The 144,179-nt window shown below is 43.8% G+C and overlaps 2 protein-coding genes across 3 annotated transcripts; both read left to right on the top strand.

Moving 5' to 3' along the window:
* The first annotated feature begins 74,506 nt into the window (after window positions 1-74,506).
* Window positions 74,507-105,681, top strand: LOC122926510 (aldo-keto reductase family 1 member C3-like). Its single transcript, XM_044277894.1, has 9 exons — window positions 74,507-74,638; window positions 97,557-97,724; window positions 98,178-98,294; window positions 99,753-99,830; window positions 99,973-100,095; window positions 100,348-100,460; window positions 100,537-100,702; window positions 101,912-101,994; window positions 105,369-105,681. The coding sequence occupies exons 1-9, from the start codon at window positions 74,558-74,560 to the stop codon at window positions 105,409-105,411; spliced, it is 972 nt and encodes a 323-aa protein (XP_044133829.1). The 5' UTR covers window positions 74,507-74,557; the 3' UTR covers window positions 105,412-105,681.
* A 10,233-nt stretch (window positions 105,682-115,914) lies between these two features.
* On the top strand, window positions 115,915-140,296 carry LOC122926509 (aldo-keto reductase family 1 member C1-like). Of its 2 annotated transcripts, XM_044277891.1 has the most exons (9): window positions 115,915-116,001; window positions 125,156-125,323; window positions 125,435-125,551; window positions 128,198-128,275; window positions 128,396-128,518; window positions 128,857-128,966; window positions 133,902-134,067; window positions 138,153-138,235; window positions 140,188-140,296. In XM_044277891.1, exons 1-9 carry the CDS (start codon window positions 115,915-115,917, stop codon window positions 140,228-140,230), a joined length of 975 nt encoding a protein of 324 aa, XP_044133826.1. In that variant the 3' UTR covers window positions 140,231-140,296. The 2 variants fall into 2 exon arrangements, with proteins under 2 accessions (XP_044133826.1, XP_044133827.1); XM_044277892.1 differs by lacking the exon at window positions 128,396-128,518.
* The last annotated feature ends 3,883 nt before the right edge of the window (window positions 140,297-144,179 follow it).

Raw genomic sequence — 144,179 nt, 5'->3', positions numbered from 1 at the left:
GGGTCCCCGTCATTGCAGCGCGGGGACACGATGGAGATGCTGAGGGCACCTGTACCCTCCGCAAACCCTCTGCATGCCGCGGACAGAACGGCTCAATATTTCTTTTAATAAAGACGAATTGAAAAAAATTTTTTTTGCCCAAAATGAGTGAAATGCAATCATAAAACAAATTGCCTCCGAAGGTGTACATAGCCTTTAAATTGGATTTAGACATACCAATAATCGTCCAGATTATTGGGAACGACTGTTCCTGCAATTGCTCGTTCCAGATAATCTAGTCATCTAAATGTCCTGCTGATCATCCGATGAATGACCAAAACGCTTGTTCATCGGGCGAGCCTGTCGTTCGTGCAGTGATCTGCTGCCCAGAAACAGTGAATCTGTATAGGGACGAGGGATTGCAATAGCTATCCCCCGTCCTCATACTGTGAAGGAGATTATTGCATGTAAATGCATCTTCTTCAGTGAACAAGCACCCTACTGTCGGGAATGAACGCTTCCTTCCTGAAAATCCGCTGTTACATCAGCTTGTGTAAACCCGCCTTTACACATGCTGGCTATGGTGTGGTGTGGAACACTGGACAACACCTTGACCCGTGTTTTGCAGCATTAACAGCTTTGTCAAAAGACAATTTCAGCACACTGTAAATCTCGTTTTTCTTAGCTTCCTATTTTTTCATTTCAGTGTGACAATCAGCATGGATTCCATTCCAAGATAGACCATGCTGCCTCTTCAGGTTCTTCCTCCCATTGAAATGAATAGGAGGCTTTTTAGAGGCATTTTTTTGGAGTAGATTCTGAGAAAATTGAAAAATCGTCAAAAAAAGCGCCAAAAACATCATGTGAACTCTTTCTTCACTGCAGTACAGCAGTGTACAGTACTGTATTAGTTGCACTGTGTAAAGAGCACAGTACATTGTACATAGTGGCAGGTCTACTGCATCAGGGGATACACTGTACATGAAATGATACAGTACATTATGAGCTGTCAAAGGTACCGTATTTTTCACCCCATAAGATGCACTTTTTCCCCCCCCCAAAGTGGTGGAAAAATGCCCCTGCGTCTTATGGGGCGAATACTAATGAGTGCTTCCATTATGGAAGCGCTCATTAGTACCGGAGGACCAGGAAGTAGTGAAGGCTCTGTACTCACCGCTTACTGGTCCTCGGCTGTCGGCTTTGTGCGCCGGTTTACAGCACAGGCGACGGGAGGATGAAGAGGATCGCGATGTAGGTGAGGAGCCGTGGCGTCTGGAGCACGAGAGGTAATTGGTTTTTCTTTTTGTGATCTGAGGCTGGGGGCTGATCACATATGGCTGGGGACTGCTGAATTATGGCTGGGGACTGAGTACATATGGCTGGGGGCTGATTATATGACTGGGGGCTGATTATATATTGCTGGGGGCTGATTATATATTGCTGGGGGCTGATTATATATTGCTGGGGGCTGATTATATGAATGGGGGCTGATTATATGACTGGGGGCTGATTATATGACTGGGGGGCTGATTATATGACTGGGGGGCTGATTACATATGGTTGGGGGTTGATCACATATGGCTGGAGGCTGATATGAGGCATGGGGGTCTCATCTGAGGTCTGATTGGGGGTCTTCTTTATATTGGGCTCTGATCTGAGGTCTAATTGGGGTCATTCACATTGGGGTCTGAGCTGAGGTCTGATCTGAGATCTTATTAACATTGGGGATCTGATTGGGGCTGTGAGCTGAGGTCTGATTAACATTGGGGGTCTGATTGCTGATCTGATCTGAGGTCTAATTGTCCTCCTCTAAAACCTAGTTGCGTCTTATGGGCCAGTGCATCTTATAGGGCGAAAAATACTGTAATGCTCTTCTGCCTTCTATTTGTGTGATTCACAATGCTCTTCCCCGCCAACAATGCCAGCCATAATGCTTTGTACCAGTGTCAGCCATAATGCCTCCTAATAGTGTCAACCTTTCCGGCAGTACAAAAAATCTAGGAACATATCCTGAAGATGCTCCTATCCTTAAAGAAAGAGATTATTCAGTTTCCAGTTGCTCCTTGTGACTGCTAAGAGTAAGAACCTGCTTTATCTATATCTGCAGTCTTGTGAACTGGCATTTTTACACCTATACGCTTCCCAAAGTCCTACCATTTTAATGAGTTCACAAATCATGAAGGACTCCCTAAAACTAGTAAGTTATCCTTTGGGCTATGAACAGTTAAGGGGCTGTTCACATTACGTTTTGTCTTACGTTTAATATATATGTTTGGGAAAAAAAGGATGCAAAAGTGTAGTACATCACCAAATATGTATGTATATATTGTGGGGATTCGCTCTGGTAGGCAGGTTAGCGGATGCAGTATAGAGGCAATTACAAAGTCTTAAACTTAAATAGTTCAGTGTTTATTCACACAGAAGGCAAAACAAAACAACAGTTCGCAGTCTTGGTGTTTGTTCTGTCACGGATGATGTTGCAGATAGCTGGAAATTATGAATAAAACGTCCCACTGGCTTGATCCTAAACTAAGGAGCATATAGGTGACCCCTATAAAACCCTAAGAGCTCACCCTGACTGCTAAGCACATACAAGGGTCTCAAAGGTAGAAGATTGTATGCCCACGTACCTAAGACTAAGGACCCCAGTGATGTTTTAGGGTCCTTAGTTCTGGCCTTTAGCAATTCTCTTCTATCAGTATTTTTTGCTCTGGCAAAAGCCTTATGTAGAACCTTTTTTGGGTATCCCCTAGCACGAAACCGATCATATAGAGTATAACACTCTTTTAGGAAAGTCACCTCATCAGAGCAGTTCCTGCGGGCCCTGATGTATTGCCCTACAGGGATTCCCATCTTAAGGGGTCTGGGATGATAGCTGCCCCACTGTAATAAATTATTCGTAGCCATAGGCTTACGGTAGATCTCGGACTGGATGTGGCCATCAGGGTCCAGGGTGAGTTTAAGATCCAAGAAAGTGATGGTGCTGTCATGGATCTCAGAGGTGAAAACCATCCCTATAGTGTTTGAATTAAGTGCTGAAACAAACTGGTGAAACTTATCGGTGGGGCCTTCCCATAATATTAGTACATCATCAATGTACCTGCCCCAAAAAAGAATGTGCTGTGTGAACTCAAGAAAATCAGATGTGAAAACGATAGTGTCCTCCCACCAACCTAAAAATAAATTTGCATAATTTGGTGCACACTTACTACTACCCATTGCGGTCCCAACCTTTTGTAAATACTTGTGTAGTTGGTGTGTTTGGAAGGTCTATGTGTCAATCAGCACAACTATACTATTTAAACCTGTAGTTGTTTGGGGCCATTCGTTGCTGCCCATTTCCCTGAAGAAGCCAGAATTCTGGCGAAACATGTCGGGGGGCAGTCTTAGATTTTACCTGATTAGCACCTCCTATAAAACCCTAAGAGCTCACCCTGACTGCTAAGCACATATAAGGGTCTCAAAGGTAGAAGATTGTATGCCCACGTACCTAAGACTGTGTGACACCTGAAAACCCTATAATAGTGAGGGGACACGACCACCGGCTCCCTGCACTTCATACGGAGGAATTCAGGGTCACTAGAATCAAGTCAGCAAGTAAACACAATACATGAAAGGACTTATCTGAACAAGCAGCAGCAGAAGCCTCCAGCAGTGAATACGTCAATCCAGAAAGTAGTATAAACCTCAAAGTGAGGCAGTATGGGAGGGAATATAAAGGAAAGAGGATTAGTCTAAATAGGTGACACCTGGGAAAAGGAAATGAGATGAGAAAGTGAAACCAAAACAAAGAACATCATGCAAGAGGTAAAGAAGGACATCTGTCAGACCTTCTCACATAACTGGTGGTGACAGTACCCCTCCCTCTACGGGTGGACTCCAGACACTCAGAACCCACCTTCTCAGGATGAGACCTATGGAAAGCCTTGATGAGACAAGTGGCCTTAATATCCGTCACTGGGACCCACATCCTCTCCTCAGGACCATAACCTTCCCAATGAACAAGGTATTGGAGAGAACTGCGGATAATGCGAGAATCCACAATCCTAGAGACATGGAATTCAAGATTACCATCAACAAAAATCGGAGGAGGAGGCAAAGAGGAGGGTACAGTGGGTTGGACATAAGGTTTTAATAGGGACGTGTGAAAAACATTATGGAGCTTCCAAGTCTGAGGAAGATCAAGACGGAAGGCAACGGGATTGATGATGGACAAGATCTTGTAAGGCCCAATAAACTTAGGACCCAACTTCCAGGAGGGAACCTTCAGTTTGATATTCTTTAAAGACAACCACACCAGATCACCCACATTCAGGTCCGGACCAGGCACACGTCTCTTATCCGCCACACGCTTATCTCTCTCAGTCATCCTCTTTAGATTACCCTGAATCTTTTGCCAAATAAATGACAAAAACGAGGAAAATCTCTCCTCATCAGGTAAACCAGAAGACCCCTCTCCAGAGAATGTCCAAATCTGTGGATGAAACCCATATGCACCAAAAATGGTGACTTATCAGAGGACTCCTGGCGACGGTTATTTAAAGCAAACTCAGCAAGGGACAAAAAAGAATACTAATCATCCTGATTCTCCGCCACAAAACAGAGCAGATATGTCTCCAGATTCTGATTGACATGTTCGGTCTGACCATTCGACTGCGGGTGAAAAGCAGAAGAAAATGACAACTGAATCCCCAAGCGAGAACAGAAGGCCTTCCATAATCTGAAAACAAATTGCGTGCCCCTATCAGAAACAATGTCTGAAGGAATGCCATGCAATTTAACAATGTGATCAACAAACGCTTGCGCCAACGTCTTAGCATTGGGTAACCCAGGAAAGGGAATGAAATGCGCCATTTTGCTAAAACGGTCCACTACCACCAGAATCACAGTCTTCCCCGAGGAACGAGGCAGGTCCGTAATGAAGTCCATGGACAGATAAGTCCAAGGACGGGAAGGAATGGGTAACGGGAGGAGAGAACCCGATGGCCGTGAATGAGGGACCTTGGCACGAGCGCAGGTCTCGCAGGCTCCACAAAACCCTCAACCGTCTTACGAAGAGCCGGCCACCAGAATCTCCGAGCAATGAGATCTACTGTGGCTCTACTTCCCGGGTGCCCAGCAAGGACAGTATCGTGGCGCTCCTTGAAAACCTTGTGTCGTAAAGCGAGAGGCACAAACAACCACCCAGGAGGACAAAGATCAGGAGCCTCTGCCTGGGCTGCCTGAACCTCTGCCTCCAAATCAGGATAACTATATTTACAGATGCCTAACTAGGCAGAAAAACCTATCTTGACCCAGGTTTTAAAACTTCACTTTTATTAGGATAGTTCTAAAAGTATATATTATGTATGTGCATACACCCTTTAATTGAACTGGGACAACCAAGGAATGAGAAATTAAAAGTACAAAGCACCTCAACGCTGTTAGCAGTGATACTGCACTATATTATAGGGGAAGAGATGTGCACTATCTCTCACTGAGTGTCCCTATAGACAAAGTGCTACTGTCGCACGCTGCCGTCACACCGTCCACGGTTCACTACACACTGAGAGTGGTTGTTTTAACAACCTTCTAGAGTGAATATATACTGGAACACCTTCCCAATTAAAATACACCTTTTAATAATATTCTATTAAAATCTGGCCTACAGCCGGACTACACACACAAGGAAGGTCGACAAACAATGTCCTATAATGGCAAAAAATGGCTACAGTTACACCTATATATAAAGGTAAGAATACACGACTGGTGAGCAATCCTGGGGATTTTGGTTACCCCCACACAAGATATATTGGTTTCTTCAACGATTTTTCTTGGCCCTCAGCTGTGCCCTACACTTAGAGTATCTTGTGTGGGGGTAACCAAAATCCCCAGGATTGCTCACCAGTCGTGTATTCTTACCTTTATATATAGGTGTAACTGTAGCCATTTTTTGCCATTATAGGACATTGTTTGTCGACCTTCCTTGTGTGTGTAGTCCGGCTGTAGGCCAGATTTTAATAGAATATTATTAAGGCCTCATGCACACGACCGTTGTGTGCATCCGTAGCCGTTGTGCCGTTTTCCGTTTTTTTTTTCGCGGACCCATTGACTTTCAATGGGTCCGTGGAAAAATCGGAAAATGCACCGTTTTGCAGCCGAGGCCGTGATCCGTGTATCCTGTCCGTCAAAAAAATATGACCTGTCCTATTTTTTTGACGGACAACAGTTCACGGACCCATTCAAGTCAATGGGTCCGTGAAAGAACACGGATGCACACAAGATTGGCATCCGTGTCCGTGATCCGTGGCCGTAGGTTGCTTTCATACAGACAGATCCGAAGATCCGTCTGCATAAAAGCTTTTTCTGATCTAAGTTTTCACTTCGTGAAAACTCATTTCCGACAGTATATTCTAACACAGAAGCGTTCCCATGGTGATGGGGACGCTTCTAGTTAGAATACACTGCAAACTTTGTACAAGACTGCCCCCTGCTGCCTGGCAGCACCCGATCTCTTACAGGGGGATATGATAGCACAATTAACCCCTTCAGGTGCGGCACCTAAAGGGGTTAATTGTACTATCATATTCCCCTGTAAGAGATCAGGGCTGCCAGGCAGCAGGGGGCAGACCCCCCCCCTCCCCAGTTTGAATATCGTTGGTGGCACAGTGTGCCCCCACCATCGCCCCCCTCCCTCCCTCTATTGTATTAAATCGTTGGTGGCACAGTGTGCCAACCACCATCGGCCCCCCTCCCTCCCTCTATTGTATTAAATCGTTGGTGGCACAGTGTGCCAACCACCATCGCCCCCCCTCCCCCCCTCCCTCTATAGCAGTAACATTGGTGGCAGTGTGCGGTCTCAACAGTAGAAGATTCATACTTACCTGCTTGCTGCTGCGATGTCTGTGAACGGCCGGGAGCTCCTCCTACTGGTAAGTGACAGTTCTTTAGCAATGCGCCGCACAGACCTTTCACTTACCAGTAGGAGGAGCTCCCGGCCGGACACAGACATCGCAGCAGCAAGCAGGTAAGTATGAATCTTCTACTGTTGAGACCGCACACTGCCACCAATGTTACTGCTATAGAGGGGGGGGGGGGCGATGGTGGTTGGCACACTGTGCCACCAACGATTTAATACAATAGAGGGAGGGAGGGGGGCCGATGGTGGTTGGCACACTGTGCCACCAACGATTTAATACAATAGAGGGAGGGAGGGGGGGCCGATGGTGGTTGGCACACTGTGCCACCAACGATTTAATACAATAGAGGGAGGGAGGGGGGCCGATGGTGGTTGGCACACTGTGCCACCAACGATTTAATACAATAGAGGGAGGGAGGGGGGGGGGCGATGGTGGGGGCACACTGTGCCACCAACGATATTCAAACTGGGGAGGGGGGGGGCTGCCTCCTGCTGCCTGGCAGCCCTGATCTCTTACAGGGGAATATGATAGTACAATTAACCCCTTTAGGTGCCGCACCTAAAGGGGTTAATTGTGCTATCATATCCCCCAGTAAGAGATCGGGTGCTGCCAGGCAGCAGGGGGCAGTCTTGTACAAAGTTTGTAGTGTATTCTAACCTGAAGCGTCCCCATCACCATGGGAACGCCTCTGTGTTAGAATATACTGTCGGATCTGAGGTTCACGAAGTAGCTCATATCCGACAGTATATTCTAACATAGAGGCGTTCCCATGGTGATGGGGACGCTTCAAGTTAAAATATACCATCGGATTGGAGAAAACTCCAATCCGATGGTATAAAAGAACTCCAGACTTTACATTGAAAGTCAATGGGGACGGATCCGTTTGAAATGGCACCATATTGTGTCAACATCAAACGGATCCGTCCCCATTGACTTGCATTGTAATTCAGGACGGATCCGTTTGGCTCCGCACGGCCAGGCGGACACCAAAACGACTTTTTTTTTCATGTCCGTGGATCCTCCAAAAATCAAGGAAGACCCACGGACGAAAAAACGGTCACGGATCACGGACCCACGGACCCCGTTTTTGCGGACCGTGAAAAAAAACTGTCGTGTGCATGAGGCCTAAAAGGTATATTTTAATTGGGAAGGTGTTCCAGTATATATTCAACTATTCTTCCCTTAGATTTATTTACTGCCAAGCAGGTTTGTGATGTGGTAGAGTTTATAACCTTCTAGAGTGGTGTGAATGTGGGAACACACACCACTGTGAATAAATCGCAAAGCGTTTGACTAATTCACAGGCTTCATTGATTGAATGACTGAAACCGCAACAAGGACTCAGTGTCCAGCAACGTGTGCTACAGTGCACTGAATACTTGAACTACACCAAACACCATCGGCACATGACCGTTAGGTGTTGGTAACAGTGAGGAGGTGCTAAGCAGGTAAAATCTAAGACTGCCCCCCGACATGTTTCGCCAGAATTCTGGCTTCTTCAGGGGCAAATGGGCAGCAACGAATGGCCCCAAACAACTACAGGTTTAAATAGTATAGTTGTTCTGATTGACACATAGACCTGCCAAACACACCCACTACACATGTCTCACCCGACCAATCCGGGCCATAGGCACTCCCCCACATACACCCACCAAACACGTCACAGGGGACATGCTGCGTCAAAGCCGGCTGCGCGAACAGTTAGGCTGTGTCCACGATACCAGCGATGACGCACAAGAGGGCCGTCGCCCATTATAGTGGTCACCAGAAAATAATATGGCTGCGCATGCTCATTAGATCCATCCACTGGTTGTGGGAAACTGCGCATGCGCTGCGCTACTAGTACGTGCGCGCGGACTTGGACATAGGGGGAGAGATGAACGAGAAGAATAACCTGCACAGATTGATGGTGAACCCGGACTTGGAGCTGGAAAGTTTGTAGGTAGTACCAGCCATAGTTCTTAAATTACATTATAACACAGATAGATGCCATGTTAGAAGCTGTTACACATGTGTCAACTGATGTACAGTAGAACACTATAGTATATGATTACTCATCAGGTCAACTTATTCCCTTAGTGTGATAACTTCAGGGCAATTTAGAGCAGACGGTGTGGAGAATATTAGTCATAATACAGTAACAAGCACATTTTTAACATTAGTGGTGGATCAGCCAACCACAATGACACTATATCATCACGGCACCTATTCCGAGTGTGCGAAAATCATGGTGAATCAGGTGGCATGTACTCTGATAGCTGTAAATTAATTATAGTACAATCAGTAGTTGGGGACCAAACAAAACATTCCTTGGCTAGATGTCAAAACATATAGTAAAAATGACAAATAAACATCAAAACAAAACAGAACAAAACAAATCAGCAACCAGCAACCTCTCCTAATCATCCGAGAAATGCAGTGAGCCCTTTCGGACTCAAACTGTCCAGTCGGTATATCCACCTCGTCTCTTCCTGCAATAGAATGGCATCAAGATCTCCTCTCCTAGCACCCAAGTTTTTTTGCATATTCCCCAAAATTGAAGTACCTTAGGATCACCTCCATGATGGGCTCTAACGTGCCTGGAGACAGAGGTGTCTGCTTTGGTGTTGATACTGCTGATATGCTGGCAGATCCTCCTTCTGAACTCTTGAGATGTCTTTCCAACGTAAATCTTAAGACAGGGGCATTGGATGGCGTAAACAATTCCCTAAGTCTTACAATTGATATATTGCTTTATCTGATATTCTTTTTGATCTACAGGATTACTGAAGGATCGACATTTTTGAACCAAAGGACAGAAGACACAGTCCCCACAAGAGTAAGTGCCCACTACATTAGACTTAAGCCAGGTGGTTTTGGGTGGCGCTGGGCAAAATAAACTATGGGCCAGAAGATCCTTCAAATTCCTACCTCTACGGTAGTTGAAACTCGGAGCATGATGACTGACCTTAGGTCATTGTCTGCCCACAAAACATGCCAGTGTTTCTTTAATATACGGAAAATCTGGTTGTTTTGGGCATCATAGGTGCCGATGCACCTAACCAGTGATGTTTTAGGGTCCTTAGTTCTGGCCTTTAGCAATTCTCTCCTATCAGTATTTTTTGCTCTGGCAAAAGCCTTATGTAGAACCTTTTTTGGGTATCCCCTAGCACGAAACCGATCATATAGAGTATAACACTCTTTTAGGAAAGTCACCTCATCAGAGCAGTTCCTGCGGGCCCTGATGTAATGCCCTACAGGGATTCCCATCTTAAGGGGTCTGGGATGATAGCTGCCCCACTGTAATAAATTATTCGTAGCCATAGGCTTACGGTAGATCTCGGACTGGATGTGGCCATCAGGGTCCAGGGTGAGTTTAAGATCCAAGAAAGTGATGGTGCTGTCATGGATCTCAGAGGTGAAAACCATCCCTATAGTGTTTGAATTAAGTGCTGAAACAAACTGGTGAAACTTATCGGTGGGGCCTTCCCATAATATTAGTACATCATCAATGTACCTGCCCCAAAAAAGAATGTGCTGTGTGAACTCAAGAAAATCAGATGTGAAAACGATAGTGTCCTCCCACCAACCTAAAAATAAATTTGCATAATTTGGTGCACACTTACTACTACCCATTGCGGTCCCAACCTTTTGTAAATACTTGTGTAGTTGGTGTGTTTGGCAGGTCTATGTGTCAATCAGCACAACTATACTATTTAAACCTGTAGTTGTTTGGGGCCATTCCTTGCTGCCCATTTCCCTGAAGAAGCCAGAATTCTGGCGAAACATGTCGGGGGCAGTCTTAGATTTTACCTGCACCTGCTTAGCACCTCCTCACTGTTACCAACACCTAACGGTCATGTGCCGATGGTGTTTGGTGTAGTTCAAGTATTTAGTGCACTGTAGCACACGTTGCTGGACACTGAGTCCTTGTGGCGGTTTCAGTCATTCAATCAATAAAGCCTGTGAATTAGTCAAACGCTTTGCGATTTATTCACAGTGGTGTGTGTTCCCACATTCACACCACTCTAGAAGGTTGTTAAAACAACCACTCTCAGTGTGTAGTGAACCGTGGATGGTGTGATGGCAGCGTGCCGACAGTAGCACTTTGTCTATAGGGACACTCAGTGAGAGATAGTGCACATCTCTCCCCCTATAATATAGTGCAGTATCACTGCTAACAGCGTTGAGGTGCTTTGTACTTTAAATTTCTCATTCCTTGGTTGTCCCAGTTCAATTAAAGGTTGTATGCAAATACATAATATATACTTTTAGAACTATCCTAATAAAAGTGAAGTTTTAAAACCTGGGTCAAGATAGGTTTTTCTGCCTAGTTAGGCATCTGTAAATATAGTAGTAAAATAACCTTACCCAGGTTGGTCTCATATATATATTAAAAACAAATCAGGATAAAGAGCAGAGACGACCACCCCTTCAGCCAAAATGGGACCCGGGTCTTCAAAGTTCACCCCTTCCGGAAAACAACGTGACAGGGCATCCGCCTTCACATTTTTAACCCCAGGGCGGAACGTGACAACAAAATTAAACCTAGAAAAGAACAAAGACCATCTGGCCTGTCTCGGGTTCAGACGCTTGGCTGATTCCAAGGAGGCCAGATTCTTATGGTCGGTAAACACGGTAATAGGGTGTCTGCCTCCCTCTAGCCAATGGCACCATTCCTCAAAAGCTAATTTGATGGCCAACAACTCCCTATCTCCCACATCGTAATTTCTCTCTGCAGAGGAGAGTTTCCTTGAGAAAAAAGGCACACGGTCGCCATTTGGCAGGAAAGGGACCCTGAGATAAGACCCACCCACACCCACCTCAGAAGCGTCCACCTCAACAATAAAAGGTAGAGCGACATCAGGTTGTACCAAAATGGGAGCGCAAGAAAAACTCTCTTTGATACTAGAAAAGGCCTTAAGTGACCAGGAGGAAAAATCTACCCCCAGTAAGTGGCTTAACAACAGAGGAATAATTAAAAATGAACTTTCCATAATAATTGGCAAAACTCAAAAATCGCATCAGCGCCTTCTGATTCTCAGGAAGCTCCCAATCAAGCACAGTGCGGACCTTCTCAGGGTCCATGCGAAAACCAGAAGCGGAGAGAAGAAAACCAAGAAATGTAATCTCCGGACCGCAAACACACATTTTTCCAGTTTAGCGTACAATTTATTCTCCCGCAGGATGAGCAAGACCTGACGTAGGTGGTCCCTATGAGTTTTGAAATCAGGAGAAAAAATCAAAATGTCATCTAGATACACCAATACAAATTTCCCCATTAAATGATAAAAAATGCTGTTTACAAAATGTTGGAAGACGGCCGGAGCATTCATCAAACCAAAGGACATAAAACCAAATTCTCGAAATGACCCTCAGGGGTATTGAAGGCCGTCTTCCATTCGTCCCCTTCCCTGACCCTGACTAGGTTGTATGCCCCTCTTAAATCCAACTTAGAAAAAAATTTAGCCCCAACAATCTGGTTAAACAGGTTCAGGATCAGAGGAAGCGGATAAGGGTCACGAATTGTGATACTGTTCACCTTCCTGAAATCCAGACATGGTCTTATCTGTGTGTAACTAGTATATGGAGCACAGCAGGCACAATATTAGAGGGGTGTTTATTAGGTGGGAGGATGATGGAAAACTAGGAAACTAAGATGTCTGTCTGTCAAACCCTGCAGAGAGAAGAGATGACTGAAAGAAATCATCATGGAGGTCTGGTCTGAAACGAGAAGATGAGGACAGAGAACATCTACATCAGCGAAGACGTCCCTGGATGTAAGAGGAATGTGGACCTGTATTAGGCTAGCTTCACATCTGAGTTAGTGATTCTGGCAGGCGCTTCCAGCAGAGAACAGCCTGCCGGAATGCTCCAGCACTGCTGAATGCAGACAGAATGTCCGCCGGCCACATTAACTATAAGGCCGTTGCACACGGCCGTTGCGGAAACATGTGCGGGTGCGTTGCGGAAACACCTGCGATTTTTCCGCGCGAGTGCAAAACATTGTCATGCGTTTTGCACTCGCGTGAGAAAAATCACGCATGTTTGGAACCCAAACCCGAACTTCTTCACAGAAGTTCGGGCTTGGGATCGGTGTTCTGTAGATTGTATTATTTTCCCTTATAACATGGTTACAAGAGAAAATAATAGCATTCTGAATACAGAATGCATAGTAAAATAGCGCTGGAGGGGTTAAAAAAATAAAAAATTAAACTCACCTTAGTCCACTTGCTCGCGTAGCCGGCATCTCCTTCTGTCTTCATCTTAGCTTTGTGTAGCAACAAGGACCTTTGGTGATGTCACAGTCATCACATGATCCATCACCATGGTAAAAGATCATGTGATGGATCATGTGATGACTGTGACGTCACCAAAGGTCCTTGTTGCTACAGAGAGCTAAGATGAAGACAGAAGGAGATGCCAGGCTGCGTGAGCAAGTGGACTAAGGTGAGTTAAATTTTATTTAATTTTTTTAACCCCTCCAGCGCTATTTTACTATGCATTCTGTATTCAAAATGCTATTATTTTCCCTTATAACCATGTTATAAGGGAAAATAATAATGATCGGGTCTCCATCCCGATCGTCTCCTAGCAACCGTGCTTGAAAATCGCTTGCTTGCGGATGCTTGCGATTTTCACGCAACCCCATTCATTTCTATGGGGCCTGCGTTACGTGAAAAACGCAGAATATAGAGCATGCTGCGATTTTCACGCAACGCACAAGTGATGAGTGAAAATCACTGCTCATGTGAACAGCCCCATAGAAATGAATGGGTCGGTATTCAGTGCGGGTGCAATGCGTTCAACTCACGCATCGCATCCGCGCGGAATACTCGCCCGTGTGAAAGGGGCCTAATGGGGTCTGGCAGAGATCGGACACAATCCGGCAAAAATGCAGAGAATCAGCGGGACACAAACCGCTGCATGCCTGAGTTTGTGTCCGGCCAATTCCATGCATTTTCTGCCGGATCAGGTGGCCGGAGCGTAGTGCAGCAGGTGTGAAAGTAGCCTTACCCTGTATGTTTTGTATTGCTATAAGTAATTTTAGGACGGAATAGGTTATGTTGAGAATTTGGCTTGAGAGGAGGGGGCCCGGGCCCTCTGCTGTCTGTGTCCGCCCCTGGTTATTTATGTAGGACAACAAAGGTGCAGCTAAGTCCATATATGAGACCACACAGCTTCTACGGTATGTTAATGATTTATTACTAACCTGTGATAACCAGGATGCCTGTGATAACCCAGAAACAGTTAGCGTGTGACAATTATTAGCTGCAAATGGTTGTAAACCCTTCAAGAACAAGTTCCAATACCGCGGTCTACTGTGACATTTTTTCACTCTGCAGGTCCCACACGATGTACACTGTAACATAAAAAGCACATGTTAGTGGCCAGGCTTATTAAGTGTGCAGCAGCATTACTCACACCTCCTCTCATAATTCAAAGATGTACATTTCTGAACCCGTAGGATTCGGAAAAGAAGAGAGAGGGATGGTAGCATGTTGACCGGCATGATTGTTTATTAGAAAATCAAGAACTAAAGAGGATTAGACATAGTTCTGGAAACAACACTTTCTAATCACATTTTTTTTAATTTTTTTTATAGAGGGTCCAGATTGAATGTTGAAGGATCAGACCAAACAGACTGTGCAGTGGTAACAGCGCCTGAGGTAACCATACAGAAACCAGTCCCACCCTCTTGCTCAACACAAGAGGCGTCGCTGAAGGCACTCGCAGCAGCATGTGGTCTGGTAGAAGGCAAGCAGGCTAATGTACACCTTGATTCAAGGTACGCCTTCGGTATGGCACATGACTAGGGGCGTATTTGGCGTAGCAGGCACTTCATTGACTCCTTAGGCAAACCAATAAAGAACAGGGAAGCAGTAGAAGAGGTGATGGATGTTTTAGCAAAAGCTAAGCTGGTACATGAATTAAAGGTGCAGGCACATACTGTACAAGAGACGCTATTCCTGAGGCAGAGGGGAACTGGAGGGCTGATGAGGCGGCATAAGGAGTGGTATCGGTGAATAGTATCTGGTTGAGAGATGGCAGAGCCTTCCTCCTACAACGTCTGTACCTGATAATGGCACATCTGCTGCACAGTGAATAGCCCGGCCATGTGAATAGCCCCATAGACTTTCATTGGTGCTAAGGCTACATGCACATGACACAATTTTCATTGGTGTCCTGCAGTGTCCTCAGTACACCCCACAGTGCCCCAAGTATCTATAATGGCCCCCTGTAATGCTCCCAGGTTCTATAATGCCCCCCCCCCCCCAGTAGCCCCCAGTATATATATGTGGTCTCCCACAGTGCCATTCTGTATGTAAAACCCTCCTAATAGTGCCTCTGTATATGAAGTCCCACCCAATAGTGTTCCCCCACTATACAATATCCCCCAATATTGCCACCTTATGTAGTAACCCCCCCCAGCAGTGCCCCCTGTATATAAAATGCCCCCAATAGTGCCTACAGTATAAATTACTCTTTTTCTTGGTGCCAAAAATAAAAATAAAATACTTACTTCATCCACTTGAATGTGCTGACACTCGCTCTGCACTGGAAGGAGGTTGACGCAAGAGCCAGGTACTTCGAGTAAATATATATATATATATTATTTTTTTAACCCCTGAAAGGCATTTTTACTCGTTTTTAACAGCCCACCAACGACCATTAAAAACAGGCCCATTGATTTCAATGGGGTTTGACTGGCCGCGAAAACGGACAAACTTAGGACAGGTCCTATTTTTTAATTTCCGCTATTCACTGTCCGTTAAAAAAAAAACCAGCCATGTGACTAGCTCTATACACTGCAATGGTTCTGAAAACGGCCGCGTGATGGCTGTCATGTCGTGTGCATGTAGCCTAACAGTATCATACCCATAAAGACTGGAGTCTGTAATCACTGCCAAGGGTGTTTCAACTAAGTAAAGGGTCTGTAAACTTACGTCAATGCCAGATTGTAGTTTTTCCTTTTCAGTAGGTTAGCAAAGATATCGAACATTCTGTTTTCAGTTTGTCATTGAGTGCAGAATGATGGGAAAAACTTTTTTATATTTTAGTATAAGGCCTCAAAATAGCAAAATGTGAAAAAGTTAAAGGTTCTGAAGACTTTACAAATAGACTGTATATTTAATTAGGTAGACTAAATTACTAGGTAGAAAGTCAGGTTTTATCATTAGTAACACCATAGGGCAGTTAGTGTTCTGTGTGTCTTACAGTCAGGGCAGCTGCAGCTGTTCATAACTTCAGTACTTTTTTCTGCCAAATTTTGTTTTGTACAAAAAAACTGTTGCAAAGCTTCTACAGTTCATATGTGTGCAATAGGCATACGGTATATGCCAGAATCATCAGCAGCATAAATTTTGCTGCATACACTATGCAATTACACCTTTTTCTTTAAATAAAAAAAACCTGTTACAATTTTTCTACCATTTACCAATTAAGCGTATTTTAGTAGGTCACTTGCAGTATATACTGTGGTTGCAGCCAAGGGACCTCCAATTGGGCCTGTATGTTTTACCAATAAACCTGTTGCAATTATTTGAGTGTTCATAAGTGCGCAATTAAACACATTTTAGTGCATTAATTGCAGTGTACAATGTGATCACAGACAGGGGATGTGTGCAAATAATTGTCTTTGCTTCAAGTAGGAGAAGCCACAGCAGCACCAACAGCAGCCAATTCAGCTTTTAAAAGGGTGAACACAAGGAAGGTCCAGATGCTATCTCTGGTTGAGTCCTCAGATCTTGTGCCAATCTCTGCAATTGTCTGCTTTTTGTTAATCTGGATCCAGTACAATTTGCTTACTGCACTAACCGTTCCACGGACGATGCTATTAATTATCTACTGCACATAGTACTATCTAATCTGGACGCTAAGGAAAGGAAATTATGTTAGAATGCTGTTTGTGGATTATATCTCCCTTCTATACTGCCTACTAAGTTGAGGAATCTAGGTCTAAACCAATCACTATGTCAGTGGATCACTAACTTTCTGTCAGATAGATCTCAAATACTACATGTGGGGAAACTTGTTTCATCCCCCTTCATCTTGAATGTTGGCGCTCCACAAGGCTGTGTCCTGAGTCTATTGCTCTACTCATTATATACATATGATTGTGTGGCCACCTCCAGTTCCTCTACAATTATTAAGTTTGCTGATGACACTATTGTGGTAGGTCTGATCTCTGATAGCAACGAGACAGCCTACCTGGAGGAGATCAATGCCTTGGTAACCTGGAGCTGAGATAACCATCTCAGTCTGAATATCAGCAAAACAAAGGTGGTGGTGGTGGATTTCAGCAAGAAGAGGATCTATGACCCTATCAGGATTAATTGGGATATAGTGGAGCATGTGGCCACTTTTAAAGGGATTCTGTCACCAGGTTTCACCCCTTTAAGATAAAAATATGGTTATGTTCAGGGAGCTTTAACCATCCTAATGTGGTCTTATAAATGTAATCTGTAGGCTCATTTTGCTAAAAAATACGCTATTACTAACCTGTCAGTCATAAAAATAAGGTGCCCAAGGGGATGTAAATGGCTGTGAAAGCCTCCCTCCTCCCTCTGTAACATCGCTGTGAAAGCCTCCTGCTCGCTCTCTCTCCCTCCCCCCTCCTCCCTCCTCCCTCTGTAACATCGCTGTGAAAGCCTCCTGCTCTCCCTCCCTCCCCCCTCCTCCTGCTGCTGTAACATTGCGATGTTACAGCAGCAGGAGGAGGGGGAAGGGAGGGAGAGCAGGAGGCTTTCACAGCGATGTTACAGAGGGAGGAGGGGGGAGGGAGAGAGAGAGAGCGAGCAGGAGGCTTTCACAGCGATGTTACAGAGGGAGGAGGGAGGCTTTCACAGCGATGTTACAGAGGGAGAGCTGGAGGCGTCACAGAATATTATGAGGCGGCGCTGGGCACGAACGGCAGCAGGTGAGGACGGCAGCTTGGAGCCATTTGCATCCCCTTGGGCACCTTATTTTTATGACTGACAGGTTAGTAATAGCGTATTTTTAGCAAAATGAGCCTACAGATTACATTTATAAGACCACATTAGGAATGGTTAAAGCTCCCTGAACATAACCATATTTTTATCTGGAGGGGGTGAAACCTGGTGACAGAATCCCTTTAAATACCTGGGTGTATATATTACACAACAAATATCTTATTCTAGTCCTATAAACTACTTGGCGAAGAAGGCTCATCGGTATCTTTATCATCTCAGACGCCTGAGGGATTCCAGACTATCCCTCAGGATACTAAAGAACCTGTACACCTGTGTCATCGAGAGTATCTTGACAGGAAACATTACAGTCTGGTTCGGTAGCAGGAAACAAGACAGGATGGTACTTTATAAGGTGGTGGTGCGCCCGGCCAAGTAAATAATCCGCACAAACCTTCCTGATTTGCAGCTCATTTATAATAAAAGGTGCTTGACCATGGCCATGAAGATGTGAGAGACCACAGACACCACAATCTGTTTTGTCTCCTGTGGTCTGGCATACATTACCGCATTTTGAAAGCTAACGCCACGAGAATGAGGAAAACTTTCTTCATGCAGGCCATTCAGATGCTGAATCAGAACATCATAGAGGGACAGATACATAAATAAATGAGCGTCCTGTAGATAATTTTTTTTAATTGTAATTGAATATTGTTTTAGCATTTCACCACAAGTTACATTATGTATTGCACTGTGAGTGAGATTTTTTTTTTTAAACTGAAATAATTCAGTTTGATGAACATGATGGAACAATTTTTTCCATTTGCCGTGCCAGGCTGACACACATTCCTATTCCCTGACACCTGCCCTGACTTCTGAGCAGGCAGATTGGACCAGTGTCAAGAAATGGCCCACTTTGCTATCACTGTACTGTTGTGTCCAGCCTCCGATGTTATCTCAGAGAGAGTATTCATCATGGCAGGTGGTGCTGTCACACCCAAAAATTGTCCTTCACTGGTAAACAAAATATCACATTTGTCATAATTAATGAGGCATGGATTCAGAAAGATTTTCACACAACTGTAACAGAGATCGATGACTAGATGTGCCATTGCTAAAGGTGGTTATCATGGGCCTAAACATGCCCCTGCTGCTGCCTGCCTTCCATCATGTTCCATACTGTATTTCTGCTTCTCCCCATATTGCCATTACTACAAGCCCCACACAGCCACGCATCTACTGTGGCAGGCGCAGCACTATGACGTGCCTTTTGCGCTGTGGCATTAGAAGAATTTTGATATCTCTAACTTTTTAGTCCAACCAGACTGTTTGTTACTCTGTAATTCCTCTAGCGCCGTTCTATGGAAACAGTAGGTTTAAAGAGCACACCAAATGCTTGAAATAACTTCTTTATTAACTTCCCCTTTTCTTCATATATAACACTGCCGCCTCCGCAGCAGAAAGTCCATGTATATAACACGTGTTGAATAAAGTATCACAAAATGGTGGTATGCATAAGATGGTGGTTCAATTGTTCAATCTTGTCATTCAACATAAAATGGTGGATAGATTTCTCTCTTCAGTATCTGTGCTCTCACTTTAAGTTATTTAAGCACTTTATGATCTCTCTGAGAAGTATATCTGAGGTTAACCAAATTCTACTTGCTCAACTTGGTTTGCAGTTTGCTCTATACAATTGCTTATGATCTGGTATGAGCAGTTTGTATGGTTGCAATTTGTATGGTGGAACTGTAAGTAAACATACATAACTGGTTCAGTATACAGTTCTAATCGCTATATTAGCAGTAGGAACATTATATAACTGTTCTAAATACCTATTTTGGCCTCTTGCTTCCATAAAACACAGCTCTTAGTGGAGTGAATGTCTGTTCAGCTCCTTTACTTTGGTGTATAATAATTCCAGCTAGGGGAATTTCCCACACAGGCCTAGTGTAAGATTGGCTGTGATTGGCCAAGACTCCTGCTCAGTGTGAGGCTGGCTGTGATTGGTCTTACCTTCTGCTCAGTAACAACAGTTTAACTCTATGCGTTCTGTTGTTTCTGCTGTGTCATTGAGCTGACCTTACATCCATATAATGAATCTTAAAGGCATATTATCTTTTCTACTTCTGTGAACACAATATAAAACTGTTATATAACATCCAAAACATGAAGTCACAGTAAATAACTCTGCTTTTGTCTTTAACATATAAACATAAGAACTGAATTAAGGTTATTGGCAGGTCTAGCTGTATAAACATATAAGTTATATTAGCAACCTAGGACAGGTCTTAGCTGGCCAGCTACATGTACTGCCTTGCTGATATACTACTACTACTATCCCTACAAAGCTGCACATCTACTATTACTGCCACAATTACCTTTACATAGCTGCATATCACCTGCCTTGTCCATGAGTTTCTACATTCAAACTGTACTGGTGCTGTCCAATGACTAGGCCATCTTGATTATAATAAAGTCTCTTCTTTACTGAATAGATGAAAGGGTTCACAGTACAAATACTAGCAGTAGGAAAACCCAAACCTTGTCCAGTAAAGTCTAAAGCCGTATGTGTGTGTTACCTTTACTGACTTTGTCCAAGCACGATCCTTAAATGGTCCTCAACCTTCTGTAAAATCTAATTCTTCTTTCCCTTAGTTCCCAGCAAATATTCTGTCACAGGAATGGTGTCTTTCTGGAGAATTTTTTTTTTCTCGTGCTTTAGTTTATCTGTCTTACACACCAACAGCGGCATGCACAAAACAGGTCTTCTCTCTTGCCTGTTTACCAGAATATAAGGGGAAATGGATCCAGCCTACTACCCAACAACTTTCTTACCTATAATCAGCCGTTTGGAATACATAGTGTATAGTAAATTTATATAAACCACTTGTATCAGTGCATAATTAACCTTTCGGTAAACATCCTAACAACCTTAACAGTGAACCCAGTGAACCATTTGATAACTTTAGTAGTGAACCATAGCATCAACCCTTTACCAGTGTACTAGTGGGTCACTGCACTTGTATGTCTTAACTTCCACAAGAGGATAACTTTATTTGATATAATCATAAACTTTACCGTAGTGCTAAGCCAAAGGTGACCAAGTTTACATGGCTAAAAAAAAGGGGGTATAGATGCAAGGTGTTACCGTATTTGACACCAATGATTTGATCATTGATCATGGCTTTTTTTTTTTTTTTTTAACAAATCAATTTTTCCTGTCTATTTTTAAAATAAAATACAGCCACAAATAATGCAGAGGTATTAAGTGTGCACAGGTGTAAATGAATACGCTGATATGGAGAGATAAATAACCTCAAAGCCAGAATAAGCCCACTACACTTATTTCAGTGCCTCCCTGAACCTTGCACTCATATGGTTTGTTTTGTAAAAAAAATTGAAATTGATCATTTATGGTGACAGTCAGTGAGGGAAAATGTATTTTCCAATAATGTAAACCTTGTCAGAAAAACTAAACCAAGGGGGAACTTTGTTACAACCGATTTAAGCATTGAACCACGCCCAGGTTGTCTGACCAAAAGAGCACTGGTCTGTTTAACATACAATCTTTCCAATGCTTAACTAGAATGATTATAGGAAAGAGCTGTATGAGGGTCAAATTATGGCACCAATCCTATGTGTTATGTCAGTAGCTTCCCCGATCAGACACGGATGCCATTCTATTTACCCTGCTGCCATCTCTGTTTCTGTTCCAGTGCTCCAGACCCGATGGCCCTCCTGTTCCCTCCAGAAGCCTGTCCTGCCACCAGAAGCCAATGTGTGGTCCTAAAGAGCCAGCGTGTACTCTATTCTTCATCAGCCAATGGCTTGGAGCCCTGGGGTACTTAAGGTACCTTTCCCTGTGGAAAGGTTCTTGAGCAATGGGGTTGTCTAGCTTGGTAGTCCCTGCAAAGGTGTGCTGTTTCATCTGTCTGCCTATGCACAACCTTTTCTTGATTCCTGACTTTGATTCTCTGCTGCTTGACCTGACCAGTGCCTGATTGCAGCATTGACCCTTTGCTGTCTGCCTTTAACTCATACTGTTTACTGCATTGCACAAACTTCACCTGTCCTGAACTTGGCCTGTCTCTGACTATGATTTAGCCTGACCCTTCAATGCTCTGCTCCAGTGTCTCTGACCCCCCCTCCTCCCCAATAGCCAATTACACAGAAATTACTCAAAGAGGTAGCAGCTTGGTGCATTCCTTGCAGTGAAGTCCAGATCTCTGTTAACCCCTGGGGTTAAAAGGTGAGAACCAGGGAACTGCCAGGATTGTTCCCTTAGTTTTAGCCCTAAACAAATCCATCGGTTGGCACAATGGTTACACACCCACTGCAGTAAAACTAGGTCTATTGATGATTGAAAAATAGCCCCAAAACCTTTAGTAACAGCTGCATGAATGAAGAAATTCAGCTCAGGTCTATCAATTTTCGCCATTCTCCAAAAAGCGTGCCCCATTATACATACTTTAGAAGGATTCCTATGTTTAAAGATCATCCTTGATGGGATGAGTGGCAATGATTTTGTCAGAAATACCTACAGTGGCCAGAGACAACTGCCTATGAAGGACAAGACCCATAGGCATCACTCAACAGGAAAAACAGTAAACCATAAAGATATTGCACTTGTTGAGGATCACCTTGGGAGACTGCAAAAACAAGGTAAGGCTGCTTCACACTAGCGTTTTTGCTGCATCCAGCAGGGTTCAGCAAAAACGCTTCTGTTACTGATAATGCAACCATCTGCAACCATTATGAACGGATCCGGTTGTATTATCTTTAACATTGCCAAGACGGATCCGTCATTAACTCCATTGAAAGTCAATGGGGGACGGATCTGTTTTCTATTGTGTCAAATTATGTCAGTGAAAACGGATCCGTTCCCATTGACTTGCATTGTGGGTCATGACGTTTTGCTTCACATCCCAGGACGGATAGCAAACCGCAGCATGCTGCAGTTTGCTCTCCGGTATGAGAACGGAATGCATTCTGGTGCATTCCGTTCTGTTCAATAACGTTTTGTCCCCATTGAATAGGGACAAAACTGAAGCGTTTTTTCCCAGTATTGAGACCCTATGACCGATCTCAATACCGGAAAATAGAAACGCTAGTGTGAAAGTAGCCTAACCTTCTTACATACTTTATCGATTTAATCTCCACCTAATCGAATAGATAAATAATGCAATGTCCACAACTAAATTGACATTGAAGAGAACCAGCAGGGCCTAGAAAAAACTAATCTGTGATGTTCAGGGTTTAGGAGAACAGTGCACACTTAGTCTCGCCCAACCACTGTCCCTACCTGCTTGGATGATCTGTCCTGAACAACAGCCCCCAAATGGTCGACAGTCCGTATGCTGGCTAAGTGCAGGGACCTAGCTCAAGCACCCACAGTTAAAAGTGCTGGGATCCGTTCACACAGCCAGAATAAAGGTCACAATCAAACCAGATCAAAGACACAGACTCAGGATCGGAATCAGGACCAAGGCATAAACTGGAACCCATGCGGATTAGGATACACTCAGAAAACATGGTGTTCACAGACAGAATAGAAAATAACCAAGAAATTAAGACCTATCAGACATCGATGAACAATCAAGCTGACCACAAGAGTCAGGGTTGAGATCACAAACACTCGGGTCAGGATAGCAAGCACAGCTTTCTTAGGGAAAGTAGACAGACTGATCTCCCTGGCACACAGCTCACAGATCTAAATAGCAGAGGGATTAGGACTTCTGACCACCTGATGTTCAGACACACAGACCAGGGAAACATTAACCCTTACATGCACAAAACCCAGGGAGCATGGGAGAATACAAGTCACATGAACAGGTCACATATACCCACAGAAGTCTGCAGCCAGCACGCACAACACAAGCAGCCAGCCTACATGGTAATGCGGCGTCACAGTGAACAGACTAAAAAATGCAATTAAAACAAGCTGCAACAAGAAGATGCATCCATGGGTGAACGCATGAAGGAAACAGTACTCATGTGCGAGAGACAAACAGAAGGTCGATTCTGTCTCGGACTTTACCATGAGCCCACACTATTCAGCGTAGTGGACCGAAGTGACAGCCCAATCCTTATTCATGACAACATAATCTGGAGTGGTATAAGAGAGGTAATGGATTATACAAAAAACTTTCCCTCTTCCTTACGAACAATGTTCAAGGTGGAGACATATAAAAAAGGCAACACATCATGCAATAATATTCCACTTCCTCAAACACTTTTTTCATGCCATTTCAGGATATACCCTAAAGCAGGCATGCTCAACCTGCGGCCCTCCAGCTGTTGTAAAACTACAACTCCCACAATGCCCTGCTGTAGGCTAATAGCTGTAGGCTGTTCGGGCATGCTGGGAGTTGCAGTTTTGCAACAGCTGGAGGGCCGCAGGTTGAGCATGCCTGCCCTAAAGGATAGCAATGTTAGGAAACAGAAAGTTAAGGCCTCTTTCACACAGGTGTGACGGATTAGGTCCGGATGCGTTCAGTTAGAAACGTGCGATTTTGACTGTAAATTGTAAATTTTGACTGCGATTGCGTTCAGTGTTTGCCTTATTTCCGCGTGGATGGCATGCGTTTTTAACGTGCTTGAAAAAAAAATATGCAACCATCCTCTAGAGCAGTGGTTCTCAACCTTTCTAAAGCCGTGACCCCTTAATACAGTTCCTCATGTTGTGGTGACCCCCAACCATTACATTTTTTTCCTTGCTACGTCATAACTAATTTTGCTACTGTTATGAATTGTAATGTAAATATCTGATATGCAGGATGTATGCCAGTCTATTACAAGGTGTTAGGTAGTTCTGTAATTGGCGCTGTGTTGTGGGGGATCTGTGGATGGTGCTGTGTTGTAGGGGATCTGCGGAGGGCGCTGTGTTGTGGGGGATCTGTGGAGGGCGCTGTGTTGTGGGGGATCTGTGGAGGACGCTGTTATATGGGGGATCTATGGAGGACGCTGTTATATGGGGGATCTGTGGAGGACGCTGTTATGGGGGATCTGTGGAGGACGCTGTTATGGGGGATCTGTGGAGGACACTGTTATGGGGGATCTGTGGAGGACGCTGTTATGGGGGATCTGTGGAGGACGCTGTTATGGGGGATCTGTGGAGGACGCTGTTGTGGGGGATCTGTGGAGGACGCTGTTATGGGGGATCTGTAGAGGACAGTGTTATGGGGGATCTGTGGAGGACACTTATGGGGGACCTGTGGATGGCACTGTTATGGGGTGGATCTGTGGAGTACGCTGTTATAGGGGATGTGTGCTATGACACATAGGGCCATGAGGGGGGGCCAGCATAAGACATATAGCATCTTATGCTGGTCCCCCTCATGGCCCTATGTGTCCCCTCATGTGTCCTAAACTGCGCACATAACTGTCTTTGCGTGTAAAGTATGTTACTCCTGTGTGAAACAATCTCTCTCCTATTTGTAGCGTTATACTACCCTACCTTGTGAGATTTCCCTACCTCCTGACTTCCTGTCGCACTGCTAATGACGTGAGGAGGCGTTCCTGAGTTTTGACAATCTGTGCATGCGCAAACCGACAGTTTATGGAAAATCTCAGCGGAGTTCAGCTTTACACCGGGACACTGCGCATGCGCAGGAGAGCCTTAGTAGGGAAATATTACGGCCCAGTGCGCAAGCGCGGATAACTCCGGCCGGCGCATGCGCAGTGTCCCGGTGTGAAGCTGAACTCCGCTGAGATTTTCCATAAACTGTCGGTTTGCGCATGCGCAGATCGTCAAAACTCAGGAACGCCTCCTCACGTCATTAGCAGTGCGACGGGAAGTCAGGAGGTAGGGAAATCTGACGAAGTAAGGTAATGTAATGCTACAATCGTGCAGCCCTAATAGGAAGCCTCAGGCGACCCCCCGGAAAGGGCCGATCGACCCCCAAAGGGGTCGCGACCCCTAGGTTGAGAACCGCTGCTCTAGAGTCACATGTTCATTTGAAACACATATAAAAAAAAAACTGCATGCTTTTCTGTTTGGGAAAGCTCCATTTTGTGAGGATATAATCTAGTGTGTGGAGTGTTTGCATTTGTTCCCTTGCAGGATGTCCGCTTTCCCGTTATCAAATCCTGACCATGTGTTTTTGCACTGATAGGTGTACTGATGTTTTGGAGAGTGGAGAGAAATGCTTGAGGAGGAACCGCAGAGGAAGAGGATATGGGTTCATCCTATTATTTAGCAGAGGGCTTGCAAAGGTCAGTTTATGAGTCTCTATGCAGACCTACGTGAGCACCCTGCAAAATGTTATAATTACTGTAGAATGTCCATCGCTACCTTTGATCGGCTTTTGGCGGAGTTAACGCCTGGCTTGACCTTTATGGACACCAACATGCGGCGTTGTGTTTCAGCTGAGGAACAGCTAATAATAACTCTGAGGTATGCAAATATTTGTGTAGTTATAAACACATAAAAGTAAATTAGTTACAATATATAGATGATTTAAAGTAGCATATTACTAAAATAAAATGGATGGTGATAGTGTTTTCAGCGTTTTTTTTCACAGATTTTTGTTCACAGGAAATTCATTTTCATCCTTACATTTTGAATTTCGACTGGGGACCTCCACCATTGCTGGGATAGTGAGGGCAACTTGTGCCACCATTTGGTCATGACTGTGAGCTGCTATGCTGCCACAACCAACAAGTCAGTAGTGGCTTCAGGTTGCCCAGGGCTTCCTGGAGAGGGCACAATTCCCCAACTGTATTGGTGCCCTTGAAAGGAAGCACATACGGGTGAAGAAGCCACTAAACTCAGGGTCCCGATTCTATAATTATAAACAGTTTTTCTCAGTAGTTTTGTTGGCCTTGGCTGACACAAATTACAGGTTTATAATTGTAGATAATTCCAGATATCGGGGCCTATGGAAGTTCAGCTGATGCTCGTTGGCCTTGGCTGACACAAACTACAGGTGTCACGGCTGTAAGTGAGCAACAAGAGCCTACACAGTGAATAGCAACTGACCGGACCCAAACTAGGGAGGATAAAGGGTGACCCCTGTCAGACCCTAAAAGCTCTCCCTAAGCTGCTATGCACATGTCCAGATCCATATGGTGGATTGAGACATGCCCGCGTACCTAAGGCTGATGACCACTGAAACCCCTACAATAGTGGAAGGGGCACGGCCACCGGTGCCCTGCTCAGTATATGGACGGAACCGGGGTCGCCTCGGATCCAGTCAGCAAAGAAACAGAAACACACAAAGTCTGAACACTTAACTGAAGGAGCTGCGGCTGCAGTGAAAACAGATCCAAAGTCAGCAGACAATATCCGAAGTACTTGCTTCAGCAGAACACAGATCCAGTGAAAAGATATCACACAGGTGAAGTTACTCAAGCGAGAGATACAGCTCAAATGAAAAGTATAATCCGCACCTCTACAAAGGAGGAAGGGTGATTTAAAGGCAGCGAAATCAAACACAGGAGGGACAGCTGGGAGGAAGGAAACAGAACGTAAAAACCTAATCACAGGGGCGGAGAAACAGGGCAGAGGGAACTCCTCCAAGCTCTAGTAGTGACATCATCACAGGGGTGGAAAAACAGAGCTGTGAGAACGTCTCAAAGCTCTGGTAGTGACAACAGGTTTATAATTGTAGATAATTCCAGATATCGGGGCACTGCCTGCTCTACTAGGCCTTCAAGCCCTGACTACGATATCTACATGGTTGCTTGACCCCTCCTGGGCTTGCATTGCCTTCACCCAAGCTGAACACACAACCTCGCCCTAAGGAGGGTAGACTAGACACTAACCTCTCACTAACTAAACTCCTCCCTCTAGCTACAGAGGGATGAAAGGAAGCAGAAGGTTCCTCTCCAGAGATTATTTCATGTCTCCAGCTGGTTAATTTGCTTTTCAGCTATAGCAATCTTCACATGGAGCTACATAATTAAGTTCCCTTACCCTCAAGCTGACTATACAGTGTATGAGTTAGTATTTTTATATATTTTTAATTAGGGACTCGCAAAATGACGAGGACCCTTGCCGTGGGTTGCGAGCTTACATATTTCGCATGCATAATATACACTGCCTTGCAAAAGTATTCACTCCCCCCGGACCTTTTTGGTATTTTGGTGCCTCACAACCTTGAATTAACATGGATTGTTTGAGGATTTGCATCATGTAATTTACAGAACATGCCCACAACTTTGAAGATTATTTCTTTATTTTATTGTGAAGCAAACAACAAATAGGAAAAAATAACAGAAAACGTCAATGTGCATAACTATTCACCCCCCCATAAAGTCAATACTTTGTGGAGCCACCTTTTGCGGCAATCACAGCTCCAAGTCGCTTTGGATAAGTCTATGAGCTTGCCACATCTTACCACTGGGATTTTTGCCCATTCCTCCTTGCAAAACTGCTCCAGCTCCTGCAAGTTGGATGGTTTGCACTTGTGAACAGCAATCTTTAAGTCTGACCACAGATTGGATTGGATTATGATCTGTGCTTTGACTAGGCCATTCCAACACATTTACATGTTTCCCCTTAAACCACTAAAGTGTTGCTTTAGCAGTGTGTTTGGGGTCATTGTCCTGCTGGAAGGTGAACCTCCACCCTAGCCTCAAATCACGCACAGAGTGGTACAGGTTTTGCTGAAGACTATCCCTGTATTTAGCACCATCCATCTTTCCCTCAACTCTGACCAGTTTCCCAGTCCCAAAAAAAGATCCCCACAGCATGATGCTGCCACCACCATGTTTCACTGTGGGGATGGTGTTCTTTGGGTGATGTGATGTGTTGTGTTGTGTTTGCTCCAGACATAGCATTTTCTTTGATGGCTGAAAAGTTCATTTTTAGTCGCACCTTCCTCCATACATTTTGGGAGTCTCCCACATGCCTTTTCGCAAACTCACAACGTGCCTTTTTGTTTTTAGCTGAAAGTAAGGGCTTTCTTCTGGCCACTCTGCCATAAAGCCTAACTCTATGGAGCGTACGGCTTATTGTCGTCCTATGTACAGATATTACAGTCTCCGCTGTGGAACTCTGTAGCCCCTCCAGGGTTACCTTAGGTCTTTGTGCTGCCTCTCGGATTAATGCCCTCTTTGCCTGGTCCATGAGTTTTGGTGGGTGGCCGTCTCTTGGCAGGTTTGCTGTTGTGCCATGTTCTTTCCATTTCGTTATGATAGATTTGATGGTGCTCCTGGGCATCAAAGATTTGGATATTTTTTTTATAACCTAACCCCGGCTTCTCAACAACATTGTCCCTTATTTGTTTGGAGAGTTCCTTGGTCTTCATGGCAGTGTTTGTTAGTGATGCCTCTTGCTTAGGTGTTGCAGCCTCTGGGGCCTTTCAAAAAAGGTGTGTATATGTAATGACAGATTATGTGACACTTAGATTGCACACAGGTGGACATAATTTCACTAATTATGTGACTTCTGAAGGTAATTTGTTGCACCAGAGCTTTTTATGGTCTTACTAACAAATTTTAACTTTGATGATATGCAAATTAGCCTCTAAGAACAGGGGGGTGTTGCTCATAGGGGCTCCGTTCTTCAACCTCAAGTCACACCCTGCCATCCTTGATTGACAGAGCCAGCGTTCGTCTTCTCCTGCCAGCCCTGTGCCCTGGATAAATCTTGCACCTGTGCAGTCCAAGCACACAGGGCTGGCAGGAGGAGATGAACGCTGCCTGGCCCTGTCAATCAAGGACAGCAGGGCATGACTTGAGGTGGAAGATCGGAGCCTCTAGGACTAAGACCAATGCCCCCCCTGCTCCTAAAGGCTAATTTGCATATCATCAAAGTGAAAATTGCGCAGTACCCGGGGCATCTATAAGCATAAAAATTGTAGTTAGGATCTGCTGACATTAGCACATCGCTTAATAAGGTTAATTTTGGTGACAGAAACCCTTTAAAATGAGTGTGAAATATAAACTAATCCCTCAATATTACAATATAAGTCCTCTTTATAACTTAATTTAAATGACAGTGTATATTACTTAAAATAAAACCAAGTACTTTTTTGTCTGTATTATTATTTTATTTACAATATAATCAAATAACAAACTATAGTCAGATCTGACAAGGTAAAGAAAATATTGTACGCAATACCACACAGAATAAAACATTATAATAAAGTGACGTGTGGGCAGCGGAACCACACTTTGAGAGGGCTGGTAAGTGCCCTGAGAAGAGGGTCCGAAGTACTGGGGTGGAGCAGCCTGAGCTGCGGAGGGAGCTTGTGGCACATATGATGCGTCAGCAATGTATTGGTGCCAATATTGTTGGGGGGGGGCAAATGTTTGGCGAGGAGGAGGGTAGTGGGGAGCCCTGATGGGTTTATGTGGAGGAGCCCTAGGTGGTGGCCCATTGATGTTGCGATGTTATCGTCAGTTTTCTAGGGCAAGAAAGACATCAGTGGGGTTGTTTGGAGGAGTGGCTGCCTCCAGAACAATCCCAAATGCACCTTGGGTACGAAGATAGAGCTCCTCAGGCACTTTCTTCAAAAGAGTGCCCAGACTCCAACCATACATTTTGTAACGGTTCTCGTGGCGGGCTCGTGACAGGTGGTTGAGCACCTGACTATTCACCTCCACTTCAGCTGATGGCAACAAACTGATGGCAGATGAAGTGGTGGTGCCAATTCAACTGCAGGAAGGATGTGGGGCCTGGAGGTGGTAGAAGGTCCTGCTTCGGCCATATCTTCCATAGCCTGTGAAGGGGAATTCTCCTCCTCAGCTGCGGAAGAATGCTGCTGGGCAGCCTGGTCACTCTTTTCCTCCAGGTTGTCCTCCATTCTTCAATAGAGAAAGCATACCAAAAAAATATTAAAAATTATACATTTGATTTGGGTCAAACCAATAATTTCATATACATTACAAAGCATATATGATTTTATATATATATATATATATATATATATATATATATACATATACTTACAGGCGCACATCTATTATCTCACGAAGGAACATTAGTTGTTCCTTATACATATAGGGCTTTTTCTTAAGTGGGCCCAACCCACTGCGGCATTGATGGGTCATTTCTTAATACATTTTTAATACGTTAAATACGGTATCACTACCATGTGCTAACCTAGGGGTGTTGTCTGTAGCATAGCACATGTCAAACAATGGCCTCTGGAGCCAGGGGCGGACATACCACATGTGCAGTCGGTGCGGCTGCATGGGGCCCAGAGCAGGAGGAGGACCCTTCTTACCGGCAGCAGGGGGAGATGAGCGCTTCCATTGTGAAAGTGTTCATCTCTATTCCTCTGTATCGCTGTCCTTAGGACGGCGATACGGATGGATGCTGCGGCGGGGCAGGGGAGAGGCGTCTCCTTTCCCCAGTCCTCTCATAGGCTACAGGCACTAGGCACTGGGTCATCACGCCGTCTGAGCCATACAGTGCGGGACACAGGCCGGAAGAGGCCTGCATCGCACCGCTGAAAGCGGCACGGAGGTAAGTATGTGAGTTTATTTTTTATTTACACTTTACTAGGGGCCCTATCTGGCACTCATGGGGGCATCCACTGGGGGCCCTATCTTATGTACTGGCACACATGGGGGGCACTATGGATGAGGAGGAGCACCATAGGGGCCCTATTTTAAATACTGACACACTTGGGGGGGGCACTATGGAGGGGGGAGTACTATTGGGGCCCTATTTTATATACTGGCACACATGGGGGCACTATGGGGGGCCCTATCTTAGTTACTGGCACACATGGGGGGGTACTATGGAGAAGGGGGAGAGGAACACTATGGGGGCATCTTCTGGGGCTCTATACTATATATTGGCAGACATGGGGGCACTATGGAGGGGGAGTAGCACTATGGGGGCCCTATCTTGTATGCTAGCACATATGGGCACTACTGGTGACCCTATCTTATATACTAGCACACATTATGGGGGCATTTTATACTGGCACATTGTCAGGCACCATGGGGACAAGGGGAGGGGCACGATATAGGAGTATTTTATACTGGCACAAATTATAGGGCACTATGGGGACCTTGATAATTTATGTATATAGTGGCTCACCCCTCCTGTTAGCACAGACAGGTGCTCTCACTAAGTTGTGGTTCACCCTAACCACAATAATAAATGGCAATAAATAGATGTGTATAGTGGGCACTCAATATCTGGCACTGCACATTGGGTACAACATATTTAAAAAAACAAGTATTATCAATCAATTACATACATTTAAAAGCATTATTCCCAATTGTATATGACAATATACCTCAATATAGCTAAAAATAAATTATTACTAAAAAATGTTCAGATGGAGTTCCTGGAGGTTTTGAAAAAATAATATCACATATTATTCACATAGATTTCATAAAATCCCTTTAAAATCTTCCACGTTTAAGAAAGTGCAATTGATAGGATATAGTTGATAAAGTGCGATTTAAGCAGTGCACTTATTCAATGTTCATCAACCTTTAAATGTCTAGTTAGGTAAGTAGGTCTCGCTTGTATAGTGGATTATCGGGTATTATTTAGGGGTTGGTTGCATGCTGTATATTATTCACTTACTGCTTGGTGTTCCGCTTGTTTCTGTATCTGACTGTGGTGGCGTCCCACTACTAGTCAGTTCACTCACCCCTCTTCTTATACACCGTAAGGTATGTTAGCTTGCGCTTCCACTCTGGGATGTTGCTGCGTTGTTCTTGAGGTTTCCTGTCGGTCTCTGTTCAGCGTCCCACGTGTAGATAGCGTGTCACGTGATCGGAGCGTCAGAGCGTCAAGGCGTTCCACGTAACCTGAGTTTGGTGTAGTTGAATTAATTTGAGTTCCGGAGGCGGTACCAACCTCAGTTTATACGATTTTCTAGCAATATTCCTGTTGGTTTTTCGCAATAGTTTTTTACTGATTGCAATGCTGTAAGACGTCTTATCAGTATAAGGATCTCATCCACTCCTGCTATACGTGTTTCGAGGTTGCGTACCTCTTCCTCAGTAGCTGGTTTTTGAGATCCTCAATTCTTACTTATATATCCTCATAGGTCCCACCCTTTCTTCTAATTGAAGTTCCTCACAAAATCTGGTCAGGATCTCCTAAAATGTGGATAATTTATCCTCCTTTAGAGAAATACAAAAAATGGATAGAACAAAATTCTTCATAGAAAAAGAAACTAAATCGAATATAGATCAAAAAAGGGGTGATCAAAAAACTGACTATCTAATTAGGATTATCCTACCTTATAGTGCACAGTATAAGAAAATTGTTATAAAAGACAAAATAATAGGACCATATTTAACTAATGGCCCACAATTGGTATATACAAAAGCACCGAGTTTAGCTCTAAAAGTGGCACCTACTATAAAAAATAAGAAAAGAATAAATCATAATGCATTTAATTTAAAAGGATTTTATAGATGCAACACGTGCAATAACTGTAAGAATACTAAGTTCCCGAAAAAGACTAGTAATGTCTCTTCCACTACGAACGCTTTCTCCTATGAAATAGATACATTCTTATCCTGTAATACTTCAAATGTTCTATATCTGATTGAATGCCCTTGTAAGAAACAGTATATAGGACGGACTAAGAGACTATTGAAAACGAGGATTGCAGAGCATATGACAAAAATCAGGACAGGATATGAGAAACATTCACTGTCAAAACATTTTAAGTATTGCCACAACCAGGACCCCTCGCAGTTAAGATTTATCGCATTTGAAAAAGTAGATATAAATTGGAGGGGAGGTGACTATTAGTGATGAGCGGCAGGGGTTATATTCGAATTCGCGATATTTCGCGAATATTTTTTAGAATATTCGAAAATTAGAAAATTCACGTTTTTTTTTTTAATCGGCAAGGTAATGATTGTGTAATATGCGAATTTTCGTAATTCGAATTTTCGTATTCACATTTTTTATTGCGAATTTTTCTCAACTTACAACTATTAGACAAAGAAGATTATAGCACTATATTAGCTAAATTGCTCTATATTCGATTTTTTGAATATTCGCTATATTGCTATAACAGTTTTTTCGAATATTCGTAATATATAGCAATATAGCGAATATTCGAAAAAAACTAATATAGAGCAATTTAGCTAATATAGTGCTATAATCTTTTTTTTTATAGTTTTAATTTTTTTCCAATCTGAACTTCAGATGAGAAAAAAATTACAACTATTAGACAAAGAAGATTATAGCACTATATGAGCTTAAATTGCTCTATATTCGTTTTTTTTTTTTTATATTTGCTATATTGCTATAACTTTGTTTTTTCAAATATTTGTAATATTCTAAAACAAGAATATATAGCAATATAGCAAATATTCGAAAAAAAAATGAATATAGAGCAATTTAGCTAATATAGTGCTATAATCTTCTTTGTCTAAGTTGAAAAATTCTCAATAAAAATTCGAATCCAAAAATTCGAATTACAAAAATTTGCATATTACATATTGCCCCACATTACCTTGACGATTTTTTCAAGAAAAAAAAATCGTGCATTTTCGAATATGACCCCTGCCGCTCATCACTACTCCTAAAGTCAAGTATATTGCAGCCTTCTTATTGGCCCACAAGCTAGAAGCAGGAAGGGATCATGTGTACGGATTAAAAAATAAAAATAAAAAAAAATCGGAAAAAAAATCGATCGAATAGTCGAAATTACGAATATATATAACTATATTCAAAATATTCGCGAATTTTCGAAGTACCTATATTCGCGATAAAAAATTCGAAATTCGAATATTCGTGATCAACACTAGTGACTATATCTCCAACATGTCACGACAGGAAGCGAGACGGATATATGATTTTAACACATTACTACCTGGAGGTCTTAATTCAGATTTTGAGATATTTGGTTTTCTGTAACAAATAAGGAATGGGTGCCCTTCGTTGATGGGACATCGGAGTTTGGCTGTTACTTCAGCACTCCGATCTCCTCTCGACGGAGGGCCCCCACCCCCATGCACTAAGAATATAATGCCTAGAGAAATAGAGGAGAAAACAGAAAATATAAAAACAGAAAAGAATTGAAAATAATCTAAGCTGTAGAGAAATTCAAGATTAAGCCATAAGTTATAATTTTAATATAATTTTAATATAAATTTTATTGTAAATTTTATATATATATATTTAATAAATATGACATATAACCAATGATTTGTTTAATAAAATTCGTGCGAAAATTTAATTCGTACGATAATTTTAGGAAATTCGTATGATATTTTTAGGGGATTTCGAATTGTATGAATTCTAACTGCAAGGAAAATTTTCGCATGATATAGCTATATACATAAGATTATTCGCATGAGAATTTTCGCATGAAAATTGCACTGAAATATAAGAAAAAAACACAGCTAAAGGAGGATAAATTATCCACATTTTAGGAGATCCTGACCAGATTTTGTGAGGAACTTCGATTAGAAGAAAGGGTGGGACCTATAAGGATATATAAGTAAGAATTGAGGATCTCAAAAACCAGCTACTGAGGAAGAGGTACGCAACCTCGAAACGCGTATAGCAGGAGTGGATGAGATCCTTATACTGATAAGACGTCTTACAGCATTGCAATCAGTAAAAAACTATTGCGAAAAACCAACAGGAATATTGCCAGAAAATCGTATAAATGGAGGTTGGTACCGCCTCCGGAACTCGAATTAATTCAACTACACCAAACTCAGGTTACGTGGAACGCCTTGACGCTCCTGACGCTCCGATCACAGTGACACGCCTATCTACACGTGGGACGCTGAACAGAGACCGACAGGAAACCTGCAAGGACAACGCAGCAACATTCCAGAGTGGAAGCGCAAGCTAACATACCTTACGGTGTATAAGAAGAGGGGTGAGTGAACTGACTAGTAGTGGGACGCCACCACAGTCAGATACAGAAACAAGCGGAACACCAAGCAGTAAGTGAATAATATACTGCATGCAACCAACCCCTAAATAATACCCGATAATAATCCACTATACAAGCGAGACCTACTTACCTAACTAGACATTTAAAGGTTGATGAACATTGAATAAGTGCACTGCTTAACTCGCACTTTATCAACTATATCCTATCAATTGCACTTTCTTAAACGTGGAAGATTTTAAAGGGATTTTATGAAATCTATGTGAATAATATGTGATATTATTTTTTTCAAAACCTCCAGGAACTCCATCTGAACATTTTTTTAGTAATAATTTATTTTTAGCTATATTGAGGTATATTGTCATATACAATTGGGAATAATGCTTTTAAATGTATGTAATTGATTGATAATACTTGTTTTATTAAATATGTTGTACCCAATGTGCAGTGCCAGATATTGAGTGCCCACTATACACATCTAACTATGGGGACCTTGGCTAAACTGGGGGCACTAAGAGGGTTTTTTGGGCAAACAGTAGGGGGCATTGGCACACATTATGCCAGATATTGAGTGCCCACTATACACATGGTACTATGGGGACATTAACTCTACAGGGGGCACTGAGAGGAGGTATTTTTTATACTGCCACACAACAGGGCACTTTTATGTACTGGCGCACATTATAAGGGGGCATTTTTCTACTGTTACACATTTTAAAGAGAATTATTACTACTGGGGGCATTATGGTGGGCTTTATTACAGTTGAGGAACTTGAATACTAGTATGAGCACTATGGGAGCATTATTACTTCTGGGACACAGTGGGGTCATTATTACTGTAGGGGCACTATTACTACTACATGTTGTCTGGTAGATAATTATTTCTATTGGTGGGACTTTAGGGAGCAGTATTACTGTGGGGGGCACCCTGGCACAGTATCAGCTCAGCACACTTATTTTTGGGGAACATTATGTTTACACTATTAGTGTCTGTGGGATGATCTGAAGAGGGCTGTGCACAGGAGGTGCCCTCGCAATCGGACAGATTTGGAGTGTTTTTGCAAACAAGAGTGGGCAAATCTTGCCAAGTCAAAATGTGCCATGCTGATAGACTCCTACCCAAAAAGACTGAGTGCTGTAATAAAATCAAAAGGTGCTTCAACAGGGTGTGCACACTTATGCAACCATATTATTTTATTTTTATATTTTTTCTTCCCTCTACCTAAAAGATTTCAGTTTGTTTTTCAATTGAGTTGTACAGTTTATAGGTCACATTAAAGGTGGAAAAAGTTCTGATATGATTTATCTTTGTCTCATTTTTTTACATCACAGAAACCTGACATTTTAACAGGGGTGTGTAGACTTTTTATATCCACTGTATACAATACAGACCAAAAGTTTGGACACACCTTCTCATTCAAAGAGTTTTCTTTATTTTCATGACTATGAAAATTGTAGATTCACATTGAAGGCATAAAAACTATGAATTAACACATGTGGCATTATATACATAACAAAAAAGTGTGAAACAACTGAAAATATGTCATATTCTAGGTTCTTCAAAGTAGCCACCTTTTGCTTTGATTACTGCTTTGCACACTCTTGGCATTCTCTTGATGAGCTTCAAGAGGTATTCACCTGAAATGGTCTTCCAACAGTCTTGAAGGATTTCCCAGAGATGCTTAGCACTTGTTGGCCCTTTTGCCTTCACTCTGCGGTCCAGCTCACCCCAAACCATCTCGATTGGGTTCAGGTCCGGTGACTGTGGAGGCCAGGTCATCTGGCGCAGCACCCCATCACTCTCCTTCATGGTCAAATAGCCCTTACAGAGCCTGGATGTGTGTTTGGGGTCATTGTCCTGTTGAAAAATAAATGATGGTCCAACTAACCGCAAACCGGATGGAATAGCATGCCGCTGCAAGATGCTGTGGTAGCCATGCTGGTTCAGTATGCCTTCAATTTTGAATAAATCCCCAACAGTGTCACCAGCAAAGCACCCCCACACCATCACACCTCCTCCTCCATGCTTCACGGTGGGAACCAGGCATGTAGAGTCCATCCGTTCACCTTTTCTGCGTCGCACAAAGACACGGTGGTTGGAACCAAAGATCTCAAATTTGGACTCATCAGACCAAAGCACAGATTTCCACTGGTCTAATGTCTATTCCTTGTGTTCTTTAGCCCAAACAAGTCTCTTCTGCTTGTTGCCTGTCCTTAGCAGTGGTTTCCTAGCAGATATTCTACCATGAAGGCCTGATTCACACAGTCTACTCTTAACAGTTGTTCTAGAGATGTGTCTGCTGCTAGAACTCTGTGTGGCATTGACCTGGTCTCTAATCTGAGCTGCTGTTAACCTGCGATTTCTGAGGCTGGTGACTCGGATGAACTTATCCTCTGCAGCAGAGGTGACTCTTGGTCTTCCTTTCCTGGGGCGGTCCGCATGTGAGCCAGTTTCTTTGTAGCGCTTGATGGTTTTTGTGACTGCACTTGGGGACACTTTCAAAGTTTTCCCAATTTTTCGGACTGACTGACCTTCATTTCTTAAAGTGATGATGGCCACTCGTTTTTCTTTACTTAGCTGCTTTTTTCTTGCCATAATACAGATTCTAACAGTCTATTCAGTAGGACTATCAGCTGTGTATCCACCTGACTTCTCCACAACGCAACTGATGGTCCCAACCCCATTTATAAGGCAAGAAATCCCACTTATTAAACCTGACAGGGCACACCTGTGAAGTGAAAACCATTTCAGGTGACTACCTCTTGAAGCTCATCAAGAGAATGCCAAGAGTGTGCAAAGCAGTAATCAAAGCAAAAGGTGGCTACTTTGAAGAGCCTAGAATATGACATATTTTCAGTTGTTTCACACTTTTTTGTTATGTATATAATTCCACATGTGTTAATTCATAGTTTTGATGCCTTCAGTGTGAATCTACAATTTTAGTAGTCATGAAAATAAAGAAAACTCTTTGAATGAGAAGGTGTGCCCAAACTTTTGGTCTGTACTGTATATAATAAAAATACGAATACCGCGGCACTTTCATAAAGTGACATGTGCTTTATTCACCGATAAGGCGCAACGTTTCGGTTCACTCCATGGAACCTTTTTCAAGCAGTGATAACAAACAATAGTGCCAGTACAGGTATATAAGGAGGTGCGATAATCAATTATTCAATTAATCCAATTAGTGCAAAACAATCCATAAGTTACAAAAATGAACATAAAAAACATGATCGTATCACATATACATGATCCAGTATCATAAAAGTGCAGAAGTTCCTTTGTCCCTTATTTATTTCTTAGGGCTAACATGGGTAATCCAGGATAGGTGCGAGAACGGGGGGTGACCATTTAGGTCATTTTAAGGATATTTATTTATTTATTTTATGCACTTATATAGCACTACTATATTCCGCAGCACTTTGCAGACATTAGCATCCAACTGTCTCCAATGGGGCTCACAATCTAAGGTCCCTATCAGTATGTCTTTGGAGTGTGACAGGAAACTGGAGAACCCGGAGGAAATATCAATAAAATCGTGGACCCAATATTAATAAAAATCGCGGACCCATTCACTTTAATGGGTCCGCGATCCACCCGTTCCGCAAAAAGATAGGACATGTTCTATCTTTTTGCAGAATGGAAGTACTGGACGAAACCCCACGGAAGCACTCCGTAGTGCTTCTGTAGTGTTCCGTTCCGTGCTTCCGTTCTGCACCATTCCGTATCTCCGGAATTGCGGACCCATTGAAGTGAATGGGTCCGCATCTGTAATGCGAAATGCTCACGGAATGGCGCCCATGTAGTGCGGATATGTAAATGTGGTCCGCAATACGGCAACGGGCAGCACACGTTCGTGTGCAGGAGGCCTAATAATGATGCAATGATGTGATTTAGATGTGTCACCGTTCACTCCTATGGATTGCGGTACACTGTGACAAACCTGTATTATAATACTAATTATTCCTTTGTTTTCTGGGGTATAATAAACCGTATTTGGGGACATAAACACACACAGCACTGCCATTTTTCTACTGCTGCTTCACACTTCCATCTACAACACGCCATATTCTGCCTGACTTTTACAGTATATTTATTTCAATGCTTTCTTGCTGCTCTTGTCTCTGAATAAACAAACAAATCACTGACAATGTAAAGATACTGATAGGGGATTATCAAACCAAATCACTGAACCAAAAAATTCCCCTTAAAACATAACATTTATTTATGCTTATTTCAAAAATTCCACTAAAGGGTCCATTCACACGTCCGCAATTTTGTGTAACGGAATTGCGGACTTATTCATTTCTATAGGGCAGCACATTGTGCGGTCCGCAAAATGCGGACGTGTGAATAAAGCCTAACTATGATATAATCAAATCAAGATATAGGTATATCACCACCATGTGGTTACTCACAGTACTGTTGACCAAGTGAAAAAATGTCTGCATCAATAGAAGTACAGGTCCCAGAGTATATGATATTTTCCCCTTACAGGACAATGGATACAGGACAGGTGCTGTTATGTCTGATTTGTTTCTCCTGAGGAGTCACACTGGATCTCCGTGTAGCCAGGCCAGACCAGCTTGTCTTCATTCCAGGATACAGGGCAAGTTATATACAAAATCCCTACTGGCTATGCTCGCCCTGCCTACAAGCAGAGTAATCGCCCCGAAAGGGGCGGCCTCACTTCTCGGTGGCTGGGCCCTATTGTGATGTCCCTACCTGTCAGGTTCCCAAATAGTGGAGACTGACAAGTATTCAAATTGTGGTTCCAAAACTTGGTGCAGCAAAACTATAACTGTCCAAGTGAGAGACCTACTAGTGATGGTGGTGATCCTCTGAATAAACGCAAAAAAGTAGTGCATGTCCTATTATTGTCCACAAATCACGGTCAGAGGCCCCATTCAAGTCAGTGGGTCCACAAAAAATACAGAACGCACACGGAACACATCTGTATGTCATCCATATTCCATCCATATTTTGCGGATCCATACTGTAGAAATGCTATGCCCAGCCCATATTTCTCATGTGTTTGGTGATTAATAAGTTACAGTTTGCGTTTCCGATCCACAAAAAATAGATTGCAAAAATAGAACGGAAGAGGACTTAAATCAGAAAACAAACCCTCAGATACGGAACAACGGATCCGTGAAAAACAGGCCGCAAAACAACAACGTGAGCCCTAATGCGGCAGTGGCTAGACCTGTACTCCAGGAGAGGAAAAGCAAGGTTACTTAGTGAGGGATTTCAAGCTGGTTTTAATATCCCTCTGAGCATTTGCCTGTATTATTTTTGTGTGCAAATTTGAAGTTGGTTAGGGACAATGTTAAGATAGGAGAAAGCCATAACCTCCAGGCACAAATATGTGCTTGTCTGTGTTGGCCACTTCTCCAGATTCACAGTGGTCATGCCAATTTATGACCAGACAGCAACCACCACTGCAAAAGCACTGTGGAAGCATGCAATCTAGCTGTATAGATGCCCCAAGCCTATTTTGTCCGATCAAGGTCTGAATTTTAAGCTGAGGTCATCCAGGAACTGCCAGTACCAGTCGAACACTTTTAGGAATAAACTTCATGTTGGGAAAAGAGCATCAAGAGCGCTAGCCAGAGTTCATTAATAGTGATTAGCAGCATAACCAATATTTGTTTTCAACATTTCGCATGCATGGCAGAACAATAGCTTTAAATGCAGATAGATCCAATATATTCGTTATTGTGCAAATTGGCACTAATGATGCACATATTTTTGGGCACAATACATGCAACTTCACATTTTATCAGGTCTGAGTAGATATTACTAATTGGTGCACTAAGTATTGTTGTGATATCAATGGAGATGAAATTTCTAAATGTCACTTTTTTGGCAGATTTTCCATTTAATTCATTTTTTCTTTAACACTTCGAGGGTTAACAGCCAAACAAAACTCAACATTTATTACCCCGATTCTGAGATTTACAGAAACACCCCACATGTGGTTGTAAACTGATGTAAGGGCACACGGCAGGGCGCAGAAGGAAAGGACTGCCGCATGGTTTTTGGAAGGCAGATTTTGCTGAACTGGTTTTTAGACACCATGTCCCATTTGAAGCCCCCCTGATGCACCCCCACAGTAGAAACTCCCAAAAGTGACCCCATTTTGGAAACTAGGGGATAAGGTAACAGTTTTATTGGTACTATTTTGGGGTACATATGATTTTTTTGATCATTCATTATTACACTTTATGAGGCAACATGACCAAAAAAATTGGTTGTTTTTTATTTATTTATTTTTACAGCGTTAACCTGAGGGGTTAGATTACATGATATTTATATAGTGCAGGTCGTTACGGATGTGGCAATACCTAATATGTATACTTTTTCTTATTTAAGTTTTGCTAAATAATAGCATTTTTGAAACAAAAAAAAATGATGTTTTAGTGTCTCCATGTTCTGAGAGCTATAAGTTTTTTCATTTTTTGGCCAATTGTCTTATGTAGGGGCTCTTTTTTTGCGGGAAGAGGTGACTTTTTGGGGGGGGGGGCATATGCCTTTTTGATTGATTGGTGTTGCACTTTTTGTGATGTAAGGTGACAAAAATATTTTTTTTTTTAAACAGTTTAAAACGCACCTGCCGTCATGACATACTATTAGCTCATTATGGAGTACAATACAATAATAAAAAAAATTGCCCCTAGAGGTGTACATAACCTTTAAGCAAGCTCATACTGTAAAGAGGGAAGCACATCAGTGACCAAGGACCAAGGAAACGATTCTAATAGTTTTTTTCCTGTCTGGAGATCGGGTGCTAGTCCACAACATGGCAGCTCGGAGAGTAGGGAAGTTGGATCCCGATGGCAGCAGCAGCCACACATGGTGATCCAGCAGATTGACTCCCATTTGCCAGTGTATAAGGTGAAGCCAGAATGTTATAATGTGATATTTTTATAGAGCAGGTTGTTACGGACGCGGCGATACCCAATGTGTCTATTATTTTTATTTTTGTTAAGTTTTACACATTGAAAGCCTTTTTGAACAGAATAAAATCTTGTTTTTGGGTGCTATTTTCTGAGAGCCATATTTTTTTATATTTTTTGACCGATTGTCTTAGATAGGGTCTCATTTTTTGCGGGATGAGATGACGGTTTGATTGGTACCATTTGGGCTTAATACCCTTTTTGATCGCTTCGTGGTACACTTTTTGTGAGGCAAGGTGACCAGAAAATTGCTGTTTTGGCACAGTTTTTTTTATGGCGTTCACCTGGAGGGGTCGATCATGTGATATTTTTATAAAGTCAGTCGATACAGACGCGGTGATACCTAATATGTCTACATTTCTATGGGAAAAGGATGCCTTTTTTTTGGAAACCTGTACTTTTTTTTTTATAAAACTTTATTTTTACATCTTTTTTTAACTTTATTTTTTTGTCCCACTCTGGGACTTTTGGGGGTCTGATCCCCTTTACGATGCATTACAATGTTTCTGCATTGTAATGCATTGGCTGTTAGTGCATTACCAGTGTAATACACTTACAGCCTTCCTACCTCTGAGATCCCAGGGGGCTGGATCTCACAGGCTGACACGGATGGCAGCCACGATGCCTAGGGAAGGCATCGGGCTGTCGTCCAAGCCATCGGTGTTCACGTCACAGCAGCCTGGGAAGCCAATGGACACGCGGATCCATCAGTGCAAGGGTTAATGCACTGGCATCTTTGTTTTCACTGATGCCGGTGCATACAGCAGGGGTCTGGCTATCTGTGACTGCCAGACCCCTGCAGCTGATCGGGTTGGAGCAGCTCCCGATCAGCGTGCTGTATCTGTACAGCTCTGGTATTTCTGACCCAGTTCCCATATTCAGCGCTGGTATCCTACGGGTTAAACCATATTTTCTTGTACATACTAATGTAACTATTATTACTCTGCTGCTGTCTAGTGGCAAAACTATATTATCACTTTTACACATTGAGTGAAAAAGACCTTGGATCAGGGGCGGACACAGACAGCAGAGGATTCCTGTGCAAAGAATGCACAAGAGTGCACCTAACCTTTCTGCTGCTGAGTTAAACATTTTAATGCACCCCTCCCCCATGCCAAATTCTCAACCTAACCCCTTCCCTCCAGCCTTTCTGTTAAAGACATACTTGAAAACCATTGCATACAGTGCTGCAAACATGCAGGAGAATACAGCCCCACATACCTCTTATATCCAGTGACGTCTCCTCTGATGTAATTGTTCTCTTTCCTCATGTTCTTCATTCAGACCAGACTGCCATGATGACTTCTTTCAGCCATCTCTTGGTTCTGCAGAGTTTAACATAAAAGACAATAAGTAAATAAAATAATAACAAACTAACACAATAAAAATAACTGCCCCAGGAAATTGTATTTCTGACGGTTTATCCATAATGTCCCCCAAAAATAATTGTGCTAATCTGATACTGTGCTAGGGTGTCCACCACAGTAATAGTTCTCCCCAAAGTCCCACCAATAGAAATAATTATTTGCCAGGGTGCATTTAGTGTTAACAGTGCCCCCAATAGTAATAATGTCCCTATTACTAGTGCCCATACTAGTAACCATGTTCCCCATAGTCCCCCAGTAGAAATAATTCTTCTTACAATGTGCAAAAATACCCCCTATTATGTGTGACAATACAAAAAATACCCCATTTCCTTTCAGATCAGACCCCCATATTAGATCTTTAAATCAAACTCCCACATCAGATCCTCAGGCCCCCACATCAGATCCTCAGGCCCCCACATCAGATCCTCAGGCCCCCACATCAGATCCTCAGGCCCCCACATCAGATCCTCAGGCCCCCACATCAGATCCTCAGGCCCCCACATCAAATGCTCAGACCCCCACATCAAATGCTCAGACCCCCACATCAGATGCTCAGACCCCCACATCAGATGCTCAGACTCCCACACCAGATGCTCAGACCCCCACATCAGATGCTCATGCCCCCACATCAGACCCCCATATCAGATGCTCAAACCCCCATAATGATGCTTCGATCCCCATAATGATGCTCAGCCCCCCATCAAACCTCAGTTCAGACTCAAAATAAACTAACCTCTCCTGCTCCGTCACTGCTCTCCATGTCTGACATCCTCTTCTGCAGTCCCCGCTCACTGGTCTCCTCCGGCCCGTGCTGTCACTTGACTGTGTGCAGTGTCAGGTCATAAGGCACGCTGTATGTCCTGATGCTGTGTAAGTCATGTTCCCCAGGATACAGCGAAGTCACGAACAAGGGAAGAAACTTCAACCCCAGCTTTTGCCAAAACAGTATTTTACTCAAATATGGTAATGAACACAACACAAATCCTGGGAACACACAATAAATTTACATACACCCAGCCAGAAGGCTGCGACCCTTGTGCTGCACAGCACGGTGCCCTCTGATGGATGCAGAAGGAAAGTGCGGTAATTTACCTACTGGCAGGCACAAATACAAGAGCCATGCCTTACCCTGTTGGGGTGTGTGGTACGGGCTAGCCTGCAGTGCAGCACAACATCTTACAATCTCACAGTGCTCTACAGTATTCCCTCTCCCATAACTGGTTTTGTAGCATGTGCCTGAGTATTCCTTCTGAGCAAAACGCCAGCCTGGCTTGGGTTTGTGGTGAAGTTTATCAGCTCTCTAGTGTGAAATGTCACTTTAAATTGTGGAGTCCTTGCTTTGAACAGCCAGGAGCTCTTGTAGCCTGACACAAACAGAAATCCAAAATAACTAACTACAGGCCTGGTCTCAGTCTCTAGGATTCCAGGCGCCAACACTGTGGTGAGGTGCATGCACGATCAGTCTTACCGACCCGGGTCTGCTTTGCATCTGCTGGTGACTGTGAACCGAACAAAAGCTTCTCCAGCAAGTATGCGGTTCCACAGTGTAAGTTGCTTTGCTCCTCAGCTCTCATCAGTGTTCCTGGAAGCAAACCTTGTTCCTCTGGACAGGATCAGAGCCTTGGATACGAACAGCTTCACTTGGCTGTAGTTCTGGTCACAGAAGGGTGCTCCCACACCTGGATGGCGAAGGATCCTCCTCATACACACCTACTGGATCGTCTTTCAAGCTCTCCCCCAAGATGGATGCTCTATTTCTTCCTATTCAGGTTTTGTAACTCCATCTCTCATGAATATGGAAAATATGCAATCTGTTAGCTGTGTTTAGGAAACAGCGGCATTTTGTGGCCAAACGGCAGAATGTCAGTCCAGATCTTTTAAAGGGATTATCCAATATCATAAACAGCTCCTTCATGTGCCAGGCCCTTCACAGGGAATATACTTACCCCCCTCCCTGGGCAGCTCCTGATCCCCGCACCACTGCTTCTTCCTGTACACGGATGAAAACATCTGGTGTCGAGGGGGAGCAGACAATGGCAGGCGGGGATGAGGACCAGCCTCCCTAGCATCACCCGCGATGCTAGGGAGGCTCGCCCCCGTCTGCCATTGGCTGCTCCCCCCAACACCGGATGTTTTCATCCGTGCATGGGGAGAAGCAGCAGTGGCGGTGCGGGGACCAGGAGCGGCAAAGGGGATGGGGTGAGTATATTTCCTGTGAGGGGCCCAGAACATGGGGTGCACCTAGTCTTTCTGCTGCCTGAGGTGAAATCTTAAATGGCGCCCCTCCCAGTACCAATTTCTTAACCTAACCTCTTTGCCACAATGAAAGCGCTCATTGCCCATGGCTTTTTTGCTGCCCCCTTCTTTCCCCTCCCTGGTGCTGTCTGAGGCAATCACCTCACCTGGCCTAATTAGTAGTGCAACCCTGCATGGGGGGGGGGGGGGGGGGCTGTTTGTGTAAATTAAATTACAGGGGTTATCCAATATCATAAACAGTGTTCAGACAATGATTGCTGTTTCCCCATCTCACAGCTGTACACAAACAGGACAGTGCAGCACGGCGTGGCCCAGAGGAGACCAGGGAGGAGGGGTGAGTGCAACACTCACAGTGCTTCACTCCCTCGTCTCCTGCAGACTAGTGAGCGGCTGCACAGGCGGTATGTCCACCTCTGCCTTGGATAATGTCACTTCCTGAAGGCTAGGAAGGACTTCAATGGCAGTGTGAAAGCAGATGAATGTGTAGCACAGATCTGCAAGTGAAAGGAACTGTTAGCTGCACTTGCAGAGTTTCCTCTGGGTTCTCAGATTTCCTACGCTCCAAAACTATACAAATATGAAATTGACCCTAGTTTGCGTTATGTGTCGGGTTCAAGTGCTTATATGGCAGCCAATAAGTTGCTCCAGCCACACAACTATACTGTAACTGCGCATTAAGTCCATGTTTGCCATTCTAAGGGTCCATTCACACGTCCATTGTTTCTTTCCTGATCTGTTTCGTTTTTTGCGGAACGGATCTGGACCAGATCTGGACCCATTCATTTTCAATGGTGATGGGGATGCTTCTAGTTAGAATACACTACAAACTTTGTACAAGACTGCCCCCTGCTGCCTGGCAGCACCCGATCTCTTACAGGGGGATATGATAGCACAATTAACCCCTCAGGTGCGGCACCTGAAGGGGTTAATTGTACTATCATATTCCCCTGTAAGAGATCAGGGCTGCCAGGCAGCAGGGGGCAGACCCCCCCCTCCCCAGTTTGAATATCGTTGGTGGCACAGTGTGCGCCCCCCATGCCTCCCTCTATTGTAATAAATCGTTGGTGGCACAGTGTGCGCCCACCATCGCCCCCCCTCCCTCCCTCTAGTGTAATAAATCGTTGGTGGCACAGTGTGCGCCCCCCATCGGGCCCCCCTTCCTCCCTCTATTGTTATAAATCGTTGGTAGCACAGTGTGCGCCCACCATCGGCCCCCCCTCTCTCTATAGCAGTAACAACATTGGTGGCAGTGTGCGGCCTCCCATCTCCCCCCCCCCCCGATCATTGGTGGCAGCGTGGTTCCGATCGGAGTCCCAGTTTAATCGCTGGGGCTCCGATCGGTAACCATGGCAACCAGGACGCTACTGCAGTCCTGGTTGCCATGGTTACTTAGCAATAGTACAATAGTAGAAGATTCATAGTTACCTGCTTGCTGCTGCGATGTCTGTGTCCGGCCGGGAGCTCCACCTACTGGTAAGTGACAGGTCTGTGCGGCGCATTGCTAAAGAACTGTCACTTACCAGTAGGAGGAGCTCCCGGCCGGTCACAGACATCGCAGCAGCAAGCAGGTAAGTATGAATCTTCTACAATTGTACTATTGCTAAGTAACCATGGCAACCAGGGCTGCAGTAGCTTCCTGGCCACCAATGTTACTGCCACCAATGTTGTTAGTGCTATAGAGGGAGGGGGGGCGATGGTGGGCGCACACTGTGCCACCAACGATTTATTACAATAGAGGGAGGGAGGGGGGGGGGGCGATGGTGGGCGCACACTGTGCCACCAACGATATTCAAACTGGGGAGGGGGGGGGTCTGCCCCCTGCTGCCTGGCAGCCCTGATCTCTTACAGGGGGATATGATAGTACAATTAACCCCTTCAGGTGCGGCACCTGAGGAGTTAATTGTGCTGATCACGGCCCCCTGTAAGAGATCGGGTGCTGCCAGGCAGCAGGGGCAGTCATGTACACAGTTTGTAGTATATTCTAACTAGAAGCGTCCCCATCACCATGGGAACGCCTCTGTGTTAGAATATACTGTCGGAAATGAGTTTCACGATGTAGCTCATATCTGACAGTATATTCTAACATAGAGGCGTTCCCATGGTGATGGGGACGCTTCAAGTTATGTTCGGGTGTCCGCCTGGCCGTGCGGAGGCAAGCGGATCCGTCCAGACTTATAATGTAAGTCAATAGGGACGGATCCGTTTGAAGATGACACATTGTGGTTTAATTTTCAAACGGATCCGTCCCCCATTGACTTTCAATGTAAAGTCTGGACGGATCCGTCTGAGGCTACTTTCACACTTAGAAATGTTTTAACAATATAATGCAGACGGATCCGCTCTGAACGGAGCCACCGTCTGCATTATATGAACGCAAGTGTGAAAGTAAAGGGACTCCTGACTTTACATTGAAAGTCAATGGGGACGGATCCGTTTGCAATTGCACCATATTGTGTCAACGTCAAACAGATCCGTCCCCATTGACTTGCATTGTAATTCAGGACGGATCCGTTTGGCTCCGCACAGCCAGGCGGACACCAAAACGACTTTTTTTTCATGTCCGTGGATCCTCCAAAAATCAGGGAAGACCCACGGACGAAAAAACGGTCACTGATCACGGACCGTGAAAAAAAACTGTCGTGTGCATGAGGCCTTACTCTGAGATGTTGACTGGTTCCTGAGTAGGCCAAAAGAGGCAAAGAGAGCACAAATGTGAAACCTTGAAAATAAGTACTGTGCGGGGGCAGAGCCTAACCGCTGAGCAGTACGGAGGCTTGAGAAAGAGCTCTCTCCTCTAAAGCCCCAGCATTAGCACACAAAATCACCCCAAGATGGGTAAAATCGGAAGAGACAGATCCATGGATGCTCCGGAGACTCCTAGACAGAAGAAAAACCAGGCGGACATAGCCAGATTCCTGAACAAGAAATCAACGCTGTCCCTGGTCTGCTCGTCCAAGATGGCGTCTCGAATTAAAGAGCGGGAATCTGATGGAGAGGAGGAAGGAGACGCTGTCTACACAGAGTTTATAGAGGAGACACCACTTCATGAAAATAGTGAAGCGCTTACAAAATCATTCTTCAAAGAGACGCTGTCTCAAGCCCTAGCTCCCTTGATTCAGGAGGTACATGACCTAGGACAGGACATGCGCTCCCTGGGGAACCATTTAGAGCAGCTGGAATCCCATCAGGGTCAAGTGGTAGCACATAGTGCTGCCGTAATAAACATAATGGACGCACAGATCTCCTCTTTAACCTGTTTGAGACATAGGGCGTACAGGTACGCCCTGATGTCCTGGTACTCAAGGACACACGGCATACCTGTACGTCCTGTGTAGTTCCGATCACCGCCGCGCAGTGAGCGGTGATCGGAACAAGGTGCCTTTTAAATAATTGAGCAGGCACCTTGGCTCAATGCATGGGGGGATCCCATGACCCCCTTGTGTTGGTGATCGCCGCAAACCGCAGGTCAATTCAGACCTGCGGTTTGCGGCTTTTACTGTAGGTTGCGACGGCGGATGGCAGTGCCATCGGGTCCCCGTGCAGCTGTAGGGGGGACCCCATGGCATGGAAGGCAGCGCGATGCCTTCCTTAGGCATCGGCGCTGCTTTCCGGTGACAAGCCTGTGAGATCCAGTCCCCTGGATATCACAGGCCGGAAGTTGTATGAGTAATACACACTGTATTACTCATACAGCCAATGCATTCCAATACAGAAGTATTAGGTATTGTCGCGTCCGTATCCACCGGCTCTAAATATCACATGACCTAACCCCTCAGATGAACACTGTAAAAAAATAAACCATTTTTTTGTCACCTTACATAACAAAAAGTACAACAGTAAGTGATCAAAAGTACAACAGTAAGTGACCAAAATAGTACCAATCTAAACGTCACCTCATCCTGCAAAAAATGAGCCCCTACCTAAGACAATCGCCCCAAAAAATAAAAAAACTATGGCTCAGAATATGGAGACACTAAAACATAATTTTTTTTGTTTTAAAAAAGCTGTTATTGTGTAAAACTTATGTAAATTTTAAAAAGTATACATATTAGGTATTGCCGTATCCGTAATAACCTGCTATATTATAAAAATATCACATGACCTAACGCCTCAGGTGAACACCGTAATAAAAAAAAGGTGTAAAAAAAGCAATTTTTTGTCACCTTACATCACAAAAACTGTAATAGCAAGCGATCAAAAAGTCATATGCACCCCAAAATAGTGCCAATTAAACCATCATCTCATCCCGCAAAAAATGAGACCCTACCTAAGATAATTGCCCAACAACTGAAAAAACGATGGCTCTCAGACTATGGAGACACTAAAACATGACCTAACCCCTCAGGTGAATATCATAATGTCACCTTACATCACAAAAACTGTAATAGCAAGCGATCAAAAAGTCATATGCACCCCAAAATAGTGCTAATCAAAACGTCATCTTATCCCGCAAAAATCATACCCTACCCAAGATAATCGCCCAAAAACTGAAAAAACTATGGCTCTCAGACTATGGAGATACTAAAACATGACCTAACCCCTCAGGGGAATATCATAATGTCACCTTACATCACAAAAACTGTAATAGCAAGCGATCAAAAAGTCATATGCACCCCAAAATAGTGCTATTCAAAACGTCATCTCATCCCACAAAAATCATACCCTACCCAAGATAATCGCCCAAAAACTGAAAAAACTATGGCTCTCAGACTATGGAAAATCTAAAACATGATTTTTTTTGTTTCAAAAATGAAATCATTGTGTAAAACTTACATAAATAAAAAAGCTCTGTACATATAAGGTATTGCCGTGTCCGTGACAATCTGCTCTATAAAAATACATGATCTAACCTGTCCGATGAATGTTATAAATAACAAAAAAAGTGCCATAACAGCTATTTCTTGTTACCTTGCCTCACAAAAAGTGTAATATAGAGCAACCAAAAATCATATGTACCCTAAACTAGTACCAACAAAACTGCCACCCTATCCCGTAGTTTCTAAAATGAGGTCACTTTTTTGGAGTTTCTACTCTAGGAGTGCATCAGGGGGGCTTCAAATGGGACAGTCCAGCAAAATCTGGATTCCAAAAACCGTATGGTATTCCTTTCCTTCTGCGCCCTGCCGTGTGCCTGTACAGCAGTTTACGACCACATATGGGGTGTTTCTGTAAACTACAGAATCAGGGCCATAAATATTAAGTTTTGTTTGGCTGGTAACCCTCGCTTTGTAACTAGAAAAAAATATTAAAATGGAAAATCTGCCAAAAAAGTGAAATTTTGAAATTGTATCTCTATTTTCCATTAATTCTTGTGGAACACCTAAAGGGTTAACAACATTTGTAAAATCAGTTTTAAATACCTTGAGGGGTGTACTTTCTAGAATGGGGTCATTTTGGGGTGGTTTCTATTATGTAAGCCTCACAAAGTGAATTCAGATCTGAACTGTAGAAAAAAAATGGCACCGGCAGCATCTCACATCTTCCAAACTTTTATTGCGACCCCCAGACAAGTAAAAACAGCAACGTTTCGGCTGAATCTCAGCCTTTGTCAAGCCTAATGACATCACATCGTTACCCACATATATACCCCACATATAAGAACACACCCTCTCTAGTCGCCAGTAACATTCATTATTCATCTCATCTACCAATCACTATTGAACATGTGTCTATTTAAACAGTTATTACCGTACACCTGGTTCTAGACATAAAAGGCCATTATTAGACTGCATCCATATCATGGCGATCTTGATCTTGTCGGCGTCGGCCCAAGTGTAATGCGCAGCCGCGTGTAGTTACGCTTGTCCAATAAGATGCGTCACAACGTATCCATGGCGACTGACTGCGCTCCTTCCTGCAGCCAATCGGCTGTCTCAAAAGCCATGTGACGTATGTAACCACGTGTCGTGTCAACGGACGTCATCAGAATGCACCCTAGTACGTCCAATGCATCCATCGCGTGAACACTCACGTGTAGCGTCACTGTAGCGCGACATCGTCGGTGCCATGGTGACGGAAGACGCATCTATACAGATAAATACAGCATGTTTAAATCAAAATGTTTGGGCAATCGCATGAGACAATGCCATAACCCGTGAGTCAAAGAGTATGTATATGGCATGGTCCTGTTGGCTACAACCCATCAATCAATGTATGGAACCAAATGTCATAGATCGAGAGGCATATAGTAAAACATATACCATGGATTATAAATACAAAAATATAAGGCGCACACATAAGTGAAATGATGGCACAGAAGTATACTTAAAGGCAACCCGTTTACCCTAAAAAGTAAGGGGTGGAAAACACAGGACAAGTTTACATATAACTAAAAACAGGATGTCTAGATACCTAGAGGGCATACTAGCTACTCATCTTAGTCAATAGAAGTGACGTTAAATTCTATATTAAGGCCATAAGGTTGAAGGGACCTGAGAGTGTGGATCCATTTAAGTTCCTTTCTTCTCAGGATTTTCTTTCTGTCCCCCCCCCCCCCGTCTCAAATATCCTACACTGTCAATAGCACGAAATCGTAATTGATTTATGGAATGGTGATGTTCAATGAAGTGTTTAGCAACTGCCTGTTTATCTAGTGCTCATTTTCTTATTGTACTTTTATGCTTATTGAGTTTCTCTCAATTCCATCGTGGTCTCCCCCACGTAAATCAAACTGCAGGGACACTGTATCATGTATACCACATCAGTGGATCTACATGTATAGTGTCCTTTAATTTTCAACGGCTTACCACTGTAGGGATGTGCAAAACCGTCACCCCTCATGATGCCACTGCAGTTGCAGCATGAGAGGCAAGGGAAATTGCCATTCCTCAGGGGTGCCAGTCTCATCTGTCTCTCAATATCCTTACCTCCTATGTCTGCTTTAACGATTTTATCTCGCAAGTTCGGGCTTCTCTTATAGACCATAATTGGGGGGGGCAGAAAATTCAATAACATTGGGTAATCCTTTGTGCAAAATTTGCCATTCTTGTCTCAGGATGGCAGCAATATTGCCACTATCACCCCCATAAATTGACACAAAGGGTATACGCTCAATGTCTTGTTTCTGGGACTTCCTTATAAAGGTGGAACTACGTTCAGTGATCGCAATTTTGTGTCTAGTGCGTTTGATCAATTTTTTGGGATAGCCTCTATCCCTAAATTTACAACACATTTCATCCACCCTATGTTAAAACTGAGTATCATCGGATACAATGCGTCGTACTCTGAGCAGTTGGCTCCATGGTAGAGAGTTCACCATGCTGGAAGGATGGCTACTATCATACATCAATAAGGTATTTTTATCCGTAGATTTTTGGAACAAATCAGTGGTGATAATTCGCTCACGCACCAGAATTCGGACGTCAAGAAACTGAAGCTCGCTGACAGAATGTGTCACCGTGAACTGCAGGTCCCGGACCCCAGAATTCAGGTGCGCATGGAACTCATCGAGTTCCAATATAGTGCCTGTCCAAATTAAGAAAATGTCGTCGATGTAGCGCCACCAGCACAGAACCCTCTCAAAAAAAGGTGGTCCTTCTCAGGACCACCTCCAGGAGGGCGAGGATCAGCCGGCGCGCCCCGGGAGAGAGATCCGTGCTGGCAAGGGCCACATCGACGACATTAAGGCCATATGAATGGTCAATGGATGTGTACAATGATACAACAGGGGGATCCACTAAGGGGGATCCACTAAGCTCTTGTGGATCTTCGGTAATACGTATATCACAGGGGTGATAGGATGGCCCACACGTAAATAGCTATTAAGGAAACACCACCGATCCAGTAAAAACCCTCCCCCGACATCAGTAGAGATACCACCCTACAATCAAGGGAGAACCACGAGACGCGGTTAGCGGAGACAGTAAATCTTGTGGTGAATATTTCATCCTCACAGCGGGATGACGCACAGATCAAGGTAGTTAGCTGGGGCTTAACTTTTTGCCCAACAACAACACAGGACTGGTTTGAACTGGAGCTAGATCTCCAGAGATTTTTTTGACGTTTAAGACTCAAGGCTTTTTCTCTACTAGAGATAATAATGTATCTACTATACAAACCGATGTATCCACTAATACATTAACATGTAAGCAATTTGAATTGAGGAACAAAAGTCATTTTGTTCCACCGCAAAATAACCATGTTGTTGAGACGTACATAGAATTTGTCAGGAGGCGGGTTGAACAATTGAGGGTTAAAGAAGCACAAGCGCATAGACATAATGTACCTGAAGCTAAGAGACAGGCTATCTATGAGCTCAAACATAATACCAAATTGACGGTCAAACCAGCTGACAAGGGGGGTGCCGTGGTTGTAATGGATACCTGCAAGTATGTTGATGAGATCTCCAGACAGGTAGGAGACTGTGAGGTGTATGAGATATTATCTAAGGATCCCAAATGGGACATAGCGGATGCCATAGGGGTGATATTGGATGCAGCCCTGAGTCAAGGGATCATCGATGATGACCTTAATAGCTATTTACGTGTGGGCCATCCTATCACCCCTGTGATATACGTATTACCGAAAATCCACAAGAGCTTAGTGGATCCCCCTGGCCGACCAATTGTGTCGGGCAGAGGTTCCATCTTCAACACGATCGCTATCTTTCTGGATAAAATATTACAGATCCATGCAACCACGGCCCCCTCCTACATCAGCGATACCGGTCATTTCCTGACCAAGTTACGGTCCCTCAACATGCCTGATGATTTTGTACTAGTGAGTTTTGATGTTGTATCATTGTACACATCCATTGACCATTCATATGGCCTTAATGTCGTCGATGTGGCCCTTGCCAGCACGGATCTCTCTCCCGGGGCGCGCCGGCTGATCCTCGCCCTCCTGGAGGTGGTCCTGAGAAGGAATTATTTCCTCTTCAGGGACACCTTCTACCAACAAAAGCGTGGAGTGGCGATGGGGTCCAATATGGCCCCAACCTACGCAAACATCTTTATGGCGGAGGTCGAGGATCGGCTGGTGTATCGCTCCACTTTTTTTTGAGAGGGTTCTGTGCTGGTGGCGCTACATCAACGACATTTTCTTAATTTGGACAGGCACTATATTGGAACTCGATGAGTTCCATGCACACCTGAATTCTGGGGTCCGGGACCTGCAGTTCACGGTGACACATTCTGTCAGCGAGCTTCAGTTTCTTGACGTCCGAATTCTGGTGCGTGAGGGAATTATCACCACTGATTTGTTACAAAAATCTACGGATAAAAATACCTTATTGATGTATGATAGTAGCCATCCTTCCAGCATGGTGAACTCTCTACCATGGAGCCAACTGCTCAGAGTACGACGCATTGTATCCGATGATACTCAGTTTGAACATAGGGTGGATGAAATATGTTGTAAATATAGGGATAGAGGCTATCCCAAAAAATTGATCAAACGCACTAGACACAAAATTGCGATCACTGAACGTAGTTCCACCTTTATAAGGAAGTCCCAGAAACAAGACATTGAGCGTATTCCCTTTGTGTCAATTTATGGCGGTGATAGTGGCAATATTGCTGCCATCCTGAGACAAGAATGGCAAATTTTGCACAAAGGATTACCCAATGTTATTGAATTTTCTGCCCCCCCCCCCAATTATGGCCTATAAGAGAAGCCCGAACTTGCGAGATAAAATCGTTAAAGCAGACATAGGGGGTAAGGATATTGAGAGACAGATGAGACTGGCACCCCTGAGGAATGGCAATTTCCCTTGCCTCTCATGCTGCAACTGCAGTGGCATCATGAGGGGTGACGGTTTTGCACATCCCTACAGTGGTAAGCCGTTCAAAATTAAAGGACACTATACATGTAGATCCACTGATGTGGTATACATGATACAGTGTCCCTGCAGTTTGATTTACGTGGGGGAGACCACGATGGAATTGAGAGAAACTCAATAAGCATAAAAGTACAATAAGAAAATGAGCACTAGATAAACAGGCAGTTGCTAAACACTTCATTGAACATAACCATTCCATAAATCAATTACGATTTTGTGCTATTGACAGTGTAGGATATTTGAGACGGGGGGGGGGGGGGGGAGATGGGGGGGACAGAAAGAAAATCCTGAGAAGAAAGGAACTTAAATGGATCCACACTCTCAGGTCCCTTCAACCTTATGGCCTTAATATAGAATTTAACGTCACTTCCATTGACTAAGATGAGTAGCTAGTATGCCCTCTAGGTATCTAGACATCCTGTTCTTAGTTATATGTAAACTTGTCCCGTGTTTTCCACCCCTTACTTTTTAGGGTAAACGGGTTGCCTTTAAGTATACTTCTGTGCCATCATTTCACTTATGTGTGCGCCTTATATTTTTGTATTTATAATCCATGGTACATGTTTTACTATATGCCTCTCGATCTATGACATTTGGTTCCATACATTGATTGATGGGTTGTAGCCAACAGGACCATGCCATATACACGGCTCTTTGACTCACGGGTTATGGCATTGTCCCATGTGATCGCCCAAACATTTTGATTTAAACATGCTGTATTTATCTGTATAGATGTGTCTCCCGTCACCATGGCACCGACGATGTCGCGCTACAGTGACGCTACACGTGAGTGTTCACGCGATGGATGCATTGGACGTACTAGGGTGCATTCTGATGACGTCCGTTGACACGACACGTGGTTACATACGTCACATGGCTTTTGAGACAGCCGATTGGCTGCAGGAAGGAGCGCCGTCAGTCGCCATGGATACGTTGCGACGCATCTTATTGGACAAGCGTAACTACACGCGGCTGCGCATTACACTTGGGCCGACGCCGACAAGATCAAGATCGCCATGATATGGATGCAGTCTAATAATGGCCTATTATGTCTAGAACCAGGTGTACGGTAATAACTGTTTAAATAGACACATGTTCAATAGTGATTGGTAGATGAGATGAATAATGAATGTTACTGGCGACTAGAGAGGGTGTGTTCTTATATGTGGGGTATATATGTGGGTAACGATGTGATGTCATTAGGCTTGACAAAGGCTGAGATTCAGCCGAAACGTTGCTGTTTTTACTTGTCTGGGGGTCGCAATAAAAGTTTGGAAGATGTGAGATGCTGCCGGTGCCATTTTTTTTCTACATTTACTTCATGGCCTGTTGGATCAAGGGTCAACGGTGAGGCTGTTGCATCCCTTCACACATCGACGAAGGATCGCATAGTGCTGCTTCTATTTACATTTTCAGACCTGAACTGGTCCCTAAAATTTGGGTTTTTCAAGATTTGCTTCTAAACTTCTAAGCCTTGTAACATCTCCAAAAAATTTAATATAATTCCCAAAATGATCCAAACATGAAGTAGACATATGGGGAATGTAAAGTAATAACTATTTTTGGAGGTGTTACTATGTATTATAGCAGTAGAGAAATTGAAACTTAAAGATTTTAAAATTTTTCTAAATTTTTGGTAAATTTGGTATTTTTTATAAATAAAAATGAATTTTTTTTTACTCCATTTTACCAGTGTCATGAAGTACAATATGTGACAAAAAAAACATTCTCAAAAAGGCCTGGATAAGTCAAAGCGTTTTAAAGTTATCACCACATAAAGTGACACTGGTCAGATTTGCAAAAAATGGCCTGGTCCTTAAGGTGAAAATGAGCCTGGTCCCTAAGGGGTTAAATAATGCTTTCCTCATGATTGAGGACCAGGAAAATAGGAGTCGGCGAAAAAATATTAGATTAAAAGGACTGGTAGAATCAGTGGCACCAGAAGAGCTAGAAACGGCTGCTAAGAAATAGTTTGTTAATCTGCTGGGGGAGGAAAAGGCTGCAGAAATCACCATTGAAAGGATACACCGCTCCCTGCGCCCCACACCCAGGAGCGGGGAGCCACCTAGAGATGTACTATGTGGTCTTTTGAGCTTTAAAGATACAGCAGCCATTTTACAGGCGTCCCGCACAATGAAAGAGTTCAGATACAGAGACTCACTCATCTGTCTTATTGTTTCAAGACCTGGCCCCCTCCACCCTGGCTAAACGCAGGGTTCTTAGACCACTGACATAATTTGAGAAACTGATTAGAAGTGTTACTGAGGCTCACCGATTGGTCAATATGGATGGAGGTGCTCAATCACCGGTACACCTAAAAACCGCGAGAATGTAATGTATTGGAAAACAGAATTGTGATGGCACACTCACATTTGGTTGGATAAATAGTATTTATTAGTTACAGTTAGGTATTTGATTGGCTTATTTAATTATATTTTTAATTTTTAATTGTTTATATGTATAAAAAATTATCTGGACATATGTTAAAAGATATAATAAAAATGAAAGAAATATGGTAAAAGAAAAAATAAAAAATAAAAAATAAAAAAAATAAAGTTGTATCTGGTGTTCAGAATATTGAAAGAGTCTATTCAATGAGTCCTGGAATATAGAGTCATATAGTTGGGATGTTTTTCTGGAGTATTTGTATTCTTCAGTCCATGTACAGTGACCTTGTAAGTAAAAGGTAATCCAGTATGTTTTTGATGCAAAAGTAATCGTGAAAAAATAGTAGAAAAGCGTGAAAAAAAGGAAATAAGATAAGAAAATAGTGCGAAATTGGTGCTGGTTCACTCAAATATATATTGTGCACGATAAAAAATATAATAAAAAAATAAATAAAAAAAATTGGATAATCAGTACTGATTATAGAATATAATGGTGTGAGTGATATTAAGAACAATGTCAGATATTTACTGGTAGGGAATCTGCATTGCTTGTTCTTCTACTCGTTGGATTTACCAATATTGGAACATCCGCCCTTTAATGGTAGAGACGGTACCTTGCTGGTAATATATATAGAGAATATATATAGAAGTAGTCTTTTATATATTATATAGTCTCCCGGTGCAGTCTATTCATATATTCGTCCTGTTTAATGGAATACTTAGTAATTAGAAGGTTGTACTTTACCCCTCTTCTTCCGTTACGGTGTACTCCTTTGTGCAAGGACCTGCGTGGCGTCCCTCGTGATCTCTCGCCTTACCATGTGATGCTGCACGTGATGATGATGCGGGTCAACGTCACACGGTGATGTGGTTCCTGATTGGCCAATCTCCTTTGCTGCGGGGTATTTGAAAAGATTCTCGCTGAGAAGAATATGTTCTTTGCGGAAGTTAAATAATTCCAAGTGGTGGATATCCTTTCGTCCTCACTGCTTCCTTAGACCAGACGCGTTTCGGGACACTTTTGGTCCCTTCCTCAGTGGTTTGTGTTGTATCAGGAGCGAGTGAGGATTTAAATGCTGTTTGCTTTAAGGGGCGTTGCCTTCAATTTGATTGAGTTGCTTGTAAATCCTGGTTTGGATTTGGTTTGTTTAAATCCTGGTCTGGATTTAGTATGTAGAAAAAATGAAATGAGACTGGGATGCATGTAAAAGTAAAAATAGATAAAAATGAATAAAAATGAAAAAAAAAAAAAAAAAAAAAAAAAAAAAAAAGAGAAATGAACTGATGTTTGTTCACATTATTTGTGTTGTTCTATATTTCTTGTTAGGAGTAGGCTGTATTACTATTCTAAAAGATCCATGTATGTCTTGGATCTCATCCCTAGATTTGTGCTCACTGTTCTTCCGCTATTTAGTGCTTGCGGTTCTTTTGCAAATATGCGGTTACAGTGCGTTTTTCCCCCCCTTTTTTTTATCAAGTGTTATTTGTTACTTGAAGTCAAATTGTTTGATTTAGGTGGGGAATCTGGTGACTATGTCATATTTAGTCACAGCTTTATTATTTGGGTCTTTAGTGAATGGTATTTATTGTAGCTTCATTATCTTAGGTCGTCTTATACTTACAATTATAGTTTGGTAGGTGTTTTGTATATTCTGATCTGTGTAATCTTGAGCTGATTGGCTTTCTTATTTGTATCTGTGTCAAAAAAAGAATGATATACCTTTGTTGGTATTCCTATGTCCATTACGGTTTTGATGCGGTTAGTGTGCGTTTTTTCGAAATATTCGTATTTATGAGATTTTTCAAGATTATTTTGAAATCGGGATTACTTGTCCTTTTCATGTAGATAATTAAATGGATTCCTGCTGTTACTTGGTTTGATTTTAATAATTGTTAATAAAATAGACTTCATTTTTACAATTTCTTTGGTGGTTTCTGCTATTTTGTGCATCTGATGAGTGTTTGGAAGAGATATTTCATGATGCGTGTGGGCAGAGAGGGGCCTAGATGGGAGAGGAGATAGGGGTGCTGGTAACAGCCTGACCTCTATTTCACTTTCCCAGGGAGGCACCTCCCCAGGGTCACAGGAATCCAAAAATTTCCAATTCCGCGTTTAGCCCTGCAGGTACTAGGGTGTCAAATTCATAGATTCTTTTGGATTCATTGCGTGACATATTGCTTATATGATTACCTCCTCTCCATGGTTTGGCAATCTTTTCGAAAGCTGTGAATTTGAGAGATGATGGGTCGCTGTTGTGGTATGTTTTGTAATGTTTGGATAGTGTGTGTTGTTCGTATCCTTTTTTGATGTTTGCTATATGTTCTGATATTCTTTTTTTCAGTTGTCTTTTTGTTCTACCAATGTATTGTTTGCGGCATGGGCATTCCAGTAAATAAATGACGTCTGTGGTATTGCATGTTAGACATTCTTCTATTTCTAATTTGAATGAGTTGTGAGTGGAGCACACTTGTAGAGTTTTTTTGGGAAAATTTGTCACTTTGCAGTTATTGCATTGCCCACATCTGAAAAAGCCTTTCATAGATAGCCAGTTGTTATGTACTTTTTTCGCTTTTTGTTTTATCGTGGGAGCTATTTTTAGTCCTAGATTAGGAGCTTTGGTGTAAACTATTGGTGGTATAGTATTGAGTATTGGACCTATGGTCTTGTCTTTGAGTAAGTGATGCCAGTGTTTATTAATGATTTTGGCGATATTTTTATGTTGGGCATTGTAGGGCAAGATTAGTCTGGCTTCTTCTTTTTGTTGTATGAGAATTTCTTCTTTTTCTTTAAAGAATTCCTGTCTATCCATTTTTTTAACTTTATTTAGTGCGTTGTCAAGTAATTTGGCTGGGTATTTTTTATTTATAAATTTATTTTTCATTTCGGTGGCTTCTTCTTCGAATTTGGTGTTGAGAGTGCAGTTCCTTTTTAGTCTTCTGAATTGGTTTGTTGGGATATTGTTTAACCATTGTGGAAGATGGCAACTGGAGAATAGAATATGGTTGTTTTTCATTACCGGTTTTTCGTAGGTGCTACATATTAGTTTGGTGTTTTCTATTTGGATTTTTAAGTCGAGGAATTCTATTTGGGTTTTAGTTGTGTTAGATGTGAATTTTAAATTGAGATTGTTGGTGTTGATTTCGTTTAGAAATGATTGTAAGGAGCTTTCAGTATCTTGCCATATGAATATCACATCGTCAATATATCTTCTCCACAGAGCCAGACTTGCCCCGAGCCTAGGACCAATCACCTCCCGTTCCCATTCGGACATGAAGATGTTGGCGTAGCTCGGGGCACTGTACATGGACTGAAGAATACAAATACTCCAGAAAAACATCCCAACTATATGACTCTATATTCCAGGACTCATTGAATAGACTCTTTCAATATTCTGAACACCAGATACAACTTTATTTTTTTTATTTTTTATTTTTTATTTTTTCTTTTACCATATTTCTTTCATTTTTATTATATCTTTTAACATATGTCCAGATAATTTTTTATACATATAAACAATTAAAAATTAAAAATATAATTAAATAAGCCAATCAAATACCTAACTGTAACTAATAAATACTATTTATCCAACCAAATGTGAGTGTGCCATCACAATTCTGTTTTCCAATAATTTGAGAAACCATAAGCTGATGCATAAGTGGCTTTTCCCTTTTGGGATTTCATTTGCAAAAAATGGCCGCCGCTGTATAGTTCGCACGCCGCAAGATCTATCCTCGGCCTGGAACATTCTGGAAATACCGCCAATCGCTATAGACCCCTGGCTGCCTATTGACATCACAGTTTCAGGGCTTCCACAGCTCCCTACCCAGGATGTCTGGAAAGCTACCTCCAAGCAAAAAACCCTCGCTAACAAAAAACGGCTGGTGTGAGAGATAGTGTCCGAATAGACTCCGATACACACTAATATGCGCTTCAAGATTACACATCTTGGACTTATATGAAGAGATGTCGCACCACTTCTTTGCACAGTTATCTTCACCTTATTACATCAGATGCCTGCGGCCCTCCGTCACTCTTTGGCAAAATTACATTTGTAGTGTCCCACTAGGTAGGGCTGGGCACTACACAAGGGTCAATTGGGTTACGTGTTACTCCTACTCCTAAGGGACAGTGACATTATGTTTATCCATGCATTGTAATGTATTTTCTATGTGCTTTTATATATGTTGTTTGACCCTGTGACATCCATAGCAGACCTATTGGGGTGTAGTTAGGCATCCTAGACACTAGAGGGAGATATGGAGCCCCTAGTATAAATGTCTAGGCCCAGACAGGGAGAAGGCCCCAGCCAGAGATATGCTGAGGGCCTCCTCCTGACATGTAGCTAGATAGTCCAGGCTTCTAGTTGCCACCAGGAGGCTAGTGGAGAATTACAGCCTGCCTGGAGATCCTGAATCCAGTTAGCACAGAAGAAGTAACCCCAGTAGTAGGGATGGTCCTCCTGGGAGAAACCTGCAGCCACCTCCAGCCAAGCAGTGCCAGGACAACCAGCTCAGATAAGTAAGCTGATGGGCAGAGGTACTACAAAATAAGACCAAGGGTCAATACGGGAGGAAGATTAAATACCAAGGATTAAAGACAGCATTTAGGCATCCGGGCCTTGGGATCCAGCCAGCCAGAATAGCTGTGGGGATAGTGCAGCCTGGTCTGCGAAGCATTAATTGTTTTTGCCCTCCAAGTATCTTGCAAGATTATTACCTGCCAGTATTGAGAAATAAGCCTGCTTGTGGCAAATATGATATAAGGGACTGCATTACAATCTGTATGTACAAAATTGGACTGTTGAAAGTAAAGCTGCGTTTGGTTCACCATACCATCTGTGCATCTCCATTATTGCTACTGGAAACCGGTGTGCCACCGTTAAAGGCACTGGTGTCATGATCCTTAAAGGGACCTTGCCCCAGGCACTCAAAATACCTGCAACATCCAGGGCACCTCATCCACCATCAGGCCTGGTCCCTACATCCAGAGTGTGCCCCAGAGGAACTGGTGTCTACCTCTCTTTCACTGCCGCATGCCTGCCCAGGGTTCTCCTCCAAACAGTGAGTAACCCTCAATTGCCCATAACCGTGACCTCACTTCGCAATACCCTGCAGGTCTGGCGTGCTGCACATTGACTAAGTTCCAGTTATTTGAATACTTAGTATTTTAGATTACCAGCTTTGCTCTAAGATGGTTATGTGTTGGTGAAGAGGGAGAAGGGAGCTGCTCCCACTGCTGGGAGTAACTAAGCAGGTACGGTATGATGATCTGTGTAATGCAACATCTCAAGGAATACTTCAAAATTACATTTTCTTGAGTCTAGCGCCACCATAGCTGGAAGGAGAAAACGAGTATTGCAGGGAGATTGCATACTTGCTTTCTCCGGCAGCCCATTCACACTACCAGGAGTCAAGGATGTTTTTTTTTTTCTCTTTATGTAAACCTCTTTGTGGTTCTTTATCATCAACACGCGATTTAACAGAAGGACAAGCATAAACAAAATGACCACTTTCTCCACAGTAATAACATAACATTATGCAACCTCCTAAAGTTCCTATTACCAGAACGGAACAACACCTGACCCAGCTGCTTGGGTTCTTCCCCTACCCCAGAATTACATGTCATAATACTTTGGGGAACTAGTGGGACGAAACCACTCACAGAAGGGATCCCTCGTGTGGAGGGGACCTTACACCTCTCTCTAATGCGTCTATCTAACCGTACTGCCAAAGACATAGCATTCTCCAATGTATCTGGATACTCATGAAAAGCGAGGGCATCTTTTAATCTCTCAGACAATCCCTGACAAAACTGACTACGAAGCGCAGGGTCATTCCACCCAGACTCCGTAGCCCATCTCCTAAACTCAACACAATACACTTCTGCAGAATGTTCTCCTTGTAATAAAGTACGCAACTTAGATTCTGCCATCGAGACCCGATCTGGGTCATCATAGATTAATCCCAAGGCTTTAAATAATTCATCCACCGACCGGAGGGCCAGAGAACCGGTCGGCAGAGAAAAGGCCCAGGACTGCACGTCCCCTTTAAGCAGGGAAATGATTATCCCTACTCTCTGACTCTCATTACCAGATGAAGATGGCCGCAGCTGAAAGTACAACTTGCTTGACTCTCTAAAGCGGATACAATCATCCACACCCCCAGAAAACCGATCAGGGAGAGCAACCTTAGGTTCAAGGCTGAACTGACTCCCACCAGCCGAGCCATGAACAAGAAATTTCTGACAAAGTGAAACTGCATTCCGGAAGTCAGCTACCTGTTAAGTTAACTCCTGCATGCGATCAACCAACAAATAAATTGACTCTATCTCAAAGCTGCTGAGAAATGGCAGTCTAGGTTTTGGGAGGGTTATAATGTCACACTGGACAGGATACAAGATACAACAGAAATCCACAAACAAGTGTCTAGGCTGAAGATTCCCTAAAATCCCTAAGATGGTGACAGGGGGAAAGATACAGCTTGCTTCCTCAGACCTGGAGGAGGCAGGTGTCTCTCTAACAGCCTAGACAGAACACACACAAGAAAACAAAACCAACTTATCTTGTCACAGAGCAGATACAGCAATTCCTTCCTTCCTTAAGCTATAACCCGCACAGGACACTGGGAAGAGGTGAAATTTAAACTCATACAAACGACCCCACCCAGTGCACCTGAAGGGAGGCAGATACAGCTCAACTCCAAAACAAAAACAAAAAAACTACACACGTGCTGCTAACCTGGCAGACCTTCGCACATAACCTGGGCAGGGCATGACAGAATGTGATTGCTATAGGAGCTGATGTTAATATATATGAGTATACTGCACTATTTGCGTACTGTGATGCAGGTTCAGTAATAACAGAGCTGTACATGATAATGGATTATCTCTTATAAGAATGTTATAGCTGAATATGTGAATGTCAGGATTGAATAGATGTGTATTAATCTATAGGGACAGAATATGTTGTAACTATCCTGCCTCTCAGACTGAAGGTTATGTATTTGTCTTCTGGTTTCACCCAGCTCGCTCCCTTCGCACATTGGAATTATTGACCATACTTTCAGCATATGTGCAACAATTGTAATACACACAATAGTTTCACAGCGCATGTGGGTCTGCCTCTAGAGGAGTGAGTATTGCGATTAGTAAAAGTGTACCGTTCGTACCTATTGTAGTACAACAGGAGTCTGAAGGCAGATATATATTTGTAAAGTGAAAGATTGGACACGTATTAGTATCTCTAGCACTCACACTCTTTCAAAACCAAGATGGTATAATAATCAATCCAAACTCTACAAAATGTGTCTCTCAACTAACGACTTGTGTTGGAGATGCAAAGCACAGAGATGTACTTTAGGTCACATCATGTGGTTTTGCCCTATAATTTTCTCATTTTGGGATATGGTTGAACACAAAATAAATGAGATTTGCAATTCCTCAACTGAGCTCTCTCCTCAGTCAGTCCTTCTATGGCTTCCCACGACATAGTGGCAGCCGCCATTATTCGACCTACCGACCCTATTAATTCAGCCAGCCAGATTGTTGATACCCCTTAACTGGTTAAATACCTCACCCTCTTCATTAGAAACATGATATGATAGGATTGATTCGATGTACTCAATGGAAGAATGAGCAAACTGGGCTACCAGATCACATTCCAGATTTTTGAGTTTGTGGAAGCCATGGAAAGTAAGATTCATGGAGAGGAAGTAAGGCCCCTTTTCTCCCATAACAAACAACATCTCAGAGATACACCCTTAAACATTGGATGTACCTTTAACATTCAGATAAACAAGCTCCATTTCATTTTCAGTACATTTAGAAAATTACCTTTTTACATGCAAGGTTTCATAGGTTTACATGTCTATGTTTATATTGTTTTATGTTAACTATTTCTGATGCCACACTCTGTGGTTGCACATTGATCTCTACAATGTTATGTACTTATAAATGACCACGGAATATTGTGTTATATTACTTTGGTGTTTCCCTTGTCCCTTTCTTTTCACTTCTCTCTGTTTTCCAACTCCCTCCCCCCACTTCTATTCCCTCCTTCCCAACTTTCCCCCTCCCTTGTCACAATTGACTAGGTTCACTCTGCTATATGATTTATAAATGGGATTATCTCTTGTATACCCTTTTTCTCTGTAATGTTCTAAACACAATAATGTATAATGCATATCCTTTTGCTACAAAATATTAATAAAAAGAGATTTGTTAAAAAAAGAAGAATGAGTACTGTGCGATTGTGCAGAAAAGAAGACTTATTTATGCACTAGCTGAAAATACTCAGTGCCTTCATTGTGGATGATACATTCAGAAAAGACTGTTACTGTCAACAGCATCTATGGTGAGCTACCAGTATGGAAGTGTTCCTTATACATTTCACCTATGAAAGGAGACTATACTAAGACATCTGTACCGTACTGTAACCAATGGCATAGCTAAAGGCTCATGGGCCCTGGTGCAAGAGGTCAGCTTGGGCCTCCCTTCATTCAGTCTTTTGTGGCCAGGGGTAGGGAAGCACATAGCCTTTGTGCTGCCTGAGGCAAAAATTGAAAGGCCCCCCCCCCATGCCAAATTCTTTATTTAACCCCATCCCTCCAGGCAGAGGTGTAACTTGACCAGTATGCACTTTCTATAATACCGGTGTCTTGTTATGTGGCACAAGGGTCTTTGGGTCCCCTCAGGCTCCTTGGCCCGGTAGCGACAGCTACCCCTGCATCCCCTTTAGCTACACCCCTGACTGTAACCTACTTGCTGTACAACTTTCTCCAGTAAAGTCTTTAGTTCTGCTGTACTCTGGTGTGGCCTCCATCTCTCTCTCAACCTACTTTATGGCATGGTTTGTATGGACGGTAGGGAGCACTACCACTGGATGCTAACATACCTGTATGCAGTGAGCCCCTGAGGAGCTGGTGCAGAGGATGTGTCATGGTTCAGACTGTTGGTTCATGGGTATCAGTGCAGTGGAAATGTAGTTTTGAAGAATGAGTCCAGAAGTAAACCTATAACAGTCTCTTTTACTAAGTGCAAAGTATAACTTCAGGGACATTCAAATGCTTAAAAGTATTAGTTGATCATGCTTATGCCATTGTTCTCATTGATAAAGATATGCACACATTATTGCCACTTAAATACCCTGTGACTCCTGTATTATACGGGCTCTCCAAGATTTACGAGAACCTTGAGCGTCCACCATGCTGGCCAATCATTGCAGGTACTGACTCCCTCTGCGATTGTGCAAGACCGGGCCTTGAGACAATTTGAGATTTATACTAAATCCTATATTAGAAACACCTCTGACTTCCTTATGAAGGTCAGGAGTTATTATATCCCTAATGGAGTTATTGTGGTATCTTTTGATGTGGTATCTTTTGATGTGGTATCAGAGGTTGTACACCTCTGTTAATCATGAACGTGAAATACTGAGTGTTAAACAAGCCCTTAATCTATTTCTAATGCTTGTAGAGAGTTTATAATTGATTTACTTGAAATTTTTTTGACTTGTAATTATTTTTTGTTTGCTGATGAATTTTGGGTCCAATTGTGGGGGACCATGATGGGCTCAAATGTCGCCTCAACTTATGTTAAAAAATGTTATGGCCCAGAGGGAGGAGGCTGTAATCTTCCTCATCTGGACGGGCTCAGTATGTCAATTTCATTAATGTTTTTCTTTTCTTAACCAGATTGATGAGGATATAAAATTTACCATGACAAGTTCTGATATGTTGATTCAGTTCTTGGACACTGCAGTATATAAGGATTACAATAGATTACGGACAGACCCATACCTCTCAACTTTTGAAAATAAGGAAGCTCGCCACAGAATTTTTTTTAGCACTAGGCCACGCCTCTAGCTCCGCCCAAAACATAACTAAACACCTAATCCCACCCAGTCCCCTAAATGCCCCAACATAGTAATTATTCTCCCTTTATGCTACCACACAGTAGTTATGCCCAGATATGTGCCCCTCACAGTAGTTATGGACAGATACTGTATGTGCCCCCTCACAGTAGTTATGGCCAGATATCTGCCCCTCACAGTAGTTATGGCTAGATATATGCATCCTCTCAGTAGTTATGGCCAGATAGGTGCCCCCTCACAGTAGTCATGCCCAGTTATGTGACCCTCACTGTAATATGCCCATGTATGTGCCCTCTCTCAGTAGTTGTGGCCAGATAGGTGGCCCCTCACAGTAGTTATGGCCAGGTATGCATCCCCTTACAGTATTTATGGCCAGATATGCTCCCCCTCACAGTAGTTATGGCCAGATATGTGCTCCCTGACAGTACCTATGCCAAGATATGTGCCCCCTCACAGTAATATGCCCAGATATGTGCCCCCTGACAGTAATATGCGCAGCTGTGCCCCCTGACAGTAATATGCCTACCTTTGCCTCCTCACAGTAATATGCCCAGCTGTGCCCCCTCACTGAAATATGCCCAGCTGTGCCCCCTCACTGTAATATGCCAAGTTAAATCCACATACTCACCTAGTTCCACAGCAGCAGCAGGATGATACACAGAGCTCCAGACCGGACCTGCCCCCTGCCCAGACCTGCAGTGTGGACCGCCGATCGACGACTCTTACTTCATCATTACAGGCAGGTGTCTCTGCTTCCTATGGAAATAGAGACAGCTGCCAGAGAGCAGGGAATACCTCCCCTGTACCAGGACCGCGGGACAGCCACTAAAATTCGGGACTGTCCCTCCAGATCTGGGACGGTTGGGATCAGTGGCGTCTCTAGCTTTAAAATTTTGGGGGGACACACTGGGGGCCAGGACAAAAGTAGGGGGGGGGGGCAACTATAACATCAATCCATTTACACAAGTATGCTTAGAAATTCTGCGATACTTTACCCAATACCTAAAACCGCAACAGGGAAGAACAGGGAAGTCCAGCTGTCTGTGGTTTTAAAAAAAAATAAAATATCACTCAGATTTCAACATGTCCTAGTTGCCTGTGGATGACACTGTTATAGAGAGGGGGATCTGTGGATGACACTGCTATGGGGGGGATCTGTGGATGACACTGTTATGGAGGGGGATCTGTGGATGACACTGTTATGGAGGGGGATCTGTGGATGACACATACCGTATATAGCATCTTATGCTATATGTGTCATCCACAGATCCACCCCATGACAGTATCATCCACAGATCCCCTCCATAACAGTGTCATCCACAGATCCCCCTCCCTATAACAGTGTCATCCACAGATCCCCCTCCCTATAACAGTGTCATCCACAGAACCCCCTCCCTATAACAGTGTCATCCACAGATCCCCCTCCCTATAACAGTTTCATCCATAGATCTCCCTCACAGGAGTGTACATTTGACATTTCTAAACTGTAATCCATATCCTGCAGTAACTTTAACTTTAAATCAGGATTCAGCAGCCGCTCATCTCTACTAGTACATTAACCTTACACCACTCAGCTAGCTTTGGTAACAGGGCCAGAGCGAGTGCTGATTTTTGCAGGTCAGAGGAAACGGATTACAGTTTAGAAGAAATGTACACTCCTGTGAGCGGTCCAGATCAGTGGCGGATCCAGAGCCTGGTCTCGGGAGGGGCACTTCCAGATTATTTTCTGTTCGCCGCCACAAAACAATGGTGCTTATAGAGCAGACTTACACAGTGTGCATCCCCATTTGCTGTCGACTATTCATGAATGATGAGCACCTCATTAGCTGTTTTTAATGTTCATCAATTAGGTGAATATATTTAGATGTGTATTACTGGCGCTTTATGTATTTTTTTAATTATATCATGATGATACAATATTTATATTTTTTGTATGTTGTGGAAATGTTATTATGCTGACATTTTATCTTAGGATGTGTGTGTGATTCTATAGATTGTCATCTGTCTCCCTGTGTCGGATTTAACCAAAGAATGCTCTAGCAGAGGGTACTTGGGTTTAATCGGGACCAGTGGTAAAACCGTCAGTATGAAAACCTTCTCATGGGCTTGGAGACGTGTTCTCAGTGTGTAGGGGGGGCGTTTGCCGGTTTGTGAGCATTAAGTGCAATGCACTGGGTTTCTTCCCTTTAAATGTCTATACACATTAGAGAAGTGAAGTCTGCATAACGAGAGATACATATTATACCTCTGCTGCGGCTTCGCTATCCCTTTCTGGATACATATCTGCTTTTAAGACATGCATATCTGCCTTGTCGTTATACTCGTACCGTATACTGACAATAGCCGTAGCAATGTCTCGCAGATAATCTTAAGCCTATAAGAACCAGTAGAATGATCTCCACTAGATACTGGTCACTTTGAGCAATATTGAATAAGGTCCATGCTGACAGTGATGGGGGATGGGCGGCCACCTGGCTGATCAGACAATGGACATGACATCCTTCCTTATACAGGGATGGGGTGTGTGCATTGCACTGTCCAGCCACTCCGATGACCTTCCCTGTCCTTTGACAAGTACCTGAACTTCCTCATCTTCCTGTGTTATCACTTCCTGTATCCTTGTTACATGAAGTAAGTGGTCAGGTGATGGGCCAGCCCCTTTCTATTGTTACTGTGACTAAATAAAAGGTGAGCAGACTGTGGAGGAGGGGCAGTTGCTCAGCAAAACTTAACATGAAAACACCTTTGGCTGACTGCGGTTGAGATTTTTACCTTTCCTTACACAAAGACATTGGAGAGCGGATTTCTAATATTAATATTTCTACAACATGTGTTATCATGTTATGTATTCACTTGAATTGGATTCACACAATCAAGGTTTTTGCTGTATATAATGTTATTAGATCAATTGTGGTAAATTTAGCTCCACCTATATATACTCTGCTGTGTGCCACTGTTGTATGCTTGAAAATGGCTGCATTGAGCAGCTGAAACGTTTCTGACACTGGGTGAATAAAAACCTGAAGTTATTCTGGAGTGCTGTTTTCTTCATGCCTGTTATTTGCAGTTTAAATATCCATTACATCCTACTCAAAGCATATACACTTACCTAAAGAATTATTAGAAACACCTGTTCTAGTTCTCATTAATGCGATTATCTAGTCAACCAATCACATGGCAGTTGCTTCAATGCATGTAGGGTTGTGGTCCTGGTCAAGACAATCTCCTGAACTCCAAACTGAATGTCAGAATGGGAAAGAAAGGTGGGCTACAACAGCAGAAGACCCCACCGGGTACCACTCATCTCCACTACAAATAGGAAAAAGAGGCTACAATTTGCACGAGCTCACCAAAATTGGTGAAAAATTTTGCCTGATCTAATGAGTCTCGATTTATGTTGAGACATTCAAATGGTAGAGTCCGAATTTGGCGTAAACAGAATGAGAACATGTATCCATCATGCCTTGTTACCACTGTGCAGGCTGGTGGTGGTGGTGTAATGGTGTGGGGGATGTTTTCTGGGCACACTTTAGGCCCCTTAGTGCCAATTGGCCATCGTTTAAATGCCACGGGCTACCTGAGCATTGTTTCTGACCATGTCCATCCCTTCATTACCACCATGTACCCATCCTCTGATGGCTACTTCCAGCAGGATAATGCACCATGTCACAAAGCTCAAATAATTTCAAATTGGTTTCTTGAACATGACAATGAGTTCACTGTACTAAAATGGCCCCCACAGTCACCAGATCTCAACCCAATAGAGCATCTTTGGGATGTGGTGGAACGGGAGCTTCGTGCCCTGGATGTGCATCCCTCAAATCTCCATCAACTGCAAGATGCTATCCTATCAATATGGGCCGACATTTCTAAAGAATGCTATCAGCACCTTGTTGAATCAATGCCACGTAGAATTAAGGCAGTTCTGAAGGCAAAAGGGGGTCCAACACCGTATTAGTATGGTGTTCCTAATAATTCTTTAGGTGAGTGTATATGACTCCCAGAGTGTCAGAACATCATCGCTATACATTAGGCCATCTCACCCACAGTAGTGCACATACTGTACATTTACGATTTCATTGCTGCTGTCTCACAGCAACACGGTAAATAACATCACAAAATTGCATATCTTGCCCTGCAGCAGCTACTATATGGAAAATATAGTATTACATGTCGACAATTTAAAGAAATTAGTCCACCAGAGCTAGCACGGTGAAAAGGGGGGCCCAAGCTAAACTCTTGATTCAGGGCCCATGAGCCTTTAGCTACGCCCCTGATCAGGAGCAGTAAACTGTGATATAAATAAATATAGACAGCCCCTTCAACAAAACTGCCTAGTCAAGTGATAATTCCACCTATGAGTGTGGCTGGAACTCCCACCCGTAGTTTAAAGGGGTTGCCTCACTTCAGCTAATGGCTATTATCATGTCGAGAAAGTTAATACAAGGCACTTACTAATAAATTGTGTTTGTCCATATTGCCTCTTTTGCTGGTTTGATTCATTTTTTCATCACATTATACACTGCTCGTATCCAGGGATTACGACCACCCTGCAGTTCAGCAGTGGTGGCTATGCTTGCACACTGTATAAAAAGGCTGTCGTCTTTTGGTAGGCCTTCATAGGAACACAATGAATCTACCATAGGTTGCAATGTTAAATCATTGCAGTCCATGGGAGAAGCAATAGGATGATCGCATAGTGCCCTAAGTGGAATTAATATATATAAAAAAGGGGAAAAAAGGGAAAAGAAAAGAAAAAATATAGAAAAATAAAAATGCAAAACCGAAAATTGGCTCGGGGTTAAAGGGGAAACGTCTGTAAATGGACGTAAATGTAAAACTGGTAGTGGCCATTTAAGATGTCTTTTGTCTTTCCAGTTTTTTAGGACATGAGTGTTCAGGTGAATCCCATGACTGAGGGCTCATGCACATGGCTGTCTGCTGTATGCGGGCCGCAATACGGCCAGGACTGGGCAACGGTCGTGTGCATGAGCCCTTACAGTGATTCCAGGGAGAATAGTTCAGCGACAAAATTTGCCTGAAATTTCAATTATGCATGAAACACCCATGAAGGCTGGAGCATAAAGCCTCCTGTTTTTCCATGTAATCTTGTGTTATTCCCTTGAAGTATAAGGGACTCATCTTAGACATGGAGAAGACTATTACATGTCTAATGACTGGCTATGATATCACCAAGCTTTTGCCCTACAAGACTACCTGCACATGGGTGCAGCTTTACAAACAGAAAATCAGCACAGATTTCTGTGTGGATTTCTGTGCAATTCCACACCAAAAAGTGTAAATAACACATGCAGTGTTTGGTGTGGAAACACACAGAAATCTGCATGGAAATTTGAAGCAGTTTTTCCGCAGATCTCACCCATGCATTGAAAGGATGAAATTTGCACAAGAGAACCACACAAAGAACTAAAATGCTGCAGATTTCAGAATCCGCACCTCAGGTAAATTTCCGCATGGAAGAAAAAAGCTAAGTGTATGTGAGATTTATCTAATCTCATACATTTTGCTGGTACCATATTACTTTGTGGTTTTTCTGCACAAGGATCTGCGTGGAAACTGCAGACTAAGAGAAGAACATATACTCTGGGCCTCTAGAACAGCTGTGTGTACAGACTAAGAGAAGAACACATACTCTGGGCCTCTAGAACAGCTGTGTGTATAGACTAAGAGAAGAACACATACTCTGGGCCTCTAGAACTGCTGTGTGTACAGACTAAGAGAAGAACACATACTCTGGGCCTCTAGAACAGCTGTGTGTACAGACTAAGAGAAGAGCACATCCTCCGGGTCTCTAGAACAGCTGTGTGTACAGACTAAGAGAAGAACACATCCTCCAGGCCTCTAGAACAGCTATGTGTGCAGACTAAGAGAAGAGCACATCCTCCAGGCCTCTAGAACAGCTATGTGTGCAGACTAAGAGAATAACACATATCCAGGGCCTCTAGAACAGCTGTATGTACAGACTAAGAGAAGAGCACATCCTCCAGGCCTCTAGAACAGCTATGTGTGCAGACTAAGAGAAGAACACATATTCAGGGCCTCTAGAACAGCTGTGTGTACAGACTAAGAGAAGAGCACATTCTCCAGGCCTCCAGCCTTGTACATAGTGTCAAGTAACTTCTGCACTCCCAACCACCTCTGTTTAGCATTAGGACTGAAATGTTATCTACATTCCTGAGAGGCCCCTTCCTGACGATGGTGGAGGGAGGAGTGGAAAGATAGGGTTGTGACTGTTAACTTCCTGAGCACAGCTCAGCCAGAACTAGCAGAGCATTGAACAATAACACAGAGAGGTTAAACTCAACTGTGTACACAGTGACTCCTACTATCATCAACATTATGGCTGTAGAGCCCTATGTTCTTCTTAACGATGGTCACAGAATTCCTGTTATTGGATTTGGGACGTATGCCCCTGACAAGGTTAGTAATGGCAATACTTTCTAAATAGTTACATGACCACAAAACTCCCAACTTTCAAAAACCCATGGAGGGACAATATTAGTGGGGCCCGTAAACTATCTATACACACCCAATACTGCCCAGTCCCCAGAAGGTAGTTATTTCCCCTTACTGCCCCCTTCACAGCATAACACTCCCTTAGTGCCCCCTTCGCAGTAGTTATGCCCCCATAGTGTGCCCACACAGTAGTTATGCTCCCTTAGTGCCCGCACACAGTTATGCTCCCTTAGTGCCCCCCTTAAAGTAAGAATGCCCTGTTAGAGCCCCACACAGTGTTTATGCCCCCTTACTGTCCCCACACAGTAGTTATGCCTCCTTTCAGTAGTGCTGTAATCTTGCCCCCTTAGTGACATCCTTACAGTAGTGCTGTCTCTAGTGATGAGCAAAGCAAGCTTCGTATCATAGATCCGAAGTCTCTTAGTTCAAACTTTGGAATAATATTGTATGGAGATCCATCTCCGTACAGCATAAAACTGTACGGTCTCCGATGAGGCGCTAGACTTTGTTGAATAACTTCAGTATTTTATTTCTAAAGTGGAAAGTGCTGGTCAAGTTACTCCTCTGACTGGAGGGAAGGGGTTAGGTCAATGTTGGACTGGGTGCCTTGGGCCCACTAGTAAAAGCTACATGCAAAATATAACCTGCTAACACAGTGGCAGGCAGCAGCAAGATGCTACATGATGACTGATTGTTGGGGGTCCCTGTAGCGACTTTGAGAAGACGGATCCCTGGGGAAACAGCACGCTTGGTAGTTTGTTAAATACATCTATCCAGTTTTTATATGGACGCATAGGCTATTTGGGATGCTGCCCACTACTACTACTTCTACTGTCACTTGTGCCAGTTGTGTAGGGGGTGGGGAACTAGGGGCCCACCAGGGGATTCACCTGTTCCACTGTAGCCCAGTTTGAGCCTGAATGTGGCCCATTACAAAGAAGGAGATTATGATTATTTAGGGTTATGAAGTCTATTCTTTATCTGACTCTATCACTTATTATCCTCATTGGTTGTACAACTAGAAGAACTAGAGACGCCAGATTGCATCAATTTGCACTAGATTGTGATACAGTTTATTACAGGGTCTAGGTGCACCAAATACTGATTGAGGGGTGCCATATACCTTCTTCCACAAAATACTGATTGAGGGGTGCTATTACTATATACCTTCTTCCTCCAAATACTGATTGAAGGCTGCGATACACCTGATTCCACAAAATACTGATTGAGGGGTGCCATATACCTGTTTCTGCTAAATACTGATTGAGGGGTGCTATATACCTGTTTCCGCCAATTACTTATTGAGGGGTGCTATATACCTTTTTCCACAAAATACTGATTGAGGGGTGCCATATGCCTGTTTCTGCCCAATACTGATTGAGCAGTGCTATATATCTTCTTCCACAAAATACTGATTGAGGGCTGCGATACACCTGGTTCCTTAAAATACTGATTGATGGGTGCCATATACCTGTTTCCGCCAAATACTGTTTGAGGGGTGCTATATACCTTCTTCCACCAAATACTGATTGAGGCCTGCGATACACCTGCTTTCACAAAATACTGATTGAGGGGTGCCATATACCTGTTTCCGCCAAATACTGATTGAGGGGTGCTATATACCTTCTTCCACCAAATACTGATTGAGGCCTGCGATACACCTGCTTTCACAAAATACTGATTGAGGGGTGCCATATACCTGTTTCCACCAAATACTGATTGAGGGGTGCTATATACCTTCTTCCACAAATCACTGATTGAGGGGTGCGATTGCTATATACCTTCTTCCACCAAATACTGATTGAGGGGTGCCATATACATTCTTCCACAAAATCCTGTTTGAGGGGTGCTATTTACCTGTTTCCACGAAATACTGATTGAGGGGTGCTATATACCAGTTCCTGACAAATTCTGATTGAGGGGTGCTATATACCTTCTTCCACAAAATACTGATTGAGGGGTGCTATTGCTATATACCTTCTTCTACCAAATACTGATTGAGTGCTGTGATACACCTGCTTCCACAAAATACTGATTGAGGAGTGCTATATACCTTTTTCCGCCAAAATAGTCGTGCAGCGATTCGTTGCCAAATATCCCGGAGTCCAGGACATCTTGCGGCAGGCCAAGAAAATCTCTGGCCATTTTAGAAGATCTTACACGGCTATGGCTCGACTTGCTGATGTTCAGCGGCGGCACCACTTGCCCGTCAGACGTCTGATTTGTGACTGCCTGATGCGCTGGAACTCCACCTTGTATATGCTTCATAGGCTGCTCCAGCAGAAATGTGGTGTCAATGACTACCTGTACGAACTCTGCGGCAGGACAGGTTCTGGGGAGCTTGGTTTCTTTTCACCGCGCCAGTGGCTTCTCATGCGCGACACATGCATACTTCTGTGTCCATTTGATGAGATCACCAAAATGGTCAGTGGCAGCCAGGGCGCCATCAGTGACATCGCACCTTACGCCTTCTTTCTGGAGCGTGCATTGCGTTGTGTCATTGATCAAGCTGTCGAGGAGCAAGAGCTGAGGAAGATGAGGAAGTCGCAATGCTGAATGAATTCCCGGGGGGGAGGGGGGACTCCATCTGAGACAATTCAGCAGCAGTCTGAAGAGGAGTCAGAGGAGGACGGTGGCTGAGGGGGAGGAAGACGAGGAGGAGGAGCAAGAAGAGCAGGTATAAACTTTTCAGGGAGTTTTCCGTGGCTGGGGGGAGGAGACCGAGGACAACATTCTCCTGAGCGATGAGCAGGAGCCAGGGCGCTCCACCACTTCCAATTTAGTGCAAATGGGAGCCTTCATGCTCCAGTGTTTGAAGAGGGACCCCTGTATAAAAAGCATAAAGGTCAAGAATCTGTACTGGGTGGCAACGTACTTAGACCCCAGTACAAATACAAAATGGCGGACATGTTACCAGCATCACAGAGGGCTGTCAGAATGCAGCATTCCCAGGTCTTGCTGCGAGAGATACTGCATTCTGCTGTTGCGGGCACTGGCAGAGGAATTTCCACGCACAGCGAAATTGGTGCGGGTACCAATACTACCGCGCCTGCAAAAATAGGGCGTTTTGAAGATGTATTGGTCACTTCGGATATGAGATCATTCGGATATGAGCTCTTGCAGCCAACCCATTGAGGGCCGCCCTCCGGATCCAGCCTCAGGGAACGCCTAGACCGACAGGTGTCCGACTACATAGGGTTAGCGGCCGATGCGGACGCTCTGAGAAGTAAGGAACCCCTTGACTACTGGGTGTGCAGGCTTGACCTGTGGCCAGAGCTGCCACAATTTGCCATGGAACTCTCGGCTTGCCCCAGGTCGAATGTCCTGTCCGAAAGGACTTCAGCGCAGCAGGGGGATTGTGACCGATAAGTGCACTCTCCTAGCTCACGACAGTGTGGACCTCCTCACATTTTTAACAATGAATGAGGCATGGATCTTGGAGGAATTCAACACCTGTGATGACTACATGTAATTGAATTTCCTCATGCCAGCTCACGCAGATCCGCCATCACCCAGAACAAACAATGGTCTTTGCCTTATGTATATACAGCGGCATAAAAGGCCTTTTACGTCAGGTGAATGCCTAATTTTTGGGGGCTGGCCGACAGTTACATATTCTGTACTGGCTGACAGTTACATATTTATCCTGTGACTGCCTAATGTACCTCCAGCCACAGAATCCAAAGTTCCTTGCTGTCAGGTGAACGCTTGTTGCCTAATTTTGGGGGCCTGTACTGGCCGACAGTTACATATTTATCCTGTGACCGCCAAATAAACCTCCAGCCACAGAATCCAAAGTTCTTTGCTGTCAGGTGAATGCCCATTGCCTAATTTTTGGGGCCTGTACTGGACAACAGTTACATATTTATCCTGTGACCGCCTAATGTACCTCCAGCCACAAAATCCAAAGTTCTGTGCTGTCAGGTAATGCCTATTGCCTAATTTTTGGGGCCTGTACTGGACAACAGTTAAATTTGCTATCTCTAGCCACATAATCACACCCCTGTCTCACTCCTCTGCCTCTCATTATGGTGGCGTATGATCATGTGACTGTGCCCCCCACTCCGTACTGTGCCCCTCACCCTGTCCTGTGCCCCCTTATACCCTGCATTGTACCCTCTTACCACACCCTGTGCAGTGCCCCTAGTCATCCCCTGTCCTGTGCCCTCTTATACCTTTTTATCCGGTCACGGTATGGAGGTGTTATCCGGTCAATGTACAGAGGTGTTATCCGGTCAATGTATGGCAGTGGTATCCAATAACTGGATGGTCATAACTGTATCCCTTTCCCTGCCCACGTCATCCTTTTTTAGGCCTGGCATTAGGCGGGAAAAATATGCAGATGGTGGTGCTAAGGACCTTAGTACCACAATCTGTGTCATAAATACGCCTAACTACGGCTACTTTCACATTTGCGTTCGGGGCTCCGCTTGTGAGTTCCGTTTAAAGGCTCTCACAAGCGGCCCCGAACGCATCCGTCTAGCCCTAATGCATTCTGAATGGATGCGGATCCGCTCAGAATGCATCAGTCTGGCAGCGTTTGGGCTCCGCTCAGCAGGCGGACACCTGAACGCTGCTTGCAACGTTCGGGTGTCCGCCTGGCCGTGCGGAGGCAAACGGATCCGTCCAGACTTACAATGTAAGTCAATGGGGGCGGATCCGTTTGAATTTGACACACTATGGCTCAATTTTCAAACGGATCCATCCCTCATTGACTTTCAATGTAAAGTCTGGACAGATCCGTCTGCGGCTACTTTCACACTTAGAATTTTTTTTACAATATAATGCAGACGGATCCGTTCTGAACGGATCCATCGTCTGCATTATATGAGCGGATCCGTCTCAGAGGGATCCGCTCTGAACGCAAATGTGAAAGTAGCCATAGACATATTTCTATATAATAAATGACCCCCTAATTGTATTATTATTCGGGGGTAGGGCTAATATCTTTATATTATATAGATTATAGTGTTTTATACTGTGTCCTGTATTTCCCAGTAGAAAATGATTCTTGGGAAAAACAGTCCTCCTCCCTGACCACCAGGACCAGGCAGCGCTCTGTCAGTACATGGTGGCCTTCCCTCTCCGCCACGCTGCTCTGCTTTGTACTGGTGCTTATTCTGACACTAGGGCTGGGTTCACATCCTATTTTTGCCATCCATTTAATTCATACCAAAAATGTGTGCGTTAACAGATGCCTCAGACTGATGCCGTACAGTGGGGTCCGTTCACCATACAGTTCCATGGTAGAAAAAAAAAGGACGTTAACGTATGCATTTTTTTTACGGACTCTGCAGGATACAAAAAGGTGGAGTGCTGCACATTAGTATACATCAAACCGATAGGAAATATCACTTTTCTACGCTCCAGCAGGACACATTTTTGAGTTTCCCTTTAAGACACATAAAAATGGCCCCTGATTAAAATACATATTTTTTTGTGGGAATTGTTGCCAAATACTAGCTCCTCTAGTATATCACTGTCAATATTGTGGGCAGAGGTCGCAATAACGCCTGTACAAGCGTCATAGACGCCTGTTCAGGCAATTTTACTCCCTGGAAAAAGTCTAAGGCGTACCAATCCGAACTTCCCACCTCTACAGCGCAGCGATGTGGCTGCTGCCTCAAACAACCAATGACAAAGCTCCTTACAGTAAGGAGCTTAGTGATTGGTCAGTTTGAGCGGGATGCCGGAGCTTATGGCACACCGCTCTGAAGTAAGGAAGGAGGTGCACGCGATCGTCACTGGCGGGGTAAGTGGCCTTGCTGCAGTGCCTTGTTTTAACTTGTTTAGCCTCACATGCTGTATGAGCCTAATCCGGCTATAAACACATATGGATATGTGAGCTATAGCGGTGCTCGTCCGCGGTGTGCGCCCTGTCAGGTACCAGTCCTGCTAGTAGTAACTGTTCGGTAATGCCACATTTCGCACAGGTTACCCATAAGTGACGGCCGGCAGCATGGTGAGTGTTGTGTCACCGACAACGTTTCAGTTTCCCACGCTTATCTGTAGTGTACAGCTCCTAATGTGCAGGCAGCGTGCGTCATGAGGACTGAGGAATACAGTACAGCTGTTACCTATAGCAACCGGAGACGGCGTGTTCTGTAATTAGAGGAAGCAGGAAGCAGCCACAGTCTGTTCATAAGTCATAACCCCATCAGCCACATTACCCCCAGAACCGGACAAACCCTTCAAACCTCATAAAATCACTGCAACAGTGTCCTCAGTGGGGCAGACCCCTCAGCGCAACAGTGACCTCAGTGGGGCCGACCCCTCAGAGCAACAGTGACCTCAGTGGTACCAACCCCTCAGAGAAACAGTGACCTCAGTGGTACCGACCCCTCAGCGCAACAGTGACCTCAGTGGTACCGACTCCTCAGCGCAACAGTGACCTCAGTGGTACTGACCCCTCAGAGCAACAGTGACCTCAGTGGTGCCGACCCCTCAGCGCAACAGTGACCTCAGTGGTACCGACCCCTCAGAGCAACAGTGACCTCAGTGAAACCGACCCCTCAGTGCAACAGTGACCTCAGTGGTACCGACCCCTAAGCGCAATAGTGACCTCAGTAGTACCGACCCCTCAGCGCAACAGTGACCTCGGCTAAATTTAAAATTGGCTAAATTTGCTATTAATCTCTTGGTTCGGTAGAATTAATGCCCTGAAGATGGACATCTCACCCAAACTCCTTTACCTGTTCCAGACTGTAATATACCTAACAGATTCTTTATTCAGCTTCGGTCAATAGCCTCTCGGTTTATTTGGAATGGCGCAAGGGCCAGAGTGAGTTATAAAGTACTATCTAGAGCAAAGAGTTTGGGGGGGGCAGGCCTGCCTGACTTTCAGGCATACTATAGAGCCTCCATCGCAAATTGTGTGCTGGGTCTTATTCACAATCGTACTCTGAACTCAACTCCCCAAGTCGTTGGTTTCATTACCTCCAACTCCGCAGCTTTATAGGATCGCCCTGGCTCCCGGATCGCAATTATCCGCTCCTTTGACAAATTTTGTGTAGCTAGCACGGGTCCAGGTCATGGTATCTCTCTGATTTATGGTCTGCTTGGTGACGGGGGGATGGGTCGTTAATTGATCAGATGAGGGGTGTCGGATTTGCCTCTGGTTGGGAAAGCGAACTGACGGCCTCTTTATCTGCTGAACAATGGAACATTATGTCGCCTACAGGAGTTGAACTATAAAATTCTCACACGTTGGTATAGAACTCCGGTCAAGTTGCATAAATTCTACCCATTGCTCTCCAACACCTGCTGGCGATGCCAAGCAGCAGTTGGATCCATGCTCCACATCTGGTGGGACTGCCCTGGGGTCGCCCCCCTGTGGCGGGATATCTTTGCTCTTTACAATGCCCTGTACCGGACTGCTATATCTCCGTCCCCCCGATTGCTTTACTCTCTGTTTACTCGGGCAGATATCAACATGTCAAAAAAGGGGCTCCTAGAACATTTGTTCAGTCTATGAGGCAGATTATACCACCCCGATGGAGATCACCAGATAGCTTGCGGAGATTCACGCGGGTACGTGCCTTGGACGCCTTGGTTCGAATGGAGGAGTTAGGGGCCGAGGCCCACAACCAAACCCAAATGTAGGTGCTGACCTGGGAGCCTTGGCTACAGTTTAGGAGCTCCTCTCGCTTCCAAACCTGGTTGGATACAGGTGATTACTCCTGAGACATCTTTGACAAGTTTTCCAGTTGTCCCCCCTCCCTTTCTCCATCTTACCTTCCCTGTCTTTTGTCTGTCTATGTCTTGTCTTTGTTTGTTTCCTTGTCTATGTGGGTTGACTTTTTTGTGTTTCTTACCATGAGCCACGATTTTAGAAGCACTATATTCGCCTTACTACCATTATGTAATTTAGGTTCTTGACACGAGTGCTTGCTACATTCACTTTCAGCATACTTGGCCTACAACCTACATTCTATGTTCCCTTTTATTACTATGCCGTTATAAGTGATTGCACTATATGGTACTCGAGACGGCTCACCTTCTTCAGTTAAAGTGTTACTATGTTTGCAAGTCAGGGTCTACCTTATTTGACCGTCCACTATTATGTAAGGGGCCTCAGTCCCACAATCCCTGTTATCTTGGGCGGTATTTATGGTTTACTTAGTCTCAAGTTGTACCTTGAACGGAGGATTATGCTGTAATGTATATTAGTCTACTCACTTATGCATGGTAGACAGTTCTAGAGCACTAGTAATGGTTTCCCTGCATAAATAGCAACCCCTTAATGTTATGTAGGCCTTCGTATTAACGATTTGAATTACTGTAACTTTTGTATTCCTCATAGGCTGAAAATACTCCTCAAAAATGGTAAGAGAAGTATTTTTACTCTTCCAGAAAAAATGTAGAGCGACCTCTGGTTGTGGGACTATTTGTGCACTCATAGTTTGTATTTGGTGGCTGCAAATTTTACATGAAGGTTTTTCAGGTTCGCCTCCTATTAAATTCGTTCGCGAATCGTCCTGGCCGAAGTTCATCCATGGCTATTTATACATAGTAATTAAATCTCCCCTCAGTCGTCTTTTTTCTAAAGTGAATAACCCTAATTTTGATCATCTTTCAGGGTGCTGTAGTTGCCACATTCCAGTTATTACTTTAGTTGTCCTCCTCTGAACCCTCTCCAGCTCTGCTATGTCTGCCTTGTTCACAGGAGCCCAGAACTGTACACAGTACTCCATGTGTGGTCTGACAAGTGATTTGTAGTGGTAGGACTATGTTGTCATCACGGCCATCTATGCCCCTTTTGATGCAACCCATTATCTCATTGGCCTTGGCAGCAACTGCCTGACATTGTTTTTTACAGCTTAAGCTAGTTTCACACTAGCGGCAGGGGACTCTGGCAGGGTGAACAGCCTGTCGAATCCGTCCTGCCGCTAGTTCACGTGTGCCCCCAGACTGCCGCTCTTTTGAATATTAATTGGAAGGTTATTACTTTAATGGTCACTATTTCCCAGGTGTCCCCCAACCTGCACGTCTGTTGTTCTGTCAGACCTATTGGTTAATACTAAGTCCAGTATGGCCGTCCCTCTAGTCGGGTCCTGAACCAGTTAGGAAAGGTATTTGCCTTTGGTTATTGCCAAGAACCAGTTTCCTTTATGAGATGTACAGGTTTCAGTTTCCCAGTCTATATCTGGGTAGTTGAAGTCCCCCATAATAACCACCTCATTATGATTTGCCGCCTCGTCTATCCCGTTTAGTAGTAGATTTTCTGTGGACTCTGGTATATTAGATCCACATGTTCATGTCCCTCACTTATATCTTTTTGGACTGTGGGCTTTAAACAGGACTTTACATAAAGGCAGAACCCTCCCCCTCTCCGGTTTTGGCGATCCTTTCTAAACAGACAGTAACCCTGTACGTTTACCTGCTCAGTCATAACTATCATCCAGCCATGTCTCAGTTATTCCCACTATGTCATAGTCCTCCTCACACATTATTTTTTTTATTTTTTTATTAGTCAGGCTTTTGACATTAGTATATATACATTTAAGAGGTTTATGTATATTTTTTACCCTATACCTTTCCTTCTGAACTGTTCTAGTCCCTCCATCCATTCCTCCCCCAGTCCCATTCCTTTACCCCCCCGGTCTCTATCTGCCCTATCTTCCCCTCCTATAACATATATACCCTCCCCCCAGTCCCTAGTTTAAACACTCCTCCAACCTTCTAGACATCTTCTCCCTCAACACAGCTGCCCCTTCCCCATTGAGGTGCAGCCCATCCCTACGATAGAGCCTGTAGCCAAGAGAGAAGTCGGCCCAGTTCTCCAGGAAACCAAACACCTCCTTCCTACACCAGTTCTTGAGCCACTTGTTAATCTCCCTAATCTCCTGCTGCCTTTCTTGTGCGACTTGTGGTACAAGCAGTATTTCGGAAAATACTACCTTTGAGGTCCTTGCCCTAAGCTTTTGACCTAAATCCCTAAAATCTTTTCTAAGGACGCTCCACCTACCTCCAAATTTGTCATTGGTTCCGATATGGACCATGACCACTGGATCTTCTCCAGCCCCTCCCAGTAATCTGTCAACCCGATCCGCGATGTATCGAACTCGAGCGCCAGAAAGACAACACATCGTTTGATGATCCCGGTCTTTGTGACAGATCGCCCTACTATCTAAAGAAAAAAATGCAGTTCTCACCTGTTACATCTGTTGTGAGCTTGGTTATCAGCCTGCACACGGCTGTTACTTGGAAATTGAAAAAAGGGTGAAAAGTCCAGATCTAAATAACAGTGAGTACTTTATTTGCAGTGCGGTAAAAACGTCCAACTCTCAAATGCAGGAAACAGTCTACGCGTTTCGGACCCTTTTGTTTCTGAAACGGGTAGACGCGGAGGGTCCGAAACGCGTAGACTGTTTCCTGCATTTGAGAGTTGGAAGTTTTTACCGCACTGCAAATAAAGTACACACTGTTGTTTAGAGCTGGAATATTCAACCTTTTTTTTTAATTGCCCTATCTGTACCCCTAATAATTGAGTCTCCCACTACCAGCACCTGTCTGGCCTGCTGTGCTCTCCTGGTCCCCTGCTTACTGGAGCCGACATTCCCCTGACTGGCAAAGGAAGTGTCCGGCCCCAGCAGTGCTCTCTCTCAGCTGACATCCCCCTTATCTGCCAACCTTGCTGCTGGCGTCATTCTCTGTGAAAGGGTATGACCAGATGTTGTGGTCGTGTCCTGATTGCGTCATGGTCTTGCTGTGGTCTCACACTTCGTGGCAGTACAGGCCGCAGCTGGCTCCTGTTAAACTAATCAGCACTGTTCAGTCGTTCTGCATTGTTAATGGCCATTTGGTATTGTAGGTGTCGCATGGCCATTAACAGTTCAGACCTGCTACACAGTGTGTTCCTCATTAGGTTAACAGGCGCTCACTGTGGCCTGTACGGCTACGTGGTATGTGACCGCAGCGTACCAACTGCGAAAATACTGCACTGTGTAGCTGTACCCTCAGGATACGTTCACACAGAGCTTTCCCATTTGGATGGGAAGTTGAGATGTAGATTTGATGCAGAATCCGCACCAAAAATGAATGTCACTTCTTTCTTCCACACCACCATTTTGATCAAACTGCCTTAGAAGAAGAAAACATACCGTGTAAATTACCAGGCAGTTTTTCCCACTGAAATCAATGGGAGGTGGATTGCATGCGCTTTTTGTGCAGATTTTATGAGTCTACCGCTAAAAATCTACATTGGAAAATGACAGTCTGAACATGTCCTTACCGTGCCTTCATCCTAAGAAAATTTCTGTGACTGAAAATCAGTTCCAGTCATCTAAGTGGCGTTGTTTAGATGATTGAAACTTCTCAAACAGCTTATCGGTGTGGATCCCAGGTCTTAAACCCCCCACCGATCAGATTCTGATGAGATGTACAGAGAATAGGTCATCAGTTAAAAAGTCTCAGAAAACCCCTTTAAGTAGGTTTAAAGGGATTCTGTCACCTCATTTTAGCCTATAGAGCTGCGGACATGCACGGCTAGATCGCCGCTAGCATGTCCGCAATATACCTGTCCCATAGCGCTGTGTCCTTTTATTGTGTTTAAAAACAGATTTTATAGATATTTAAATGAGCCTAGTAAGGAGCCCAAGGGGCTGTACTAACCTTCTTGGAGCCCAGCCACACCCCTTCTGTGAAGGAGCCTAGCAGCGCCTGCGTCCTCCAAATCTCCTCCTTGCTTATCGTGTAATCGCCGTAATCTCGCTATACGCGAGCTCACGCATGTGCAGTGCCTGCATAGCGTGCTGGCATCAGCCTCAGGGAAGGAACTGCGGATGCGCGAGCTCGTGCATCGCAAGATTACGGTGATCTGTGAGCAAGGAGGAGATTCGGAGGACGTAGGCGGTGCTGGGCTCCTTCACAGGGGGCCTGGCTTGGCTCCAAGAAGGTTAGTACAGCCCCTTGGCTCCTTACCAGGCTCATTTACATATCTATAAAAGTTTTTAAACTCTTCAGGACACATGACGTACCAGTACGTCATGTGTATTTCCGATCACCGCCGCCTGGCGGGCAGTGATTGGAACAAGGTGCCTGCTCAAATCATTAAGCAGGCACCTTGGCTCAATGCCCAGGGGGTCCTGTGACTTCCCCGTGTCGGTGATCGCCGCAAACCGCAGGTCAATTCAGACCTGCGGTTTGCAGCTTTTACATGCGGCGGCGGTTGCGGTCGGCGGTGCCATCGGGTCCCCGTGGGGCTGTAGGGGGGACCCGATGGCATGGAAGGCAGCGCAATGCCTAAGGAAGGCATCGCGCTGTCTTCCGTTGACGAGCCTGTGAGATCCAGCCCCCTGGATCTCACAGGCAGGAAGTTTTATGAGTAATACACAGAAGTATTGGAATGCATTGTGAAGGATTAGATCCCCAAAAGTTGAAGTCCCAAAGTGGGAAAAAAAAAATATTGAAAAATAAAGTTGAAAAAAAGGTTTTCCCCTCCCCCAAAAATAAGTAAATAGGGGGAAAAAAACATATTAGGTATCGACCGGCTCTATAAACATATCACATGACCTAACCCCTCAGATGAACACCGTAAAAAATAAAAAATAATAACTGTGCTAAATAAACAATTTTTTGTCACCTTACATCACAAAAAGTACAACAGCAAGCGATCGAATAGGCATATACCCACCAAAATAGTACCAATCTAACCGTGAACTCATCCCTCAAAAAATGTGCCCCTACCTGAGACAATCGCCCCCCCAAAAAAAAATATGGCTCAGAATATGGAGACACTAAAACATAATTTTTTCTGTTTTAAAACATCACAAAAAGTGTAATAGCAAGCGATCAAAAAGTCATATGCACCCCAAAATAGTGCCAATCAAACCGTCATCTCATCCCCCCAAAAATGAGACCCTACCTAAGATAATCGCCCAAAAACTTAAAAAACTATGGCTCTCAGACAATGGAGACACTAAAACATGATTTTTCTTGTTTCAAAAATGATATTATTGTGTAAAACTTACATAAATAAAAAAAAGTATACATATTAGGTATCGCCGCGTCCGTATCGAACGGCTCTATAAAAATATCACATGACCTAACGCCTCAGGTGAATACCGTAAAAAAATTAAAATAAAAACGGTGTAAAAAAAGCCATTTTTTGTCAACTTACATCACAAAAAGTGTAATAGCAAGCGATCAAAAAGTCACACGCACCCCAAAATAGTGCGAATCAAACCATCTCATCCCGCAAAAATCATACCCTACCCAAGATAATCGCCCAAAAATGGAAAAAAACTATGGCTCTCAGACTATGGAAACACTAAAACATGATTTTCTTTGTTTCAAAAATGAAATCATTGTGTAAAACTAAAAAAAGTATACATATTAGGTATCACCGCGTCCGTGACAACCTGGTCTATAAAAATACCACATGATCTAACCTGTCAGATGAATGTTGTAAATAACAAAAAATAAAAACGGTGCCAAAACAGCTATTTCTTGTTACCTTGCCTCACAAAAAGTGTAATATAGAGCAACCTAAAATCATATGTACCCTAAACTAGTACCAACAAAACTGCCACCCTATCCCGTAGTTTCTAAAATGGGGTAACTTTTTTGGAGTTTCTACTCTAGGGTGCATCAGGGGGTTTCAAATGGGACATGGTGTAAAAAAAAACAGTCCAGCAAAATCTGCCTTCCAAAAACCGTATGGCATTCCTTTCCTTCTGCGTCCTGCCGTGTGCCCGTACAGCAGTTTACGACCACATATGGGGTGTTTATGTAAACTACAGAATCAGGGCCATAAATATTGACTTTTGTTTGGCTGTTAACCCTTGCTTTGTAACTGGAAAAAAAATATAAAAATTGAAAATCTGCCAAAAATTTTTGAAATTGTATCTCTATTTTCCATTAATTCTTGTGGGACACCTAAAGGGTTAACAACGTTTGTAAAATCAGTTTTACAATACCTTGAGGGGTTTGGGAGTCATTCTAAATAAAAGTGGTATAATACCTATTATAAATGAGTCAATGGAAGCTCTTAGCGCACATATTTGATCAAACGTGTGTCGGCCCATCTACCAGGAGTCAAGGTGGCTTCCGCAGATGGGTCCCTAACACTAATACTGCCTCTCTTTGGACTTACCTAAGCATACAATATTCAGGGTAGTGTAGGAACCAGCTACATACGTACTCTGCTCAGAAGTCTGAAGGTTCTAGTCTAAATTTTCTTGTAGTAATAAAGGGGGAATAATTACAATGTTGGGGCATTTAGGGGACTGGGTGGGATCAGGTTTATAGTTATGTTTTGGGCGGAGTGAGAGGCATGGCCTAGAGTGGGAAAAATTTGCCAAGGCGTGCTTTGCGCACCGCACATGTTGTCCCTACTTTTCAAAAGTTGAAAGGTATGGAATACATATTTTTCATCAATATGTTTTTATTGACTTTTAGACATATTAGTGATCTTCAATGAACAGTTACAAAGTCAGCGCTTTACATAGCCACATTGGCAGTGCAGGCTGAACCGTATTACATGTATATCAGTGGATAGTCAAAAACAGACAAATAAGAAAACAAATAACATTCAGTACATACATAGGATAGGCGCATACATAGGCACTGCTTTCTACATCGGGCATTTACTCAATAGATAAATCAAGATCAGTCAGGGGATTGTAATGCAAGCGGGGAGCGTCTCCAAGAACCCCACCTCCTCTCAAATGCTGTTGATGAGTGCCCAGCTCTCGCTATCATTTTTTCATGTATATAAGAGGAGTTAAGCTTCCGGGTGATATCCGTTAAGCTGGGGATATTCTGGGATTTCCAGATTTGAGTAATAGCCAGTTTGGTTGAAAGAAAAAGATGCCCCAACACCACCCTAACATCGCTAGGTATTTTATCCAGATCAATGTAAAGAAGGGCCAGTGAGGGAGAAGGCGAGAGCTGGCTACCCAGTAGGTCCGAAGCGAGAGAGAAAATGGTACCCCATATACCCTGTAACAGTGGAGAAGACCATAGAATATGGTATAGTGTGCCTCTCTGACCGCAGCCCCTCCAACAAAGGTGCGAGGATCCTGGGAAAATGTGGCATAAGCGGTCAGGAGTATAATACTATCTTAATGTAGTTTTCATCAGTGATTCATAGTGCAAAGCACATCTGAGTTTTTGGAGATAAAGGTAAAGGCTGAGGACCACTGCTCATCTGAAAACGTTAGTCCTAGGTATTTTTCCCAGGTGTGCAGAGGAGTCGTTTTAGTAAAGGAACCTTTGTCTTTGAGCATCATGTACAGGGGGCGAAGGCGTGTACAATATGGCGGGGCAAGTGACCAAAATTTGAACACCTCCTGATTGCCCAGAAGTTGGAAGGGGGAGTTAGCTGTGAGGAAGTGTCTAATACACAAGTATTTATAGAAATCTGTATTTGGTATCTGGAATTTCTCATGTAGGTAATCAAAAGAACAAAGGGTGTCTGATGTGAATAGCTTTGAGAGGAGGTCTAAACCATTTGTCACCCAAGGCGAGATCGTAATGTTGGGGATTAGGTGGTTAAGCACCTTTATAGGAGTAGAGGGTGGGAAGGGTCCGGACACCTGAGGGCACAATTTGTGAAATTGCCACCAATTTTCTAGTGCCATGGATACCAACATCGGGAAGGAGGTTCAGTGGAATGTTGGATGGAGAGCCGCCAACAAAAGAGACCTGAGGCTGCTTACCGAGGATAGTGTAGCTTCCATATGTACCCATTGTTTGGAGTGGTTGTCCATCCACCATTCTCTTAGCTGCGAGATTTGCGAGGCCAGAAAGTATTCATAGATATGCGGGAGGCCTAGCCCTCCTCGACGCCTGTCCCTCTGCATTATCGTAGTCGCTATCCTAGGTCTGCGTTCTTTCCAGACTAACCTATTGATCAGTGTAGTGCATTTCTTAAAGAAAGTGGTCGGTGGGGTAATAGGTAATGTCTTAAATAGATACAAAAGTTTGGGAGGTATAAACATCTGAAACGATGCGATACGACCCACCCAAGAAGTCTCATATTTGGCTAGGTTGGAGAGGTCTTTCTCCAATGTTCCTAGGAATGGGACATAATTCGTAGCGTATAGGTTCGCGAATGATGCCGTCAATTTATCCCTAAATAGTCAATTTGGCTATCCTGCCAGTCTAGGTCAAAGACATCTTTGTGTTTTTACTCGATCAGGAGGGATATTTATTGGAAGGGCCTGGGATTTAGGAGCGTTAAGTTTATAGAAGGAAAGGTCTCCAAATTGGGATATAATGTTGATAGCGGCTGTAAGGGATTTCTGGGGGTTCGTCAACGTCAGAATAATGTTGTCGGCGTATAAGCTAACCGTGTGTTCTTTATCTCCTATATTAACACCTCGTATCTCCGAGCACTGTCGCAAGGCTTGAGCCAGTGGCTCAATTGTCAGAATGAATATAAAGGGGGATAGAGGGCAGCCGTGGCGGGTACCATTGGAAATGTCAAATGGGTCCGATAGCGCCCCATTGACCCAAACCCTTGCACTGGGTTGGGTATACAACGCTTTGATAGCCGCCAGGATGGCCCCAGAGAATCCCATCTTCGATAGGACCGCGAAGGCAAACGGCCAACTAATGCGGTCGAACGCCTTCTCGGCATCTAGGGTGACCAGCAAAGCAGATATTTTCGCTCTCTGCACATAGTCCAGTATATTTAAAGTGCGCCAGGAATTGTCCTGTAATTGTCTGCCTCTCACAAATCCCACCTGGTCTGCATGGGTGAGGGTTGAGATGTAAGGGGCCAGGCAGTTCGCCAGGATTTTCGCATATATTTTTGTATCGGTGTTTAGGAGCGATATCGGGCGAAATTTCCTTGTGTCGTCCGAAGGGGGTTCAGTTTTAGGTATAGTGACTATTGTCGCTTCTAACATCTCTTTTGGGGGACAGCTTGTGTTCACCATTTGATGGAAAATCTGGCATAAACATGGGGAAAGTTCCTTTTGGAATGTTTTGTAGTATGCATTCGAGAACCCATCTGGGCCGGGGGCTTTGTTATTGGGAAGTTTGTAATTACTCCAAGGACATCTTGTTCCGTGACAGGGGAGTTTAGATTCTCTAAATTTACCCTCGTATTTACCCTCGGAGACCTCAGAAACTGGTCTATTTTTGTTGTTTCAGCAGTTTTAAACCCCAGTTTCTGATTTGAGAGGTCAGCCGAGCGCCTACTAGCTTTTGGAGCCATACTTTAATCCTCCTTTTTTTTTTTTTTTTCCCTTTGCTTTTTCCTTCCTTTTCTTCGCCTCCTTTTTCTCCACCTTTTTTTTTTTTTTTTAATTTCCACCTCTTTCTCTCCTTTTGTATTTATATGTCTTCTTTTTTTTTTTTTTTTTTTTTCCTTTCCCTTTCCTCTCCCTTCTTCTTTGTTCTCCTTTTCTTTCTTTTTTTTTTTTTTCCCTTCTGTTTCCCCCCCCCCCTTCACCTTGCTATTTTTTTTTTCCCTCCTCTTTTCTCTTCTCTTTTCTTCCACTTTCCACTTTAGACTTTATAGTTTCCTCCTTTTTTTTTTTTTTTTTTTGTGTGACCACCTCAGTATTTTTTCAGATGTGTTTTTGGATGGAAAAAGTAGTTTTAGTTAGTGGATATCGTCCTAGGGAGAGAAGATCTGGAGGACAAAAAAAGAAAGTAAATGGAACAATCTCACCGGTATTCCACCTCCTCCTAGCATCCAAGGGTTGAAGATCTTGAGGGGCACCGGCGGCAGAGACGAAGAATCCACAGTCTCCAACAACAGTGGCGCAGGGGGGAGAGGAGAGGATCGGCAACAATTCCAAAACAAGTTTCGGCAACAGTCCCACGGCCAGAGGAAACACAGCAAAAACTGTTCACAGTACCACAGAGAGAGGAAGAGAGGATCGAGAAAGGCTGAAGACGCGCTCCACAACGGGACTAACCGGACTGATCAGCTGTTCACAGTGCCACAGGGAGAGAAGGAGATGAAGACGCGCTCCACGACGGGACTGACCGGACTGATCAGCTGTTCACAGTGCCACAGGGAGAGGAGGAGAGGATCCAGAAGGGCTGAAGACGCGCTCCACGACGGGACTGACCGGACTGATCAGCTGTTCACAGTGCCACAGGGAGAGGAGGAGAGGATCCAGAAGGGCTGAAGACGCGCTCCACGACGGGACTGACCGGACTGATCAGCTGTTCACAGTGCCACAGGGAGAGGAGGAGAGGATCCAGAAGGGCTGAAAACGCGCTCCACGACGGGACTGACCGGACTGATCAGCTGTTCACAGTGCCACAGGGAGAGGAGGAGAGGATCGAGAAGGGCTGCAGACGCGCTCCACAACGGGGCTGACCGGACTGATCAGACGGCACGGAGAGAAGGAGGGAGGATCGTCAGGAACCAGGGAGAAACACCGCGTTCAGGCCTAACGCTCAGGACATCGGCACATGCCCCACAGTCGTAAGGAGGACACGGCCGAAGATCAGCATGAAGGACGCCAGGTGATTCAAAGTAGCGAGGTAGCAGGACCGCCGAGTCCCGGGGGAGGGGGAGGACGTGACGTACTCTGTCTACGTCATCACGTCATCATCGATCACCGAACCTGATCTTATATAATTATATTGCTGTGTTTTCTTTCTCATTCAGTTATTGCCATAGGCGGCCAGGGTGTCTGCAGTTCACCCCCCCCCCCACCCCGCACTCATTCACTTATTTGGTCACTTGTATTAAATCACTATGTTTGCAGCTCCCCCAACATGTTACAGCGGCGTCCTCAGGGTAAATGGAGCTACAGCTAACAAGAGATTATATTTTAAATGTATAATCCAAAAGGCGGATTCCTGGCAGATTCCTGTTTGTCATTATCCAATAGAAGAGCTCTCCTGTCAGAACCATATGGGGAATGGCCAATAATATCTTTGCATCCCACTTCTCTTACCTCCGATAGGTGCATAAGGTTTATTAGATGACTGGCACAAAGTGAAAGTGAAAGTCCCAGTCACACAGCTAGAAAAAACAGTTAACCCTTTGTGACAGAACAGCTCAATATTTTTTTTGGGGGGTAAATTTTCTTTTTATTATGTAAAAGATAGGACATACATTTGGTACATTGTAAAGTGCTCATACAAATCGACAAGTGCAGTCACAAAAAGCAACAAATTAGTTAAAGCAAATCTAGAAAAAGCATATTGGTTGTTATACTGTCCCAGGAATCTCTTATTGGTGACTACTGAGCACCCTCAAGATACATAACATGCAAAACTCACATAACCAAACAAAAACTAAACGCCCCTGGTTAATTGCCTAGTGTAGTGGTTTGTGGGAATGTGAGACAATCATCCTGCAACCTACTACAATATTACATAGGTAGGTACTCAGTATATGCGTTGGTGAGACTCTCTGTGTCATTCTCTTTCTGCTCATCTCTGTGAGTCTCTCCAGGGTTGCCACACCTTAAGGTACCCTTTTTTGTTATTAGTTTTTCAACCCGCCAACTCCTCCATTCTATTGACTTGATGTATTTTCCCTTTCCACATGTCTAAGTTAGGAGCTGATGTATCTCTCTATTTGGTAGGTATGAGGAGCTTACCTGCTGATGTCATTTGCGTGGGAAGGTTATGCTTGGAGGGTTTAAAGGTTTAGAGAGGCAACCACAGGAGGACTAATTCAGGTGTTAGTGTGATGGTGGTGGAGCAAATAGCATTTATGTTACTTTCAATATCCTTCCAATAGTTGGTGATTTTTGGGCAAGTCCACCATATATGCAGCATAGTACCTCTTTCTCCACTACATCTTTAACATTTGTCACTGGATGACAGTCCTATGGAGGAAAGAAAGACTGGTGTTTTATACCATCTAGTTATGGTTTTATATGAATTGTCTTGAAAGTGGATCCATCTGGAAAATCCACATGCATTAGCTACTATATACTGTGACTCTGCTTCTGTAAAGGTTATCTCCAGTTCCTTCTCCCATTGTAGTAAATAGTAAGGTTTAGTAGATCCCTGATTATGTAACAAGTTAGTGTAAATCATGGATTCTATGTTTTTGGCGGTTCTAGGAGTAATGAGATGTTTTCCAACCAGGTCGGGTCTGGGCCTAGATATCTAATTACGGAATTTTTTACATGTCCGTGCATAATCTAAGCAATTAATAGGGGAAGGGCTGCCCTGGTTCATTTTTGTGAATATGTCAGGTAGAGACAATGTTGTAACAGATTTGAATCCTTCGGCTATTTTCATATTGCTCAACTTATGCCACCAACTCATTACCTTTAGCAACCTGTGATCTAGAAAATTGTGTATGAATACTCATAGGTGCCAGTTTGGAAATGTTTCCCTTGGATTGTGGTAAAATAGTAGTTTGGAGACAAACTTTGATCATACCCTTGGTCATATTGCTCAGTATAATCTGGGCATTTGGGGCGAGATGGTTTAGCCAAAGGAGGGTGTGTAAATAGCGGCCGATCAGGCACCTTTCAATATCAAGGTATGGGGTGTTCAGATTGGCATTAGCCAGCAGTGACCATCTGGCCAATCGGATCGATTTATAATAGAGAGCTAAATAAAGAAGTGAGATTCCACCATTTCTCCTTTTCTGGGTGAGCAATGAGTATGTTAGCCTAGGTCTTCTTCCTCTCCAAAGAAAGGAGATGAAGAGGCTCCTAAATTGAGAGAAAATCGATGGTACAGTAATTGGTAATGATTGCGTTATTTATAAGATTTGTGGAAGGACATAAGTAGACAACAGATTTTTCCTACCAAACCAAGACATAAAAGGTACATTGATGTTATTTAGATATGACTTGTTCTTTGAAATGAGTGGAGTATAATTTAAGCTGATGTCGCGGCCTCTGTTGTGTGCGCTGTGACATGGCTGCCGTGCATGCTTTTGCCTGCGGCAACGTGTAGTGGTTGCAGCATGTAGATGGCTCCTCCTTTCCCCTGGGTCCTTCCCTGTCTGGTGCCATAGGAGTTAATTATCTGGCTGGTGTGGATTTAGGTGGGTGTGGCCTCTTGGCTCTTTATTTGTTGTGTTGTGAACCTGAGGCCAGTTGCCTTCAGCCTTTGTGTGAGCTGGAGTGCTGCTCCTATCCTGGATAAACCACCTGTCCAGTGGGAGGGCCCCCTTGCTAGACATCAATTTCATCTTGATGTCTTCCCTATATTCCCTATGTCTTTACCTTCCCTTGTACCTATGTTTGGTGTGGGTTATGTGCGGGGTCTGTTGTATGCCTAGTTGTCATTACATGTCTGGCATGTGGTGTCTGTCTTCCAGCATGTTTGCTAGACATTTTCCCTTGTGAGTCGCATAACCTTTGGAAGGGGGTGTCAGGGTTCCCCGGAGGGGGAAATCACAAGTTGTGAGCAGCTAGGCCTGGGGCCGCCATGCTTCCTGTCCGCATGGGGGTTAGGTGGATGTTGTGGCCGCGGCAGGTAAGTGCATGTTGTTTCAGGGCTCTTACCTGCTGATCCAGTGGCTGTTCACTAGCTGTCCCTTTCCTTGTAGCTAGGTCAGTGGAGTCTCCTGTTCATCCATGTCTGGGTTGAACAGGTCATCTCCTGCTCCTAACCTCATTGCAGGTATCTTCAGGGCGAATCAGGGTCCAAGGTTCCTGTGTATGAGCCCACCTACCATCTGGGTCTGCTCATACAGTTAGGAGCCAGGGCCAGGATTAGGGCGGCATTAGGAGGTGACCTGCTCCCTTTTCTTGGTGTCCAGGCCTAGCTGCTTCCCCATTTTCCTACACTATATGGTGTGGAGTTTTCCCCCACTCCCCACCATAACAGTATGTCTAGGTAGGAGGCCCTCCCACTGGACAGATGGTATATCCAGGAAAGGAGCAAAACTCCAGCTCGCACAAAGGCTGAAGGGCCACTAACCTCTTGCTCACAACATATAAGGAGCCAAGAGGACATACCCAAGACACACCTAAATCCACACCAGCCAGATCATGCACGGCAACTGTGTCACGACACACACAACAGAGGCTGTGACAGCTGAAGAGACGAGATGGGTCTTCCGGTATTTGGAGGCGTACCTTTTTTATGGCCGTGGTTTGCCACTTGAATGGAGGACTTAAGGCCTGATAGATGATGTGGGGCCAGGGATATATTTAGTGCTTCAGATTTGGTAAAGTTAATTTTGAAGTTTGATGCTCTCCCATAGTCCTCGAAGATCTTTATGATCCCTGGAAATGCCTCCACAGGATTAGAGATTAATAGCAAAAGATCATCTGCAAAAGCAGCAGTTTTTTTTGAGTGTATTGGCCCATAGAAAAGCCCTGTATCATATCCATCTGTCTGATCTTAAGCAAGAAAAGCTAAAAAATTTTAATAAAGGCCAATGGAAAAAATTATTTTTAACCAAAAATGAGTAACATGCAATCATAAAAAATTGCCTCCAAAGGTGCACATAGCCTTTAAGCACAGTAATGTTCAAGTACTGTGCCTTCTGTATGTAAAACTGTAACCACACACCTGCTGAACTGTATATATAGCTATGTCAAGAAAAGTAATGGGAGACACTTCTTAATCATTGAATTTAGGTGTTTCATTCAGTTCCATTAACACAGTGTATAAAATCCAGCATTTAGTAGCAGTGCAATGTAATTACAACTTCCTTTCCTAGGCAGGTGAATGGGACAAAAAGTTATAACTGCCCTGCACTATCATGAAACCAGACAGCCCGTTTAAGGAGTGGTAAAACCTGACAGAGTCGCATACATACCAAAAATGGTTGTGTACCCCTTCTCTAAACGACAACAAGGCAAAAATACCATTCTAGCTTATAAAAAACCACTAGTACTATAGATATATAAATGGCCTGTGATAGAGGGAAACAAGCTCCAAAAAGCTTCTCACTACACCCCCATAAGACTACAACTACCATTGTAATACAATCCAGTCACCCTCATTAGATAGCTGTATTGACTCTCAATATTTTCAGTTCCCTAAAAGCATGGCAGAAGAGGCTACAAGACTGGCCATTGAAGCTGGATACCGACACATTGACTGCGCCTACTTGTACGGCAATGAGGTGGAAGTTGGTCGGGCCATTAAAGAGAAGATTACAGATGGAACCATAAAAAGAGAAGACTTGTTCCATACTGGAAAAGTAAGATATTATTATAAAAACAGTAATGTTATTTTCCTAATGGAGCTATTGTCCTGGTTCAAAAATTGAATCCATGGGGGAAGTATATGAAGTCCCTCCATACTTATTGCCTGATACATCCTCAGAATTCAGAAAAGAAGAAAACTTCTATCAGTCAGGTAGTAAAAAAACTGGAAATGTGTAAAATCAGCTGCCTTCAGGAGCCACTAGAGGGAGCTCAATGTATATGAATGTGTATAGCTCCTCTAGAAGTAAATTTAAGGAACAAAAATACACACGCTCCCCTTAGTGGCAACTGGTGGTTCTCCTGGTGATCGCCATACCAATAAATTCCCATAGAGTACAGAAGAATAGCCAAGTATGATTTACAACCATATATCCTTGGGGAAGAATATTTGTCAGTTTGGATTCTGGTCCTGGAACCAATAAATAGGCATATTTTGTGTCTTTCAGTTGTGGAGCACATTCCACTCTCCAGAACTGGTGCGCCCAGCTCTGGAGAAATCCCTAAAAGACCTCCAGATGGATTACTTGGATCTTTTCCTCATTCACATGCCTATTGAGTTTAAGGTGAGTCCTAAGAAGATAAAACATTATGAAACTCTATTTCATTTAGCCATTCTGTTTTTAGGAAAGTTGTGTTACAGTCAATGTGGCCATCATTACAGCTCCCAACCAGCTTTCTTACAGTTTTGTATTGTAAATCTAATCATTATACAGTTGACCAGGAGATAAATCATTTCATATCTGAGCAGATTTAACACTCAGAAACATGTGTGAGCTGCAATGGTCATCATATTGTTTGTCATCCTGCCGATTAAGCTTGCCGTTTAACTAAAACTGGGCATGGTTGGGGGATATTATGACGTTGAGGTGGGGTTGGGGGGTTGAGGGGGTTGAGGGGGTTCTGGGGCTCTACAAATTATTTATCTTGCTTCCTGGTGAATTTCTGGAAACAGTGAAAGTTGCAGAATAGACTAACAGCATATTCTTGTGTAGACTACTGGCAGCCACCACTAGGGATAGCTAATTGCATGTGTCCATTTATCAACACAAAATTACAGTATTTAATTCTATGGGGCATTTTTCTGGCAGTATTGTTTATTGACCAAGCTCTGCTATCACATTTTACATTATCACATTGGCTGACCATATTCCTTGGGGCAATCTAACATAAATAAATCCAATTACATTCCATTTTCCAGATTACTGTGGACCATCCAAGATGAACAAATCCAAACAGAAAATGCATTCACATTAGTCAGTACCACACTAGTACCGTTTAATCGAGGTCACTGTGTAAGAAAGAAGCTGTCCTACTATGGGAGCCCCCAAGACAAAATTGTTGGGCTCCAATTGGTTGGTATGATCGCCTGGGGCTCCCAGCACTGTCATAGTGAGCTGCCTACCAAGCTGAGCCTGAGGTACGGCTTCACAGGCACCCGGTCAGAATCACATAGACTGCAATAGTATACTATTTTAGTCCATGGTACAACCAATCAAAAGACTGCATGTACAAATCCCCTAATGAAACTAAAAATAGCAAAAATAATTAATAATTTTATTTTTTATAAAAATGCCACATAGAAATTTTAAAGATGCAAATCACCACTGTTACCAATTTTACATTAAATCCCAGCATTGTCTATGGTAGGCATTTTTCTCGCACCGTTTTTTGGAAGCACTTTGTTGCCATTGTATTTGATAGGCATTCTGCTGGCAGTGTTTATGCAGTGGAATGCACTTTGGAATGCACTTTGTTGGCACAGTTTTCAAGAGGCACTCTGTTGGCAATGTTTATGGTGGTATTCTGCTGGTACTGTTATGGGAGGCACTTTGTTGGCATTGACTTTGATAGGCATTCTTCTGGCACTGTTTATGGGATGCACTTTATTGGCACCGTTTTCAAGAGGCACTCTGCTGGCACTGTTTATGGGATGCACTTTGTTGGCATTGTCTATGGTAGGCATTCTTCTAGCACTGTTTATGGGGGCACAGTCTGTTGACACATAGTATCATCTTTTTAAGCCTGGAGAAGATCTGGTACCTTTGGATGAAAATGGAAAATGTCTTTATAACAACACCGACCTCCGAGACACCTGGGCGGTGAGTGATTATTATTATACTCTATTGCAGCATATAACATTATATATCCCTGTATCAGTAATCTCCCTTTGTTTGATGTTGGCTCCTATTGAGTCTGGATTACAGGAATATTACTGGATGTTTTCTGCTTACATACTTGCAGGCTATGGAACAGTGTAAGGACGCCGGCCTTGTGAAATCCATAGGTGTGTCCAATTTTAACCGCAGCCAGCTGAAGTTGATCCTAGATAAACCAGGACTCAAATACAAACCAGTCTGTAATCAGGTAATGCTAGTTTCCCCACGCTCCAGTCAGTGAATCTTTCTGAGGTTTGGAGCCCTGGAAGTAACAGCGCCATGTTTGCTATATGATCTTCTATGTGTATCAAAGACGATGATTGCCATCAAATAAAAGTCGCTATTACATATTACAGTTTTCACTGTAGTTCTAGCATTCTGTTCATGAATACAGCTAATGGTCTCTATAGCCACAGTCATGTTCTGAAGTATCTATCTTATGTGAATGATCTCTGCATAGGTAGAATGTCACATCTACCTGAACCAAAGCCAGCTGCTGGAGTTCTGCAAATCACAAGATGTCCTGCTGGTTGCGTATAGTGTCTTGGGGTCCAGTCGGGATGAAACATGGGAGTAGGTATCCTTATAGTGAGTCTGGTGGAATATATGACTCTTGTAGAAATCCTCTAATCTGTGATTCTATATACAGTATAGGTAAGGACGCCCCTGTTCTCCTGGAGGATCCCATTCTGCATGCAATAGCTGATAAACTAGGCCGAACCCCCGCTCAGGTAGCAATGCGGTACCTGCTGCAGAGAGGAATTGTTGTGCTTGCGAAGAGCTTCTCTCCAACAAGGATCAAACAGAATTTACAGGTACTTGGGACATGTGCTTAATAGGGACCATAATGTATACTATAGGGAATAAGCACTACAACTGCACTCCTCCCAACTTTTGAAAAGCTGAAGGGGAGACAAAATCTCTGGCACGCTACATGCACCATGACAATTATTTATTTATTTTTTAAAATAAGCCACATCTCTCTCTCTGCCCCATGCCTCTAATCTATACACGCCCAATCCAACCCTGTCCCCTTTGTGCTCTCTTAGAAAGAATGCCCCTTTAGTGCCCTCATACATTAGTTATCGTGCTGCACCCTTAGTGCTCCATTACAGTAGTGCATCCCCCTTAGTGTCCCTTACAGTTGTGCTGCTCCCTCTGGGCCCTTACTTAGGTTCTGCCCCCTTACATTAGTACTGTCCCCTTATTGCCTCCTCACAATTCTGCTGCACCCTTAGTACCTCCTTAAAGTTGTGCTGCCCCTTAGTACACCTCTTACAGTTGCGCTGTCCCCTAATTCCCCCCTTACAGTTATGCTGCCACCTTAGTGTCCTTACAGTTGTGCTGCCCCTTAGTACACCCTTCACAGTTGTTCTGGACCCTTAGTGTTCCCCTTACAGTAGGGCTGCCCCGTTAGTGCTCACTTTATAATTGTGATGCCCCCTTAGTGCCCCTTTACAGCTGTGCTGTCCCCTTAGTGCCCCCTTACAGTGGTGCTGGCCTCTGTAGATACAAATAAATAAATAAATAAATACTCACCTAGCCCTGCTCCCACGATGAATGGCACATATCCTCCCCCTCCCGGGACAGCCACTGAGATCCTGGATGGTCCTGCTAGATGTGGGACAGTTGGGAGCTAATCAACTGTAAATGGCTGTAAATAGAAATACCCTCCCACACCATAGAGAATACTAAATTTAAGCCCCACCACAATAGTCCCTTTACATGGACCAATTTTTTCTAGGCAGCAGACACATGTTTACACAGGGAGATGAGCTGCCAGCTGAAAGACACGATCACCCGATGAACGAGAGTTTGTTTGTTCATCTGGTGATTGCTGACACCATTACCCTGGACAATTATTGGGAACAAGTGTTTCTACAAACAATCATCCCTGATAATTGGTCCGATTATAGGACCCTGTAAAGGGACCTTTAGGCATGGATATTCCCAATTAAAATATAAGTATCAGTAGTGGCGGAGATATTCTTTATTGTGGTATGACTTGTCTACTTTAATCCCAGGTTCTAGATTTCCATCTTTCACAAGAAGAAATGACCACTCTGGATGGGCAGAATAAAAATTTGCGTTATGACAGCGTGCTAATGTAAGTATAATCCGCGGGTTTTTCTAAGGTCTGCTATATATGTGGTGCCTGCCGCTGTCATAACATCGAAGCTTGTTAAGGTTGGCATTATAGAACCATATAATGCCAAAATAACGTCACCATATAGTGCCTAAATAACAATGGCCAAAAAAGAGTGTTCAGAACCTGGGTTTTCAAGCCTAAGTCTACTTTTACACTAGTGTTTCTATTTTCTAGTATTGAGATCCGTCATAGGGTCTCAATACCAGAGACAAACGCTTCAGTTTTCTCCCCATTCATTGTCAATAGGGACAAAATGTAACTGAACAGAACGGAATGCTCCAAAATGCATTCCATTCTGTTCTCATACCGGAGAGCAAACCGCAGCATGCTGCGATTTTCTTTCCGTCATGGGACACAATATGATACAATAGAAAACGGATCCATCCCCCATTGACTTACAATGGAGTTCATGACGGATACATCTTGGCTATGTTAAAGATAATACAATCTGATTCATAATGGATGTGCAACACGCCAGACCTGCAGGGTATAGACGAAGTGAGGTCACGGTTATGGGCAATCGAGGGTACTCACTGTATTGGAGAACCCTGGGCAGGCGCGTGGCAGTGAAGGAGAGGTAGACACGGTTCCTCTGGGGCACACTCTGTATATAGGGACCAGGCCTGATGGTGGATTGAGGTGCCCTGGATGTTACAGGTATTTTGAGTGCCTGGGGCAAGGTCCCTGTTGGATTCGTGACGCCAGTGCCTTTGGACGGTGGCACGCCGGTTGGTAGGTTGGAATGATGGAGGTACACAAGTAGAATAGTGAACCAAACGTAATTTTACTGAACAATCCAACTTTGTACAGCAGGTAGTAGGACAGTCTTTTGATCACAGTTCCACAAGTAGGCTTAATCACACAATGGCAGGTAATATTCATGCAAGATACGCAGAGGGTAACTTCACAAGCACTCAGCAGCAGGTTGTACCTTTCCTCAGAATCAATGTACACTGTCCTTTCTAGAACTCCTGCTCTGGCTTTATCTCCCAAGGCCCGGATGCCTAAAGGGTGGCTTAAATCCTTGGTTACTATCTTCCTCCGGTATTAGATTCTTGCTGCACTTTCTAGTTTCATCTGCCCAGCAGAGTCACTTAGCTTACCCTGGATCGCCCTCTCCTGTAAAGTGGATGACTGTGGGTTTCTCCCAGGAGGTTGGGTCCTGCAACTGGGGTGTCTCTACTGAGCTGATCCTAGCCTCAGGAGCTTCAGGTGGACGAAGTGACTCCTCTAGTCCCCTGGAATGAACTAACTCTTCCCTGTCTGGGCCTTCCTATATATAACTAGGGCTCTCCAGCTCCCTCTAACGTCTGGGAGGCTAAACTACACCCTGACAGGCCTGACACCCAGATAATACAGGGAAAACAAGCACATGACATTTAATGCAATGCAACACATTAACCTGTGCAGTGCCCACCTTTACCTAGTGGGACACTACAGATGCAGATGGTTGTATTATCAGTAACGGAAGCGTTTTTGCTGAGCTCTGCCAGATCCAGCAAAAACGCTAGTGGGAAAGTAGCCTTAAGTAGTCTATGGTGATGGAAGCTCATTTACCCCTTCAGTCCTCACTGGAATCCAGCTTTGCCTTGTGTCATTGTAAACAGCCGACACAGATCTGCAACACTGAGATCGGGTTGTATGTATGGGTCGGTTCACCCTGGTGCCTACACAATGTGGACCAGACAGATGCTGAAACATTCCCTTTACTATCTGCTGGGCTGGTATAAACGTAAGGTTAAAGGGGATGTGTCATCAGAAAATGACCTATTGGTAAATCTTATTTTTATGTTAAACACATTAAATTGTTTTAGAATTTTTGGAGATTTTTTTAAATTTTCCATGTCACTATCTGTATATAAAAAATATGTAAAATCGTGCAGGTTTCACACTGGCCACTAGGCCTAATAATATGTTGAGTTCTGTTCAGTGTAGGTAGCTTTTCAGTAGCTACAGGTGAAACTCGAAAAATTTTAATATTGTGCAAAAGTTCATTAATTTCAGTAATGCAAATTAAAAGGAATTGCATTAATGCAGTTTAAAATTAGAATTTTGTGAAAAGGTTCAATATTCTAGGCTCAAAGTGTCACACTCTAGTCAGCTAATTCATCCATACCCCCTGAGCAAAGGGGACCTCATAATTGTGACTTTGGGGTTTCATAAGCTGTAAGCCATAATCATCCATATTATAACAAATAAAGGCTTGAAATATCTCGCTTTGCATGTAATGAGTCTATCTCATATGTTAGTTTCACCTTTTAAGTTGCATTACTAAAATAAATGAACTTTGCGCAATATTCTAATTTTTCGAGTTTCACCTGTATTATCATTATCACCACAGGCAGAAATATAGATATCACCTGTGTACAGATAACACAGGATCCATCATCCATAATAGGTGATATCACAGCTTCTCCCTCCTGACCTCTGCACAGGTAACAGAGCACGCCTAGAAAAGTGTCTTATAGAAGACAATGAGGTCCCATCCTATCCATTGTGTCTATGGCCATGTGGTTACTCTCAAAAAACAGGAAGCCTTCACATATTTTAGGCCTAGCGGCCAGTGTGAGAAATGCACAATTTTAGTATTGTTTTTAAATATAGATAGGGACATGGAAAAAAAAAATCCCCAACAATTCTAAAACATAAAAATCTTATTTAAAGAATAGGTAATTTTCTGATGACACATTGACTTTAAAGGGAACCTGTCACCAGTTTTATGGTGTCCTAACTAAGGCAACATAAATGACTGATTCTCTTAGCAAAATGCTGGGTCACTTTCTTTAATTGACCCAGTCAATCTGCCAACATCTTGTATTGAAAAGCTCCAGCTGATAATGATGGGTCCTGAATATTCATGAACTCCTGACACTCCCCTGCCCACCTGCTGCTGGATGACAGTTATTTTCCATAGGAATCAGCAGCAGGTGGGCAGGGGAGTGGCTATAGCTCTGAACTAAATATACGCTGGACTCAATTACATCACGCTGGACTCGAATCAGCTCATTAGCATGCGGCATGCGGCATCTTTGTGTGTATATCATGAGGTAACCATCTGTCACCATCTGTCACACCAGTAAGTGAATACATCTAAGGCACTTTTTAGTAGTTAATGATTGTATATAATTAGTTAGATTATAATCAAATATCCACATGACAGGTTCCCTTTAATTCTGCATCTGACAGATCCAGGACTGACCACTATTAATGTAGAGAGCACCATTGACAACCTGGGTCTATCCTGTCTTGTTAACTGTTTGTCTGCTCGTGGATTCTTCCTTGAATTATATCTAAATAACATTTATTTTTCTTCTTTTTTTATGTCTGCATAGGTGGAAGGACCATCCAAAATACCCTTATCATGATGAATATTAGCATAGGCAACTCTATGAATACGATCTGTTCATGTAGTCGTTCTATGGCGTGTGCTCTATTACTACCCATTTCAGCAGACTCCTTAGAGGTCATATCCACCACTGTGAAGAAGCCTTTGTGTACATTTAAGCATATCGCTGTGAATTTTAATGTATAAGGCTACTTTCACAATAGCGTTTCCGTTTTCCGGTAATGAGATCCGTCATAGGGTCTCAATACTGGGGGGAAAAACGCTTCCGTTTTGTCCCCATTCATTGTCAATGGGGACAAAGCGTAACTGAACAGAACGGAATGCTCCAAAATGCATTCCGTTCCATACTCATAGCAGAGAGCAAACCGTAGCATGCTGCGGTTTGCTTTCCGTCCTGGGATGCAGAGCAAAACTGATCCGTCATGACCCTCAATGCAAGTCAATGGGGATGGCTCCGTTTTCTCTGACACAATCTGACACAATAGAAAACGGATCCATCCACCATTGACTTTCAATGGAGTTCATGACGGATCCGTCTTGGCTATGTTAAAGATAATACAACCGGATCCATTCATACCAGATGCAGATGGTTGTATTATTAGTAATGGAAGTGTTTTTGCTGAACCCTGCCGGATCCAGCCAAAACGCTAGTGTGAAAGTAGCCTAAGCCCGGTCAAAGTTAATATACTTTACTTTTTGCTGAATAATGATGACAACCCATTTTTTTGTTGTTAAATATGCGCCCCCTAGTGGCCGATATTAGGTAAATAGTGGAGATAATGTGTGCATTCACCTTTGAACATATAGACGTGATCTACAGAACAGGTTGTGTCACATTACATATCTTATCTTGTTGTGCTATTGAGCCTGGTAAAGTCTATGTTATAGGCAGGGACTATTCTAGATACCCTTTTCTGCCTGGATGGACATTACATTCCGCACTACCAAACATACAGAAGAAATCAGCATCACATACCTTTTATATCCAATGATATCTCCTTTGATGCAAATGCTCTATTTCCTCATCTTATCCACTGGGAGCAGACCGCCATGATGAGTTCTTTCAGCCATGTCTTGTCCCTGTAAAGTTTGCCACAAAGACATATTACATTTCTCACTTTTCGATTATGTGCCTCCTCTTGGTGCCCACACAGTGTCATACTGCTGTATAATACCCCCCTTATTGCCAGTATATATAATGCTCCTCCCCCCTCCATGTATTGCCAGTGTATAATGCTCTTCCGCCCCCTATAATGCCAGTATGTATAATGCTCCTCTATCCTGCGCTCTAGTGCGAGTATATATATACTGCTCCTCTGTCCCCCTGTAGTGCCAGTATATAATGTTTCTCCTCCTCCCGATAGTGCCAGTATATAATGCTCCAATGCCCCTCCTTAATACCTGTATATAATGCTCCCCCTATAGTGCCAGGATATAAGTCTCTTCTGACCCGTAATGCCAGTATATAAATTATTCTCTGCACCCCTCTGTAATGCCAGTATATAATGCTCCTCCACTCCCCCATAGTGCCAGTATATAATACTTCACCATAGTGCCAGGAATATTAAATGCTCCATCTCGCCCCTATGCAGACCACAGTCCTCTTCCGGCCTGTGGCCCAAGTTGCCTCATCTTAGCGCAGGCAGTCGCAATGACATTGATCGTTGCATCCTACTGTGCCTGGTCTTGTGCGATGATGTGATCAATAGAGACCCGGTGCAGGAGGTCACAGTGATGTCACGGATAAGGAATGTACAGGATAAGTAATGTATGTATACAGTGACTCCACCAGCAGAATAGTGAGTACAGCTCTGGAGTATAATACAGGATGTAACTTGGGATCAGTACAAGATAAGTAATGTATGTACACAATGACTCTACCAGCAGAATATTGAGTGCAGCTCTGGAGTATAATACAGGATGTAACTCAGGATCAGTACAGAAAAAGTAATGTATGTACACAGTGACTCCACCAGCAGAATAATGAGTGCAGCTCTAGAGTATAATACAGGATGTAACTCAGGATCAGTTCAGGATAAGTAATGTATCTACACAGTGACTCCACCAGCAGAATAGTGAATGCAGCTCTGGCGTATAATACAGGATGTAACTCAGGATCAGTACAGAAAAAGTAATGCATGTACACAGTGACTCTACCAGCAGAATAGTGAATGCAGCTCTGGAGTATAAGATAGGATGTAACTCGGGATCAGTACAGAATGAGTAATGCATGTACACAGTGACTCCACCAGCAGAATAGTGAGTACAGCTCTGGAGTACAGTACAGGATGTAACTTAGGATCAGTACAGTATGAGTAATGTAATGTATGCACACAGTGACTCCACCAGCCGAATAGTGAATGCAGCTCTGGAGTATAATACAGGATGTAACTCAGGATCAGTACAGAAAAAGTAATGCATGTACACAGTGACTCCACCAGCAGAATAGTGAGTACAGCTCTGGAGTATAATACAGGATGTAACTCAGGATCAATACAGGATAAGTAATGTTATGTATGCACACATTGATGTATATTTATTCTGTTCACATTTTGGGAAATTGGTGCAACCTATCATAAAGACACTTAAAAAATGCGATCCTACACAAAATAGTCTAGCTTTTGATACTGGCAGAGAGGTATTGGCTTTATTCCACATAATCCACTCTACAGTAGGCAGACATGTACAAACATCTTCACACAGCAAAGAGAATGAAGTCTGACAATCAGAGTTGGGTCTTAAAGAATATTTCCAGATCTACATCTTCCAGGCTTTTGATAGTAACTTGAGCCCATGCATTCACACTATGAAATTCCTTCACAGTTCAAAGGGTTCTGCACTTTGTTTAAACTGATGATCTATCCTCTGGACAGATCATCGGCATCTGATCGGCGGGGGTCCGACACCCGGGACCCCCGCTGATCAGCTGTTTGAGAAGGCAGCGGCGCTCCAGGAGCGCCGCGGCATTCTCACTGTTTACTGCTGGCCCAGTGATGTCACGACTAGTATCAACTTGCCTGGGCGGGGCTAAGCTCAATTCAAGTGAACAGAGCTTAGCCCCGCCCAGGCAAGTTGATACTAGTCGTGACATCACTGGGCCGGAGGTAAACAGTGAGAAGGCCTCGGCGCTCCTGGAGCTCCGCTGCCTTCTTAAACAGCTGATTGGATGCTGCTGATCTATCCAGAGGATAGATCATCAGTTTAAACAAAGTGCAGAACAACTTTAACTTTCTCTAGGTCTGTTATTCCATTGTTCCCATTATCAGTGTAAAGGTTATACAGTTAAGACACCAGCAGTAAGCCAGTATGCGCAAAGCTCCCTCTAGTGGTGGCTTCAGACAGAATTATATCATGTATCTATGTTTCTACAGGGGATTTGGAGCTCTGTATCCCAAAAAATAGAGCTCTGACCAGTAGACATTAAGGGCTGTTTCACATCAGCTGATCCCGTGCGTGTCATCCGCAGCGTGAGTAAGAGCCAAACCCCGCTCCGGACAGCAGAGACACGGAGCAGTAACATGATTGATAATGCTCTTTGCCTCTCTGTGATCTTTATACTACAACATCACTGTAAGATAAAGTTGTCACCGTGATTTTGTAGTAAAAAGATGACAGAAAGTCATGAGCATTATCAATCATGTTACTGCTCCGTGTCTCTGCTGTCCGAAGCGGGGTTTGGCTCTTATTCACGCTGCAGATGACACGCACGGGATCCGCTGGTGTGAAACAGCCCTAAGTGTTTCTTTGATGAGAAAAATGGTTCTGTTGAATTTCCCCATGTTTATGATGATCATGAAGTAAATAGCACAATAATAAATTCTGGGGGCCCACTGTACTGCTACATATAACTACCTGACCCTTAGAGGGACATTTATTAAGTGCTCTACGCCACTATTGTGGCGTAGACTTCAGTTTCTAGCGCATGTCAGGGAAGAGATGCCACTAATTTGTTCAGAGGCCAGTGCAGGTAGATCATGATTGGCACATGGATATGCCAGTCTTGATAAATGTCCCCCAATCTGTGAGCCATGAAATGATGATAATTACACTATACCTGCTCAGGTACCACCAGTATTAAAGGGGTTTTCAGAGACTTACATATATATATTAATGACCTATGCACTCTGATTGGTGGGGGTCTGACACCCAGGACCAGAATCAGCAGTTTGAGAAGGAGGCACCAGTGGCCTTCTTGGATCTTTCCCTAGGTCAAGTGACGTCAGGTTCATCGGTCACATGGCTTAGACAGCGATACCAAGCACGGCCGCCATACAATGTACAGTGCTGTGCTTGGTGAGCACAGAGAAGGCTGCGCTGCTCACAGGAACACCGGTGTCTTCTCAAACTGCTGATCAAGTGTCGGACCCCCACCTATCAGATCCTGATGACCTATATAAGTCTCTGAAAACCTCTTTAAAGAAATCAGGACACATCTATGTTTTATCACAGACTCTGTAAAAAAAATGTTCTAATTTTGCTTACTGTTCAGGAATTTCTGGAAGGTTGGCAACTCTGGCTGCAAAAATGATGGGGGCCCTGAGCTATTCTGGTCCTTGGGAAAAGAAACTTTTTGATGGTCTGCCTCTGTCCCTGGAAGTCACTGGGTAGTTTATTAACCATTTATAGCTAGTTTTTACATGGATGCATAGGCTGGTTGATATGCTGTACGCCGTCTGTGTGCAGTGCAGTCAGTGTACTGTGCCATGTAAAACCAGTGCAAGTGGTGGGGGACTAGAGGCCCAATGAGGGATTCATTTACTTCCCTGTGGGTCTGTCTGAGCCCAGCGTTCACCAGTGAATATTGGCCTCGATCAGGGGCTTTGCCAGGTCAAAACATTCAGGGCTTGAGCCCCGAATGTTTTGTCCAGGGCACCGAATGTTATGGCAGTCGCAGGGCACAGTATGATACATTAATACTTCGCAGAGATAAGGAGACAAGCAGTGCTCCTCCCTCTCTTCTGCAATACCTACGCTGATTGGTGGAGGAGCAGTCAGCAGGCTTCTCTCATTGCTGCTGCTCCACTAATCAGAGCCTCCTCCTGCACGCTGACAGAGAGCGCGCTGGAAGCGCTGGCCGGCGCTGTCACACCATGAGAAAAGCCAGCCACAGCCAGCCACAGTGTATGTTCTACAACTGTGTTCTTGGGAATGTGGTGGTTGTTATGTGTGGGGAGGGGGTGGATGAGGGCACCGGCTACTGCACATTCCAGGGGAAGGTTGTCAACACAATGCAGGCTACACTCACTTTATTTTCAAAAGGTGGGGAGTGTAATGACTTAAGGATGTAAGATCCTTTCAGACCCCTACTAAACCCACATCTACTCATCTCCCTCAAAATAACACTCTGAGTCCAACTTCTTGGTGAAAAAGGCCATAGCAGACAGTTTATTAATCCAAAACATTATCCAACATCTTATTAATGAAGATAATAATATAAACATATAGGCAACCCTAGAAGGCAACCCAAGCAAGCTGCGTTCTTCACTCCCCACATCTTTTCCTTACCTTTGGCCGCACTCACCAACCCAAGGGCACCAAATCCTCCAAAATCAATATATTCATCTACCCCTGTAGGCCTTTTTAGCCCAAACAGGAGCCCCCAGCTTTCAGCTTACCGAACCTCATAAGATGCACGCTCACATGTGTCATGCACCTATTAAACATTGTATTGCCTTCCAGGACCCCCCGTTAACCTGCCACCGACGAACATAGGAGACACGTCACCTATGGACGTCCTGCCACACCCTAAAAGCTGTCTCCAAGCCCTCTTGAAGCCCTAAGGCCCACAAATCCATACCGACCTCGTTGAGATGGACCCCATCTGCCCTGAGGAATTGAGGCGATGCCGCCTCCAACTCCCTATGGCGCACACACCAAACCACCTTGACAACGTACAAAACGCCCAACCTCTTTGTCAGCTTTGCTCGAGCCCTATTAATGCGGTCTACCGACCTTGCCAAACACCACGACCTCCGCGCCACCACGTCCGACCAAACGACCAGCAGATCAGGAAACTCTCTCAACAATCCTACAATTTAATGTCACGAATCACATCCCTCGAATAGCGTACTCCTAAATCGTTACCGCCCACATGCAAGACCACGATGTCGGGTGCCTATCCAAGGATGCATAAGTATGGAATTCGGGTAACATTCACCCCCACAAAAGGCCCCGCAAACCTATCCACCGGACTTGCAACTCATCCGTCTGAAAACCTAATTGCCGTCCATTCCTTCGAACATCGGCTCGCAAAGCTCCCCAGTAAACATAAGAGTGACCGAAAATCCACGCCAGACATGAAGGTGACCCTGCAAACAAACAAAATAAACTTTGGCCTCCACATTTAATTAAAACAAATAACAAACAAAGCAGCACCACCCATCATGAAACAGCTCTTACAACATATGAGGACGAATATATACGAACAAAAGCACGCCGACTCCCACCGGCCAATCCGCATAATGGCATCCTCACCTAAACCCCATCTGGCAGCCTCAGTTGCCGCGCCTATACGGAAGGAATGAGACGCAAACTCATTCGCTGGATCTTCATCTTCTAAAGACCGCAACAAACTGGAAGCGAGACAAAGCCGAACCATCCTGATGTACCAACAACGAAGCCGCCACACACGGCTGAAGCGTCAAAAAATCCTCCAAACACCGAATTGGTCACAACACTGACCCCAGCAAAGGCCGCAACAAAATGCATGCCCCTCTACCCACCTGGTTAGTTTTTGACCTACGCAATAGACATCGCAATCTGTCTACGCAAAAACGTACATCATCACGCAACAAACCACCACCCCACACTCGACTGCTAGTCACAAAACTTCTTGACACATCCGCCAAACCACGCAGCCGCAACCATAAAGCAACTGCCGCTACCCTTTATGACGCCACCGAAAAAGACACACCCGCTCTAAAAGACATTCCCACAAAATAAACCAGTAAAGAATGAAAATCCTCAACTACCTCACAACCCCCCACCTGATCCACTAAACGTTCCCACTGAGACCACACAGAAGAATAAGCCGACCACATACTGCTACTCACGGACCACTGAATCAGATCTAAGGAGACCCCAAGGCCACGTTCCAGAGCCACTGAGGACAAAGCGGACCCTTCGCGTCCGCGCCCGGTACCAATCTGCGAAAAGGATCCTACTGGAAACGAGAAAGAGCATCAGCAATGGAATTAGCAACACCAGGTACATGCACTGCCACAAAACAAGCATTCAACCTCAAACCGTTAAGAACCAAGTGCCGAAGCAGCCGCACCACTGGGGGTGAGTAAGCCGACTGACTATTAACCGCTTGTACCACCCCTAAATTATCGCAAAACAAAAACGCACACGTTTATTCCTTAACAAATCCCCCCACAATTCGGTACCCAAAATAATAGCGAACAACTCCAACAAAGCCGGCAACACTCCAGTCATCCGGCCAAGTACCCGCACTCCATTGCCCCTGAAAGAAGGCGCCGTAACCACACGAACCCGACGCATCAGTAAACAATTCTAAATCCACACTCGAAATGGGCCCTTCCATCCATACTGAACGTCCGTTAAATTCACACAAAAAACGTTCCCACACTTCGAAATCCGCACGCACCTCTGCAGATAGCCGCACAAAATAAAAAGGGACCTTTACCCCCGCGGTGGCCATGGCCAAGCGCCTACAAAAAACTCGCTCCATAGGCAAAATCCTACAAGCAAAACTAAATTTTCCCAAAACGGACTGCACGTGACGAAGCTGTACTTTCTTCGCCTTATGCAAGAAAACCACCTCGCTGCTCAAATCGGCTATTTATCCAATGGCAACCTACATTCCATTGCTACACTATCAATCACAATCCCCAAAAATTTCCATCAGAGATCGTTTTTTTTGGGTCACAAAAACGGATCTCAGGCGGAAATGGCTAAAAAGTATAATCTGTTTCTACTGCTAAAACATGAGTATGTGGGGGGGAGGGGACAGGGCAGATATTTCAAGAATATGGCACATATGCATTGGGGCTTGAGCCCCCGGATCTTTTGAGACCCTAGCAATGACCCTGGGCTCGATGGAAAGGGTGTAGCATCTCCAGCCAGTCATACCAATTTCTGCTGAATAATGCTGAGTAGATGCTGGGGGAGGGGGGCGGACCGGCTGCTTCAAGATCAAACCTGCAATACAAAGAAAAGAGAAACAAATGACATTCTTTACCTTTAAATATTTGTCACCACTGCCCCCTCCCTGTTGCTGATTGATGGGAAACCTTATTCCATACATGACAAATGAAGCTTTCCTAATCGTCCTTATTTGTCTGCCCAGCAGCTAATCATACATTAATACAAATGTCCTGTCAGTTTTGGCATGCTGTGCCACGAAACGCCAAAGGTGTGCCTATTCGGAGCCATTGCGGAAAAGATGTGGCAACACCATGCATCAATTTTCTATGCCAGGGGCGGACTGGGAACTTAAAGTGATCTTGGGAAAAAAAACTAAAAGTGGGGGAGATTTATCAAGCTGGTGTAAAAGAAAACTGGTTTAGTTGCCCATAGCAACCAATCAGATTCCACCTTTCACTTTCCAAAGGAGCTGTCCAAAATGAAAGGAGGCTTCTGATTGGTTGCTATGGGCAACTAAGCCAGGTCTACTTTACACCATTTTCATAATTGCCCCCACCCCATAGATTTCTAAATACACATATAGGTGGAAATATATCATGAGGGTAACTTTTAAAGTCCAGGTTGGTTTACCTTGCACCATGACTAAGATTGTGTTTATGATCGTTTGTAATTGCTGCCATGTTAAGAGAGCATAATCTGTAATGGATTTTCTACAATAAAGAATATGATTTTAACAGGCCTGGTGCCGGATTTCCCTCATTCTGGATTGCATGTACATACGGGAACGAGGTCTGTCCACCAGAGTGGAATCGGAATATCTGGTTAGCTGGCCTGTTTCTCCAAGCACCAAATTTATCAAATGTTGCACATTGTTTGATAAATTTGACACATTTTTAAACCTTACACTTTTGTTTAGAAAAGATACTTCAGTTTTCTTTGCCAGCCCCCTACTAGAGTGAGTTTACACTTTTTTCAGAGTTTTAAAAAAAGTTGCAGTTGATAAATATGGAGTGAAAGTCTTTAAAGGGCATCTGTCAGCAGATTTGTACCTATGTGCACTTGGCAGCTGAAAGCATCTGTGTTGGTCCCATGTTCATATGTGCCCACAATGCTGAGAAAAGAAAATTTTAATATATGCAAATGAACCTCGGGGAGCAACGGGGGCGTTACCGTTACACCTTGAGGCTCTGCTCTCTCTGCAACTGCCATGTCCTCTGCACTTTGATTGGCAGGGTCAAGCAGGCCTGATCACATTAACACTGCCTGGTCCTGTAAACCAAAGAGCAGAGGGTGCGGCAGTTGCAGAGGCACACATTACACAGGTCAGCCAGTTTCACAGGTACAAATCTTCTGACAGATGTCCTTTAACATGGCTAATGACGTCCACTTCCCCACTGGTGATGGCGGCCTAAAACTTTATAGCATTTGCGACAACATTTTTATGCCATAATACTGGCCCCATATGCATCATTTCAATGGGAAGTGCTGCGGTTACCGTATCTGCCCACTACTCCATAGACAGTGGTGTGTTTCCAGCACCATTGCTACTCTTAAACAGCTGATCGGCGGGGGTGCTTGGTGTCGGACCTGCGCTAATTAGATATTAATGGCCCATCCTGAAGAGAGGGGATCAGTATTAAAATCCTGGAATAAAGTGATGCATAAGAGGGAGTGTAATGCTTATCCCCATTATATCTGTATTTATGTAGGGATCTGCTCTGGAGCCTGAATTCATTTAGGGGTGTGAGACAGGAGACCCTAGTCCCTATGAAATACTCAGGATTCATATACCATAGGCCTCATGCACACAACGTTGTTCTGGTCCGCATCCGAGCCACAGTTTTGGCGGCTTGGGTGCAGACCCATTCACTTCAATGGGGCTGCAAAAGATGCGGACAGCACTCTGTGTGCTGTCCGCATCCGTTGCTCCGTTACGTAGCCCCGCAAAAAAAATATAACATGTCCTATTCTTGTCCATTTTGCGGACAAGAATAGGCATTTCTACAATGGTCCGTCTGTTCCGTTACGCAAATTACGGAAGGCACACGGGAAGCTTCCGTGTTTTGCGGATCTGCAATTTGCGAGACCGCAAAATACGGAACGGTCGTGTGCATGAGGCCATAGTCTGAAGATATAACTGAACAGACTTTGCATTAGCTCGATAGAAGAGGACAAGATAAGCACAGGGGCGGACTTATTGATCTCAGGGGGAAACAATGGCGTCTCTGTAGGAATAGTAGACTAGATTTACAAGTCCTGACGTTCCAGCCACCTGCTCTGCAGGTTCTTCCAATGATGCTGAAGAGGCAGACCCTATTCACTCCTTTATGGGATGGTCTATGGGGTAGGGCAGGAAAAGGATAAATACAGTCAGCACGCTTTGCATGGAGACTTGCAGCACAGGACGCAGAGCACATTGCACTATGGCGCTCAAGCCGGACTCCTATGCTACACTGAATGATGGGCATAAAATGCCAGTGATTGGATTTGGCACCTATGCTCCGGAAACGGTGAGTATAAAACTGCACCTGACTAATTTAAAGCCAAAAATTGAGATTGTTATGCAACAGTTTACAGATTTTCCCCACATTGAGATTGTGTGCAATTTGCTGTAATGCTGCGCCTGAACTGGGACTTGTAAATGATCAAACGTCGAGTCACAGCCTAAGATTTCATTATGGTATAATGAAAAGTTCTGCGGCTTCATTATACTTGGTGTATTAGGCTGCCTGCACACGCTGCGGATTTTGTTACAGAATTTTCCGCAACTGAAAATCAGTTCCAGTCATTTCAATGGAGCAGTGAGCTCAAGGATTCTGCAAACTCCATTCAGGTGAATGGAACTGATTTTAAGTCACGGAAAACAATATCTGTAGCATGTGAAGGCTCCCTTATACCTCGCCGTTTCCAAGATCTCTGCTTGCTGTATTAGGCCTAAACAGATTTTCAGCCTCTGGATGCAAACAAGAAAGTATTAATTTGCTGACAGCAAGTACAGATTTTGATTGGAAACATGAGTACATTAGAAAGTAGCAGAGGTTTTGATTATACAGTGATTAAACTTTACTATTCATTTTCGCTGGGATGTGAGCAGCAGTGATGGCCAGTTGGCAATGTTCGCCCGCGAACATATGCGGGCTGCCATCTTTTTTCACAAGTCCGGCGAGGCAAAGGTAAGCCCTTACCTGTGCCTGTGCCGCAAGCCGGTCTGAAAACAAATGCGGTCACCGGGAGCAGGCAGTTCCGAGAACAGCCCGATGAAGGCCCCCGGTGGCTGTTCTCGGAACTGCCTGCTCCCGCTGACCGCACTTCTTTTCAGACCGGCTCGCGCACAGGCACAGGTAAGGGCTTACCTGTGCCTCACCGAACTTGTGAAAAAAGATGTCAGCCCGCATATGTTCGCGGGCGAACAATGCCAACTGGCCATCACCGGTGAGCACCATCACACTACTGATACACCACTAAGAAGGAGAACAGATTAAAGAGAACCTGTCACCTGGATTTTGTGTATAGAGCTGAGGACATGGGTTGCTAGATGGCCGCTAGAACATCCACAATATCCAGTCCCCATAGCTCTGTGTGCTTTTATTGTGAAAAAAAAACAGATTTTTATAGATATATAAATGAACCTCAGATGAGTCCTGTATCCTCCATGCTTGAGAGATGAGTCCAGCGTTCTCTGACTCTGAGCCCAGCCATGCCCACTGTGAAGGAGCCCAGCACCGCCCCGCATCCTCAGAATCTCCTCCTTGCTCCCTGACGTCACAAAGCTAGAGCGCCGTAATCTCGTGATGCGCTAGCGCATGCGCAGTTCATTCCCTGAGGCTAATGCCAGCACAGCGAAGGAACACTATGCCGACACTCCGCATGCGCTAGCTCGCGCATCGCAAGATTACGGTGCTCTAGCTTTGTGACATCGGGGAGAAAGGAGGAGATTCGGAGTATGTGGGGGCGGTGCTGGGCTCCTTCACAGTGGGCATGGCTGGGCTCCGGAAACGTTAGAGTGCTATGGGGAATTAATATTGCGGATGTGCTAGCGGTGATCTAGCAGCCCATGTCCTCAGCTCTATACCCAAAATCCAGGTGAAAGGTTCCCTTTAAGGATTCTCAACTAGAAATTTCCTAGATAGCTAATAATATTTTTACGGATATATGTATTATAAATACCAAAATGTAGAATAATGTTTTTAAATTGGTTGATATGGTTTATAGCTAAATTAATATGTATGTGTGTAAATGATTTAAAAATCATGTTTATATAGTTACGTATATGTAAGTTATATAAATGTATAATAGACGTCTACAATTCTGAATGTATTATATGTGTTTGTGCTACATAAATATAATAATTCTATGTATATAACAAAGACGTGAAACAATGAAATTCATGAGAAAATAAAACTCTGTTTGCACAGAGTACTGATTTTTTTATTTTAAATTATATAAACAATGTGAAATTAAAATTTACAAATTAAAAAAAACGGCTAGGAGCATGAAAATGAGACACAGGGTAGGAGGGTTGTGACACATATGATGTGTCGCCATGGTACTGGTGGGCATATGGGTGACTTTTTTGCTTATAAACTTCCCTTGTGGGAGGCAACTGTGGGGGCCCGTGTGGCAGCTGGGAAATTGGCGCTGGACGGAGGCCATTAGGCAGAGTGTCAGTCTCCAGAATGATACCGATTTGGTTCTCAGTACTCGTTCTCGAGGCAGACTCCGCAAGTAAGGTGCCAGACTTTGCGCAAACAGATCAAAATGATCCTCCTGCCGGGCTCTAGACAAATAATCAAGTACTTGAGTATTCATCATAGCCTTGGCAGGAGGCATTGGTTTGCGGCAGCGGGTGGATAATGACAAAGGGGGGGGGCACAGCGGAGGCTGTGGACTGAGAGGCGGTAGAGGTGCTGGGCCCTTCAAGCACTTTCTTGAGGAGCTTCTGAGGCAGGAGGCTCCTCATCACACGTGCTGGAGTGCTGAGGAGCACTCTCTTCAGCTTCCTCCTCAAGGTTGTCCTGCGTTCTACAAAATTAAAACAAACAGAACATGTACATTAATATATGAACACACCATATGTCCAATAATAATTATCCTAATATTACTATCATCAGCATAATACATTTAACATAATGCTAGTTTAAATATGACCGATCACTACTCCTGACGTGTTCTTTAATTACTTCATGTATTCCCCATGTACTAACATTTCTGGAACCTTTATTGTGATGGCTCAATGTTGTGCCCTTACTTTATTATTTCTAAAATTTAAGTTATGAATGAATTCCTATTATCCTTCAGTTTTAAAGGGTACACAGGGGTAGTTAACAAGTTGGGGGGGGGGGGGGGGGGGTTACCTGCACACCTAAACATGGCAGCACTGATTGGATAGAATGAGAGTGTGCAGGTACACCCAACTTGTTACCGCCCCTCTGTACCCTTACTGAAGTCTAATTGCAATTCAATTATAACTTCTAGCAGGAATAATAAAGGAACACCACTACATAAGAGGCATAAGAATAGATGCTCCTGAATTGTTATTACATGCATTACATTAAGCTATTTAAAAAGCCATGTCAGAAGTGGTGACAGGTCATGTTTAACTAACCAACATTTTACATATGTGGTCATGTAGGTACATTATGGAAATTAGAAGTGGCATAGCTGGCCTTTGCAAATAATCCTACACATTGGTACGAATTACATTACCCACATAGTAACATACAGTGTGTATTGCTAAACCTGTAGTCTTCATTGTTTAAAATTAACTTATGGAGGCAGCTCTATTAATGGATGCAGGAACATCAGTTGGTTCTTGAAAAGATATGGCCTTTTTCTGGATGTCCTGGACCCACTGCGGCCTTCCTGCTAAATTTCCTTCCAGAACTGGTCCTGGCAGCTTATCCAGCGATTCTTGACTTCATCGACTTGTAATAAAAATACAACAAACATTTACCAAACAATACAATCTTACAGAGGACATCTCATGCCATGTGCTATGCTAGGGAGGACATCTCGTGCCATGTGCTATGCTAGGGAGGACATCTCATGCCATGTGCTATGCTAGGGAGGACATCTCATGCCATGTGCTATGCTAGAGAGGACATCTCATGCCATGTGCTATGCTAGGGAGGACATCTCATGCCATGTGCTATGCTAGGGAGGACATATCATGCCATGTGCTATGCTAGGGAGGAGATCTCATGCCACGTGCTATGCTAGGGAGAACAGCTAGGAGCAAACATGTATAGATTGTCCACTTTACTTACTCAAACTCTGCAGACTCCGGCCTTGATTATTCTCCCATACTGTAGAAAAAAGTTCCTTGGCTATTTCTTGCCATGTGTCGCCCTTCTTGTATCGGTCGTGGTACTCACCCGACCTGCTGTCCCAAAGACACTGCCTCTCCTGCACCAGGACCATCATCTTCTCTACATCAATGGCTTTGGGGGTCTTTCTCATTCTGAAAATTGGTCCGCAAGGGCAAGACAGCCTACTAATAATCTCCTTTCCCATATAGTGCCTGCAGCCAGATGCAAAGAACTGAACTTCCTGTCTTAAATCCTTTCACTGTTGCTAAGTTACTTTCATTTACAATGCAAAGCAATGCAATGAATCCGGATGCAATGCGTTTTTCACGCAGCCCCATTCACTTCTATGGGGCCTGCATTGAGTGAAAAATGCAGAATATAGAACATGCTGCGATTTTCAAGCAACGGAGAAGTGATGCGTAAAAACAACGCTCATGTACACAGACCCATTGAAATGAATGGGTCAGGATTCAGTGCGGGTGCAATGCGTTCATGTCACGCATTGCACCCGTGCGGAAAAATCGCTACTGTAAAAGGGGCCTAACACTGCCAACAATTACCCGATGAGCAAGCGTTTGGCAATTGCAATCTTTCAGCAGGTTGAAAAATTATCGTTTGCCGACGGCAGATTGTACTGTTTAATCACGGTCTGCTGCCGGCAAACAGTGATTCAGTATGGGGGCGAGCAATGGCATTGGCAAACGCTCCTCCCTATACTGAGAAAGAGATTGCTGCATGTAATAGCAGCGGTCTCCTCCACTATTGAGCAGGCAATTGGTAGGAAGGAACAATTGCCTTGAAGATATGCGCGTCTGATATAAGCCTAAGGGGTGCTTGGATTCCATCTTTGTGTTCTACCATGTCATAGATCACATGTATCAAAACACAATGCCCGCCGGTGAGGCCCGTAAGATGTGTGAGTAGTTAGTGCCGTTTACCACAATGGCAGTGCCTATACCACAGCCACAGTGAAACAGTGCTTCAGAATGTCCTGATGCTCAAGAGGAGGTCAAAGATGGCGCCGCCTACCCCATTGTCATGCTGCTGCCTCCTCATTGTTTTTCTGGCTGGAAGAAGACTCAGCAGCGCGGTAATGGCAGTGAGGGGGCGGCACCATAAGTTACACATCTCCTATATTATACAGGTGATGCCAAGGTTATGGTCTTCCATATCATATATACAAAGAGATGTATAACATATACCAGTTGTACATATATACAGTAATTATATACAGGAGATGCCTTGGTTATACCAGCATGCTCCATATCACTATATACAAGAAGATGTATAACTTATACCAGCTGTACATATATAATTATATACAGAAGATACCCAGGTTATACCAGCATGGTCCGTATCTCTGTATACAAGAAGATGTATAACTTATACCAGCTGTACATATATAATTATATACAGAAGATGCCCAGGTTATACCAGCATGCTCCATATCACTATATACAAGAAGATGTATAACATATACCAGTTGTACATATATAATTATATACAGAAGATGCCCAGGTCATACCAGCATGTTCCATATCACTGTATACAAGAAGATGTATAACTTATACCAGCTGTACATATATAATTATATACAGAAGATGCCCAGGTTATACCAGCATGTTCCATATCACTGTATACAAGAAGATGTATAACTTATACCAGCTGTACATATATAATTATATACAGAAGATGCCCTGGTTATACCAGCATGCTCCATATCACTATATACAAGAAGATGTATAACTTATACCAGCTGTACATATATAATTATATACAGGAGATGCCCCGGTTATACCAGCATGCTCCATATCACTATATACAAGAAGATGTATAACTTATACCAGCTGTACATATATAATTATATACAGGAGATGCCCTGGTTATACCAGCATGCTCCATATCACTATATACAAGAAGATGTATAACTTATACCAGCTGTACATATATAATTATATACAGAAGATGCCCAGGTTATACCAGCATGGTCCGTATCTCTGTATACAAGAAGATGTATAACTTATACCAGCTGTACATATATAATTATATACAGAAGATGCCCAGGTTATACCAGCATGTTCCATATCACTATATACAAGAAGATGTATAACTTATACCAGTTGTACATATATAATTATATACAGAAGATACCCAGGCTATACCAGCATGGTCCATATCACTACATACAAGAAGATGTATAACTTATACCAGCTGTACATATATAATTATATACAGAAGATGCCCAGGTTATACCAGCATGGTCTATATCACTATACAAATGAAGATGTATAACTTATACCAGCTGTACATACAGACGTGGACAAAATTGTTGGTACCCTTTGGTCAATGAAAGAAAAAGTCACAATGGTCACAGAAATAACTTTAATCTGACAAAAGTAATAATAAATTAAAATTCTATAAATGTTAACCAATGAAAGTCAGACATTGTTTTTCAACCATGCTTCAACAGAATTATGTAAAAAAATAAACTCATGAAACAGGCATGGACAAAAATGATGGTACCCCTAGAAAACACAGAACATAATGTGACCAAAGGGACATGTTAATTCAAGGTGTGTCCACTAATTAGCATCACAGGTGTCTACAACCTTGTAATCAGCCATTGGGCCTATATATATGGCTCCAGGTAATCACTGTGTTGTTTGGTGATATGGTGTGTACCACACTCGACATGGACCAGAGGAAGCAAAGGAAAGAGCTGTCTCAAGAGATCAGAAAGAAAATTATAGACAAGCATGTTAAAGGTAAAGGCTATAAGACCATCTCCAAGCAACTAGATGTTCCTGTGAGTACAGTTGCACATATTATTCATAAGTTTAAGATCCATGGGACTGTAGCCAACCTCCCTGGACGTGGCCGCAGGAGGAAAATTGATGACAAATCTAAGAGACAGATAATCCGAATGGTAACAAAAGAGCCTAGAAAGACTTCTAAAGAGATTCAAGGTGAACTTCATGCTCAAGGAACATCAGTGTCAGATCGCACCATCCGTCGTTGTTTGAGCCAAAGTGGACTACATGGGAGACGACCAAGGAGGACACCATTGTTGAAAACGAATCATAAAAAAGCAAGACTGGAATATGCCAAACTACATGTTGACAAGCCACAAAGCTTCTGGGAGAATGTCCTGTGGACAGATGAGACAAAAATCGAAGTTTTTGCCAAGGCACATCAGCTGTATGTTCACAGACGAAAAAATGAAGCATATCAAGAAAAGAACACTGTCCCTACTGTGAAACATGGAGGAGGCTCTGTTATGTTCTGGGGCTGCTTTGCTGCGTCTGGCACAGGGTGTCTTGAATCTGTGCAGGGTACAATGAAATCTCAAGACTATCAAGGAATTCTAGAGAGAAATGTACTAGCCAGTGTCAGAAAGCTTGGTCTCAGTCGCAGGTCATGGGTCTTGCAACAGGACAATGACCCAAAACACACCGCTAAAAACACCCAAGAATGGCTAAGAGGAAAAAATTGGACTATTCTAAAGTGGCCTTCTATGAGCCCTGACCTCAATCCTATTGAGCATCTTTGGAAGGAGCTGAAACATGCAGTCTGGAAAAGGCACCCTTCAAACCGGACACAACTGGAGCAGTTTGCTCATGAGGAGTGGGCCAAAATACCTGCTGAGAGGTGCAGATGTCTCATTGACAGTTACAGGAAGCGTTTGATTGCAGTGATTGCCTCAAAAGGTTGCGCAACAAAATATTAAGTTAGGGGTACCATCATTTTTGTCCATGCCTGTTTCATGAGTTTATTTTTTTACATAATTCTGTTGAAGCATGGTTGAAAAACAATGTCTGACTTTCATTGGTTAACATTTATAGAATTTTAATTTATTATTACTTTTGTCAGATTAAAGTTATTTCTGTGACCATTGTGACTTTTTCTTTCATTGACCAAAGGGTACCAACAATTTTGTCCACGTCTGTATATAATTCTATACATATATAATGATATTATGTTTTGTAGTATATAACAATATGTTAACATCAGCGCTATGGTTGCCTTCAAATGTAGCCACGCCCAACTGGCATAGTCACATTTAGGCCCCATGCACACGGCCGTTGTTCACGGCCGTGTGCGGGCCGTGGAACCGCGGCCTGGATCCCTCCTGAGAGCAGGAGCGCACGGCGTCACTGGTTGCTATGATGCCGTGCGCTCCCTGCTGCCGGCACAGTACAGTAATACACTGGTATAGATCATACCAGTGTATTACTGTATTGCGGCGGCAGCAGGGAGCGCACGGCGTCATAGCAACCAGTGACGCCGTGCGCTCCTGCTCTCAGGAGGGATCCAGGCCGCGGTTCCACGGCCCGCACACGGCCGTGAACAACGGCCGTGTGCATGGGGCCTTATACAGAATTACTAACAGCTCCTTAAAGGGATTGTATGATCATGGACAATGGGGGCATATCGCTAGGATATGCCCCCATTTTCTTATAGGTGCGAGTCCCAATGCTGGGACCCGCACCTATATTGAGAACGGAGCATCGCAAGTGGTGGCTGGAGGACTCCGGTCCGGCCACCACCAAGCCGACTCCCCATAGAAGTCAATGGAAGTGTACTGCGCATTCACGGCCCCCGCTCCCATTTATTTCTATGGGGCCGATTGAAATAGCCGAGCCAGTGCTCGGCTATTTTCCCCGGCCCCATAGAAAATAAATGGAGGGCAGCTGCGCATGCGCAGTACGCCCTCCTTCACTTGCAGGGCTCCGTTCTTGATATAGGTGCGGGTCCACGCGGTGGGACCTGCACCTATAAGACAATGGGGGCATATCCTAGCGATATGCCCCCATTGTCCGTGATGAGACGACCCCTTTAAAGGGAACCTGTCACCGGGATTTTGTGTATAGAGCTGAGGACATGGGCTGTTAGATCGCCGCTAGCACATCCGCAATATCCAGTCCCCATAGCTTTGTGTGCTTTTATTGACAAAAAACACACACGATTTGATACATATGCAAATTAACCTGAGATAAGTCCTGTCCCTGACTCATCTCCCATACAGGACTCATCTCAGGGACAGGACTCATCTCAGGTTAATTTGCATATGTATCAAATCGTTATTTTTTTTACACAATAAAACCACACAGAGCTATGGGGACTGGATATTGCGGATGTGCTAGCGGCGATCTAACAGCCCATGTCCTCAGCTCTATACACAAAATCCCAGTGACAGGTTCCCTTTAAAGATAACCATAAGGCTGATGTGGCCTTTGGCAAAAATGAATTTGTCATCCCTGTCATAGATAGTTGGAGTAAATTAGATTATGAGGAATTGCTATTTAGGCAATAAATAATTGCATGACTGATCAAGATGACATCTTATTCCGCACAGTACACCAAAGAACAAGCTGGGGAGAGCACCAAGGTGGCCATTGAGGCTGGATATCGCCACATTGACTGCGCTTTTATCTATGGGAATGAGGTTGAGGTTGGCCAAGCCATCAGATCAAAGATTGCTGATGGGACGGTGAAGAGAGAAGACATTTTTTACACTGGGAAGGTAACCACAAAATTTTAAAAGTTTAAATTCTGACCAATAAAAAAAAGTCTTGGTTTGCCTATTCTCTCATTAACATGGCCACTGTAAACAGGTTCTTAATTCATTCTGCAGCTTTGGAGTAATAACCACGTTCCTGAGAGAGTCCGACCTGCCCTGGAACATTCTCTGAAGGATTTGGGGCTGGATTACATGGATCTCTTCCTTATCCACAACCCCGTGGAGTTTAAGGTTTGTTGAAATATGGTACATATGTCCATGTAGGATCAGCCATAGCTATCAATCAGTGGATTTCACTAGCCGGGCTGCACAGGATCTAAGTACTTGTGTAAGTATGCGTAGTTGTGTACTTCCCCAGTAGACCACCACTTTGAGAAGAACCCCTCCTTCTAGACAAATTTTTTTTGTGTGTGCTTGATTGATTTTAGTACCCATATATAGAAGCTGCTTTTTTTTATAAGCAGGCCATCATGGGAGGCTGTCAGAGAGCTGGTCAGAGGGCAGTCTTAGGCCTCTTTCACACGGGCATTGCGGGAAAAGGTGCGGGTGCGTTGCGGGAACATGCGTGATTTTTCAGCGCAAGTGCAAAACATTGTAATGCGTTTTGCACGCGCGTGAGAAAAAAATCGGCATGTTTGGTACCCAAACCCAAACTTCTGTGATCTTCTGTGATCGGTGTTCTGTAGATTGTATTATTTTCCCTTATAACATGGTTATAAGGGCAAATAATAACATTCTGAATACAGAATGCATAGTACAATAGCGCTGGAGGGGTTAAAAAATAATAATAATTTAACTCGCCTTAATCCACTTGCTTGCGCAGCCTGGCTTCTCTTCTTTGCTGTGTACAGTAAAAGGACCTGTGGTGACGTCACTCTGGTCATCACATGGTCCATCACATGATCTTTTACCATGGTGATGGATCATGTAATGGACCATGTGATGACCGGAGTGACGTCACCACAGGTCCTTTTCCTGTACACAGCAAAGAAAAAGACAGAAGAGAAGCCGGGCTATGCGAGCAAGTAGATTAAGGTGAGTTATATTATTATTATTTTTTTTTAACCCCTCCAGCGCTATTGTACTATGCATTCTGTATTCAGAATGCTATTATTTTCCCTTATAACCGTGATTGAAAATTCACTTCTATGGGGCCTGCGTTGCGTGAAAAACGCACAAAATAGAGCTTGCTGCTATTTTCCTGCAATGCACAAGTGATGCGTGAAAATCACCGCTCATGTGAACAGCCCTATAGAAATGAATGGGTCCTGATTCAGTGCGGGTGCAATGCATTCACCTCACTCATTGCACCCGCACGGAAAACTCGCCCATGTGAAAGGGGCCTTAGAGTCCTGGATTGAACAGCACACATGATTGCTGAACAAAGCAGCCTACAGACTTCTGCTGAAGTATCAAGATTAGCACTGAGTAATAAAGAGGAGAGCCTTGATGTACACTAGGAATGAGAGGTGGAGCAATGGTGGGGACCATGAATGAGAGGGAAGTGATGATAGGGACCAGGGATGAAAGGGGAGCTGTGGTGGGTGCAAGGAACGAGAGGGAAGCCATGGCAAGGACTAGGAATAAGAGGAGGCCATGCTGGATACTAGGAATGATAGGTGGAGCCATGGTGGGGACCAGAAATAAGATGGTAGTCATGATAGGAACCAGGAATAAAAGGGTTGCTGTGGTATCAGGAATGAGAGGGAAGCCATGTTAAGGACTAGACATAAGAGGGGGTGTGATGCTGGGAACTAGGAATGAGAGGAAGAGCCATGCTGGGGTCCAGGAATGAGAGAAGGGGCCATACTGAGGATCAGGAATGAGAGGTGGGGCCATTCTGAAGATCAAGAATGAGAGGGAAGCTATATTGTGGACCAGGAATGAAAGGTGGAACCATGCTGAGGACTAGGAATTAGAGGGGAACCATGCTGGGGAATAGGAATAAGAGTGGGGTCAAGAATTCCAAGAGTGCCATGTGGGGGATCAAGAATGATCGAGCCATCTTGAACTGGGTGTAGGGATGAGTCACCATGCGGACTAAGAAAGAAAGGAGGGCACCTATGGTTACATTTGGCTGGAGTGACCTGTGTTCATAGTCTTTTTCTAGGCATGCTTCTGTTTGATATGGTGATGCCAAGCATAAACAACATGATTTTTGAGTGATTGATCATTATTTTTATTTTTTTGGGGGGGGGGGGGGGGGGGGGTGGTTAGTGCATGTTTTCTGACTTCATTAGACACGTTAAACATTATTCTATATACTTTTTTTTAGAAGTCCATCCCCATAAAAAACTATTTGTATATGTAGATGTGGGTGGTTTCCTCAAAGAGGTTTCACAGTATAATGTACCACTTAAAGGGGTTGTCCAACTTAACATGTACCCTTCCATTTTATTTTTAAATGGAAGAGTACATGTTAGTAATAAAAAATATATATTAAACTCAAGATCCTGAACCCCCTCTGTTCTAGCAGCCCCTTTGGGTGTTTTTCTGACTGCGGTGGTGATGTACCCAGATACTGCACATGAACGCTACCATTACTGGTCACAGTGGTCTTGTGGCATATACAGCTGAGCTAAGGCAAACGATTGGCTGCAGGCAAAACATTACTGCAGTGGTGAAGAGATGTGGAGAAGTGAAGCTGGTACAGACTGGATTTGGGATGGTTAATGGATTTTTATTTTATTTTAAGTCTCCCTGCTTAATACTTAAAAATAAATAAATTGTGGCCATCAACTTTAAGGGTTGACAACTCATATATATAGAGCGCTTACTACTTTTGAATGCAAATCTGGATATGAATAGAGTAGAAGACTTGGTGTATTGTAGTTTAGTAACTTTGCAAATACTTTGTAAAATCTTTTTCTCCTCCAGCCTGGAGATGACCCCTTTCCCACAGATGAAAATGGAAAACTGATTTTTAATAACACCGATATCCGGGATACATGGAAGGTAAATTATAAGGACAGGATTGTCTGAGGTTTGGTGGGTGACTTATTCCTCGCCCACCATGCGGAATAAAATTCTCACTTTTGGCTGGGGCATGTTTCTAATTAGTTAAACAATTTCTAGGCTATGGAAGCGTGCAAAGATGCTGGGCTCGCCCGATCCATCGGTGTTTCTAATTTTAATCGCAGCCAATTGGAACTGATTCTCAACATGCCAGAACTCAAGTACAAACCCGTCTGCAACCAGGTAAAACTGTTATCATTAAAGATAAATATCTTAGTTCTAAAAGGTGGTTCCAGGATTAGAAAAGCATAGTTTTCCTCCACAGTGACACACCTGTTCACAGGTTGTGTGTGGTATTGCAGCTTAACCCCATTCACTTCAGTGGAGCTGAACCCATGGAGAGGTGTGGAACAGCCATGATTAGATAATCTTCACTCAACAGTCTATATACAAAACAACATATGTTTAGGAGTAATTGTTCTTTAAATAATTGCACATTATCCACACGTTATATACAGTAACAATACCTTATATCTATATAAGTGTTATATACAGTAATGACCCATTATATGTCTGTATAGGTGGAATGTCACATATTCCTCAATCAAAGTAAATTACTGGAGTTCTGCAAATCTCGTGACATTGTGCTGGTTGGATACAGTGTACTGGGGTCCAGCAGAGTAGAGAACTGGTAAGAACAGGGATATTGATTTACTGTAAGTGTGAGTTTGATAGATGATAATAGTGGATATAATGGAACCTGGGGCCCTGTAAATGAAATAAGACACTTGGCTAAACGCAGTAGAAGGTGTGAGAATAATGGATTTCTTGTTGATTATACACTAAGAATATAATCACTATAAGGCCTCATGCACACGACCGTTGTGTGCATCCGTGGCCGTTGTGCCGTTTTCCGTTTTTTTTCGCGGACCCATTGACTTTCAATGGGTCCGTGGAAAAATCGGAAAATGCACCGTTTTGCAGCCGAGGCCGTGATCCGTGTATCCTGTCCGTCAAAAAAATATGACCTGTCCTATTTTTTTGACGGACAACGGTTCACGGACCCATTCAAGTCAATGGGTCCGTGAAAGAACACGGATGCACACAAGATTGGCATCCGTGTCCGTGATCCGTGGCCGTAGGTTGCTTTCATACAGACGGATCCGAAGATCCGTCTGTATAAAAGCTTTTTCTGATCTAAGTTTTCACTTCGTGAAAACTCATTTCCGACAGTATATTCTAACACAGAAGCGTTCCCATGGTGATGGGGACGCTTCTAGTTAGAATACACTGCAAACTTTGTACAAGACTGCCCCCTGCTGCCTGGCAGCACCCGATCTCTTACAGGGGGATATGATAGCACAATTAACCCCTTCAGGTGCGGCACCTAAAGGGGTTAATTGTACTATCATATTCCCCTGTAAGAGATCAGGGCTGCCAGGCAGCAGGGGGCAGACCCCCCCCCTCCCCAGTTTGAATATTGTTGGTGGCACAGTGTGCCCCCACCATCGCCCCCCCTCCCTCCCTCTATTGTATTAAATCGTTGGTGGCACAGTGTGCCAACCACCATCGGCCCCCCTCCCTCCCTCTATTGTATTAAATCGTTGGTGGCACAGTGTGCCAACCACCATCGGCCCCCCTCCCTCCCTCTATTGTATTAAATCGTTGGTGGCACAGTGTGCCAACCACCATCACCCCCCCCCCCTCCCTCTATAGCAGTAACATTGGTGGCAGTGTGCGGTCTCAACAGTAGAAGATTCATACTTACCTGCTTGCTGCTGCGATGTCTGTGAACGGCCGGGAGCTCCTCCTACTGGTAAGTGACAGTTCTTTAGCAATGCGCCGCACAGACCTTTCACTTACCAGTAGGAGGAGCTCCCGGCCGGACACAGACATCGCAGCAGCCAGGTAAGTATGAATCTTCTACTGTTGAGACCGCACACTGCCACCAATGTTACTGCTATAGAGGGAGGGGGGGGCGATGGTGGTTGGCACACTGTGCCACCAACGATTTAATACAATAGAGGGAGGGAGGGGGGCCGATGGTGGTTGGCACACTGTGCCACCAACGATTTAATACAATAGAGGGAGGGAGGGGGGCCGATGGTGGTTGGCACACTGTGCCACCAACGATTTAATACAATAGAGGGAGGGAGGGGGGGTGGCGATGGTGGGGGCACACTGTGCCACCAACGATATTCAAACTGGGGAGGGGGGGGGGGGGGCTGCCCTCTGCTGCCTGGCAGCCCTGATCTCTTACAGGGGAATATGATAGTACAATTAACCCCTTTAGGTGCCGCACCTAAAGGGGTTAATTGTGCTATCATATCCCCCAGTAAGAGATCGAGTGCTGCCAGGCAGCAGGGGGCAGTCTTGTACAAAGTTTGTAGTGTATTCTAACCTGAAGCGTCCCCATCACCATGGGAACGCCTCTGTGTTAGAATATACTGTCGGATCTGAGGTTCACGAAGTAGCTCATATCCGACAGTATATTCTAATATAGAGGCGTTCCCATGGTGATGGGGACGCTTCAAGTTAAAATATACCATCGGATTGGAGAAAACTCCAATCCGATGGTATAAAAGAACTCCAGACTTTACATTGAAAGTCAATGGGGACGGATCCGTTTGAAATGGCACCATATTGTGTCAACATCAAACGGATCCGTCCCCATTGACTTGCATTGTAATTCAGGACGGATCCGTTTGGCTCCGCACGGCCAGGCGGACACCAAAACGACTTTTTTTTCATGTCCGTGGATCCTCCAAAAATCAAGGAAGACCCACGGACGAAAAAACGGTCACGGATCACGGAGCCACGGACCCCGTTTTTGCGGACCGTGAAAAAAAACTGTCGTGTGCATGAGGCCTAAGGCTCCTGATCTGTTTTACAAATTCATTGAAATGCCAGATCCGTATTTCCGGTGTCATCCGGAAAAACGGGTCTGGCATTAATTTTTTCCGGTCTGCACATGCGCAGACTGAAAGGACCGGTCTAGCATTCCGGTATTTTGAATGCCAGATTCGGCACTAATGCATTCCTAAGGAAAAAAATGCAGGGAAGTGTTCAGTTTTTTTGGCCGGAGATAAAACCGGAGCATGCTGCGGTTTTTTCTCTGTCCTGATCAGTAAAAAAGAGTGAACTGAAGACATCCTGATGCATCCTAAACGGATTGCTCTCCATTCAGAATGTATTAGGATAAAACTGATCAGTTCTTTTCCAGTATAGAGCCCCTAGGACGGAACTCAGTGCCGGAAAAGAAAAACACAAGTGTGAAAGTACCCTAAAGTTAAAGCACTTCATATGCTTGAGACCCTATGTATAAAAATACAACTGCTATAATACAATATAAACTTTATTACTTCCACTATGGACAAAAATATAACTACTATAATATTGTCTCCTATGTACAAGAATATAACTACTATAATAATTAATTCATAACGTCTAGTAGAAATAATAAAGGAATAGCACAACATAGAGCCATAAGAATAGATGCTCCAGAATTGTTATTACAATGGGGATTCAAGAAGTTAATAAAACGGACATGTCTGGAGAGGTGACCGGTCCGTGTTACCACTACTGAGCTCCCATATAACTAATTTTAAACGTATAATTCTATAGCGACTACAAACATGTCGTCAGTTTACACTGGTTCTGTACGCCCTGCCTGACCCTCTGTATAGATTAAACATACGCAGAAGGTGGGTCGGTGATCTATAGCTTATCTGTGTGTATATAGTGTATGGAGTTACTATCCTGCCTTATCTAGCAGTACAACAAAGCTGTTATTAACGCACACTCTCAATCTAACACCTACAGTATATAATAGCACCTGCTGCATTAAGCAATACATATGAGATAGCTGTCAGTCAATAATTATCTCTCTCAATCCCCCTATAAACATGCATTCCCCTCCTGCCTAAATCAGTGGGTTCAGTCCACATACAACATGTGTATTAGCAGCTTTATTGTCCATAATAAACATATTGGTAGCACTGAGTACCAACTATCAGTGCTCATATAACTCCCTTGGCATCATGGTTCATATAAGAGTACCAGCCATAGTGCTCATGTTATGGTACCATGAACAGTATCCATGTATACCTTTTGCAGCAAGCCCTGGAGGAGCCAGTGGGAGAGGTAATTGCCCCTAAGGCTGGGTTCACACGAGCGAGATTTCCGCACGGGTGCAATGCGTGAGGTGAACACATTGCACCCACACTGAATCCGAACCCATTCATTTCTATGGGGCTGTGCACATGAGCGGTGATTTTTACGCATCACTTGTGCGCTGCGTGAAAATCGCAGCATGCTCTATATTGTGTGTTTTACACGCAACGCAGGCCCTATAGAAGTGAATGGGGCTTCTTAAAAATCGCATGCATCCGCAAGCAAGTGCGGATGCGGTGCGATTTTCACACACGGTTGCTAGGAGACGATCGGGATGAGGACCCGATCATTATTGTTTTCATGTTATCAGGGAAAATAATAGCATTCTGAATACAGAATGCATAGTACAATAGGGCTGGAGGGGTTAAAAAATAAAATAATAATTTAACTCACCTTAATCCACTTGTTCGCGCAGCCAGCATCTCATCTGTGAGGTAAAGGACCTGTGGTGACGTCACTGCGCTCATCACATGGTCCGTCACATGACCCATCACCATGGAGATGGATCATGTGACTGACTAGGGGATGAGCGCAGTGACGTCACCACAGGTCCTTTACCTCACAGATGAAGACAGAAGATATGCCGACTGCGCGAAGAAGTGGATTAAGGTGAGTTAAAAAAAAAAATTTAACCCCTCCAGCCCTATTGTACTATGCATTCTGTATTCAGAATGCTATTATTTTCCCTTTATAACCATGTTATAAGGGAAATAATACAATCTACACAACACCTAACCCAAACCTGAACTTCAGTGAAGAAGTTCAGGTCTGGGTACCACATTCAGTTTTTTATCACGCGCATGCAAAACGCATTGCACCCGTGCGATAAAAACGGAACACAATCGCAGTCAAAACTGACTGCAACTGCGCACCTACTCGAGCGGGTTTGCCGCAATACACCCGGGACGCATCCTGAACAAATCCGTCACGCCCGTGTGAACCCAGCCTAATAAGGCCTCATGCACATGGCCATTGCCCGGCTGTTCAATGCAATTTGCGGACACCTTGCAGCAGTGTGTTCAGTGCTGGTTACAGCAGTTCAGTCTGGTGACTTTACCTTAGTAGGGTTTGAGTAGTTCTCCCTGGAGAATGTGTAACAGGACAGGAGCTCTGCAATGTGCTTCCTCTTCCTTCTGTCTCTGGACAGGAACCCCTACTCTTGGCAGACAGCAGAACCAGCCCACTCCTACTGGGCCTTTAGTGCCATTAGCCCTGTTCCTTGCCAACCTATGCCATCCATTCCTTCCTTTATACAGGTTTGGGGTACTACACATGCATATGACAGCGTCATTTATAGTGCTCATGTAATGTAATATAATATATGTCATACCTGTATACACTGGTAAAAATAACAATGTATGAATACAAAAAGAAAAACTGAAAATGTGTTTCAAACATTCAGAATTGTAGTAAAAACTGCCACATTATAATAGTTAATGTTTTCCTTTGAAAGGATTGATCAGAATTCTCCCAAAGTGCTTGAAGACCCTGTTTTAAACAAAGTTGCTGAGAAACTTAACCGCACCCCGGCGCAGGTGGCCATGCGATATCTGCTACAGAAGGGAGTGGTGGTCCTTGCCAAAAGCTTCAGCCCTGAGAGGATCAAACAGAACTTCCAGGTAAATTAAGAACTTCCAATAATGGGGACATTTTTAAGCTGCTCCCCACTATGCTTAACGCTGGGTTCACACCTGAGCGTTTTACAGCGCGTTCCTACGCGCTGTAAAACGCACAACAGGCAAGAACCAATGATTCCCTATGGGAATGGTTCACACCTGGGCGTTTTACAGCGCGTACGATCGCGCTGTAAAACGCCCGACGCTCAAACAAGTACAGGAGCTTTTTTTGGCGCGTTTGGGCCATAGACTCTTTGGACAACACTGCTGTCAATCACCCAAACGCGCGTTTACTATTACAAAAAACGCGCATAAAAACGCGTGACAAAAACGCGCCTAAAAACGCGCGTTTGCGAAACGCTTAGGTGTGAACCCAGCGTTAGGCTACTTTCAAACTCGGGTTTGGTGCGGATCCGTCATGGGTCTGCACAGACGGATCTGTTCAGATAATACAACCGGCTGCATCTGTTCAGAATGGATCCGTTTGTATTATCTTTAACATAGCCAAGACGGATCCGTTTGTATTATCTGTAACATAGCCAAGATGGATCCGTTTGTATTATCTGTAACATAGCCAAGACGGATCCGTTTGTGTTATCTGTAACATAGCCAAGATGTATCCGTCTTGAACACCTTTGAAAGTCAATAGAGGACGGATCCGTTTTCCATTGTGCCAGATTGTGTTAGAGAAAACGGATCCGTCCCCATTGACTTACATTGTGTGTCAGGACGGATCCGCTTGGCTCAGTTTCATCAGACGGACACGCTGCAAGCAGGATTTTGGTGTCCCCCTCCAAAGCGGAATGGAGATGGAACGGAGACTGAACTGATGCATTCTGAGCGGATCCTTTTCCATTCAGAATGCATTAGGGCAAAACTGATCCGTTTTGGACCGCTTGTGAGAGCCCATGACGGATCTGACAAACGGAAAACCAAAACGCCAGTGTGAAAGTAGCCTACACTGGAAGCTCTTAGGGGCAGGGCCCTTTCTCTTCAATGCCTTATGCACATGGCTACATTACTGCATCCTCACCGAGAAACACAACTTAGACACCTCCTGCGAACAGACAAAAGTAGAGATGGCCAGTTCGCAGTGTTCGCCAGCGAACACATGCGATCTGCCATCTTAACTGACAAGTCCAGCAAGGCACAGGTAAATCCTTACCTGTGCGTGAGCCGGTCTGAAACGAAATGCAGTCTCCGGGAGCAGGCTGTTCCGAGAACGGCCCCCGGAAGCTGTTCTCGGAACTGCCTGCTCCCGGAGACTGCATTTAATTTTAGACCGGCTTGCGCACAGGTAAGGACTTTCCTGTGCTTCGCCGGACTTGTCAGTTAAGATGGCAGATCGCATATGTTCGCGGACGAACACTGCGAACTGGCCATCAGTGGTCAAAAGTCCATTTGCCGTGGATTTATTGTACATAGCAGCTCACCGAGAAGAGAATATCCACTGCAGCTTCTCCTAAAAAAGAAGTAAATGCTAGCCAGGGTATTTGGGGAACGTGTGGCTGTATGGGTTGCAGCCGACCCTAATTAAACTGTTTTGTAGGCCTGCATTGCTAATGGCTGTGTGGTATTGCAGATTCTGCGCTGCCATTAACAATGCAGACAGACTAAACGACTACGACATCACTGTGCTGTGTGGTCGTACCCTTAGGACGGGCATAGACAATAGATTAATGACAGCCAAACGTCAATTTTGCCAGGATGTAAAGTGCGGGTTGGGCAGTCTAATCTATCTTTATGTACATTTTTGCAGCAAAAAAACTTTACAGGAGTACCATGATACTTTACAAAACATTGCAACACTAACATATTCACATGGCATACAACTTTCCAGTAGCATCACTAAACATGAGGGTATAAAACTATAGCAGTTACAGTCTCTTAAAAGGCATATCAAGCTTGGCGGTTTTACCAGTGTCACAGTCCTTGTCTCTAATACAGTCCATATATACACTTGTGCTAGTGCCAAATAGGACCTTCCTGATCCCGGAGCGATATCCAGGCCTTTGGGCCTCATGAAACATGGGGTCTCCTCTCTACATACAGACTGTAAAAGTTGCCCGGGGCATTACACCTCCCACTGCTCCAGTGTTCTAGGAGCGGAACACACCAGGGAATTGGCAGCTTTTTTGCTAGGGGGTACGACTTTTTTTCTTTAGGGCCCTTTCACACGAGCGTGTCCGGATCCGTTGCGGCAAACCCGCGCGAGTAGGTACGCGATTGCAGTCAGTTTTGACTGCAGTTTTGTTACGTTTTTATCGCGCGGGTGCAATGTGTTTTGCACGCGCGTGATAAAAAACTGAATGTTGGACCCAGACCCGAACTTCTTCACAGAAGTTCAGGTTTGGGTTCAAGGTTGTGTAGATTGTATTATTTCCCCTTATAACATGGTTATAAGGGAAAATAATAGCATTCTGAATACAGAATGCATAGGACAATAGGGCTGGAGGGGTTAAAAATAAAATAAAAAATAATTTGAACTCACCTTAATCCACTTGTTCGCGCAGCCGGCTTCTCTTTTGTCTTCTTCTTTGAGAAATAAGACCTTTGATGATGTCACTGCGCTCATCACATGGTCCATCACATGATCTTTTACCATGGTGATGGATCATGTGACGGACCATGTGATGATTGCAGTGACGTCATCAAAGGTCTTTTTCCTGTGCACATCAAAGATGAAGACAGACGAGAAGCCGGGCTGCGCGAGCAAGTGTATTAAGGTTAGTTATATTTTTAAATTTTTTTTAACCCCTCCAGCCCTGTTGTACTACGCATTCTGTATTAAGAATGCTGTTATTTTCCCTTTTATAACCATGTTATAAAAGGGAAAATAATAATGATCGGGTCCCCATCCCGATAGTCTCCTAGCAACCGTGCATGAAAATCGCACTGCTTCCGCACTTGCTTGCGGATGCTTGCGATTTTCACGCAGCCCCATTCACTTCTATGGGGACTGCGTTGCGTGAAAAACGCAGAATATAGAACATGCTGCAAATTTCACGCAAGTGATGCGTAAAAATCGCCGCTTGTGTGTACAGCCCCATAGAAATGAATGGGTCCGGATTCAGTGCGGGTGCAATGCGTTCACGTCATGCATTACACCTGCGCGGAAAACTCGCTCATGTCAAAGGGGCCTTAGGATGTGGCTATGCATTGACATGTGTCGTGCTAAATTGCCTCTAATGAGTGTCTGTGGGTTTGCAATGCCACCTCACTTCTCTGAGATTTGGGTAGGAGCATCACTCTTTTTTTCAGGGACCAGCACCTTCCTTCAAGGTGGGTCCTCACCTCATCACAGTGGCCAGATGATCATCTAATGCAGGCATCCTCAAACTGCGGCCCTCCAGCTGTTGCAAAACTACAACTCCCAGCATGCCCGAACAGCCTACAGGTATCAGCCTACAGCAGGACATTGTGGGAGTTGTAGTTTTACAACAGCTGGAGGGCCACATTTTGAGGATGCTTGATCTAATGTCTATGACGGCCCCTGATGCAAATGTTGGATGAAAGAATAATCAGGCTGTTGGATATCAATGTGGCAAAACCTTTTATTTTCATCTGGCAGCAGCTTAAAGGGGTTATGCAAAGTGTATATATTGATATATCTGTAAAGAATAAATCAAGGCAACTGGACTTACTGTAGATTTCTTGAAAACGTTTCACTCGTTTTCAAGAAATCTACATTAAGTCCAGTTGCCTTGATTTATTCTTTACAGATATATCATGACCTGGATAAAGGAGAATCTTCACAGATGTATATATTGATGACCTATCCTCAGGATAGGTCATCAATGTCTGATCTCCAGGGGTCCTCAGCCGGTCATCTCAGAAGTGCAGTGTACTTGCTCCATTCAAGTATGCTGAACTGCATGTGTGTGTGTGTGTTCAGCTGTCCGATATCTAATGTGCATGTGGTGATTTATTTTTTTGTAAATTTGTGACTTTTTTCCTTTTATTACAAAGATGTTACTTTCTAAATGATTCGGCATGTTTAGGGGACCACCGTGATATCTGCAAATAACATTAAAAACTTCTTTGAGCTCAAAAGAATATCAGATTTTTTTTTCCCTTTTTCTCCAAAGGTTTTTGACTTTGAATTAAGTGATGAAGACATGAAAGCTCTTGATGGAGTCAATAAAAATTTGCGCTACCTGTCTATCGATATGTAAGTGTTTTTTAACCTCTTAAAGGCACATTTCCATCAGAAAGAGTTACTTTTTTTAAACTGAATATTCAGAGAAATCTATTTTTCCTATTTAATTTCATTCATTGCCGTACTACACCATTACGAATGAAATACAAAATACTTTCTTTCTGTGGCAGTCAACACAAATGATAAGACTTCCTTTATAGATAGGCAATCCATTGTCCGTTTACTTCTGCTGTGAGAGAAAGATGTTATCTAAAGATTAATCCTCACGATAACAGTAGATGTAGAATTGGGATAACAGTATGACAGCTCTATTGCTCTCTTAATAAGCCTAGATAAAGATGCCCAAAGAAAAGCAGTGCATTGATTAGTGTAATGTTTGTGAGTCACTCATCCCCTTCCATCTCTGGTCAAAGTGAATGGTCTGACCGAGAAAGTCAGGTAAGACTGTCTGCTGTGCTGAAAGTAAAAACAAAGGAGACAGTTAAGACGCACCGGCCCATAAGACGCTCCTAGGACAATAATACAATTTTTTTTTTTATTTGATCTCAGATCAGACCCCCAAAGTTAATAAGACCTCAAATCAGACCCACAGTCAGACCTTAGCTCAGACCCCAATGTAAATGACCCCCATTGAGACCTCAGATGAGACCCCAACCATATATCAGACCCCAGCCTCATATCAGCCCCTAGCCATAAATCAATCAGCTCCCAGCCTCATTGCAGCAGCCCCCAGCCTCATTGCAGCAGCCCCCAACCTCATTGCAGCAGCCCCCAGCCTCATTGCAGCAGCCCCCAGCCTCATTGCAGCAGACCCCATCTCAGATCAGAAAAAAAAAAATCCACTTACCTCTCTTGTTCCGGACGCCTCCGCTACTCTGCTCTAGCGCTCTTCTGCCTCCTCCTCCGTCGGCTCTGCCGTGACCCGATGTGCACAGCTTGAGGTCATAGAGCGCCCTCAGGCTGTGCACAACCACAGCACAGCCAACAGCAGAGGACCAGGAAGCAGTGAGTACAGAGCCTTTACCACTTCCTGGTCCTCCGGTACTAATGAGAGCTTCCATAATGGAAGTGCTCATTAATATTCACCCCATAACACGCAGGGGCATTTTCCTCCCACTTGGGGGAGGGGGGGGGGGGGGGGATTGTCCTAGGCGGCGAAAAATACAGTATTTATTTTTGTTTAAAAACATTTTATTGAATTTTTTACTTTTTAGTCCCAGTTGGGAGGATTACTGACATACCTGTAATACACTGCAATACTTCTACAACGCAGTGTACAATGGTTGTTAGCATCAAACTGGCAGCCAACATATTAGGTCTACAAATATGGAAGACCTGGTAGCCTTCAGCAGACCCCCAGTTAACATGGTGACCCATTCGCACCTTAGATGCCGTAGTTGCTATGGACTGTGACATCTAAGGTGCTAAACACTCAGATTCTAGCCATTGTAAAAAGGTGTCGGCTGTATGCAACAGCTTATACCCACTGCTGATGGTGCCACCTCATCTCCTGAGTTGGCACCATCACTGTGCTTTACATGTACAGTGGGTTGTGCAAATTACCTGCCCATTGTACTGTAGATGTACAGTTCATTTTATTGCTTTATTATTATGTTCACTTATATAGTGCTGACGTATTCCGCAGCACTTTACAGACATTCTAAGTTCCCCTTCAGTATGTATTTGGAGTGTGGGAGGAAACCGGAGTACACAGAGGAAAACCACGCAAACACGTGGAGAACATACAAACTCCATGCAGACGTTGTCCTTGGTCCTATTTGAACCTAGGACCCCAGCGCTGCAATGCACCAGTACTAACCACTGAGCCACTGTGCACTGTGTTCATTTTCCACGATTTTAGAAAGAAATTATAAAAATATGCATTTTTTAAATAATTATTATAATTATTTAGTATTTTCTTTATTTTTATACATTCATTTAGTTTGTCTTTTTTTGTATTTCAGCTGGAAAGAACACCCTAAGTATCCCTATAACGATGAGTATTAAGAACACTGAGCAATCACTCCGCATCCATCCTATAAAGCTTGATGTCTTAGTTCCCAAGTATGGCAGATACTTACCTTCAGGGAATACACAATCTATTATGTGGATTCCAACTGCTGCAGTGTCACACAGAATATGGTTTGGATTTGAAATGACCAGGAACATGGTGATATTCTTACTTACAGTAAGATATTCTAAGGCAGAGGTCAGATAATGCTAAATATTTCCACCGCTGATCTTGGCACAAATTCAGAGGGACTTCATAATGACTCCATGGCAAATCCTGTGAGTTTTCTATGTTCAAAGTACAACCGTTATTCTGTGTATTTCAATAAAAGATTACAAAGTAACACATTTCCTAGAGTATTGCGAGTCAATTTAATGGGGTCTGTGGCATCTTTTGAAAATGTCACAATATTTCTCACAAAAAAATAATTCAATTGTATTCCTGGTAAAAAAAAAGAAAGACACCACTGATACCATGGATATAACAAGTGTGGAAGAAAGGGGCTCTATGAAGAAGGCCGAAATGAAAAAATGATAAAAATTGAAGATAAAAGAAAAAGGATAACAGTCTCATGGTTAATATTTCAGAAAATAAGTTATCAGAGGTAGAATTAATAGGGTAAATCATGGATTGGGTTCATGCGATTTCTAACTTTGAGTTCAGAACAGATTTTGACAAATTTTGTTGACAGATTAAACTGCGAATGATGTTTCCATATGAGGACAGAAAAAAACTGACTTGATTTCACTTCCTGGCAGAATTCCTGTGAAGTTAAAGAAAAAAAAGTAATTATGATCCTGTATTTCAGAAAAAAAATATTTCCACAGGTTGTTCTGGGAGAGGTGAAACAAGCACTGATAAAAGGGGCCCGATAAAAGGGCAAATCTGCTTACAGTAAAAGTGAATTTAGGGTCTTAAAGAGGACCTTTCATGGGTCCAGACTTTATAAACTAAGTACCTGGGTATGTGGGACATACAGCGGGAATCTAATAGCGCTTACTATTTTTTATGGGCGCAGCTCCGTTCGCGCGCTGTTGCCCCGTTCGCCCGCTGTTGCCCCTGTTAGCAGATTTGTGCCTGTATCTGTGTAATAAGTAACTTGCTAACCTGTTGCATGTGAACTTGGCGGCTGAAGGCATCTGTGTTGGTCCCATGTTCATATGTGCCTACATTGCTGAGAAAATGCAGTTTTATTATATGCAAATAAGCCACTAGGAGCAACGGGGGCGTTACCGTTACACCTAGAGGCTCATAACTTACGGGCCAAGCAGGCATGATGAAGTTTTCACTGTCTGGCCCTGTCAATCAAAGTGGTGAGGGCATGGCAGTTGCAGAGAGAGCAGAGCCTCTAGGAGTGTGAAATGGTGACCCAAACTCTTATATGTGTGAAAGGAAGGTGCCATTACCTGTTAATCCTTCCACAAGCTGCAAAGTCTATATCAGGCAGGGGCGTAGCTAAAGGCTCAAGGGCCCTGGTGCAAGAGTTCAGCTTGGGCCCCACTTCCCTCAGGGCTTTGTGGCCAGGGGCAGGGAAGCACATAGCCTTTATGCTGCCTGAGGCAAAAATTTAAACAGCATCACCCCATGCCAAATTCCTGACCTAACCAGGCTCGAAATGGCCGACAAGGGAACATAGCAAGGACGGATCTATTGTGTCAGTTTGTGTCAGAGAAAACAGATCCGTCCCCATTGACTTACATTGTGGGTCATGCCGGATCCGTTTTACTCCGCATCCCATGACGGAAAGAAAGAAAGCAAGTCGTGGTTTGCTCTCTGGTACGGGAATGCAACCAAACATAACGGAATGCAATTTGGAGCATTCTGTTCAGTTACGTTTTGTTCTCATCGACAATGAATAGGGACAAAACGGAAGCGATTTTCTCCGGTACTGAGATCCTATGACGGATCTTAATACCGGAAAATAGAAACGCTAGTGTGAAAGTAGCCTAACACGTATGGTCTTGTGATCCTGCACAGTCTATAAATGTCTTCTCCAGCTTTTCCTCAGGGATTGATGTCTCAACAGGAATGGAGTTTCTCCTAGAGCTAAACTGAATTGATATTTGCTCTGAACGCAGGCAGGGATAAAACTCTGAAGTGGCTGATGCAATATTCATTGGAAAACACCTCCCTCAGAGGGGAAAGCTAATTCCCCCTGCTGAGTTAGGGTATATTTAACTAAACAGTGCCACCTACAGACAACTTTTGGGAATACATACAAAGCATAATACAAAGCTTGAAGAGATTAAATAACATCAAATTAAGTATAATTTGCAAGTACTCTATTCTGGGGTACTAGATGTGTTGTACTGCAGCTATTGAATTTAAATGGGATTGCAGCATGACTCACAAGTTGCCGGGACAACCCCATAATCACAAATAATCCAGAAATGTTCGGATCGCCGGTAGCCCCAGTTTTATTATCAGAGGTACTTAAAAATGGTTCTGCCATCTGTAGAATATAAAAGTTGGGTCATTAGAGATCAGACTGATAAAGGCTAAATACAACATATCAGTAGTTTTGCAAACCTGAGTGCTCAAAACACACATCTGGTCAAACCTGAAAATTTAGACCCTGCAAACAGCAGTTGAAATCTCTTCTTCATATTGTACAACACTGGCGTAGGCAGAGTCTACTATAGAGACAGGCATTGGGTCTACAGTTGGAAAGTGTTATGATGCTCTCTTGAATGGTGGATGCTAGATTCTGCAGATGACTTAGCAAATAACACTGGCCAGACTGGCGTTTGGACTCTAAGGGACACCCTGGTCTTCACCCTTACCCCGTGTAAGGATGGTTGTACTTGGCTGCAGAGAAATCTATTTCCAGAATAGTGGTAATTGTATGAATTCTTCTGCATTGAGATCCCCCTGGTGGTGGCTGCAGACAGCCAGCTAGCTTTGTAATGGAAGGAAAGCAGATTTATCAATGTATTTAAGCCAATTTTCTGATGTAAATACACTGAGAAATATGGTGTTTAAAATGAGAGCTATATTTATGAAGCAACTGTTCCACTTTTTCAAACCTAAAATGCAAATAAAAAAGGCAAAGGCAACTTTTGAATTGCAGTTTGTATTTAAGTGAGTGAATCACTGCCTGTGTAGACGCTAGGGAGAGACCGCAAGGCAGGATTCAAGTAAAGTACAGCGGACAAAGAGACTGAAGATAAACCGGCTTTATTAAAGAACAAGATGTAACTGCCAGAAAATTGGATTTACAGTATAAACAGGTTTACACAGAATGCATGAACAAGAGTTAGAATAAATGCGTTCTGCAGCAAACACATCAGAGTCCAGGCTACACTCAGCTGATATACTACTATCTAGCTCTGCTACTCAGGGGACTCTTCTACAGCGCACTAAAGTCCCTTTCTCTATAACCTATCACAGAAAAGCACCGGTGCCACTCACAGTTCTGCAGATTCTCCTGGATCCAATAAGATGCAGTCTGGCTCCAGGTCCGTTCGCTTTCTTGTCTGTCTTTCTCTCTCTCTGGTGACGATCAGGTGTCACTGCGGGCCATCAGCTGTGATGGTAGCGCAGGGCGGCGCTTTCTTCGGACACTTACTCCCTCCTTTAAATGTTTTCTTTTACTATTGTTCCTCCTTGAGTTTCCTTTTACCCTACTGTCCTCTCTGATATCCTGTCTGCTTGGCCCGTTCCACTGTCCTCTCTGATATCCTGTCTGCTTGGCCCGTTCCTCAGTTACAGCTTGCGCTCCACAGCTGGACCCACTTCCGGCCTGTGGAACGCAACTTGCGGTCCCGATGCGTTCCACCCGTGTTCGGGTTTGTCTTGAAGAAAAGGTGGCAACCCTATGTACAGTCTTCTGTCTGCTGCTCCACAGCTTCCAGGGAAAATTCAGCTATTATAGCCTCCTGCTGCTCCAGTCTTTTACTCTCTCTCTCAGCAGTCCATCTCTCCCTGTTATCTCAGCAAGGCCCC

The sequence above is a fragment of the Bufo gargarizans genome, chromosome 2, assembly GCF_014858855.1.
Source record: "Bufo gargarizans isolate SCDJY-AF-19 chromosome 2, ASM1485885v1, whole genome shotgun sequence".
In the NCBI taxonomy this organism is placed as follows: domain Eukaryota; kingdom Metazoa; phylum Chordata; class Amphibia; order Anura; family Bufonidae; genus Bufo; species Bufo gargarizans.
The sequence above is the reverse complement of the archived record's forward strand: the minus strand, read 5'-3'. Positions and strand labels throughout refer to the sequence as shown.

What these genes read in the sequence shown, in the direction of transcription:
- LOC122926510 (XM_044277894.1), top strand. Translation starts at nt 74,558, where the DNA reads ATGGCTGTAGAGCCCTATGTTCTTCTTAACGATGGTCACAGAATTCCT. An exon ending in GGACGTATGCCCCTGACAAG is followed by an intron (nt 74,639 to 97,556) that starts GTTAGTAATGGC and finishes CAATATTTTCAG; the next exon opens with TTCCCTAAAAGCATGGCAGA. An exon ending in GGATCAAACAGAATTTACAG is followed by an intron (nt 100,703 to 101,911) that starts GTACTTGGGACA and finishes CTTTAATCCCAG; the next exon opens with GTTCTAGATTTCCATCTTTC.
- LOC122926509 (XM_044277891.1), top strand. Translation starts at nt 115,915, where the DNA reads ATGGCGCTCAAGCCGGACTCCTATGCTACACTGAATGATGGGCATAAA. An exon ending in GGATCAAACAGAACTTCCAG is followed by an intron (nt 134,068 to 138,152) that starts GTAAATTAAGAA and finishes TTTTCTCCAAAG; the next exon opens with GTTTTTGACTTTGAATTAAG. An exon ending in CGCTACCTGTCTATCGATAT is followed by an intron (nt 138,236 to 140,187) that starts GTAAGTGTTTTT and finishes TTTGTATTTCAG; the next exon opens with CTGGAAAGAACACCCTAAGT.